This window comes from Manis javanica, chromosome 1 (assembly GCF_040802235.1).
Source record: "Manis javanica isolate MJ-LG chromosome 1, MJ_LKY, whole genome shotgun sequence".
Classification (NCBI taxonomy): domain Eukaryota; kingdom Metazoa; phylum Chordata; class Mammalia; order Pholidota; family Manidae; genus Manis; species Manis javanica.
The window spans coordinates 185,643,092-185,787,270 of NC_133156.1; the positions used below are offsets into that span (position 1 = coordinate 185,643,092).

General features: G+C 41.3%; 2 long non-coding RNA genes across 4 annotated transcripts; one reads left to right on the top strand and one right to left on the bottom strand.

Annotated features, from left to right (window-relative positions):
* Positions 1-18,505: 18,505 nt before the first annotated feature.
* Positions 18,506-99,238, top strand: LOC140843278 (uncharacterized). Its single transcript, XR_012120896.1, has 5 exons — positions 18,506-18,655; positions 18,781-18,818; positions 19,821-19,992; positions 40,164-40,248; positions 98,975-99,238. It is a non-coding gene; the product is annotated as an uncharacterized lncRNA (long non-coding RNA).
* Positions 91,004-113,432, bottom strand: LOC118973098 (uncharacterized). Of its 3 annotated transcripts, XR_012120895.1 has the most exons (5): positions 113,285-113,432; positions 104,990-105,209; positions 103,547-103,605; positions 96,238-96,754; positions 91,004-92,187 (listed from the first exon to the last, which is right to left on the bottom strand). It is a non-coding gene; the product is annotated as an uncharacterized lncRNA (long non-coding RNA). The 3 variants fall into 3 exon arrangements; XR_012120894.1 differs by lacking the exon at positions 96,238-96,754 and having other exon boundaries at positions 113,285-113,426; XR_005062323.2 differs by lacking the exons at positions 91,004-92,187; positions 96,238-96,754 and adding an exon at positions 101,121-102,230 and having other exon boundaries at positions 113,285-113,428.
* Between the last annotated feature and the right edge of the window lie 30,747 nt (positions 113,433-144,179).

A 144,179-nucleotide genomic window follows, 5' to 3' on the forward strand; every position in this document is an offset into this window, starting at 1 on the left:
GCTTCTTTCACTCAGTTATGTTTGTGAAATTCATTGGCACATGTTTTTGATATTTACTCAGTTTTATTGTGGTGTATTATTCCATTCTATGAATATACCACAACTTATTTTTTCCATTCTACTGTTGATATGCATTTGGGTTGTATCTAGTTTTAGGCAATGCTACTGTGAACAATTGGTACAAATCCTTTGAGGTGAGAGTTTATCTGGTGTATGGATCTATAATTACTTGGCCATAATGAAGTCACATATTTAAATTTTGTAGGTACTGCCAATTTTTTCCTACAATAGTGTGAAAATATATACCTCTACCAGCAGTGTATGAAATGTGACCTTTGTATCCACATCCTCACCAACACTTGCTATCATGAAATTCATATTTTTTTTCAAATCTGGTACAAATATAATGCTAGCTCACTGTGCTTTTAATCTAAATTTCTTTTGATTAGTAGTAAGGTTGAGCACATTTTCATGTTATTGATGATTCAAATTTTCTTTTTTGAAGTTCTTTAGCCTATTTTGTCTTGTTTCCCCCCCCCCCCTTGCTCCCTTCCTCCCACCTTCCTTCTTCTCTCTCTCCCTCCCTTCTTTCCTCCTTTCTATTTTCTTTTCTTTCTCCTGAAATTTGTAGAAATTATTCTATAGTCTGGATTGCAGTTCTCTTTTAGGTACAAGAATTGCAATGTTTTTCTCTCTCTTGGGGCCTATCTTCTTGCTACCTTCATGGTGCCTTTTCATGGATAGAAGTTCTTAATTTGAGTATAGTTAAATTTATCCATATTTTTCATTGTGGGGTTTTCTTTTTGTGCCTCATTTGAAAAATTCTTCTGTACACCAAGAAAATATTACCTTCTAAAATCTTGTTTCTGTGCTTTCACATATGTGTGTTTAGGATTAAACACCTGGAATTGATTTTTATTGTAAGTATAGGTAAAGGTAAAGTTTATTTTATTTTCTAAATGAATACCCAACTGTTGCCACACAAGTTTTTTGAAATTTCATCCTTTTACCATTGATCTGCAATACCAACTCAGCCATGCACCAGTTGTCCAGTAGGGTATTATTCAATTTCTGGGTCCTCTATTTTGTTTGATTAATCTGTTTTTCCATCTCTGAATCTATTTCAGGCTTTTTAACCATTGTAGTTTTATGATAAGTTAATAATTAGTAGGACAAGTTCCCTCAATTTTCTACCTCATGTATGTCTCGGTCAAGACTAGCCAGTACTTAATATTGCCACATGAATTTTAGCTTTCAAGTTTCAACACACACACACACACACACACACACAAACACACACATTCCCTTTCTCACTCTCTCTTTCTCTCTTTCTCACATATACCAACAGTTAGGATTTTGATTCCCTATAAGTCAATTTGGGAAGAATGGCCATTCTCTATAACATTGATCCCTTCAGCCTTTAAATATACTTTATCTTACTATTTATTTACATCAAAAATCTCTTTAAAACCAATTTTATTATTTTCTCCATATGAATCTTTTGTTCATAAAATTTATTCATAGATAATATATAAATTTTATAAATGATATTTTTAAATTTTCATTTTTAAGTAATTATTGTTGATATAGAACATGCAATGATTTTATGCATTAATTTTGTTTTAAACAACCTTAGTAAACTGACTTCTAGTTATGTATTAGAAAAATAGTTTTGTTTCTTTTCCCCAAATCTTTAAAATAATTTTTGTTCTCTATACTGTTTAAAACCTCCAGTATGTTATTAAATAAAATTGGTGACAGTAGATATTTTTGTCTTATTTTTAGTCACAAAGGAAATAAATTCAATATTTTACTCTTAAGTGTGTTGTTTTATATATATGTGCTTATGTGTTTAAAACTGTTATTTTAAAAACTTAGTTAAGAAAGTTTCCTTCTCTCCCTATTTTACTAAGTTTTTATTTTACATCATTCAAGGATTTTGAATATTATTAAATGCTTTTCTTTTTGCAACTATTGAGATAATTACATAATTTTCTCCTTCAATTTCTCAATGTGGTGCATTACATCAATCCATCCATTTTTATAATGTTAAACCATGCGTATTAGGGGATTAAACCCAATTTAAGTCATGATTTTTTATCCTTTGTATACATTTTTAATTTTGTTTTCCAGTATTTTATTAGGCAATGCCTGTGATGTTCTTTTCTTGAGTGATCCTTTCAGATTTTCATATCAAAGTTATGATAGATTTCTGGTTTCTGCTCAGGAATGCAAAAATATTTATAAAGCATGTGAAAAGGCAAGAAAAGACAATATACTTCCAACATACAAAACATTCATCAGATCCAGACTCATATATGACAATAAGTATAAGTAATATTGTAAAGGGTGTAATAGAAAATGCAGACAGTATGCAAGATTAGATGGAAACTTCAGCAGGGAAATGGAGACTATAAAAATATTAAATGGACATACTAGAGATGTCAAACACAGTAAGAGATGAAGAATGTATTTGCCAGGCTCACCAGTAGATTTGACACAGCCTAGGAAAGAATTAGTGAACTTAAAGCTAGGTCTATAGGAAGTACCCACATTGAGACACAATGAGAAAAAGCAAAAATAAAACAAAAACAGAACAGACTATCCAAGAATCCTGAGATCATTTCAAACATCCTAATGTATGTATTATTTGTAATCTAGTATTGCAGGGGAGAGACAGAGAAAGACCTAGAGATGGACAGAGAAAGAAGAAGGAGGAGGAAGAGGAGAAGGAGGGAAGATAAATATTTGAAAAGATAAAGATTATACTAGCTTTAAAGACTGAGTTAGGGGTTGTTATAGACTAAATTATGTCCCCCAAAGTTAATATATTGAAGCCCTAACACCCAGTACCTGAGAATGTGACTGTATTTGAAGATAAGGCCTCCAAAGAGGCAGTTAAGTTAAAATGAGGCTGTTAGGATGGGCCCTAAATCAGTATGACTGGACTCCCTGTAAGAAGAGATTAGGACATACAAAGAGAGACACAGGGACGCACGCATGCACAGAGGAGCAACCATGTGGAGAGGCAGCAGGGGGTGGCTCTCTGTAAGCCAAAGAAAGAGGCCTCAGGAGAAACCACCCTGTTAGCACCTTGGTTTTGGACTTCTAGCCTCCAGAATTGTGAGAAAATAAATTTCTGTTGTTTGAACCACCAAATCAATGGTGTTTTATTATGGCAGTCCTCAGACATGAATGCAGGAAGGTTCTGGAGGGTCCTGATTTTTCAGAAAATATTTATTGACCCTGAATCTCTTTTCACTTTCCCTATGTAGTGTGTCATTTTCTTGATTACTCTTATTATATGAATGAAGCTCTGTTAACCATGGTTTTTGCTGGCCTGTACCTCTTGACTTAGAGGGCTTAAAACTATCCCATCACTGTTCTATAGGACATTGGTTGAAAATTCAAGTGTTTACATGTATTGGTCAGTGAATGTGCATGATTGAAGCAGGCACATAACATAAAACATTTGATATCCTCTTGGTACATCTGACTACTTTTGTTAGAAATATAAACACAGAGAAACAATTCTTTGCTATGAGAAAAACAACAGCAGAAGTATGATGATGAACAGCAAGTGCAATGGGCCTCTGTCAGGGAAACAATACGGAACGGTGGCAACTGTGGCAAACAGGATAGTTCACACTTTGTCTAAAGGGAGCAGTTACCGTAAAGGCAAGAAAATATTGACAAATATGGCATGTAAATTGTGTGCTTTTAGTTTTTCCTATAACGAGTTATTGTTCTTACACAGAGCTTTCGTTGCTTCATTTAATTAGAGTAAAATGGCAAAGACCAAGGCTTAAGCTAGTTTAACAGGAAATAGACTGACAAATTACTAATCATATGGTATTGGTTGTTTGAATAAAAAAATGTGTGTATGTTCTCCCTGGCATTTTCTGTAGGTATTGTTTAAATTTATTTCAGTTAGTAGAAGATTTGGTTCAAAAAGTTCAATATCAGTTTCTTTTTCAGAAAAAAAAATGTGCAAATTAGTAAGAATGATAGTTTGGGGGAAAGAATATGCCCAATTTTGGCATCAACAGGTGAGAATGGCTTTATTTTCATTTACATAGGCCAAACTTCAGTTTTCTTTAAGCAACACAGCAAGAGACATTGTCATCTGCTAAGTATGAAATGTGAAAATGACAGGGCCTTGAGGGGACAAATATCAAAGCTAACGTGGGTTATATTTGCACATTTTCTTTCATCATTGTCTTAATAAACTGTAACTAATTTTCAACTGCATGTTAAATCCTGGCTATGTACGTAAGAGCAAGACTTCAACAAGTTTGTTAAGCACTTCCTTCATTTTTGCTCCAGATTTGGAGAACTGCTTATAGAAGATATGAGATCATTTAAGGTCTCAATCCCTTTGCAAAAATGTTTTGGTTAATAATTGCACAGGATCTTTTATATTGAGAATAGGAAGTAGTTCATTTTTTGTTCTATTTTAGCAAGTGTGTGTGAGTGTGTGTGCATGCATGGGAGAGTAAAGCCAGAAGAAAAGACGGGGATGTAGTATTTATTTTTATATTCAAAGTGGTTTATTGTAGACAACATGTAGTTGGGTCTTGGTTTTCTTATCCTCTCTGATGATCTATGTCTTTTAATTGATATATTTATGCCATTCACATTTAAAGTGATTATTGGTATAGTTGGATTAATATCTACCATATTGACAATTATTTCTCTTCTTTGCACTTTTTGTTTCTTTTTCTGCCTTCTCTGGTTTTAATTGGGCATTTTATATGATTTCCTTTTATCTCCTCTCTTTGTATAGCAAGTATACTTCTTAAAAAAATTTTTTTATGGTTGCTCTGGAGTTTGCCATCTACATTGTTAACTAAGCTGAGTCCAGTTTAAAATAATACTATTTCACTTCATGTTTAGGGCAGGTATCTGCAAACAGAACATTTCCAATTCTGAGATGTAGTATATATTAATTCAATACATGAATGTGGAACATATTGAATGTGACATACTATGCTAGTTTCTGAGCATACTTTGTTGAGTAACACTGACTGCCCTCATAGGACTTACTCTTCAGTGGGGGGACTGGTGAATGAAATGTTCACACCAATATAGATTTCGAATGCTTAGTTTTATGAAGACCTAATGCAGGGGTCTGTAGGCTATGCTCAGGGTGTGAGGGTAACTGTAGAATTTCCTTCTCTGGGCAACTCCTCATGTCATTTTGGGCTTATGTCTCTGTAGCCATTGGCCTTCCTGAAGATGGCAGAAAAAATTAGACATATTCCTGCTCAAGGATCCTGAGAATCTTCATTTCTGGACTGAATCAGTTCTTGAGGGTCATGGAGAGGGTCAATCTGTCTTTTCTTTTGACAGTTTTATTCCCAATGCTCCTCCCCTCACCCCATTTAGGTGAAAACAAATTACTTTGGAACTCCTCTTTGTTTTTCTCCCATGTCTTCTACTTTCCCCTCAAATCTATAATAACAAGGAGTGGGAGGAGGCTGGTAGGCAAAGTCTTCTAAAGGAAACTGGGTATACTGTTTTAGGTGGTCCCTTCTTCCTTTGCCTAAAATCTACTTCAAGCTTGTTTTAAATAATTTCCAGGATTTCTATAGTGCATTTCCTAATTGGTAGCATGATAGAACAAACTGTTTAACCCAACTACAGGAACAATACTATACATTTGTTTTGTGTTAGAGCCAGAAAAATATCTGAGAAGTAGCAGATATGCATGCCAATAGTCATTTAGGAAGGCAAAAAATGCCATCTTTGTTTTTCTATGTTCATTTTACTCTGACTTTGAACTTCTATTTAGTGTAATGTGGAAAACCTAATCTTACTAATTTAGGTAGACGCCATTCCTTCTTTATCAAATTCAGGACTATCTCTCCTTTATACTCTTCTTTACCCAAGCATTGACACTACCTTGGATGGGATCAGCAGACACCCTGGTGTTGAGAAAATATGTGTATTTTTTATCTGCATATGTCTGGTACAATCTAGCATCTTTGAGATGCCACTATTTCGTCTTACTCTTGGACATGTCTTTCACCCACTCTGGCATATATCCAGTTCAAGATGGTTCTTTCTTGGATTTGGGTGTTTGTTTGTTCTCTGTCCCAGTCCACCGATGGAAGAGGTTTCCATCATCATATGGGCTGTTCATTCTCTGAACCGAGTTAGAGAGAAAAAGAGACAGAACACCAGAAGTAAGGAGGTATGAGGGAACCAAAACACACTGACTTGTACCTCACAGGATTATAACCAGGGTAACTTCTTGCTCAACTCTAATGGCCAATAGAGATTTTTGAAAAAGGCCTTAGATTTATTGTTCAGTCTGATCTGTGTTCAAATAACATTTTGTTTGTTTGACTTTGGTGAATTATTTCTCTGAGCATTAGTTTTCCATCTATACAGTGGGTATAATAATATTTGCTTCAGTGAATGGTTATAAGTTTAAATGGGATGATGTTTATAAAATATCAGTACACTTTCTGGCCCACAAGAAACTTGAATTCAACTTCTACTCTGTAACAACTATCTATATAATCTCAAGCAAGTCATTTCTTCTCTCTGGTATTGAACTTCTTGCTTTGTAGGAAGGGTGGAAATGATAAAAAAGGGAATGGAGTTAAACCAAGTAACTTTTGAGATTCTTTTCATTTCTAAAGTTTTGTGATTCTGAGTGAGGGGTCACTAGGGGCCAAAGGGAGTCTGTTTATTTCAGAGAATTAGCCAGTCACCTGGAACATAGAGCCAAACTTGCTGTGGACTGGCATGTAGTTCCCTGGCACTGGGGATTTCAGTCAAGGCCTTGAAAATAGTCCAAAGCTATACAGTCGCCCGGCCTTAGCTGTTCACTCACAGCCTTGAATAGACATGGAAACAATGACTCTGCAAATAGAAAAAAACAAAGATGCTATTTTTCAGAAGCTCCCAGCTAATATCTCCTCTCACTTCCTCTTTCAAACAGACCTTTGGGAAGCACTGGGCTTCAAAGCTTTATTGTGCTACCTTACCACAAGTCTGCTCTGTGTCACTTGTGTTCAACTTATGTCAATGAAACTAACACTACCCAGTACCTAAGTTGAACAAAGAAACTTGCTTGGTAATGGTTAGCCTTAGTTGACTGGAATAGAGCCAGGGAGAGCTTGTGTGTCATTTGATCCCAAGATTAGCTGGCTCTGTGACCTTGGAGAAGCTTAACTTCCCTGATACTCAGTTTCTCATTTGTAAAATGGAGATATATTGAGTACCATGAAAGTACAATAGTACCACAGAGAGTTGTGGCAAGGATAAAGTGAGATAATGCGTGGAACATGATGAATTTTCAGAGCATGGTAGTTGTAATTCTGGTTAAGGACAAGGATGCCATTGTGATGATTGCAACTTTGTGAATTGTAACTAAGCTTTGGGCAGGGGGCAGTTTCTGGGACCTTGCCCTCCTCACTGCAGTCCTAAAGCTTGTTTATTCCTAGACTGTTCTATTAGACTATGTCTGTGCCTTTCCTTCCTCCCAAGTCACAAAGCCTGGGAGGGCCTCCTTAGTTACCCAGATTATTTCTAGTCATCAAGATCATCTTATTCTTGAAAAAGAAGCATACCTTAAAATTGTTTGGGGCTTTACTGAGTAGGTCAATATTTTCCTAACCAGGAATTTTTAACCTTGCATCTGAAGGCCACTAAAAACTTTTGGCTGTCTGTGACCCCACAAATTGGTAGCAAAAGTTTGATATGGAAGTATTTTTCTGAGGAGAAGTCAACCTTTCCAGAGATTCTCAAAGGCAGCTATGTCCCAGAAAGGGCTGTTTTTGAGGATATATTCGATTTCCTTTCTGATAAGAGTGAATACTGTCCATTAAAAATCACATTTTGTTGGAAGAGCAGAACTCTAAGCAGATCATGTTGCTCCATTCCAGGAGCCAGGGGATGAGGCAGGAGCAAAGCTGTTTAACAGCCACAGGGTTTGTGGTTGGCCTCCCTTGTCCTTTAGAGTTACTGGACACCTGTTCTTTTACTCAAGAGCAACTGGTCTGTCACATTCCAAGTGTACCTTACTTAGGGATGGCCTCTGACAGCAGCATGGACAGGCTGAGAAAGCACGTTATTTCATGGGCTTTTGAGCTGGGCAGGAGCTTGGACGTCATCTAGTTTCATGCTCTCAAATGACATAAAAGAGGCCCAAAGGGATTAAGTTACTTGTCCACCAAGTCCGTGGCAAACTGTGGCCGGGTTCTGACTCTCCTGACCTCCCCTTGTCACCTTTCCCAAGGAAATCCTTGTAATTATTTGACCCACAACCTTGTAATATGTAATTGGACACACAACCAATTAAAAAGGAAAATTATAGGTTATTTATTAAAGTAAGAAAAATGCAATTTTTGTCTCCTGTTGTCACACAGATCATAAGTAGTTAAGATACGTGGGTGAGTGCATAGAAGTGTTGAAGAAAAACATCGGGGAACTTTAGGGATCCTTGGCAGCAGATGTGCTGGGACCCCATTTTTGAATAATACGTTTGAAACTGCTGAAATTTAGAATATGTTGTTTTCCCCATGATTTGGCTTCCTAACCTGGTTTAAACATTAGCAATTCTAATACTTAAAAAAATCAATTTTTTTTCTAACTATAAAAACAATTGTGAAGATATAATAACTGAAATACAAAAAAAAAAGAAAAAGAAAATCACCCATAACCTTATAACTAAGAGGTAACCCCTATTCATGTCACAGAATATTAACTTCTCTTTATGTGCTTCTCTGTTTCCCTATAGTTACCTCACTCTCTCTCCTGTAGATCTGGGATCATATTGTATCAATTGCATTGTATCCTGCTTTTTAAATTTATCATTATATTATGAGTATCTCCCGGGTCATTAAAAAATACTTTAAAAAACATCATGTTTAATGGGCTCTCATAGGCCATTGCACGGCTGTACCCTGACCCCAGATTAATTTAAACTTGACTCTGTGTCTGGACATGTATGTCCCGGGCTGCTCTAAATAGTACTGTGATGAACATCTCCACACATAAATCTTTATTCACACTTTTTATGATGACTTCCTCAGGGTAGATAGCTAGAAGTTGAGCTGCTTGGACAAGAGGCATGAACTTTACCAAATCTCTTGATACCTACTATCAAATTCAGATATATTTTAAATGTGAAGAAAAGGTCAATGGAAAAGGCTGTCTTCAAACTTCTTTTATGAGGCCGATTTACTGAACTTGCTGATCCAAACCAGATTTTTTAATAACTTTAACACATCTGCAACCTAATAATTACTCAAGAGGATACTATGTCTATTGCAGATGCTCTATGAGGTGATTTCCTGTTCATTCCAAAAGTAATTAGTGAACACTTACTGTGTGCTTGATACTGAGGATGGTGGAGGATAAAAAGACAGGAAAAAATACTCTCCTAGGTGATGATGTGTTTGAATGCTAATGCTGACTGAGTGGAAACTTTGGCTTCCTAGCATCAGACACGCTTCAAGTGAGGTTTCAGAGGCAGTTATGATGAATTATATTTATTTTCATGGTTTATTTCTTTGAGTATTTTCCTGTTTTCCCTGACCCAGCCTCAATTTTTAAGAACTCCTATAACTCTTCTGCCTTCTGTATAATTTCCCTACCTAAGGACTGCATGCTAGGAACAGTATGAACATATTTAGTTTAGTAAGAGGTATTTATTTATTTTTTATTTTGGTATCATTAATCTACAATTACATGAGGAACGTTATGTTTACTAGTAAGAGGTATTTTTTTAAAAAAATTATAATTGGTCTTGTTTTCCAGGAAGAAAAGCTGCTCTCTCATGTCTCTATCTGCTTTTACCCAGGGCACAGCAGTTCTAGAAGGGAGAACGTTACACTACTGGGTACAGTAATTCTCCTGCATTTACTTTGTTCCCTACAGTAAGTTGGAAGCATCTAGTAAATAGTCCTTTCTTCCTCTCAAGCACCTTACTGTCCCTTCCATTTCCCTTTTCTTCCCGTCTAATAGCACATCTAAGACTTGGATGGAAAGGAGACAATTATCTATATAAATGTGGTAACTGTAGCAATAGAAACATCTATAACTGTTGAACAACAAACTATACTTCTTCCCCATAACACCAGCAACCATCTACATTTAACAAGATTTATGTCTTCATACTACTATTGTTTGAAGTTATGAATGCAGGGAAAAAACAGAGACCAGCCTGAACCACCCATTTTGGAAGTGATTGAACTTAGCATGGAAACTTAGGACAATGAGTGGCCAAGTGGGGTTCAGAAGGGATCAACCTCATTCCTTGCAGTTAGGCATACAGTCCAGTGTAAAATCCAGTGTCTGTTGAAGAGAGATACAGGTTTTTATTTTTTATTGAAGTTTTTAAAAATTTGCTTATCTAAGGAGAAAGAAAGCATGTGTCTTTAATTTATCTGTGTATCCTTTTGCCGGAGTCCCAGTTTCACTGCATATTTAGAATGCTTTTGCTCTCAAAGCAAAAACTTGTTTGAATAAGGACTAATTTTTCAACATGTAGATGAAAACTTGAATGATTAGTGGAAAAAATAAATTAATAGCGGAAGTGATTTCATTGTTCTTAAAAGCAAAAAAAAATACTCCCTTGGGAATTTCATGTCCATGACTACATTTTAATATACTCTTGAGGTAGCCATTTAATCTTACTTTGGGGTGGACTTGGGTGCAAGTTTATTTTTAATAAGTGAGCACCTACATATTTTCTCTAGAAAAACAAATGGGGAAGTTGGTATTGGGAGAAAACAACCAAGATCTAAAAGCAGCGATCACGTCCTTGATACCCTGCCTAACTTTCCAATTCTTGTCTTCAAATAAAACTTGCTTATAGGAACTGCCTTGAAAGACTATGTTGTTCTTTCTGAGGAGTTTAATGAGTGTTCATTATTTCTACCATTTTCACTTTGCTGTTTCTCAAATTCCAACTGCATAATCCAATTATGGTTTGTGGGTCTGGTTGGAAAACAATCTGACTGGGGAATTCAGATTTTGAGCCCCATGGGTCTTTGGGAGAAAGAACCATTGCTGAATCCAGGAAGGAGTTAAGAACTGGACCTCTGGGAGTCAGGATGTCTGGTCTAATCTTGGTCTAGCCTATACCACCTTTGGTTTCTAAGATAGTGATTTAACCACTCTTCACTTAAATTCTTTGGGCCTCTTTGGCTTCATACAGTAACAGAGGGGATTAAATAAGATAATTCATATAAAGTTATTAGCACATAGCAACGTCTGAATACATGTTAACTGATACTATCATACTGAAAACACAAAACCGATAATCTTCGGTTGGTAGAACTTTCAAGGATGGAACCAATACATTTGTGACCCAGGTGTGGTTTCTTGTTTAACCTGACACACATGCAAACCACTCCTTATACACATGACTGAGTTTTCTTTCTCTGGTGCACAGAAATTTTCACCATGATGCCTCTAGAGTAGGTTAAAAAGTTTATATTCTCTTTTAAGATGTTTTCCTTTTATCTGCCCAGTGATAATCATCTCCTGTACTCTATTTAATGACATCAGATTCAAAATATGTTAGTGCCTGGTCTTTCTGGCCTCAAGCCCAGGAACATCATTGGCCCAGAGTTTCTGAAATCAAAACATAGATTTTACAAAATCATACTGAAATTTGGACATGAGTTATTATTAAGTAAAGTAAACAAAAGCTGGGCATCCTAAAACATACACCACCCCTCCGAAGATCTCACTTTACTCAGGAGGAAGCCCACATTCTCTTGCATTTTCTGGCATTGATCTTTTTTGTCTGGCCCTCAAACCTATCCTGTTTCTTCACCTGGGGTCTCTGGATCTCCCCCACCATTGGGCATCCTGGGCCTTTCCCAGTACCTGATACTAAATGCACCATTTGCTTGTTTGGACATTTTTCTATTTTTCTAGGAAGATTTCTTTGGATTTCATTGGGTCCTCAAACTGACTTTTAACCTAAGATGGTCCACAGTTTTTGCTTTACCTGGACCTTCCTTATACTCTTGCCAAACTGGTATGCCCACTAGGGTCTGCAGTGACATACTTGTCTCCAGCCCTGGAATTTTTTTTTTAGAGAGTGAATGACTTTATTTGGGAAAATGCCATCTGCATGAACTAACTTTTTTTTTTTTTTGAGAGGGCCTCTCTCATATTTATTGATTAAATGGTTGTTAACAAATAAAATTCTGTATAGGGGAGTCAGTGCTCAATGCACAATCATTAATCCACCCCAAGCCTAATTCTCATCAGTCTCCAATCTTCTGAAGCATAACGAACAAGTTCTTACATGGTGAACAAATTCTTACATAGTGAATAAGTTCTTACATGGTGAACAGTACAAGGGCAGTCATCACAGAAACTTTCGGTTTTGATCACGCATTATGAACTATAAACAATCGGTCAAATATGAATATTCGTTTGATTTTTATACTTGATTTATATGTGGATCCCACATTTCTCCCTTTATTATTATTATTATTATTTTTAATAAAATGCTGAAGTGGTAGGTAGATGCAAGATAAAGGTAGAAAACATAGTTTAGTGTTGTAAGAGAGCAAATGTAGATGATCAGGTGTGTGCCTGTAGACTATGTGTTAATCCAAGCTAGACAAGGGCAATAAAACATCCACAGATGCAGAAGATTCCTCTCAAAACAGGGGGGTGAGGTTCTAAGCCTCATCTGTGTTGATCCCCAATTTCTCACCTGATGGCCCCCCTGCGACTGTGCCTGTCTTAGGTTGTTCCTCCCTTGAGGAATCTTACCCGTCTCTGGCTAACCAGTCATCTTCTGGGCCATACAAGGAGATGTAAAGTTGGTAAGTGAGAGAGAAGCCATATTGTTTGAAAAGGTTAGCTTTTTTACTTCTTTGCAGATTTATGCCCTGTGGCTTCTATGTCCAGCATTTGTCTTGAGGTATCTTTACCACTTGGAGGAATTATGATACTCAGTAAATTCGATATGAGGCACGAATTCTATTTAAGGGTTGTAATTAGAAAGGAAGAAGAAAAGCTACAGAGGTAGCAGATGGAAAAAAACATGGGAGGATTGGTTATTTCTTTGACCTATCTTCTTGTAGAGTAACTTAAGCATATACAGGTTTTAAACTACTAATTAAATTGTGCACACACATTAACATAATAGGAATACAGTTACATAACCAAAGCAGATCTATAATTACCAGCCATCTCCAGTGAAGCCAAGAAAACCAGTTAGGCACCCTAGGCATTTGTGAAAATTTGTCTATGATATGATGGATATTGTCCAACTGTACACGAACAGTCTGAGAGAAATCAGACAAATTAAAACAAACCATTCCTGGGAACTGTTCACATCCCATATGTTCTTTTAACAGTAGATAGTCTGTAGTTGTAAGATTTTGGAGTGCTACAACTTGCACTTCTCCTAATTCTTGGTTGAGTTCTAAGAGTATAGATTCAGTCAAATTTGTTGTTTTACTGAAAGCACAGGCCAGCTTAGATATCTCCTCCTTCATTCCAATGGCAAGTCCAGGAACCGGTGGGATGGATGCAGCTACAACTGCAGCATCACCTGGATCTTTGTGGAAGTTTTTTGATGATCATCTTCTGGTATGACTCTTCCAGAGAATGCTGATGTTGGAAGTTCTTCTTCATATCGTATCTTAGTTCATTTTCTGGGTAGCCAAATTAGGCTTCGATCCTCTGTATAAACACAAACAGACCCTTTGCTCACACTTTGATATGCCCTTTATACCATTGTGTAGAACTCATTGGAGGTCACCACACAGGAACTGCTTTTTTTTTTAAGTGAAAGGAATATTATCAGAAAAGTATACCTCCATAGCCGATCATCTGACACCCTTTAAGTGATCAAAATTAAGGATATTTAAATCATGCATTAATCGTTGATTTACAGTTAGTTTTATCCTATCAGGGAGTAATCCCCCTTTTCTTTCTTTCTTTTTTTTTTTGTTATCTTTAATCTACCCTTCCATGAAGAATATTATGTTTACTAGGCTCTCCCCTATATCAAGTCCCCGCTATAAACCCGTTTACAGTCACTGTCCATCAGCATAGAAAAATGTAGAATCACTACTTGTCTTCTCTGTGTTGTACAGCCCTCCCCTTTCTCCCACCCCCACATGCATGCTAATCTTAATACCCCCCTTTTCCTTCCCCGCCCTTATCCCTCCCTACCCACCCATCCTCCCCAGTCCCTTTCCCTTTGGTACCTGTTAGTCCATTCTTGGGTTCTGTGATTCCGCTGCTGTTTTGTTCCTTCAGTTTTTCCTTTGTTCTTATACTCCACAGATGAGTGAAATCATTTGGTATTTCTCTTTCTCCGCTTGGCTTATTTCACTGAGCATAACACCCTCCAGCTCCATCCATGTTGCCGCAAATGGTAGGATTTGCCCTCTTCTTATGGCTGAGTAGTATTCTATTGTGTATATGTACCACATCTTCTTTATCCATTCATCTACTGATGGACATTTAGGTTGCTTCCAATTCTTGGCTATTGTAAATAGTGCTGTGGTAAACATAGGGGTGCATCTGTCTTTCTCAAACTTGATTGCTGCGTTCTTAAGGTAAAGTCCTATTCCTGGGTCAAATGGTAAGTCTGTTTTGAGCATTTTGATGAACCTCCATACTGCTTTCCACAATGGTTGAACTAATTTACATTCCCACCAGCAGTGTAGGAGGGTTCCCTCCAACATTTGTTGTTGTTTGTCTTTTGGATAGCAGCCATCCTTACTGATGTGAGGTGATACCTCATTGTAGTTTTAATTTGCATTTCTCTGATAATTAGTGATGTGGAGCATCTTTTCATGTGTCTGTTGGCCATCTGTATTTCTTTTTTGGAGAACTGTCTGTTCAGTTCCTCTGCCCATTTTTTAATTGGATTATTTGATTTTTGTTTGTTGAGGCGTGTGAGCTCTTTATATATTTTGGGCTTCAAGCCTTTCTCGGATCTGTCATTTACAAATACATTCTCCCATACAGTAGGGTTCCTTTTTGTTCTATTGATGGTGTCTTTTGCTGTACAGAAGCTTTTAAGCTTAATATAGTCCCACTTGTTCATTTTTGCTGTTGTTTTCCTTGCCCGGGGAGATATGTTCAAGAAGAGGTCACTTATGTTTATGTCTAAGAGGTTTTTGCCTATGTTTTTTTCCACGAGTTTAATGGTTTCATGACTTACATTCAGGTCTTTGATCCATTTTGAATTTACTTTTGTATATGGGGTTAGACAATGGTCCAGTTTCATTCTCCTACATGTAGCTGTCCAGTTTTGCTGGCACCATCTGTTGAAGAGACTGTCATTTCACCATTGTATGTCCATGGCTCCTTTATCAAATATTGATTGACCATATATGTTTGGGTTAATGTCTGGAGTTTCTAGTCTGTTCCACTGGTCTTTGGCTCTGTTCTTGTGCCAGTACCAAATTGTCTTGATTACTGTGGCTTTATAGTAGAGCTTGAAGTTGGGGAGTGAGATCCTCCCTACTTTATTCTTCTTTCTCAGGATTGCTTTGGCTATGCGAGGTCTTTGGTGTTTCCATATGAATTTTTGAATTATTTGTTCCAGTTCATTGAAGAATGTTGCTGGTAATTTGATAGGGATTGCATCAAATCTGTATATTGCTTTGGGCAGGATGGCCATTTTGACAATATTAATTCTTCCTAGCCACGAGCATGGGATGAGTTTCCATTTGTTAGTGTCCCCTTTAATTTCTCTTTAGAGTGACTTGTAGTTTTCAGAGTATAGGTCATTCACTTCTTTGGTTAGATTTATTACTAGGTATTTTATTCTTTTTGATGCAATTGTGAATGGAATTGTTTTCCTGATTTCTCTTTCTATTGGTTCATTGTTAGTATATAGGAAAGATACAGATTTCTGTGTGTTAATTTTGTATCCTGCAACTTTGCTGTATTCCAATATCAGTTCTAGTAGTTTTGGGTCCACCCCTGAATCTTTTCTCAGAATATTTTACATTTCCTGCTTCCCCAAATGCCCTACCCTCCTGCTACACCAGCATTTTATACTATCATTTGTTTTGTTACCACTTCCACAATTTGTGGTTTATCCTCATATCTCCTGAACAATTATTTACCTAATATTTTCCCTCAACTCAATTACCTTATTTTGTTAAATATATTTTAAAAGGAAATCAGTAGATAAGTAACAAAAAGAAATGACTGTGAAAGCTGGAGCAGACTGTAGTCTCAGAGGAAAAAACTTTCTATCATAGCAGAAATACAGGCCAAATGGCTGGTGCTATCAGAGCAGGGGAGAGAGGCATGAGTCTGGGGCTGGTCATCCCTGTCCCAGGGGCTGAGAACATGAGCCATCAGCAAACAGTGGAAATGGGGTGGGCAGTCAGGTGGGGAGATTCGGGTCTCCCTGTGGAGCAGGGAGATAGTACTGACTCAGAGGAGGAAAGGGGCACAGGTGGGAGTGGGAGGGAGGGGGAGCTAGGATACAGAGGTCCTGAGGTTGATATGGGGTGTTGGGTGAGCAATGGTGCATGGGGTGAGGCTGTACAGGAGAAAGGCCCCTTGGAAACTGAGACAAAGATGGAGACCAAAGAGATATGATGGGGGTGTGGGGGGAAGTGGGGGCTGGAGGTCAGGGTGGAGGAGGGCTGTGTTTTATAGAGAAGGAAATGGAGAGGGATTATAGGATATGCCAAAGCAGAGCTTGAGGGGCTGGAGGAGACACCCTGAAATGGACAGAGACCACACATGTGTGTGAGATGCAGAGGGGAAAGACTCATAAACAGGGACCATTTTCTTCATATGGCAAACTACTGCCTTTGGGGTCTGTTCTTAAGTGTGGCACAGAAATCTAAAGCTCCGGTGTCAGCACTGGCAGAGCTTGAAAGGGCAGCTGCATGGGTTGGAAAGTGAAGAGAACCTGGGCCACCCTGGTCTCTTATAGGTGAGGGTGCTGGCTCTGAAACCTTATCATACCCCCCCCAGGAATCCCTGGGGGACGTGTCACAACAGAAGTTCTGATCCAGGCGGGTTTGGGCCAAGAATCTGCATTTCTGACAAGATTGGGTGATGCTGAGACACTTCAGGTTGGGGGCCACACTTTCAGAACCACTTGGCCGGGAAAGCTGTTCCATGCCTTTTAGAGATTGATCAAAGTGCTTTTACATTTCTCTTGAGCAACAAATCACTGTGATATAAAATGAAGTAAATGACCATACTGTTTTAACTCTAAGCTCATAGACAAATATAAAACATTTTAAATGTGAAATGGAAACATTTAAAATTGCTATTGATTCTCATCAGTGCAATAGTTCAATAAAGGAAAGAATCATGTGTTCAGTGCCCCCCATCTTGGTCTCCCACTGTAATAGGGATTCATAGCTTTGCTTTCCTCCTCTGAGAAGCTATCATTTCAAATTTAGTCGGGCGGCCCCTCTTTGGCACCAGGGAAGGGGAAGTGAAGGGGAGAACAAGGAAGACTTTCCCAGCCTTGGGAAGGTTGGGAGGGGATGCCTATAGTGAAGGGGGGCGGTTTGCTGTTGCGGAGCCGGGATGCTCTTCAGGCCTGGGGGTCTTGTGGTGGGTGTGCTTCTCTCAGCATCTTCTGGGCTCCAGGCCCTCTGCCCACCACCGCAGCTGCAGTCTCTCCCCTGGCTCCGGGTCTGAGTGGGGAGAACACTTTGGAGAAAGGGGAGGGTGCATGTCCAGTGCTCAGGAAGAGCACATTCGACTGCATCAGAAATCACTGCACCCCTTGAGCATTTCTCACAATAAATTCGCATGCTTGCTCACAACCTGAGAGATGCTGGCAGGGTAAACATAAAGCTTTTAAATATTAGCATAAGTTTCACATTTTTCCTTGTTCAAACTGGGTAGAATTGTCCTTGCCCTTGATAAAGGATTCCGGGAATTGAGGCAATGATTAAGAGAGTTATTTAATCATGAGAAGGGAAACAGTCCAATCAGTAACTTATAAAAATAAACAGGAAGGATGATGGATTTTGACTTCTTAGTACCCCTAGTTTTTAGCAGTCGGCGACCTGTGTATGTTGCTTGCTGTAGCTGTCCATATCTGGTGCTTTCCTAGGTAGAAAAGGGAAAAAAGGAGACAGAGCAAATCAGAATCAGAGACTGAGTGTTCAGGTGTCAAGCTGCCAGACAGAACACAGGATGCCCAGTTAAATTTGAATTTCAGATAGACAATTAATACTTCTCTGTACGGGACATACTTATACTTCTGAAATTCAAATTTAGCTGGATATCTTGTATTTTTATTGGCCAAATCTGGCAACTCTACTCAAGGGAAACTTTCTGTTTTGGGAGCGGGCTCAGCATCCAAGGCTGAGTTACTGCTTGGCTTGCTTCGTGCCATCCAGAATGCTAAGATTTTCTAAGGAGCAAGATACAAATTCACAAGTTGATCTTGATGAATTTATGTTGGTCTTAAGAATTTAGATACACAATCTTAGAGAAAAAAAAATCAAGGCTGGTATTGACAGAAATCCAAAAGTGACTCTTTCTGTCCTTTTGGCAGTCACCTGACGTGGTCGGCTGGATACAAACTGTAACAGGGAGGAACAGACGGGCCACCTTTGGACTATCTGTGCAGCATTCAACACCTCTTTGAACAATAATTACAGTCTATTGGGGGGAAATCTCAATTTAAAGGTCAAGTGCTTTCATAAAAAAGGTGATTATTCAGTATTTCCTACTTTGAACTAAAGCATATCTCAGGATTCATTATACCACTGTCTTTTGTACAGCACATATATGCTGAAAAACGGATCACTTAATTATATGATTATCTGTCTTCAGGGAGGATATGTGAACATGAATGGGAGCTGTCGAGAGAGGTAGGTTGCTTTACTTGTGATTCTTAATCTATATCTCTAGCCATTACAGGTTACAAGTTGATTTTTAAAACAAATATCTAAAATATAAATTACTTTTACAATGCAAAGTAGGCATTTTGGTATAAAAGAGCTTCTGAGCTGAAAAATGGACACATTACATGAGTGGGGCTCTGAGCTAATATCATTCCTTTTTCCTTCCTCTGGTTTTTAGTGATCAGTCAGTCTAGAAAGAGGTCAGGGGAAGACCCAGCCTTCTAATTAACTGGGGGGGGAAAAGGGAATGAAGGCCACACAGTTAACCTTTGTAATTGAATCACCAATTACAATAATGGAAAGGAATACCATTTTGCTGTGAATCAGAATTCTGGGAAAATTTCAGGGAGATTCCAGGCACCATAAGAGCCAGAAGATTGGAGAAGTTAAGCATATCTAGCCCAACTCCATTAATCTCTTTGTGTGTTTTCCTTAGTCCTCTCTCCAATTCGGAGAGAGGGTTCAGTGTGCAGGAGAAAATTGAGATGGTATTGCTGGCGTAAGCTAGAACTGGTGGGGAGACTGAGTTCAGCTGCTGCTGCACAGGAGGTAGACGATAAGGGTCTTTCTTCTAAAGGGGTAGCTAGGTGCAAGCAATTCCAACAGATACCCTTGGCTAACTATTCCAACGGCCTCATAATCTTTGAGCTAGTTCAGCCTTAATTCTAGATTTTATGACGAGCAATTACGGAATTTCAGAGGACAGAAAAAAAGGACATATTATGCTGAACAACTTTTTAAGGTTGCATTATGTCCCTTGACTATGGGATTCCAATTGGATGTTCAATCCTGAAGAAAAGCTCATTGCTTCTGCTTCCCAGGCCAGCAGATGGCTTTAAACACTGTTCAGGATCAGTTCCTCATATGTAACATCAGTCCTCCAACCCATTCTTTTTGAGGGAATGAAAATAATATAGCCCATGTTTCAGTCAAATTAATCATATCAATTCTCTATCCCTATGAACTTAGCAACATTTTTGGAAGGGGAGAATTTGCCAAGAAGCAGGAAAGTCTTCTTACAAAGCTGAAAATAATTTCACAACCCAAAGATGAGCATTAGAGACACAACAATAATTCACTCTGAAGATTGCCAAGGAAACCTTGTCTCGAAATCTCTAGTGCTGTGGTTACATCATGCCAGGTGAGGCATCCACCTTTGAAAACAATAGACAGACATTTGCTCTTCTCAAACTGCTGCTTGGTTTCAAAGGGCTTTTTATTTTTTTGCCTCTCTTGGCTCTGAGTGGCTGCAACACATGGTAAATCTTTAACTTCAAGTGTCCTTCTGTGGTGACCAACTAAAATATTAGCAAAATAAATGTTTTATGGGAAAATGTTGGCAGAAGCCCCAACAGAAACAGGTGGTATTGGGTTATTTCAATATAATGTAATGATACAGCCAGGTTTCCATCTGGACAGCATGTGGTTGGGTCTGCTCAGAGAGTATCAAAGAGTGTGAATATGCATTGGGGAAACCAGCAGTGCACAAGTGTGCAGCTAGATGGCTACTTTACAAAATAATAGTCTGGGTTTCGGGTCCTCTGGGTTAAATATTTTTACTGTCAAATCTGAATTTCTTCATAAAATATTAAAGGCGAAGCAAACCTCTGACATGCAATACTGAGCCGTGTAATTATAAGGCAGTTCCTGGAAACCAAAAAGAGTGTGCATTAAAGTGAAGCGTTTATTATAAAAGAGTTCATTACCCTTGTAAGTGAAGAGATATTTTAGAGGGAGCCTTGGAACAGGGAAGGTTTTTAACAAGGCTTTCTACACTATGAAAATAAGGCCCAGCCTTATTGGTAAGAATACAATTAGAAAATAAAGAGAGAATGGGATTAGTTGACTGCTAAGGGCCTGATCGGGATCCAAAACTAAAGAGATGGATCCTAAATTTACCACCAGGGAAAAGTCTTTCTCCCTCTTCCATAAAATTCCTGCTTCAGGCACTTCAAAACACATGGAATTAGGAACACTTGGAACATTTGGTTTTGCACTCAGCTCTCCTCACTGTGTATTCATGTTAAGCTTGATAATAAACTCTTGGCTCAATAACTCCCTATATGTATCCCAGAGAGAGGCATCAAATTATGGCTATGTGCAGAGGTAGAGCCTCTTCAGAGGCAGAGAGACGTCACTCCCTGGCTCTCTCCGCTCTAGCCCGAGGAGGAAGATGGGAATATGCACGTGGGGAGTAAGCAATTTGGAAGCAGCTTGCAATCTCCTTGATGCTGACTAGAAGACTAAGGAAGGTATGGTGCCATCTGCCAAAATGAGGAAGCCACTTGGACCCCAGGGTGCTTGGCCAGAAAGCCTGGATTCTAGAGAATTCTTGGCAGTCATTAAGTGACAATGCAACAGACATGGAGATACTGAAAGCCCTAGACATGAGATCTAAGGGCTGATGGATGCATGTGATGGCTGGACAGTGAAGGCTCGGAAAGAAGAGATGACGAAGTCAAGCACTTAATTATAACGTCCCTATGCCAGTGGTACCCAGAGGGAATGGATTTGAGATGCTCTTGCCTGTCAGAGAGTGGGATGCCTTACATGATCTGCTACATTTTTCTTGATTCATAGGAAGAAACAGAAAAGATGGTGTGATGCGAGGCCTGGAGGCCTTGGTGTCCAGTTCTTCGGCTATCATTCTCGTGAGGCTGCTCTGAGGCTAAGGAGAGAATGGCTCCCTAGAGGATGACACAATGTACTGTGGGCCCTGGGTTACTTGGAAAAATGATTTTCTCCATCTGGAACTGCTCTGACATGAAACGATAGAAACGTATCTCAAGTTCTCTTAAAAATGTGTTGGGTTCCCATTGTGTGTACCGTAGGACTTGGGCTCCAGTGGGGTTGTAGAAGGTAGGGGCAGGCACAGTCTCCCCAGATGAGGAGTTTATGATCTACTGGGAGAGAGTGTATGCCCAGATGAGGGGTGGAATTGGAGCTGCCCAAGGATAGAGGCTCTGTCTTTTCTTCATTTTACCTCCCATCTTATGGCATAAAATAGATGCTAAAATAACTGCTGAACGGAGCTGGACTAGGAGGCAGGGGGTTTGGCAGGTATCTGACTGTGTGCCTTCGATATGTCTTGAGAAGATGATGTACATGCAGAAGTGCTAATGATTATAGGTAACAAGTCTTAACATTCATGAGCTTCTTCTCTGTTATGGAATTTAATCCTTACCATAAATGTATGATGTTAGCAGCTTTATCTCCATCTTACTGATGAGCAAACCCATTCTCTTGCCTAAGTTCACACAGCTGGTGGGTGTTGGAACTGGGAGTCTTCAAACCCAGCTATGTCTGTCCAAGCACTCAGTGCTTCCCACTGTAAATCAAGCTGCCTCCCACCTCCCTGCTAGGAAATATTAGAGTGAATGTAATGATTTAAGAGAGAGGTGGGGAACTTTGTAACTATGACCTGATTTATGCCTCAGATTTAACTGCTTGGCTTTTTAGCCAGGTAGTTTTTTTTCAGTCTTTAAAAATCATCTGAGATTGGGTCAGTTTACTGAATTAATTGCACTACCATTGAAAACTCTTTGACTCTCTTACCTAGAGTTCTCTCCCCGACATCTCTTTTCTTTTGAATTCTAAACTATCCAGGTCTCCAAGTGTAATGACACTAGTTCTTTCTTAAAGAAAAATGAATACTTTAAGCCATGGAGTAAAGTGAGTGGTCTTCTCTGAACTAGGCAGGGGGCTGGAGCAGCCTGTGCTTTGCGGGTGCCAAGAGCAGTGGTGTTGACCTGTGATTCTGGATTCCGCCAGCTTGGCTGCTGGCTCATGGTGGCTTATACTGATCAGTAGGAGGAGAAAGGGAGGCCAGGAGCTTTGTGGAGAAGTGTGGTGACTCTGGTTCACCTTGAATCATCATTGCTCTCCCTGGCGTGGTTAAAGTGAGGCAGGTTGCCGCAATAGCTGTTGAGGAAATTGCCCAAACTATTCTTCACTGTTGTAGCTACACGTAGGATGCAGATACAGAATGTGGGTGGTCATTCTGGGATCTTACTGAAAACATTGTCAGTGCCTAGTATTTACTGAGCACTTAATACATGCAAGGTTCCTGTACTACGTGCTTTATAGATGAGAAAATTGAAGTTTAAGAAGGTTGGGAAACTGGCCTGAGGTCATAGGGTTAAGAAGGGTGAATTCAAATGAGGTCTGTCTGACTCTAAAACTCAAGCTCTTAATAATTATGACGAAGTGACAGCCCAAATATAGTGCTGTTTAAACAGTGAATGCCTGTTGTACGAGTGTGGTAAGTGGGGGCTTGTGGATAACCTTTTAGGATGGATCTAAGGACCTTTCTTCTCACCATGGCAAAATAAACTTCAGATGGATTAAATGGGTAGGCTAAAAACAAAAGCCAAATGCAAACCAGTATGTGCAATAGGAGGAAAAGTTGGTGATAAGTGGTGATGTAAGGTAGAGAAGGACTATATAAAAATAATTTAAAATATGAAGGAAGAATAGTCTTGGGTACAAAACCCCTCCGTTTCTATATTTCAAAACAAGGAGCAAACTTAAAAGACAAACAACTGGGGAAAACTTATGTATGGTCGTTATGTCAGCTGAAAGGTGCATAGCCCTACTGCTTACAACATTCTTACCAGCTAAATAAATTATATGAAAATGGAAAAGGACTACGAATAAATAATTAATAAAAAAGAAATACAAATGGACAATCAACAGATGAATACAGGTTCAACCTCATTAACAACAACAACAAATTGAAATTTAATTGATATGTCTTTTTCTAAAAAAATTGCCAAGGAAAGAAAAGATAATAGAGCTGGTAAGGACATAGGGAAACTGGCCATACTTTGGGGCATTCTCATATAGTGATAGTGGATTGTGATTGGCGCAGCTTATCTGTAGAGCACTGGCTGACATGTATCGATGTTTTGAATTTGTTCACAACCTTTGTCCCACAAATTCCACAGCTAGTAATTTGTCTCAGAAAAATCATACTTGGCTTCTCTCTAAGAATAAACCCTGAAGCAAAGTTTCTAATGGTAAAAAATAGAAATAACCAGAATACTCAAAAATAGAAGATTGGTAAACCTTTTACTTTCATTTGAATAGTAAGAATTTTATAGAATGTCCAGTCACTCAAAATAACTTTGTAGAAGAATATTTAATGCCATGGAAAAATGTTCAGTATGTATTCCTTAGTGGAAAAGGGAGCTACAAAGTGATACATTTTTTTCTAAAAACTATGGATATTTTTACCTTTTCAAAAATGACTAGGAAAAAAGACACTAAAATATTAATAGGATTACCTCTCTCATCAAAGATATATTTTTTCTTTTTGGTGTGTTTTCTTATAATTTCCAAATATTTTGCATGTATTTTTTGTAATCCAGGAAAAACTGGTATAAAAAGTGGAGTGCCTATTTTCTATATCTTTTCCTAAGACATGGTGTGTTGTGTGTGTGGGATGGCTCAGGATCAAGTGCTACAAAATACATAACCTGGAATATTGCGGCCATTTCTGAGCATATTATTACAGTTTTGGGAAAACTAGTGTGTTCTAAGGAGTACGAAGATGCATACAGAGGAAAATCCTACTTTGAGATTTCCAAGTAAAGGCAGGGAGCTATTAATTTACTGAGCATATGAATATAAAAAACTAAACAACAGGATGTCAACCTGACCTGGACATGATTCACCCTTGGAAGCAGAGGTCGGCCAGGCTCTCTTGCATGCCTTCCAGTGCCAACTGGACTGGGAGCTGGCTTCTCATACATTCACATTTTCCACTTCCAAGGCCCTCTCCACCCTACTTAATCATACTCACAAAATTTAGGACTAGAGTTTGGTAATTAATATTTGTGTGTGTGTGTGTGCATGTGTGTGAGGAGATGGACATTACAAACCTTTTTGTTTTGTACTTTGGAGCTGAAGCAAATTGCTTTGATCAGTTAATACTCTAATTTGGGTTAATTTATCAGCTCTGTTCATGATCACCTTTTCAAAAGAGTTTAGTTAAATACTTAATGAAGAAATCTACTTTCCTGTGCAGATTCATACCTCGTTAAATCCTGACTGGAGATTGTTTAAGGCAGGCCTGGGATCTCCTTGCTAGTGGTCTCTAGGCCCCACTAACTGCCTTTTGGTGTTCTGGAGTGAGGAAGTGTAGTTCTGGATGGGTGAACCCCAGATTCAGAACCCTCTAGTTGTCAAACAGGATGTTTACCTGTTACCTTGGTCAGGTAAAGGATCACCAGCCAGCTGGCAGAGTTCACTTAACGCAGTCTTGTTTCATGTCTGGAGAATTCAGTGCATCTACTGATCCTCCTGCCTCTCCCTCGGTCCAGGTATTTTTCCGGCAGTGTCTTTATTTTGTGTATGTATTCCTTTGCACTCTTCTATGTTGTATACCGGTCTGTGTTCAAATGATCTATTTTCTTTAATAAAATAAAAACATTTAAAATTTTCTAGATACAGAGAATTCTACCCAGCTCTTATTACATCTGCCCATGTAAAAAAGTTATTCTTTTATCACTTTATGAAGATTTTAAATAGCACCAGAATAGACGTGGGAGACCAGCCTGTTTGCTCTCCTGAAGGCTGTTGAACAATTAAGTCCACTTGTTAAGTGTCAGTCAATCCATGTTATATCAGCAATATAAGATAAGCACTCATCTGTTTGTTTTTTTCTCCCTCTACTTTAGTTACCTAAAGTGTCATATGGTAAGGGCAACTAAGGAGGATTTGGACTTCTTTGGATTTATATATTCAGTACTGATTAGTCATTTTCTCAAGGTAGGCCATCTCAGTTGCCTCTTCAAGGGAGTGAGAAATGGGGCAGCATATTCAGTGTGGCAGCCAAGAACCAGTGTACCACACCAAAGGGGTGTTAGAATGGTATGGGAGCTCTCTGCTCTGGCTTCAAAAAAGCATGCACCTTCTGCTGGACAAATCAATGTGTGGTGGCCCCAAATCAAATGCCTTCATTTCAAAGTTACTGCACTTCGTTTTAGATCTATGCAGAGGAGAGAAAGTCTAGGAGATTGGAGAAAATCCAAGCCAGTTCATCAGCCCTAATGTTTTCAAGAATGTTTTATTTTGCTGCAGTGTCTAGTAAAGAGTTTAAGGCTGCCTTGGTGAGGGATGAAAAGCAGAGCTATTTAGGACTGGTGACTTCATAAGCTTCAGAACGTGGACCCAATTAAGCTAGAGACCTTGAAGAAGGTGTGCCTTTGGGGTATTTATTACAAGTCTAGAGTATTAGGAAATTAAATAAATCTTCCTCTTTAGAAGGAACATCCACATTTGCAGCCATCTATGAGAAACGTACTGGTTTATTAATAACGTTGTGTTGGAAAGCTCAGCCATTTGCATTTTTAGCACAGATCTGGAACACTGTTCTTCCAGGGTCCTTTGTAGGCAGTGAATGTCTGTTTGGCATGTGTATTAAAATGAAAAAATGAATTGCATTTGGTTATTAGTGACATAGGTCAGAAATTACAGTCGTTTTTATAAGTCACAAGTTTTTCTCTGTTGTGTAATAGGTCAGAGACAAGTGGTCTAGGCTAATATAGTCACCCATGGTGTCAGCATGGTGCCAGGTTCTTTCTGTCTTCCTATACCTTCATCAAGAATATGATTTCCAGACCCAAGGCTGCCTCTTGGTCCAGGATGACTTTTGGAGTTGTAGGCATCATCACTTCCATGCCTAGGAAGGGAGTGAAGGGTGAAAGGAAGAGATGCCAGCGCTGTCCCTCCCTCAAGGAGGTTTTCTGGAAGTCCCTATTCAACAATAGCCATTGGCATCTCATTGGTCACTCTGATGTGCAAGGGCATATTTTAGTTGGGCATCTACAGCTGCATTCTTTTACCAAGGATGAAGGGAGAGCACATACTGACTGGGCACCAAGACATCTGACACAGCAGGAGCTCCAGGGAGGCATTGCCTGAGTAAGCCTGCCCACTCCTAGTGCTCTGATCTTGGAAGGCTTTAATACCCTTTCTCTACAAATTCAGAGGCTCCCCAGCACCCTGTGTGATACAGGCAAGGGAATGGACTAGTTAACCTATAATACAGATGGACCTCAGAGAAGATCACCAATTTGCTATGGGACACACAGCAATCTAAAGATGAGGGGAAACTGGTCCTGGATGCTGGAAACAGACAAGAGTATAAAAGCAAAATCTGAAATATTATCACTGGTGTCTCCAGTACAAAGGACAACAGGATGTGGACATGCTTAAGTCTCCGATCTCCAATTTATTCCCAGCACAGGAATTTCCATAACAGTAACCACGTTTTCTATGCACTTAATATGGGCCAGGAGTTATCCATTCATTATATCTAATTCTCATATGAACCTGAACAGGAGGCATCACTATGCCAAATTTTCAGCTAAGGAAATTAGAGGGGTTAGACCACTTACCCAAGTCACACAGTTAGTAAGAACTAGAGTCAGGATTTGGACCCACATTTCTGACCCCAAATCTGTGTTATTCTCCTCTGTTGCATGCTGGTGACTGGCTGCTGATTTAGGAAAGACATTGATGTGTGGGCTTGTTTTCATAATGGAAATGGTACCTGGAATGATGTGAAGTTTCCCTGCTGCTGCTGGCAACTGGTCACTGACTATTGTGCATGGCATCCCTGGCACCCCACCACTCAGTGCTCTGAGCAGCAAATGCCCCACTGCTTCTTTTCCTCGTTAGGGCACATTGTGAGCCACCGTCCTCCCTGTGCTCCACTCTGGAGTGAGAAAGCCATCAGTATAGTCTTATATTTTTTCTTGATGTAAAAAGATGAAGTCATGGCATATGGTCAGATTGCCAGCACTGTTAATAATAAACCTCACATAATTAAGCACTGATTTATTCCTTTATGTAAGTGAAACAAATTGCTTTAACTGCCTTTGCTTGAGACCATCCAGTCAGATGGATTATGTATAGGAAGTTGAAACTAAAGTTATGGGTGCTCGTATTTCACTGTGGTGGAGGTTTATTGGAGGTACAATTAGAACCCTAACTAAATGTGTCCTGTGTTCCTTTTGATGGCGAGATCAGATATTAATCTAGGGATATGACCAATTCTCAACACAGCTGCTCTCTTTGCTCTAATATTCCTGCTTTAGGTTCAAAACCTGGAAACATGTTTAAAAAATTGATCAGAGCTTATAATAGCAATAATCACCTTGAAATTGGTTGTTACTCCAGTTAATGAACTGAGTAGTAGAGCATAAGCCTCCCTCTGTGTCCCTCAGGCCTTTAACTAACAAGCTAGTTGTTAACCACTGGGTTTATTAAAAAAGGAAAAATCTCTTTAGGGGACTGAATTGGGAAAAAGTAGGGGGCTGAGTATTTTCACTCTGAAGATCCTTTAACAGAACCAGCCATCTCCAGAAGCCACACCCCTTTCCTACCATAGCCAAGCCTAGGTGACCCACTGGAATGGCATGTCCTTTTCCAGGAGCCAGACATAGTTGTCCAGCGGGTAGTACAGAAGCTTGTTGGAGATGTAGAATCTCAAGCCCCACCCCAAACTTGTGCAACCAGGGTCTGCATTATAGTAAGACCTTGCATTTGCTTCAATCCTCATCTTGTAAAACTGGGACCTCATCTCAAAGCCTTCTCTGCAGGCTCTATAAGGTCTCAGCTGACCCACTGCTTCTGACCTCAGCTGGATCTCTGCAGAATGGGCTAGTGTATGCCCAGCGTGGAGCTTGTCACCTAGCGGGAAAAAGACCCTTAAAAAGTATCTATTTAAAAAGGTATTACCCCAAAGTATTACCTCTTCTCAAGAAGAATTTCTTAGAGAAATGGGAAGGTCAGCTGGGTGAGTCCGGGGATTGTGGAGCAGCCTCCGGGGGGCAAGGCAGTCCCTGGGGTTCAGATGGACCACGGAAGGGGCCCCCACGCCTAGGACAATTTTGTTCTGGTCTAATTTCATACCCCAGTGCTTGGATGAGTCTACTTGCCCTTCATTTAAAGCCGTGACAAACTCCTACCTGCTCGATGTCTGAACAGAAGCACTCCTTTTCCGGGAGCCTGCGGACTTGCGCAGACCCAGCGCCGCCCTTTCCAGGTGCGCGGGCCTGGCTCTGATGCTCCGCCTGGGCTTTAATGAGCTGCTCTTTTCTTTCTTTGCTTTGTTTTCTTTTCTAACTGTCCACAGTGAATGCTTTCCTCAAAAGCTTAATGAAACCAAATCACAGCCTATGTTTCATTGATGCGCCACTGTTGTGGAACTGCAGGGCCAGGGTAGGCGGGTGGGTAGCTTCCAGGAGCTCGGGAGAGCTGGGGGGTGGCCTCGTGGGTTGGAGAGGCCAAGAGCAGTTGGGGAAAGATTCCCCTGCAGTCTGGGGCCTGCAGATAAGCCTGGGAGCAGAAAGTGACACAGTGTGGGTTAAACAGAGCCCTGGAGATTAGGGAAGTGCGCGGGCCAGCTGGGGCCCATCCACTTCCGCGCTCAGGCCCCCGCGCCACTTAGGCTGTGAGTCAGGCTCCGCGGGAGCCGCTGGGGCAGCTGAGCACAGCGACCCTACAAGGGCCTCATTTCCCCACTGCTCTTGATGGAAAACCGCCCTCGCTCTCACTTCCTCTGTGGTTTTGTAGGTGTTGGGTTCACTCAGTGGACATGCCGCCCTCCTTCCAGATTTACTGGAATTTAATTTTCACTCTAGGGAAGGTAGCCCCTGAATGACCCTTTCTTTCTCTCCCTAGAAGGAGGGATACCTTTTACAATTTGTTGCTTGTGACCCGGCTAGTGTGATTCTGTTACTTTTCTCCCTTTAAAAACATTTTAAATGACAAACATTTAAATGACCAAAATGAAGTCTCATGTTGGACTTCTGCAGTGTGCCTATTCAGGAATTGAAGCAGAACAAGGCGTCTTTTAATCTGTTGTATCCTCTGTGTAATTGCATTTTCTTTACATGCATGTTTGTTCTTTTCTCTATTTTCAAACATGGAGATTTGCAGACAATCACACAATGTTGGAGTTGGAAGGACCCTGCAGGCCTAGTCCCCCTCCCTCAGGTAACAGCAGAGCTCTAGCCTGAGGGGGCTGTCACTTACCCAAGGTCCAGAACTAGTTGGTGGCAGAGCTGGAATCCAGTTTCTTCTTTTTTTAAACTGGATTTTGAAAATTGTAAAACTAATTTGTACCTAGAAGGACATTTACCATTTGTCTTAAATGTTAGAATTCCTCCCTCCCCACCCCACCCCTGGTTGTCATTTGTCTGTAGGTTTTTCTCCCCATCAGAAATTTAAGAATATAAATGAAGTTACATTGATTAGTGCTTCTCTATGTTGTCTATGCATTTTTATCACATTTAGGAATGTCTATGACACTCCAAGATTATTTTGAAAACTGTTTTCTTTTAGTGCATTTATGTACCAGAGAGGCAGTGCACATATAAAAAAGCAAACTCCTGTCATTCTGTCTCCTTTGCCTTCCTTTGCTTTCATAGTACTTGTCATTCTAGGCCCCTTGGAATGTGTCATGGGAGGAGGGACTTTGTTTCATCCCCTGCAGTTCTTTGTCCATAGTAAGTAGGTAGGCAGGAAATTTTTGTTGTTGAGATAACTTTTGGTCTTATTTTCACATTTAATTACACATCTGGAATTGAATTTGCTATAAGGAGTAAGGCAGCTCTTCAACTTCCTCTCCCCACTTTAAGTAGCTGCCTTTTGTTTTGGGCCGATTTATTGATCAGTAAGTTATTTTCTCCCCATGGATTTGAAATGCTGTTTTGGTCCCATAATGCATACCTGGATTTCTTTCAGGACTGTTCTTCATACATATCCTGGCTTCTTTCCTGTGTTTTTCCTTGGATGAGATAAAAAAAAAAAAATCATTTTATCGAGTCGCCCCCACTCGTCTGCTCCTGTGGTTATTTTGATTGGGATTGGACTCTAGTCCTTCCGCCTCATCTAGTGCTCTTAGACCAGGTTAGCTTGACATGCAAAAGGAGGTATCTGAGGAAAAAAATGAAACTGTTGTCATCAGCAGGATTGGATATCTAAATCCAGAAATAACACACTGGGTTGCATTTATTGAAAACTTTCCTTGTTTATTTATAGTTTATTGACTGAAAGATACCATTATTTATAAGACATTATTTTATGTACCTTAGAAATTTTAAAAATGCCCAATTATGTCACCCCATCAACTGTAAGATGCACCCAGTTTCAGAGGTGTTAAAATGTGAAAACAAAATGTCTTAGATTCAGTGAACTACCACATTATTAGAATGTGTTATAAAAAAATCATAGGAAATTTGCTTGTGTAGTCATTCTCCTACTCTTTTAAAATGTTTTTCAAAAGTCTCATCTTGTTTGTCCCTTTTTACTTCTCTGTAGTATAGGAAGGACCAATGGTTAAATTCTCATTTTATCCACAACAATAAATAGCAACATGTATCCAGCAGAAACTAGGAGACAGGTGATGTTCTATATGCAGGGTCACAAATCAAGTGGTAAAATTGATTTGGCCCTGAGAAATTTGTCTTTGGAGTTCATGTTCTTATTCAAACATAACCTGAATGTGATGAGGAACTTGAGACTCAGAGTCCCTTCAAAGATTTGCCACGATCCCTTGGTGGATTCTGACGCTTATGCTGGCATGTTCTATACCCCACCATTTGGAAACCGTTCGTGTTGTGGGACTCTGTTCCTTAACATTTGGTTTTAGCTTAGAGGAGCAAGCTAGTCTTGGCCGGTGGTGTTACTAGGAAAGATGGTGTGTAGGAAAGGGGCCATTCAAGCTCTTTAGACCATAGACTGAGAAGATGCACCTTCTAAGTTCTTTCTAGTCTTAGCAGTATGAAGTGGAAAGTTAAAAAACTCTGTATACCAAAGAAAGGCTGGACACTGGCTTGAAGTATGTCTCCTTTATATTTTGCTGGTTTTGCTCTTTCTGCCTTGACGGGGATGAATATCCCTGGGCGGCATGTGTTCGTCAGTGGCTTTGGGTTTCTTCCCTGAGGTAGTCCCTTTTGCAGGCCTGCGCAGAACTTGGTTCTGTTGGCCCGAAGAGGGCAGTCCTTACGGGTGAGCAAGGCAGCCTCTTTGCCTCGAGTTCATCATGGTGATTATCTGTACAAATGTGTCTGAACTTTCTGTGGGGAAGAGAGAATTTGTGTTTGTCTGGAATGAAGGACTTGCTGAAGTATCAGCTGACCTAATCTTTTAAAGTCATTTCCCTCCATGAGGACTCAACGGCACATACATGAGTGATTTGTGAGCTTTCACTGTGCTTTTTGGGGTAAAGAATATGCCAGATGGAGTGAGGCAGCAGCAATTGCTTTGGGATTTTTTATGTGGACTTCTGGTGCCAGTGCCTGGCTGGATGGGATCAGGCAGGCTTTCTTCTTGTTTGTGCCACAAGAACACATTTTCTCTGTTTCAAAACAAGTATGGATGAACAATTTCCCTACTGTCTTTTACAGCGATGGGTGTGAGGGAGCAGGAAGCTGTCATATTCTCATCAGAGCCCAAAAGAATAGTGAGAAAGGAGTTCAGGCCTCAGCCAGCTCAGGCCCAACAGTGGCCCCCCAGTTCCGTGCAGTAAGTCCCCTGCCAGTGGCTTTTGCTTCCCACTGTGTCTTGCAGCCTGACCAGTGGAGAATTTGGAAACTTACTTCCTGAAACGAGCATTTTGGACAGTGTGCCATAAGCTCATTGTAACGGCTTCTGGTTGGCCATGAGAGAGAAGGGAAATATGCTGACTCTTACAAATGAGAATTTATTGCAGTTTCATGTATTAAACCTTAACTAATGATCCCTAAGAAGAACTGCTCCCCAAACTCATTAACTAATTAAACAATTCCAGATAGTTACCCATGCCACAAAATATTAATTGGTGCTCTTCCCCAGTTCTGTAATGATTTCTTAAAAAAACCCCAGGATGCCTGGATGCTTCCTCCATTGCTGTGCTGGGAGCCACATCACTGATGCGGGGGCTGATTCCATGCCAGTGGTTTGAAATGAACCCAGAGGTTGCCTTCTGGAAGCTGATGGCCAGGCCTCCATGGGCTCTCTGAGGGTTTTCCCGGCTTTCTCTTTCTCAGCAGGGTTGTGAAATAGGAAACTATGTTGGCCTCTCTTAGCAAGTGGGAGTCTTTGCTCTCAGCTGTGATTAAGGAAGCTGAGCTTCTTGAGATGGTGAATTTCTCCATTGTTTCTCTCTTGCTGAGGGCCCCCTGCCCTGAAGTATTTTGGATTAAATAGCTGGGTCCTAAAAATGTTAATTACAGTAATTTATTGGAGAACTCCATATCAGGATTCAGTTTCCTTTGAAACATTGCAAATGCTAAATATACATGTATAGTAAGCAAATGTGATTCTAATATGGTTAGTTGTGGCTACCAGGCTTTGTTAGGGTTCTGAAGAACTCTCTGGAACAGGTAGTGCTTTACTCTAATTGCCCGTTCTGTGGGTTGGCCTCTGCGGTAGACTTGTAGCAGAGGCTAGCTGTATAAATTTGCCGTACATTTCAACAGCAGCTGAGGGAGGCAGTATAATTAGTGGTTAGGGGTTGTATTTTGGGTATAGATTGCATGGGTTACATCTCTGCTTCCCACTTACTGTCTCCATGATTTGGGGCAAGTACCTTAACCTCTCCATTTTGTTTTCGCATTTGCGAAATAGGAAAATAAAAATACAGGCCCACAATTGCTTATGTGAACCACTTGGGACTAGATGTATTTTAGAATTAAAATTCCTTCATATCTTAGAAAAGTACTAGGACATATGCCCTATTTTACACTATACCTCCAGCAAGGGCAAAGTCTGGGTAGTATCCTGTAACCTGTTAATACTTCTGGAGTGATATAGATGACAATTCACAGTAAATAAAGAATAAGAATAGGTTTATAGCAATTAAAATTCAGGTCCTATTATCAGGTGAATTTTTTGCAAACTTAATGAAAAAATAACTAGGTAGCTTTCAGAGGTTTTGAATTCTGGAATTTGTATATAAGGGAGAGTGAATTTGTACTTACTGTAAGGTTATTCTTCTTAAACAAGGTATGTGTAAAGTACATATTACAGTACTTTCTATACACTAACTGTCCAATAAATGTTAGCTAGCACTGAGATTTTAATCCTCTTGCTAGAATCCACTTCTGAGTGTTCGTCTGTCTGAGCGTTCCTGCTGGTCATTTGTTCCTGAGTCAGCCTGTAAGTATGTGTACCCAAGGGTATCCAGATGAGAGGACTTTTGCTAGCTTTGCCTCTTAACATGGTTCTTCTCTTCCTCTGGTTCTAGGAAACAGTTCTATCCCACTGCACTTTCTGTAATTATGGGAATGTCCTATCTCTGTGTTATCCAACCTGGCAGCCGTTAGCCACATATGGCTGCTGAGCACTTGAAATGTGGCCAGTATGACCAAGAAACTGAATTTTTAATTTTATTTAATTTAAGTGAAGGTGATCACAGAATTTATCATCTAAGCCAGGTCACTTTTGAAAATGGAAGGGGCTTTAAAAAAATGTATTAGCAGCTGTTAGTTGATACACGGAAGTATAATCTGGGACTCTCCCAGGCAAATGGAAATGTATGGTTATCCTAGATTAGGGCATCATTATAAGTGTGTATTTTTTTTAAGTAAGTGGGAAATAGAAGACACAACAAGGGGAAAATGTGGATAATTGTTGACTATGGATGAGCAGTACATGGGGTTTCATTGTATTATTCTTTCTACTTTTGGGTATGTTTTAAAATTTCACAGGAAAAACTAAAAAAGGAAATTACCTGAAATCGAGATTTTAACTGATTCATATGTACATATTATATAGATATTTAGTTAATTGTTATTATAACCTATTCAGATGATGGTGATTTAAAAAAGCAATTTGAACCATGTGATCATCAAGGGCCCTTCAAATTAAAGTTTTGAAATCAGAAAGTGGAGGGCCATTGGGTTTGAGTCTTGGGGCTGTTGGATGCTATGCCTGAATTTTGTTTAAAGTTGTTCAGTAGGTCATTGGGGGTAGCGTTCATAATTAGTGAAGAAATTAGAATTACAATAGAATTAGTCCCTAAGATGATTTAGCACAGTCCCTGGCATCTAGGAAGTGCTCAGTAAAAACGTGCTCAGTCAACGAAGTAAGAATACTGCTGTGTTCTCCCTTTGCAGGAAGTGAGTTTAAACTCAGATGACAGCTGGCAGGGCGGGGAAATGTCTGGAAAGATAGCTATCTAGATGTCAGGAACCGTGGCTGTTTTTTGGAACATGAAGGGGTTGATTACATCATGCTCACTTGATTTTGTAGTTTATCCAGTTAAGCTCTTAACTCTGCTTTTGAAAACATAAATGTATTATGAGCTCAGTGGAGCCCTGGTTATCATTCCTCCAGCCTGGAAGCAGATGTGCATTTGGAGCATGCTGGTTTGGAGGGTCAACCAGCTCTCTGGAAGAACTGAATGTGAAGTGAGCAGGGAATGTTGGTTGGCTTCCCCTCTCAGTGATGCTCTGTGATCTAAGAGGTGAGGCCATTTTCAGCAACGTGCTGCAGAACGGTCTGTAACAGTCTGTTGCAATTTTCTCCCCAAATTGCCTGCGTTTCTGCCAATAGTAAATTAGACTGTCATTAGCTTCACAGATGTGCTTTGATCCCTACCTGGCTCATCTCCTGGTGAGGAGACATCTAAACCACTGATGCAGATTTTCTAAATCTGGAGAATAAAGGACGACATGGTGCAGAGAACGTAGGCGAGGAGCCTGGAGCTCTGGGTTCAGGTTGTATCTCTGCTGCTAATTAACTGTGTCATCTAGAGTGAGGCATTGAACTTCGCACTGTTGCAGCAATCTGATCTATACGAAATGAGAGGATTGGAGTGATTCCTGAGACTCTTTCAGAGCAAGGGACAGACATCTCCCCCAGGAGGGATACCTTCAGAAACTTTTACCCTTTGCATACATCCTAGAATGCCAGGAGAAAGTGTGCAAAGAGAATGGAGTTGTTTGGACAAATATTCCCAACCTTTAAACTTGTTTTACTGAATATTTGATCACATATAAATGAGAAAGAAAACATCTACATTTGTATTTGAGACCATATGATACTGTGTATACATTCATGTATGCATGTGCACATACATTTATGCATACACACGTATACATATATGTACACAAATGTATCAGGCATGTATGGTCATGTTATATCTTTCTTTAAAATATTAAAAATATTTACATATATTGATGTTTTCTAATAATAGAAATAATACCTACTTGGCAAATATAAAATAACAATAGGAAAAAATCATACCTTCACTTCAAAGTAGTCATAGTAAGGCTTTTAAGATATGATTCAGTCTCTCTTGTTTTTTTAATCAAAGCAAAGCATGTACATAATTTAAACAATCAAATAGTTGTTTACTTATGATAAAAAGCAATATTTCTTGGTTCCTGGCCTATCAAGACAAGTTTCCCAGAGGAAACTGCTTTCAACTGTTTTAGCTCTCACTGCACCTTTTTATTACCATATATATAAATGATATTTTATGTCTGTTTTTTGACTCACCAAATACATACATTACCTACTGATTCCCTAATAATGTAAAGGTATGGACTTGTCACAGGCGCTCTGCCGTTTCACTCACATACACACGCACACTTCCTCTCCCACCATTGCCTTTTACTGTAAATCAAAATTTATATATAAATACTAAAATTCTGACTCCAGTTCCAGTGTATGTGTGTGTGTGTGTGTGTGTGTGTTGAGAGAGGGAAGGAAGGAGTGGTTTCCCACACCACTGAGCAATTCTCCAACACCAGACCAAAGTGGATGAGGAGAGGATCTGGCAGTCTTACTGCACCTATTTAAAAAGTTTGTTACCTTTCGTGTTAAGTGCCAAGACTCCTTCTCTCCTTTCTTAGCACTGCAGAGTAAAATGACTGACTTCTTGGATATTCTAAGGAAGAAAATGGGGGCAGATCTGGCCTAATTAAGGAGGTGGAGCTACATATGAGGATCTGTCAGTCACATACCCTCCACAGCTAAAGCTCACGATTTTCTGGAGAGCTCTTACCAACTGTAATTGTTTTTTTCAATACACTAATTACCCTAGGATGTAAAATCTAAATAACTAAATTTGGTAATTCAGCAGGGCTGGAACAGCTTGACCTCTTTGCTAGCTGCCAGCTATCATTTGCCTCCCCAAAATGTGCTAACAAGATTCACTGTGCCTGTGTTCTCTGTAGTGCCTTTCCCCTTCTCTCTCCCCAATCTTAAAAATTCTATCTTTTGTCTTTATTCTTTAAGACAGTCTGTCTCTTGCATGCAAAATATACCACTTAACTAAATGTCTCTTGAGTTATTATATGACATTTCTCTTGTATGCCCTTCCATGGGTACTTGGAACTCTGATTTCTCAGCCAATTTCTCCATGCTCTTAACATTTTCCCACATTTGTGGGCATCTCTTCTCTGCCATTGTTTTTGCCCTTTCTCTGTTTTCTTGTGAGTTTAGTCATTTACTATATTTTTTTTCCTTAATTTGGGGAAGGTACAGAAACAAATGCATGTGTTCACTGGTTATGTTTTAGCAGAGATACCCTATCTTGTTTAAAACGTATTTACAAATGTACATAGTAAATACAGTTCTACTGAAATGAATAACTTTGTGAAGATAAAGCTAATCAAAACACACCCTGTGAACTGAGTAATTATTTTCTCTTCAGCTGAATTTTAGTTGATTTTATGGCCTCAGAGCTGGAGTCACAGAGGTATGTGTTAGAGATGAATGCTATAACGCTTTTAATTGGTTCATGAAGATAATGAATTGATACCAGAGATGAGAGTTGATTTTGAGAGCAAGGACTTTCTTAATGGATTGACAATATAGTTGTTTCACATTAGAATTACGTGGGTAGGAAGATTTTGAAAAATACAAATGCCCAATACTGGACAAATAAAATCAACATTTATGAGGATAGAACCCAGTAGTGAATATTAAAAACCAAACCCCAAACGGACCAAACCTAAGTTATTCCAATGAGCAGGTAGGCTTAATCACATCAGGCCTATTGGAAGACTAGCTTGTGGTTCATGTGGCATGATTTTAAGCATTGGTTCCCAAATTTTATTTAATGTAAATATAAATATTACATAGAGAGTTCTATCTCCCTAAGATTTGGATTTAGTAGCTGTGGGCCTGGGCTGAGCATTCTAACAAGTTGCCCAGGTGCTACTAAAAAAGTGGCTCACAGGGTCTTCTTTAAGAAACATGGATTTAGGATTTTCCTGGAAGGTCATCTCTGTCTCTTCAGACACCATTTTATCTTGATTTTCAGATTCCTGAAATTACATAATTAGAAATTTATTCTAAGAATCTGCTTCTGTTGGAATATAAATTTCTCTAGGAGTAGATCCTCAACTCCGTTCAGACTCATCCATCGTGGCTAAAGGAAGGCTTGATCCCTGTGATTAGGTTGCACAGCCTTCCATGTGCTCCCTCCTATATTTTCCTCTAAAAAAGCAGCACATGTGCTTTTTGACTCTCAGAATCCTGTGAAATTCTTCAGTGCAGGGACTATATCTTACTCATCATTACAAGCCAGCATCCAAAATATTACTTGGTACACAGTAGATGCTTAGCAAATATTCATGTCTGTCATTCACTGCTGAGTAAGAACACAGATTTATCCATTCCATTCTGGAAGTCGGATATGCTGTAAGGAAACTTAGAGAGTGAACAGCAAAGCTGTGTGCCTTAAGGAAGGAGGCAGGAGGGCTCACTAGGATTAAGGGCGCAGAAAAGGGATGCTGGAGAAGGTGGGATGACCTTGTCTGCTTTTCAGTTTTCCTCCAATCTGACATGTTAAACAGGGTGGTTTTATTCTGAGGAAGGGAGGAAGCATGCCAGCAGCCAGTGAAGATAATTAGCCTCAGCATAGAACTTGTCTCCCAGTGACATCTCCCTGTGGTAGTAGAGCCCACTGCCTCCCCTCAGGCAGGGCAGACGAACCCGCGTTATCTCCATTTCACAGGCAATGGCTATTGACGCCCGGTGAGACTGAGACCCTCACCTGGTTTGGTGTGCGTTATGGTGGCTATGGGGGATTAGACCTCCAAGGCTCCTTACCTGAGACATCCTTTGTTAAGAACATCTTGTTTCTTCTGCATTTCCATCAGATTTTAACTCATCAGGCCATTTTACATAACTTTTAATTAATCAGCCATGAGGGTAGACCTTACTTCATGTAAATCAAATCCATTTGAGTTGATCTTTTCCTTAGCTCTTCTTTGCCTCAGAGAACTCCTTCCCTGGAAACAAGAGTTTGGGATAATGTGAGCGAGCTAGGCGGTTGACGATTCAAGATAAAATCACTTTGCCTTCACACATCCTTCTGTCTTTGTTACTAGATACTGTGGATAGTCCCTCAGCTTACTTCTGTTTGATTAATCTCTGTGTCCTCAGTGACAGGAGTGTAATGGGCACTCAACGAATGTTTGGTGAATTAATGTGTACTTTTTGGACATTAGATAGGTTCTGGAAAGGTGAATACAACAAACTTGATACATGAAAAACTGTTTAATCCCTGTTACAATTCCAACCTTGTTTTCTCTTCATCTCTGATTTATTGTGGCAGAGATAGTTCATGCTTTCCAAATGTTCTCTGTGCTCCTCTGACCTTCTGAGCTTCCCTGGCTTCAGTGTGAGACCATGTGAGTAGTTACACTCAGTGGGATGTGCACACAAGTGACGGGTGTCACTTCCCGTCTGGCACAGCCATGGGCTGCGGTTGACTCTTCGTGCTCTCTCTTTCCCGATCTGGGGGTGGGGAGGGGTAGAGCAGAGGGCCTGTGGCGGCAGCATGGTTCCCTGAGTCACTGTTGGAGGAGAAATTACGAGGAGAGTCTCAAATAGAAAAGTGAGTGACAAATGAAGCATTGTCGCATTAACCATGGCAACTTCAGAATTTGTCATTATAGCAGCGCCTAGTCTATGTTGACTAATAAAGCTTCCCTTGGTTGGTTCCTCCTTATGAACATGCCTGAAGGAGAGAATGACTAACACCTGTGTTTCTCAAACTTGAAAATGTGCAGACCCCTTCTCAAAGGAGAAAAATCATCTCTGGGACAGTTGTATATAATTATTGTTTTAGGTAAGTACATACATGAAATTACAGAACAACTCTGTATTCTTATAGCTTTTATGTAACTCTAACAACAAAAATTTTAAATAAAAATCTTATAGATAGGCTAAGTCAGTACAATTTATAATAGGTTAATATTTTGTTGAAACAAAATTGGGTGCATTTTGTTTAATAATTGAAAAATACAGTATCAAGTTCAATTCTCTATTTTATTCATTTCTCTATTTTGAATTCAGTGACTTATTGCAGAGAAAGCCTGATTGCCTGAGACTGCTGTAGAAAATCGACTTATAAACCTTAGGCTCCTGTTTGCTAGTTCAGGTAAGTGGATCTTTCTCCCAGCCCGCAATCTGCACGGAGCAATCCTCAAATGTACATTTCAATGAAGTGCATTTCATTGCACTTCTGCTCACTCAGTTAGCTGTCTCACTCATTGGAGGGAAAGATTATTACTGCATCGTTAGTTAAATCTGCATTAAGTATCTAATCCACTTATTATTTGAACCAAGACAGAGAAAGTATTTGTTGCGCATTTGCTACTATGTTTATTGCTAATCAGCATTTCTAAGTGGCTCACAGGAAATCAAGATCCACCCAGTGAGTCAGTTTGTGTTGGGTCTGTCCCAAGTGCCAGAGTAAGGTGTTGGGTGTGCCTGACAGTCTGTCATTTTCCAAGTAAGAAAGAACAAAATCTCAAAATTCTCATGGACAATTATTTTGGACTGTTGAGAGTATGTCCAGAGAACTAAGAGTTTATGAACTTCTAATTAGCACAAGTGTTTAATTTGGGCTTTTGAAATCAGACAAACGTGGATTCTAATCTTGAGTTAGTTATATAACCTTGGGCAAATTACTTATCTTGCCTGAGTCCCTGTTTATTAGTTATCATGTAGACATCATATCTATTATGCAATATTTTGATGGTTAAATGAGATATACATATTCAGCACCTGGTATATGCTGTCATTCAATAAATGGAAGCTGTAATTACTATTCCCCTAGTGTAGCTCTGGGAGGAGGGGGCTCCCTGCCTGGGGCAAGTTCTCTGTGAATCTAGTAAGACCAAAGGAAAACAAGGTGAGAAGTTAAGATTAAAGGTTTTATTTTCATGGCTCAGTCTCTCTCTGAACCCTGGCTGCTCAACTCTTGCCACCAGTACTGCCTGGGCCCCCCATCTGTGCCTCACTCATCTCCCAAGCTCTGTCTCTCCTGACAATGGTGCACTCTACCTGCTCCCTGCCCCTTGCCCTGGGAGGAGCTCTGTGTGTGTGTGAGGGCCCTGGTGACTGGCGGGCACCTGACCAATTTGTACAGGAACTCAGGAGAGGACGGCCTCTCTACTGTACCCCAGGGCCAGAACTCCTGTGACTGACTAATGACTCTTCCTCCAGTAAACATCCCATCACTGTGCAAACAGTCTCCTATATGTATATACAATGGGCGCTATCAAGGCCAAGAGGGAATCCTGGTTAGAAAGTTCCATTTTCCACACCTAGTTAACTGGTTTGGTAAATTTTCTCCTCAGTATATCTAGGGGGTCAGTTTGCTCTCCACTTTGTTTTTATACTCTAACATCCTTAAGAAGGTTTCTGAGGCTTAGAGGAAAAAAAACATCCATCTTAAAAGTGATCCTGCTTATGTTTCAATGGTATAATCTCCTAGTCTACTGTTTTAGTCTTTGGTAGACTGACTGAACTGGAAATTACATAGTAGGTGTAAGATTGAGAAATGGAGACAGACTATTTAGAAAAATGAATTATTTAACACTTGAAAGTATTATTTGGAAAGTGTTTTTGGTGCTTGTTTTCTTATTGAAGTACAGAAATGTGCATTTTTTTTCCTCTCAATTTTTTGGGAGGGCATTTAGCTATCAATCAATGTTGCACTCTATATTTGATATTTTCCTCTCTTGTCATTAGCATATCTGCCCTGGGGAGTTCTGAAGAAGAGTCCGAGGTTTATAAACTGTGAATTTACAGTCCATAGCTCTTCCTTGTGGATCCTAGCCCCTATCAATGCTCTGGTGCTACTCTCAATGGAGTTGTAGTTTAGAGTTTTTAACATATCTGAATCTGGAAATAGGGAGGAGAAAGTAAGAAATCATTGGAAGCTCAGTGTATCTTATGATCAATTCCTAGTTTAGACTCTCAGAAAGTATACTCTTTCCAAAAGTATCAGCTTATTACCTGAATTTCTTCATTTTACTTCAGGAAATTTCTGAAGTAATTAGCTTCACAAATTTCTGAAGAATTAGCTGAACAAATAGAGATTCGAAAGAGTTAACCAATTTCATCTTCTAAAAAATGCCACAATTTATGAAAATGTTGAATGCTAATAAACATCCACACCTCACAGTGAACTAATTCTTTTAGATTTCCTTCCTCTGAACACCCAGCTTGGCTCCCTTGTCTCTGAAGAACTTATTATTTTGATTGATGGGAAGGAAGTGAAAGAAATTTGAATCATGAGGCTCTCTGTGAGTTGAATAGTCTGCAGCAGGCTCCCACATGGGGGGCTGAGCATGACTTGAGGCCAGAGACCCCAGAGGAGAAGGATTCTAATATGGGTAAAAAGGAAAGAGAACTGGAAAATGTCAAAGAAGAACCTTTTAGCAACAATAAGCTCCCTTTTAAGATCTGCCTAAAGTTATCCCTGACACCAGGAACAGAGGAATGGGAAAAGGTAGGAGAGAAAATTCTTTTAGTTTACCTTCTGAGACTTATAGCCAGTCATAATCCCCTCTGAGAGGTGACCTTGAGCAAATCAACATCTTGACTTTGCATTTTCTCATCTGTAAAATGGGTTGAAAGATCCTATTATACATTTAACAGGAAGACTATAAAGATGAAATGTGAGACACTTTGAAAAGATATAATACTATACAAAGGCAAGAATTTACACCTCTGACTCTGGTCATAAACAGTAGAGCACATGAAAACTAGCTTGTTCTCTCTTGCCACTTGCAAGGAATTCTGGGAAGTACATATTTAATTGGCACGATTGGAGGAGAAGCTGATTCCTTTCTGTTCAATTGATCAAGTTCTTAACTGTGAGGTGAAAGTCTTTTTACGGACAGCCATTTTATAGTTTTCTTTTAAGGAGTGAAGAAATAGAGGTGAGTCTGCTGACATTTCTCTTTCATTTTACTTTCTTTGGAAAAGGGATAAATCCTAAGTCCCTCTCAATTTTCTCCTATGTTCTGCTGAACATCTGAGTGTAGCTCCTCAGCAAATCAAGCTTGAGAAAGCCTCTTTAGGCTCAGCCAGGGATTACCTGGAGCACAGCAGGTGTTTCACCTGCGGGTGTTGATGGATACAGGCTTGTGCATTGCCTCAGACTAGAGTGCAGGTCCTGAGGGGTCTGAGCTCTAGTCCTACCTCTATTATTGCTTGCTGTGTGACCGTAGGCAGACATCATATCCCTTTCCTGCCCCAAATTTCTCATCTGCAAAATGGGAAGAATACCTGTGCCTTCATCAGGCAGTTATGGTGATTAAACAGATGATTGATGTAACAGATGCAACCAGGTGACTTAGACGCAGTGAGCACTCCGTAATGTTAGCTGCTGTGAGTGCTTTAAAGATCCTGAATGTTTTGGTCGGTAGATGCTGTGGCTGAAGCTAAAGTTTAGAACCATAGCTGAAATAAAAATCAACCTGAACCTAAGATAAAGCATTATTGATATTAAACACACTAGGACAAATACTTTAGGACAACAGTACTTGACAAAGCTGATATGGATGCTGACTTCTGAAACTTTTTCACTACAAAAATGGTGATAGACATAAAATGCTAAGTCCTTGTGTTGGCAGCTATGTAAGTGCTTGACTTTCTGGGAAAATTGGGGATGGATCTTCTGCTGTTGTGTTGAAATATGAGGGAGAGAGAAAAGTCTTATTAAATCTAGATATTCCCCATTTTATGGGTTGAGATAAAAGAGTGCATGGGATGTCAGCATCAGAGTATACCAAGGGACTAGACTGATGTTCAAGTGATGTTTATGTCCAGTGATACTTGAAGTGTTTTTGACACAGTCCCATGCTTTATCTTCAGAAAGATTAAATTATGTATTAAGTGATGACTAAAAAATTATTGGCCAAAATTCAAGTAACTAAACAAATACTTTTCTGTGATTGACATTCATCATTCAAGTAACTAATGCAAATATTTTCCTGTACATGATGTTCATTTGGCTAATTTTCATGATCTGTATGGCATAATAAAGTTGGTTGTAATCTAATGCACCACATATGCTCAGAACACATTTTATCCATTTATTGCAGAGCCTGCTATTTGATTTTAGTGTGAAAGGAAGGAGTTTATTCTATTTTCCTGGATGCTGTTTCTGTCATCAGACCCTTCCATGAATGTGGCTGGATTTAGATTTTCACTCTACCTCCCAAGTGGGGTCACCTTTCTGTTAATGAAAAAAAAGGAGTCCAGAGATCCTCTCCTTTGCCAGATGCTTCCTTACTAGTGCTGGGCTGGCAGAAGGAAGCATCACGTCCATTCTATGGTGTGGCTTCTCTCAGGGCCCATTTTCTCCTCCTTTTTCAGCAAAGGTAGATTATGGCTCCAGAACTTTCTTAGACTGTACAGAGATCGGTTCCTTCTCTCTTGGGATTGCTCTCCAGTCTAGTGTAACGGGAAGTCATGGATAGACTTTCTCCTTCTAACCAAGCCTTATAAAACTCCAGGAATTCTGGGGCCTGGCTTTCCTTAAATCATATTAGACTAGGGCTCTTCTCCTCCTCCTTTCCCACAGAGACTTCTCCATTCCCTACAAGTAGGGGATATGGTAGTGAACACTTTGGGTTTCTCCAGCTTCCCATGTTCCTTTCTAAGGGATGGCATTGTTAATTGGGTTGCTAGGAGGCTGACATACACAGAGCTATATTTGAGATCATTCTCAGTGTGGCAGGGTGTCTCTGCCTGTGTGCAAAGCAGCTGGGCATGTGTACTTCCAGTCTCCATGTAGTCCTCAGTCTAAACAAGTCCCCTACTCTCTCCCTGCCCTGGAGCTGTCACCCCACATCTAGCTTCATCAGAGAGCCTGGTCTTCGGTGGTGACTGAGCATTTGTTGGGATGCTAATAAAACCGATGCCTCGACACCCCTTTCACTAGTGATCCTTGGGTAGTTTGGCTAAGTTGCTCCCATCCCAGGAGGGAAGAGGAGTGAGACCTGGGCCCTGCTCCAACTCCACCAACAAGAAGCGAACCCGAGGTAGTGTTGTTTCCATCTCCTCAGCTGCTTCAACTTCCAACCTGTTTTGGCCTTGTCCTTCCTTCTCTCTGCCTAGGCAGACTTTGTATAAAAGAAGCTTGGTTTTTGTTTAAGAGGATGGCCTTGGAAATTGCCATCCTACCCGCTAAACTTGAGTTGCATCTGTAGCTTAGATTCTGGGAGATACGGTTGACAGTAAAGGGAGGGAATAAATGGTCCCTGGAGAAGTGACTTCCTGAGGACTACTGGGAATAAGGAAAGATACTTGCACTCACTTTGGAAAGTAGGGTTTTTTATCTGAAAATCTCAGTGCTTCCATGGTAGTATGGGGCTGACCCTGTGCTCACCCAGTAATATAAATTCCAGGTAACAAAGAAGGAAGGAAAAGGAGATGGCACTGTTGAAGGATAGGGGTCTGAGTCACCACAGTGGATTTTTTAGGGCCCTCACTTGACATACCAAAGATACTGATGAGAAAAGGCAATGGAGATGCCCAACAACAGCAAGAACACATTAGAGACAGGTGCCAGGTACATTGGGACCATTTGGGGGCCTCCTTCCTTTGGCTTGGGTTGAGAAGAAAATGGTAGCTTGGGAGACACCCTGGTGAACCCAGCCTTTTCCAGAGGGAACCAATGGAGTGGTAGGGACCACAGGGACAAAAGCCGCTGGTGGGGCTGAGCTCTGGGATGCAGAATTTACTGTCCCCTCACATGATGTCTTTCCATTTAGGTGACTGAGGTTCATGGCCAGTTCTGTGACAGCTGCTTTCACTGAGCAGAAATTAGTAAAAAATTGCAGTAGGATTGGAAGGTGTATGGTCCAGTAAGAGCAAAAGCAAAGCTTCCTCTGAGCATCTCTCTGAATGCTAAGGAGGAGGGTGGCTCAGGTGAGAGACATATGTATTTAAATTCTGTAAAGTTATAAGATCTGAAGTCAATGTCCTGGGAGAACAGTGTGAAATGGCTGTTGAGTCCAAATCAGGGCTATTTTTTATTAAATATTAATGCCACACATTTCTGCAAGGCTCCTAGAACAGATGTTAGGCCTGACATTGTGGCGATTTAATTGACTAAGAATATTTCCTGTCATTTGTATCAAAGTCTGGCTTTTGAATATCTGTTAAATCTGAAAATATAAAACACAGGAAGGGATAATTAATACTAAGTTTCCATCCGTGGTTACCTGCTGATATTGCCCCCTAGAGAAGTTGTAGCTTTCTCCTGAGTATTTTTCTTGGAGGCCGAGACAGGCTGAGCTGACCTAGTCTCTGCAAATTGTTCCACTGGGCCTCTACCTGGAGAACAGCCCACGCTGTGAGCGCAATTCTTTGTTTCCTGTTGGTTTTCAGAAGTAAGCAAATTCAAAATAAGCTTTGCTTTCGAGGCAAAAACTCCTAGGGATTCTGACTTTTCCCTTTTTTTTTTTTTTTCTAAATCTAACCCTACCTCCCCAAGTCATCTCCCTCAACATCCTCCTAGATCTCCAACAACAAAAACAGCCATGTAAAGCTCTTCAACAGCCAAATCTTTGCTGAGGGACCTTTTAAGTAGAATCCAAGGAAGTGGATAGAACTTAATTTGAGCAAATTCACAGTGACATAAAATGTGGCTTATGGTGATTTAGCATCAGGAAATATTTGCTAAGTAGAGAGCTCAGGAAAGAACAATCCTAAAATGATTCTTGGTCAGGTGCAGCTCATAATGGGCCTATTCATAGAAAAAAAAGTTTGAGGTCCCTTCCTGACAAAAATTACATTATTTACATGGAAAAATGTGGTCACGTGTTTGCCCTGTAAGGCCATGTTGCCTTACGTTTATTAAATGATTCTGGCCGGCCGTACCAAAGCCTCCGTTACATTCCCAAGGGAGGGCAGCTCACGTAAGAGGGGGAGAAAGGAGGAGATGTGTTATTTTCAGCCCTGAACCTTAAGTCATTGCAGTAATGATTTTAGAGGAAATGAGGCAAAATTGGGCTAAATGAAGACCTGCTGGTGTGGCTAGGGAAGGGCTAAACACTACACCTTCCGTCCCGTGGGCCCGAGCTCTTCCCTCTGCCTGGGGAATTTGCTCTCTGTCTCCAAGGGGCAGGCTGGGCCCACCTGATTGCTTCCCAAACTTCCTTGCTCTCGCATTGCCAAAGCAAGTCGGTGCATGTTCCAGGCTGAGGGGGATTAAATCCCAAGAAGCGTGAGGCACTTTTTGAAGGTAATCCCTAGGAAGTGGAGGAAATGTTGTTGGAGTGACAGAGGACCCAGAGTCTGCCCTGCTAGCTCATGTGACATGAAAAGAGATGACATGGGGGTCCTCAGTTGAGACTCACTGCAACATATTATGGGATGTGCTTCAAGAAAAAAGGACTAGGCCCCTCTGTGTAGAATAATTTAAGGGGCATGTGCACTGTGCCTGAAGGTCAGTCTTGAGAGTGGGAGCCAGTCTTTGAAACTGAGGCCTGATCTCTGAAGGACCTTTGATCAATGCAGATGTGCTTTCTGGGATGTGCCATCAATGAGTCACTGGACACACAGAGTGGATTAGTGGGCAATCTAATCCTAAACTGCCAGTTTGGGATGCCAAGAGCAGGGTCCTGCAGCGGTAGGACAAAGTCGGTAAGTTCTACGGGAGTAGAAAGGAAGGGAAAGTCCTAGGCAAAGATCTTCCTGTTGGGCATCACAGAATCAAGTCCTGGTTGCACGTGGAGCAGGAGGGCTCTGGCCACCTGGAGCCCCAGGAAGAAAGCTACAAAAGAGGATGAGAATGGCCTCAGACACATGTTGCTCTTTCCCAGGAACTGCCCTAGGCAGGGTATGTTGTTTCCCACCCAGATCAGTACCATTGCCATACAGTCCTTTCTCAAGAGAACCCAAACATTCAGCTTTCTTATATCTGTTCTATAGTTAAACAGAAGTGGGGGCCCCAAGCCCAAGCCCCAAAGTTGTCCTAAGAGACATCTCTGACTCAGGAAGACTCAGCCCCTGCCCTGCTGCCCACTAGACACTCTGACATCAGGCCATGCCTTTGCAGCACCAGACCGAGGAAGCAGAAACAGAAGCCCTGGGTGGGAAGTTAGGGGATGTTTACAGACATGGAACCAAAATATAGGAGGAGGCAGGTGGGTGAAATTTGCCTAGGTTGCCTCCATGTGCATAAATCACAAGTTTTAGTTCATTTAGGGGGAAAATCAAGCGTTCCTCAAACAGACCCATTTCCCCCCAGCTTTTTTAATGTGCGTTTTCATGGATTTTGCTTTCAAATCTGCATGAATTATTTTTCTTCTATTAAATATTAATGTGCCTTTCTAAGTAGAAAAAGGGGGCAAATTAGGTCTGGTACACATCTTCCCTGCTACTATTTACTGCTGCTGCGGGATTGCAGCAAATGCCAGCTCCCAGCACATTATTAAATCAGGCCTGCACTGGGCCCAGCTGCTGCACCAGAGCAGCGCTGTGGATGCAGGTTAGACCCAAACAGTGTGGGCACTGGGTCTCTTGGGTGGGGGCTGCCCTGCCTGTCCTCGCCTCTCCCTCTCCATCCTGCATGTCCACCAAACCCGTTGGCCAATTTGCCGTCAGCTGGGTACAGCTCACTCTTCCCGGAGCAGTAATCGAGTGAGGGGGATTTATTTTTTTAAGCCCGTTATTTTTTTCCCCAATGACTCTTTCTACTTGATTAGTTCAGGATCAATATGTCTGGTAGGCAGAATGTGAGAGGGAGGGTGATTTATCACTGTCAGGGGCAGCTCTGGGCTTTGTTCATGTGGCTCTCCTCTGTACAGGGGCTTCCCCCTCCTTGCTCCAACACACACACACACACACACACACACACACACACACACACACACACACACACACACTTCTTTCTCTGCTTTTGTCCTTATCTAAATTCTACTCACTTTTGCCAAGTGAATTCAGTCTCCTCACTGAAGCCCATCTTGAGATCCTTAACTTGTGACCTTCAATGAAACTGTGATGTTTCAAAGGCTAAGTCTTACACGGTGTGGGTTCTGGTTCCCCAGTAGTCTGTGAGTTCCCCAAGGGAAGGGATTATGTCTCAAAAACATGGAGTGCTGTAAAGAATCCCAGAATCCTGACTGTGTGTCCTTTGCAAATGATTATTTAACCTCTACAGACCTGTGTTTTTATCATCATCATCACCACTGTCATCATCATCCTCATCTCTGCTGCTCAGACCAGCGCTTCTCAAACTTTAGTGTGCGTAGGGATTGCCTGGGGTCTGCAGTGGAACTAAGAGTTTGTATTTCTAACAGGCTCTTGGATCATGTCGGTGATGTTCGTCTACTTGTCACGCTTGGAGAAGCAAGTCCCTGTGAATCTTAAGTGAGATAATATGTGTGAACGTGTCTTGTAAAGACCCTAGAGCATTGCTGAACCTTGGATCATCCTTGCCTGTTATTATTATCACCATTTCAAACCCATCAGCAAATCCCATTGGTGCTACGGCAGGAAGGGATCCTGAATCCTGCCCCTTATGATCCTGTATCACTGCCAATGTTGGATGAGCCACCATCACATCTCTTATTAGATATTATTGCAGTGTCTTCCTAAATGGTCTCTCACTTCTTTTGTGTCCCCCCTTTCATGCCCCTTGGGAATTCCTGTGGTCCTTTCTCCACCCAGAAGCCAGTGTAAATCAGATATAAGACTCTTCTCTGCTAAGCCCTCCAGTGGCCTACAGTAGCTTAGTTCATGCGACTCCCATCCTCATTTCTGACTATTGTCCCCCACCTGGTTGCCTCTCACACTTGCACTTTTTCCCTCTACAAGAACATGGTTTACCCCATAATTTTATCAGCCCACTTCTCAACTTCTCTGTCTATAGAGGCAATCGCATCATTCTCTACCCTCTTATGAGGCTTTATTATGTTTTTCATGGCATCTACTACTTGCTACCTAACATTCTATTAAGTATTTATGTGTTGATCTGAGGTCTGTCTCACTGACTCAGAATTAACTCCTGAGGGTGGCCTGGTGCTTTCTGCTCTGTATCTCCAGCATCCGAAGCAGTGCTTGGCAACAAGTAGGTCTTTAGATACTTGCCGAATGAATGAATGAATGAATGAATGATTCTTACTTAATTGAAATGCTATGTACCCCATGCCTGACAGAGTCCATCCTTCATAGGCATTTTCTGGGGCAACCATTGATTGGGTTTCTAAATGGGCAGCCCCTGGATGTCTGTTAATGAGGCAGTTATCATTTTTGCCATGAGCCAAGCACACTAGCACAGGATTGAACTTCATGATTAAAAAATGAAAACCTCTGAGCAAGAAGCAGAGGCAAATGTCTGAGTTCTGGGAAGCAGTGCCAGTAGGAGATGAGAGGAGCCGCAGGTATCCTGCATCTCAGGACCACTTACCTTAACTTAATTGCCTCTTAGTCAAAATGATGCTACTCACACGCCCCAAGGCTCACCACCCAAATGAAACTAAAGCCAAACAACAACAAAGCCAGGCCCTAAAAGCAGAAGGTTACATTTAGAATTGGGGTATCTGGGAGAGTAAGAGCATTGTGTAAATGGGTGCACACAGGAGAGGCCTTCACAAACTGGCTAATGGAATCTCTTTTTACTTCAGTTCATCTAAAATAGCATTAATAAACTCAATCAAATGTGGTGCTACAGTCTGGTTTTATTGGTCATTAACATTTACAGAGCCACGTGAAGTCATGTTTTCCAATTCTGAGATTAGAAGATTTAGCGAACCTAATGACCAGCCTTTAAGAGGGGCCTGTGTCGGAGCGCAGCCGGCAGAACGAAGAGGCCTTTGCCTTCCATCTCCCTCGTGCAGGTTAACTGAAAACACAGCTGTTGCTGACCTTGGGCTGGACTTGACCCTCAGGCAGGGGAGGTGCTGGCAGCTGCCCTGGAGTTCGCTCCCTGCCTGCAATGCCACTGCCTGCATTTTAAGGTTGTAGTTTGGGCTCAGGAGGCTGTCTCGCACATCTAATAGCATTTACCCTTGAAACCTGACTTTGCATAAAGGTTCTGATGCTTTCCTTCTCTCTTCAGAGTAGTCAAGCCATTCACTGTACCATGTTGTGTGATTATAATCTCTACCTGAATGAGATTTTTGGGGGAATGAATTAACTCATCAGAAATAATGTTTGCCAGACCATGTGTCCTGATTCTGGGTTCAAGAAAAAAAGCCACAGGAAGAAAGTAAGTGTGAGAGAGGAGGTGAGAGGGCCAAGGAAAGAAAACCAACCTCTCCCTCCCTGTGTGTGGGATTCTGAGGTAGCTGCTCTGGGGAAACCACAGCGGAAACAGACAAGATCAGCCATGGGCTTGGTTCTTGGTGTGGGATGTGTGCTATTTGGGCCCATCCCAAGGATGGTGAGTGATTCTCTTGGATTTGCACTTAGGGTCCAACAGGGATGTGCTGGTGATATAGCTGACGCCATCAGTGACATTCCCCCTCCTGCCCACCCTTGCCCCACCTACCCTTGTCCCCAGCCTGGGGAGCCCTGTAGAGGTGGTTGCCCAGAAGGGAATGTGATCACCAAGGTATAGTTCTTCCTGAGGCCGATTCTGGTTGCTGCAGCTTTATTTGTTCCTAGCTGTCTAGGCCCGTCCTGGAGAATACACCTGGACTAAAGGGGAGACTTAGTCTGCCCTGTGATTACTGAATTTTCCTAGTTGAGTCTGGGCAATCTGGGTTACAGTTTTCTTTAAATAAGGACTCAAGGAGTAGGGCAGACCACGGCAAGGGGTTGAGATCTGAGTGACACCTGGCTTGGCAAATGAGAGACTGGCCAAGTCCTGTGTTCTCTCTGGGCCTAAGCTTCCTAATGTGCAAAATGAGGACAGATGGCTCATCAAACAGCCTTACGATCTATACTTCACAGCGACACTGGGTGGTCACAAGTGGTCTGAGTGTAGGAATGGTGATGATCATCTCTATGTACAGTAAGAACCTGGTAGCATTGTGGAAGGTGGGTAGAAGAAGGAAGGGATAGAAGACAGGAAGAACATTGAGGAACTCTTGCATAGTTCCAGACCATGGTTTTAATTGCTATTACTTCTTATTTTTTTCCTATCAGAGCTCCAGGACTCCAGACCAATGTTCTCCTGACCACTGCAATTTAGTTTTTAATTTCTGTTGGTTATGGGTTAAAGTGTGTCCCCACCATGCCCTCCCCGACACCAAAAAAAAAAAAAAAAGGCACAACCCCAATACCTCAGAATGTGAAGAAATGCATTTCTGTTGTTTAAGGCACTCAGTTTGTGATGCTTTGTTACAGTAGCCCTAGCAAATCAATGTAATATCTTTCTGCTCTTCTGGTTTCAGAATCTTGGTTTGCTGTGGCCGCCAGCAATCATTAATTTTTTGATCCCAACTTAATTTCTTCTCAATCTCCCCAAAGGTATCAGCTTTTCCACTGTACCATTTAGACTCAGCTTCCTACCTGACTCTTTCTTGGGTCTGTCCCGATATTTTGCATGTAGGTCTCCACTTAGTCTCTGCTGTGTGTGATATGGGGCAGTAAAGGCGGAGGTCCCACAGTGGGAAGCTCTCTTCGCCTCTGTGCCTTCCTTTTCTAACTTCCCCAGTGTTTAACTTCTCATTAACCTTTGAAGCTGAATCAGAAGGCTAGGGGACATGAAGCTCCTTTGATTATTTTTCAGATTTTTTTGTGTATAATTCTAGCATTCTTGGTCCTATTTCAAAACTATCCCAAATGGATTAGCTCTAGGTATGGCTGTAAAGTTGGGGATCAAGATATAATCTGGTGAAACATAACTGAAATACTATGACAGCTCTGAACAATATTAAATTCTCAAATGTCTGAAATACACACAAAAATAAGAGTCCAAAGAGAATTATGATCTCTGCAAACACCTAGTTTCCTTATTGTCAGATTCCCTTGTGGTATTCCAGTATGCATTTTCTCATTAAACTTCTTATTTAATATGGGTACTGGAATTTTATCGTGAGTATGAGATACATTGCTTTGATCATTTCTGGCCAAGCTTATTTTACTAAATGAAGTCAAAAGAGGCACACTTTGCTATCATTCAACAGATGTGCAATGACCTTGTGCTGGGTCCCCCAAACACTCTGCTGGAAATGTAAACATAGTCTCTGTACTGAGTGAGTCTTCATGTAGCTGGGGAGATAAGGCACTCATATGCCAAGCACTTAGAGAACAATTAAATGCTAAATGGTGTGGAACTGGCTTTGGTGCAGCGGGAATCTAATCTATGCATGAAGTGGTTGAGAAAGTTTTTCTGGATAACATGGAACTTCAGTTAGATGCTGAAAAGACACTTTCTTCCCATCTCACTTCTAATTCTCCCTCCTATCTACCTATATTATTGGTTGGTTGATTATGAATCAAACACCAAATAGGAAACATAAAATGGCCCAAGGCCGCAGTGGGTGGGAGAGGTTTTCATCATGGGTGTTGTGATGCAAACTTTATTCCTTTGAAATTTAGATAGATAACACTTAGAAATCATACAAGTAACAGTCTCCTATTAGTCCAGGCTGACTCTTCAGATTCCATTTTCTATACTTTACTTATTAAAAGATCCACAATTTTCTAAGATATGCATGAAATTTAAATGAGGCCACTGGGAGCTCTTTTTCCATTTTCCTGGTGGAGGAGATGGGAGACATGTTCCCAGTTTAGAATTTGCACAGATGTGTTTCCAATAAGGCACAATCAGACCTCACGTCTCCATTGTCCCCTTCCCATTAGCCACGAGGTGCTGTAGATGAAGTGTGAGCTCACATGCAGGGTAATAATGTCATCGTTTGCTTTTCCTCTCCTCATGTGGGAAGGGCCTTCATTTTGTTTTCCTCACAAAGGTGCAGATTTAATTTGAAGTTGGGAAAAAAGAGGAAGGAAAAACAATTCTCCAAAATGTGAGACAGCAATTCTCTGTAATAGGAACCACATTTTTCCTCTAAATTATGGTACCTCAGGGTCCCTGTGCAAGGGTTGGGAGGTGATGAAGGTAAGCTTTGGGAGGGTTTGGGGAGTTGTGGTTGATATGCTGGCCCATCTGGGCTCACATCTCTTGGGTTTCTTGGGATTCATGGAATATATCTGGCCACAGTGAAATGTGAGAAACCCTTTAGAAAAGTGGCCATGGAAATAAGTGGCAATGAATATTTATGTGTCTAGACTAAAGGTCAGAAGACTTTTTAGTTCTCAGGGCCATTAGTGAGGTTAAATAAGGTCTGTGAGGACTGTAGGTTCCAATGGCAGGGCTAAAGTGTAGGTCATGGGGATGGAATGAAGTAGATGGGTTGAAGGGAAGTGAAGAGATAGAGATTCAAGAAGAAAAAGGGGTACAGGGAAAAGGTGTTCATGAAGGATTAAACTAAAAGTTGTAACCAGCAGTAACTTCTGGCTCTACATTAGGTTAAATCGTTATCCTTGATTTAAAGCAGGATTCCCATAGTTTAACATATGATTTTAAAAGATGCTTGGGTTTTCCTACAGTTTTATTCTTAAGGGGTAAAGAGGGATGATATAGGTTATTGGGGGGTCAGGATTGATAGAGCCTGGGGAACTCTAAGTGAGTCCTTCCAAGTGGGACCTTTCTTGAGTCATGGGGCCGGGGTGAGACCGTGGTAACTGGCATGCTGAGACCAACCAATGAAACCTCCAAGACTGTCCCTCTCTCACCCCATTCCCTTTGCTGCCTCCCTCTTCCTGTCATGGGGTCACTTTTACTGGGTATTGTTGGACATCCTGACACTGAAGGGGAAAATAGTTTCTGACTTTCCAGCAACAGCTGTTCAATAAAATCTTGTTTGGAAATATTTGGAACATGTTGGACAATTAACCAAAGTGATTTTCCTCCAAAGAGAAAACAGAAAGATTTGGAGTGAGATTATTTGAATAGTATTAAAAAAACTACCCAAGATAATGTCCTTCAATACAGATTTTAGTCTATACAGTGCAAGGATTTCTCTTTACAAGCAAAGTTTAAGAGATAGAGGTTTTGTTTGTTTCTTTGTTGTTTTTATTCTTTATGCTTATTTCAAGTTTTTTTTTTGAACTCTAGGACTACTTAGTTCATCCATCCATCCATCCATCCATCATCTATCAGCAAATGTTTGTAGGGAGTTTCCTTTGTGGCAGGAATGGATCTAAGCACTGTTAGTAGAGAGATGAATGAGAAATGATTCCTGCCCTCGTGGAGCTCATTGTCCAGTGGGAGAGAGAGATGTAAGCATTAATTACAACAGTGTGATGAATGCTGCAGTAAAGTTCAGAGCGGGGTGCTCAGCTGCCCTGCAGAGCTATAGGGCAGTGATCATCTATTTTACCTGAGCTTTCTAAAGGTCTTTGATCCCTCCAGGAGTAAACTCTGAGCCCCAAATCTCAGGGGTTCTGGCTTAGGTGTAGCTTTAAAATAAGTCTTGCAAATTGCAGCTACTACTGATTCAAGGACAGTGGGGAGGGAGATGACTGGGAGATTTATTTCCAGGGTTCATGAATTCCTGAATTTGTGTCATCTTGGCTCTCTTTCCTCCTTAGGGTGTAAATATGCTCTAATATGGCAGTACTCCATTCCTGCTCTAGCCTATCTCCAACCCATTGTTTTTTTTTTTTTGAGAGGGCATCTCTCCTATTTATTGATCAAATGGTTGTTAACAACAATAAAATTCTGTATAGGGGGGTCAATGCTCAATGCACAATCATTAATCCATCTCAAGCCTAATTCTCGTCAGTCTCCAATCTTCTGAAGCATAACGAACAAGTTCTTACATGGTGAACAAATTCTTACATAGTGAATAAGTTCTTACATGGTGAACAGTACAAGGGCATTCATCACAGAAACTTTCGGTTTTGATCCCGCATTATGAATTATAAACAGTCAGGTCAAATATGAATATTCGTTTGATTTTTATACTTGATTTATATGTGGATCCCACATTTCTCCCTTTATTATTATTATTATTTTTATTTTTAATAAAATCCTGAAGTGGTAGGTAGATGCAAGATAAAGGTAGAAAACATAGTTTAGTGTTGTAAGAGAGCAATTGTAGATGATCAGGTGTGTGCCTGTAGACTATGTGCTAATCCGAGCTAGACAAGGGCAATAAAACATCCACAGATGCAGAAGCTTTCTCTCAAAACGGGGGAGATGAGGATCTAAGCTTCACCACTGTTCCCCGATTTCTCACCTGATGGCCCCCCTGCGACTGTGCCTGTCTTAGGTTGTTCCTCCCTTGAGGAATCTTACCTGTCTCTGGCTAACCAGTCATCTTCCGGGGCCATACAGGGAAATGTAAAGTTGGTAAGTGAGAGAGAAGCAATATTGTTTGAAAAGGTTAGCTTTTGACTTCTTTGCAGATTTATGCCCTGTGGCTTCTATGCCCAGCACTTGTCTCGAGGTATCTTTACCACTTGGAGGAATTATGATGCTCGGTAAATTCGATATGAGGCATGAATTCTATTTAAGGGTTGTAATTAGGAAGGAAGAAGAAAGCTACAGAGGTAGCATATGGAAGAAAACATGGGAGGATTGATTATTTCTTTGACATATCTTCTTGTAGAGTACCTTAAGCATGTATAGGTTTTAAACTACTAACTAACTTGTGCACACATATTAACATAATAGGAATACGGTGACATAAACTAAGCAAATCTATAATTACCAGCCATCTCCAGTGAAGCCAAGAAACTCAGTTAGGCACCCTAGGCATTTGTGAAAATTTGTCTGTGATATGATGGATATTGTCCAACTGTACTTGAACAGTCTGAGAGAAATCAGACAAATTAAAGCAACCCATTTCTGGGATCTGTTCACATCCTATATGTTCTTTTAACCGTAGATAGTCTATAGTCATAAGATTTTGGAGCGCTACAACTTGCACCCCTCCCAACTCCTGGTTGAGTTCCAACAGTCCAAATCCACTCAAATTCGTTGTCTCACTGTATGCACATGCCAGCCTAGACATCTCCCTCCTCATTCCAGTGGCAAGTCCAGGAAATGGTGGGATGGATGCAGCCACAACCGCAGCATCGCCTGGATCCCTGTGGAGGCTTTTTGATAATCATCCCCCGGCACGAGTCCTCCAGAGAGTGCTGATGCTGGAAGCTCCTCCTCATATCGTATCTTAGTTCATTTTTTGTGTAGCCAAGCTAGGCCTTGATCTTCTGCATAAAAACAAACAGACCCTTTGCCCACACTTTGACATGCCCTCTATACCACTGTGTAGAACTCATTGGAGGTCAGCACACAGGAACTGCTTTATTTTTTATTTTTATTAAGAGAAAGGAATATTATCAGAAAAGAGTACCTCCATAGCCGATCATCTGACACCCTTTAAGTGATCAAAATTAAGGATATTTAAAGCATGCGTTAATCTTTGATTTACCAATAGTTTTATCCTATCAAGGAGTAATCCCCCTTTTCTTTCTTTCTTTCTTTTTTTTCCTTTTTTTTTAATCTTTAATCTACACTTACATGAAGAATACTATGTTTACTATGCTCTCCCCTATACCAAGTCCCCCCTAAAAACCACATTACAGTCACTGTCCATCAGCATAGCAAAGTGTTGTACAGCCCTCCCTCCCCTTTCCCCCCCCATGCATGCTAATCTTAATACCCCCTTTCTTCTCCCCCCCCCTTATCCCTCCCTGCCCACCCATCCTCCCCAGTTCCTTTCCCTTTGGTACCTGTTAGTCCATTTTTGTCCAACCCACTGTTTAACTTGATTCTTTGGGAGACTTGTCCTTATCCAAAGAGTTTCACTAAACCCTGGAATGGGGTGGGATTGATTGGGTCCCATATCCCTCACTCCACCCAAAGCTGGTCAAACAGCAGCTGCCAAGAGCTTAGACCACGTTGAGCAGATACACTGCAATTTCTCCAGCTTCTTTTTTGTTATTATTAATCCAGAGACTGCAGGCTATCCAAAGCCAAGCTGTAGTCAGGAGGAGAAGAGGATGGGCAGTGACCACAGGCCCTCCTGGCAGGGTGCTCAGGAGGAAGGCAAATGCCTTCAAACACTCCAGGGGTTTTGTTTTGTTTTGGTTACTAGTAACAAGAATAGGAAAAAGGAAATAAGACATTGGGAAAACTTTTTTGTTACTGAGTTTTGAGAATTTCCAGTAAGAGATTTCTGTCATAGTGGGAAAGGTGCTCTTAAAGATCCTACTGAGAAGGATTTTTAATGGTGTTTGTTACTGAAGAGAAGCTTTTGAACCAAAGGAAAGGGAACCTTCTAGATTCACACTTCACCTTGAATGCATGGCTTAAGCATCGGGGGTTCCAATGGCGGGGCTAAAGTATAGGTCATGGGGATCGAATGAAGTAGATGGATTGAAGGGAAAACTTTGGTGTAGAGAGAATATTTTCTTTAGTAGTTTAATGCTCTCCTGAAATGTAAATTTGAGTTTGTTAGGGTCATTGAAAAGTTGAGCTTCTTGGCAGACATTTGTGTGAATTATGGTTGAAGCATATTACTGAGCCTTTCAGTGACCCTGAAAATGTGATATTTTAGCAGTCAAGGCAGGAAAGAATTATCAGGACCAGCTAAAATAGGGGAAGATGGAACTGATATTTTTGATGTCCTAGACCCTAAATTTGTTTTTTGAAGTATTGTTGATATGCAATCTTGTATTGGTTTCATGTATACAACACAGTGGTTCAACAGTTCGCCATATTATTAAATTCTCACCCCACCCAGTGCACTTACTATCTGTCAACATAGGAAGATGTTACAGAATCATTGGCTGTATTCTTCATTCTGTACTACCATCCCTGTGACCAACTTATATTGGTTGAGAATTTTTGTGTCTCTTTATCTCCCTCACTCTCCCCATCCACCTACCCCATCCCCTCTCCCCTGGTAACCACCAGTCACCTAGAAGCTAAATTTAAAGGCAAAACAGAATCTTAAAAAGCATAGTGATTGCTTTATAAGCTGTCACATTTAGGGCAGTAAGGGCCTGACTTTTGGGAAAACAGGGTTGGAATTTTCAAGTTTTGGAACTTGAAGGAGTATGTAGGAATGTAAATGACACCTAGCCACCCCAATGACTGGGGTGCATAGGACTCAGGGATGCTTACCAGCCCCGTCCCTCACTGTGTCATAGAAGTCCTGCAGCAGAGACCACAGCAGGTCCGATGGGCCCTTTAGGAGCCTGGTTCTGGGCAGGGGCATAGGAATTGGCAAGTTGCAGTCAATACTGCTTGCATAAAGCTTTGAGACCTCCTGAAGGAAGGTACCACAGCAGTTTAAACCTCTTTTTCCACATTGGGCTGGCCCCTTCCCCAAAGTGAGGATATACCTCACCTGGTGTACTCGTCACTGACTCTGTGCCAACCTCCCTCCCCTGCCATACCTACCCTTAGGCCCAGCCCGTGATGGGTCCTGCCTTGCTTGAGCCTTACCCAGCATCTGAATAACTCTTGAGATTTATTTATTTTTGATTATTTAAATCTTAGAGCCACATTAATTATCAAAGGAAATCTGAGTGCCCTACCCAACTGAAACCAGAAAAAGATTGTTCAAGATGAAACATCCCAGAGTCTAATTCTGGTAGTTCACATTTTTATTAAAGATTATTTCCTTCTGCTGATATGTACCAACATGCCTGTTGCAGCAACTTGAGGAATGCGTACTGACTCTGTGTGAAAATATTTATCTCTTGTCTGACCCACTCCATCCTGAATCTTCATCAGATGGTATTTTCTATATAAGCCCCACCGGGGCTCTATGCCTTTGTTCATGCTGTCCCTTCTGCCTGGAGTGTCTTACTTCTATGTCTTTTTCTGACAGGAGTCACATCGATTCCATCTCTATATCACAAGTGTCCATCAGAATGTTTGGTATACTGCAAGTGTCCAAGTGAGAGACCAATTTAGTGACTATTTGATAGAATGGGAAGGCTTGTGATGGGAAGTCATGGACGATGAAAACACTTAATAATGCCCAATCAAAATCAAATAATTCATTTTTAGATTTTGGAAGAGAAGTAGCCTTTGGGAAGGCAGAAGGGAAGAAATTACAGGTGGGGTAAACTGAAGGATCAAAGGTATGGGGTTTGGGTTAAGGGGAGATGAGACTAGGGTGGAAGGTGTACTGAAAGAAACAGTAGGAGATAATGTTTGGAGACCCATATTATTGAGTCCCTTAAGAACACTCAAGGAGATGAAATAGGGAATGGTAGTGCTGAAAGTACTTACTTAAGAAACCACATGATACATTTGGATTCAGGAGACACAGTCTAAGGTGGAGAGGAGTGTCAGTGGCAGCTGTATGGGGTGGGGGCTAGTGTGGTGTAAAATGGGCTATTGTGAGTCAGTAAGAGTGGGGAGGGTTCATCTGGGAGCAATTTGAAAGGAAGAAATGCCAGACTTAGTTATGGATGCCTATAGGAGAGCTGAGGTTCTTCTTATTGACTGACGTGGTGTGAATAACATCTAAAAGTTTGGAGGAAGCATGTTATAAATAAATATAAGTCAACCTCCAAGATTTTCTTTTATGGTCAACCACCAAGCCCTAACTTGTGAGGGCAGACAGACTTTGAATGACACATCATTCTGGATCCCTGGCTGGGCTCATCTTGGCAGTTCTGGCACCAATCTTTTCTTTATCTAGTGCAGAAAATGTTAGAAGTTTTTCTGCTGATTCTAGATTTAAAATGCTGCAAAATTTCCCTTCTGAATTATGTATCTATCAACAGTCATACCTTCTCTAACACTACATATTATCAAGTATTTTAATCTTTGTGTCAGTGATAGGTAGAAAATGGTATCTTGTTTCAATCTCATTTGCATTTCATTAATAAATGATATTAAACATTATTTATGTATAAATTAGCCATTCCTACTCTTTTTTTTAATATATATGCCTATGATTGCCCTCTGCCTGTTTTGGAATGGGTTTCTTTGCTCGCTTTATTCAGTTATAAAAGCTCTTTGTTTAAGAACAAAATAAAGTTTTGTTCACCAAAACTGATTTCCAAAGCCTAAATTCTCATAGATTTTATATTTATGTGGTTTATCAAACAGGCAAGTCTGCTAGTATTATGGTGTTTAGAAACATCCAAAATCCACCTTTTTAAATCTTCAACCAGTTTTTAAAAAAATATTTAAGTCTAGGGTGCTAAATTAATGAAGTAAAAGTACCAAAAATATACCCTGATGTTTTCAAATCTGTGTGGTGATTCCACCTCTAATCTGCCCAGAAATAATATAGTGAGGAAGAGTTTGAACACAATTTCAGCCTTTCCTTTTCATTGTCTAAGATCATGTCCAAAGGGGAGTGGTGGAGGAGTTGACAGATCAAATCTCTGACAAACGTTTCCATCTTGGTTATCCTGCTCTGATCTCCTTAAGGGAACTTGACAACCCCAACTGACCATTACACCTCTTATGGGCTCAACTGTGTGCCCCCCAGACTCACATGATGAAGCCCTAACTCCCAATACTCAGAATGTGATTGCGTTTAGAGAAAGAATTAAGGCAAAACAATGTCATAGGGGAGGGTCCTAATTCAGTAGAACTGGGGTCCATCAAAGAGGGGATTAGGACACAGACATACAAAGGGGAAAAGACCATGTGAGGGCCCAGGGTGAAGGCGGCCATCCACAAGCCCAGGAGAGAGGCCCCAGGAGAGACCAGCACTGCCCACACCTTGATCTTGGATTTATAGCCTCTGGAACTGTTTGAAAATTAATTTCTATTGTTTAAACCCTCCAGTCTGTGGTACTTTGTTATGGCAGCCCTAGCAAACTGGAACAATGTCCTACGAAAAGTATCCTAACCTTCACCAATGGGCTTGGAGATCAAGTACTAACATAGGAAACTGTGGGTTAGAGAAACATCTGTCCTGGGCTATGAAGAGGTCCCCCCTGCTCATTTCACCTCCAGCAGTTTGTCAATGAAAAGCATGCCTAATTCCAGGACATATATTTGGGATTATAATTTCCCCAATTTTATAGAATGGGAAAGCTCTAGTGTTCATAGCCACAGTCAGGCATTCCTAGGCACATACTCATCTAAATTGGTTTCCCCCACTGGGCCACCAGGATTTAGGCCCCATGTCTGGAACATGCCCTTGGATGAGATGCATGAGGGGCATGTCTTTATAATAAGCATGCCAGTCTGATGGGAAGAGCACAAGTATGGTTGTCAGAGACCCAGACGTTAGTCTCGATTCTGCCACAAACTTCCTGTGTGGCCTCAGGCAACTAAATTTATCTGTTCAGAGGATCCTTGTGTAGACCTTGTGAGTGGTTTTCAGACTCAGTTCCATGGAACCCTAGAGTGCTCCATGAAAAGGTTTTAGTAGTTTTGCAAACTTTTCATTTGAATAATCCTTGTAGAATATATTTTAACTATTTAAATATACTACAATAAAAATAACACACAGTGTGTTTTATTTCATATTTTAATATATAAAAACATTAGCATATTAAAATGTGCTGCTAGGTTAACTTACTTGGAATGAACGTCAGGATAAAACCCTGCCATCTGGGTATATATATTTGATGAGGGATATTGATATCCTTCAGTGGTCTTTCTGTCTGTCTCTCTTAAATTCTGACATGACTGCTGCATGTCTCTACTGATATAAAATTGCACAACAGTGACTGTGTCCACAGTACACTTGTACCTGCTCAAGCTTATTTTCATTTGTTCTCCTCGTGGCATAAGACTGGTTTGTGCACCCACACCTGAATCTCTCACATCTTGAGCACATCACATTAGAGCTAGAATGGGTGCTTCTCTTCTTGCTTTGTGATTAGAAATTCAAGAATTTATTAGATGTTACCAGCAATTCAACTTTGAAACAGATATTTCCTGTGACTTTTCTCACAAGTTTCTGGATGAATTTAGTTGAGCAGAAACCCAATCTTTAAGGCAAGTTGTTTTAGAACAAACCAATACAAAACTATTGTCACATTCAACTACTTAGCCAGATGAATCAGTATTTTCTAAATATTGTGCAACTAAACCAAAATGAAATAATAAATTAGAGGCTAAGGATAATATGATTATGATAATTCCAAATTTTTACATCTATCAAATCAGTCTCAGAGTTGTTAGCAGTATATGTTATACTATATATATATGGCATATATGAAGTCACAGAATGAATATATTCAAATGAATTGCTGCTTTTGTTTGTCTTAAACATTAGTATTCCACATAAGATGTCATTTTTTATTCAGAGTATCTTAGCTTCAAGAAAAGCCACCAAGTCAGATGACCTCCAAGATCCTTGCAGCTCTAACACCCTGTAATCTTCCAAGGTGGGTGTGAGCAGGATGCAGGAGGGGTGAGTCAGGGCCGTGATGGGTGGCTGGTTGTCAGTTTCAGGGTTCAGCTTGGGAGCTTCCCTCTACCTTATAGAGACGACTGAGTGGTACACCTCCTGGGGCATTGCATCCCGTTGAGATTTTAAATTTATGAATAAATGGTCCCAGAAAAACCACATGGTGCATAGGAAGTTATCAAAGATTTGTAAAAATATTTTTACAGGTATTAGTATCATTATTTTGAACCTTGCTAAAATTCCATTAAAGGTTATTTCATTTCCCTGTCACCTCTGCTCTGAAACATACCTTTTCTGGAGGTGGTACTGTCAGGGTATGGGAGACGTAGGGCCTGGGGCTGGGGCTGGGGTAGCTGGGTATGTCAGGCAGTAGACTGGCACAGCTCTCTTGCAACTGATGTAGGGGCTGTGCATAGTCAGAAACAGGGGCCTGGGTTTGTTTCAGCAGTCACCTTAGAAGTCCCCCTCACCAGAGCTCAGTGTCTTCTAAGACCTTTCCCAAATATGAGGCACTGAGGCCTGTCTGTGACTACTGGCTCTGAAAGTGGCCCTCAAAGGGGTCCTGCAAAACAAGAAGAGATAGAACAACGAGGAGCTGGGGCCACACATTTGTCCGCACCTGCCTTTTCTGATGGCTCCTCCCCATAAGGTGAGAAATAAGGGGCAGAGTTTGAATGCTAGCCTGTGGTAGAGGATTTCAGGATGGAGTTTTCTGTCTGGAAAACTAGTTGGGCTGAAGTAATGCTCTCCTGGTATGTGTTAGGATAAATGTTCACTTACATAAAAGCAAAAGTGGCTTAAATAAGACAGACTTTGTTTTTCTTTCACATAGTAACCTGGAAGCAGGAGGTTGAGGGCTAGTGTTGGGCTCTGTTATACAAGACTGTCCAGAGACCGAACTACTTCTATTTTGCTTTCCTCCACCTTTAAGGTGTTGCCCTTATGTGACTGATCCACAATGGCTCCCCTACATCCATAACACAGGAAGTTCAATACAACACTTCCACTCACATCCTCTTATCCAGAATTTGGTCATATGGCCAGACATTGCTGCAAGGGAGGCTGGAAATATAGTCTTTATTCTATGTTGTGTGCCTAGATAAAAATAGTGGGTTTTATTACTTTGAAAAATAATGGAAGAATTAATATCGGGGTGTAAGTAGCTGATTCTTCTAGGGTTTTTAGTGAAGCATGAATCACTGTGCTACTAGTTGGAGCTCTGCAAACACATTGCCATCGCCACAATCAGTAGACAAGGCTGGGGGACATAGTGTGCAGAGGGGGAAGCCTGGCAGTCCCAGGTCTAATGGTTTGCACTTTGATGCTGCCTTTATCAGTATTTGTTTTTCCCAGAGATCAGAAATTCTGGTTTCTACTGACTTCTGCAACTCCTTGAGGATATCAAGTTGAGAAGGGCTGATCTAGATTCTCAAAGCATCCCAATAGATGATATATAGATCAGAGAATTTCACACCATGTCTGGAGTCCCTAAGATTCTCTGGATTTCTCAGGCAGGTGGAAGAAATGGAAAACAAGGTCTCTTTAACATAAACTCATGCTCTACTAGGCAGACCAGCCATTGTGTCTCACTCTTACATATTTTTTATCTATTTGTTTATAAGATTTGGGGATTAAAAATACAGTTTTTATACTTCTGCTAGGCCATCAGAATTGAAATGCTCATAATTCAGAAAGTAGATATTAAATAATATATTAAATACTAAGCCTGTAACGGGTGATTTGCCTGTGTGATGGGTGATGGCCTTGACCATGTTTTTGCAAGGAGACTATTCAAAAATAAGAGAAAAATGCCAGAGTTGAGAAATTTAAACTATCCATGGGAACCTATAGTTCTGAAGAAGCAATTATGTAATGCTTTAAAATGTGCAGAACATTCCTGCATTTATTCCCTCCCTTGACTTCATTTACAGGTAAAGAAACAGAAAGAAGCACAGAGAGGTTAACTGACTTGCCCAAAGTGGCACAGTTAATAAGTGCTAGAAATAGGAGCAAACTCTGGCTTTTGGGATCTTCAGTATGCCCATCCATTACCCTACATTTGCTTGTACCCATTCCTGGGATGTAAATACCCACCCCTAGGGCACTGAGACCTGAGCCACTTCTTCTTGTGAGCCTGGTTTCTGCTGGAGCAGTAAGCAAATAGTCTTACCATCTAGGCCTCTGCGCTTCAGTCCTCTCTTCTTTCCTCCCTTCCAGCATCCATCAAAAGTCTACGATATATCAGATACCATCTTAAGGGGCTAGAGATATAGTGGTAAACAAGACCTACAGGATCTTCATAGACCTTATTAACAGATTCTAGTGGGACCTGTGAAAAATGAAAGTACAGCTAAACAGATACAGCATTTTCACATAGTGACAACTGCTATGACAAAAATGTAATTGGGGTTACAGAGTGAGAATGGCAGGGTGGGAGCCGAGAGTCTATTTCAGTTGGTGGCCAGGAGAGGATGAGTTATGTATGAGTAGAGACCTGAATGAAGGGAGGGATAAGCTATGAAAATATCTTGAGAAAGAGCACCCCAAGATGTTGGAAGAGCAAATAAATAATATGCTCAGCACAGTCATGCAAGATGATCAGTGGGGTAGGGGGTATAAGCAAGACCTTTTTAGATTATTTTGTTTTATGATGCAGGAGAGACAGAAGGTAGCTAATTTTCAGAAGCAAAATTTCTGAGTAGTTGAGGGGATGAATTCTGTGCATAATTAGAGAGGTTGGCCTTGTAGGAGGGGGGACAGGTCATCACTGGGATGGGAGGGAAGGGACAGAAGATGGAAACAGATCTGGAAGGGTTGGTAGATTTGATGGGAAAATGAATTAATTCTTTTCTGGTTGGTTCTATTTTGTTAGTAATAATTTCAGGTGAATTCAGTGAAGTGGGAATAAGGAGAGGAAGGGACTAATGGTTCTTGAGGGTGGTGAGAAAGTGACTTTACTAGCAAATACAGAAGGGCTGTTGATTGGCGGTATGGGCCCACCTGAAGTCTGCTGTCTTCATCTTAGGGGAGCCCAGTCAGCATGGCTGTATAGTTTTTCCAGTTATGCCTGGATGCCAGGGAGATGTAAGCAGAAAGGTGAATCTAACCATGTGCTGGGCATTCCCCGTTTGCCTGTTTGGACCGATTCTCCATCCTTCTTCACCTGGCTTGTTCTGGGAGGCTGCCATTTGTGAATGAATCAATGGACTCGCTGGCCTCTGAGTTGGGTTTGGCCAATGGCAGGCACAGGCAGAGACTGGCAGGCAGGAGGCAGTGAGGTGCTTGTATCACTGCTGCACTCCCTCCCCAGTGGCCTCTGGTAGGTGCAGCTACACCCCTTGGTGAAGGCCCTAGCTCCTATCTGGCAGCCCTCTCATAGGTTCCAGAAACCATTCCCTCTTCTAAAACTTTCAAACCTGTGGCTGGTAACTACTGCCCACTGCTGTTAGCCTTAGGGTGTTGCCCTATTCTTTACTGTTTTCCCTTTATCTGCCTTCATTTTCAGAAACAGTCCCTTTATTAAACTCTCATTTGCCCTCTCTTTGTTTCATCATTGACTTGGTAAGTCCCTGAGTGAGGCATCCTAACAGAGGAGAAAGGAACGTGGCATTTGTGAGTACATGCAAAGGAGAGCTGGTGATGGAAGAAGGACTCTAAGCTGAGTAAAGAGAAAAATGAGCGAAGAGCAGGGTGGAGAGACTGAAACGAGTCTCTAGTGGGGCAGTCCCAAGGGGGTCAAGGGATTTGGAGGGTTGGGGTGGTAGAATGAATGAGCTGTAAATTGAGGGTCATCCTAAGAGAGTACAGTGCTTACAACAGGAAATTTGTCCTTGATGCAGTCAGTTACTGATAATAACAATATCAAGGTCACTGGTTCTTAGCCTTGGCTGTGTATCAGAATTGCCAGGGGAGCTTGTAAAAAGTACTGACTGGTTTTACCTTCAGACCTTGTGACTACAATCAGTCTGGTGTGGGACCAGGGAAGTTTAAGGAACTGTCTCAAATAATTCAGATGTGTGGCCAGTGTTGGTAGGGTTTGACCGTGGGAGTGGTTGGCCGAGGTGGATAGAGGAAAATGATCCTTAGCAGGTAGACCCAGGAAAATGATTGAGCAACTGAGAGGCCAGAGGCTTAGGAGAACCACCCACGTGAAGTCACTGGGAGTGGTAGCAGGGTCCATGGTGGAGGGACTTCAGTGAGTCAGAGACTACAACTGGGAGGTTGGTAGGGGTTGAAGAGCTTGGGTGTTTTAGATTCTTTGGGTAAAATCTCTGGCCCGGTCCTCTCTCTGAGCACAGGGTCAATGTCCAAAGCAAGGTTACCTCTGGATAAAGTTCTGTTTGGTTTACGCGACACTGTCCCAGCCCATCTCCATCTTTGGGTTTCATTATTTGCTTTCTTCGCTGCTGGTGTTTGGGGTACCACATATGACTCGGCGCCTCTGCAATGCTTGTCCAGATTTAATTTTCTTGAGTGCTGACTCCATTCCTTGATCTTTTCCAACCTTTATCTTCTCATAAAAAATATCCCTTTCCTCTGCCCCAGTCCTTGAGGGCTCTCTTGGGGGACTGATAAATCCCCAAAGCTCACTCCCACTCCCAAAAGCTCATTGCTACCTCATACCACCCGGTAACAAGCTTGTGTATTGATAGGGGATTTCCATACTGTAACATACAAGGTAAGACAGTCAGGTATACATAATCATTCAAATCCTCTCCATAGCCAGGTCAGTGCATGTAATACTGCCCAGTTTGTAAGAATAACAGGCTTTTCAGCTAGAGGTTTCATCCTCTCTTTTATTTTCTATATGCATGCCATTGTGGGGCCATTTAAATCAAATTCTTCTCTATAGCTGAGCACAAAACCTGCATATTTCTGGTTTTGCTCTTTCTGGAGATAATTTCTGCTGTTTAATGAGATCTGAGAATGAAGTCAGGCATGAGGAGGAGAAAGGTCACAGTGTGTGCTCAAAGGTATATTAACTACTGTTGGAGCTGGCATCGGTCTCCTTCCAAGAGGACAATATTAAGCAGCAAATAGTAAATATGTTCAATGGCACTTTATTGCAAGTAGGACCATTTACAATGAAATAAGAATATGAGAATGACTTCAAAGAGAAAATGGGAGTGCTTACAAATAGAACACATCTTACCGGTTAGAGTGGGAATGTGATTCCAGTCAAGGTTAATGGGGAAACAGTTAATGAAGGGTACAGATTCCAAAGCTGCATGATGCCATATTGTACCTCACAGAGGTAATTAATACTAGAGACTCTGGCTAAATGGACACATTATACACAGCAGACAACTTGAAATTCTGCACACCATATAGAGAGGCTCCTCTGGATGCTTTGTGACTCACCCTACCACTGGCAGTGACATTCGAGGCTGTGTTTTCCATCCCTTTTCTTTGCAGAGCTGGTGTGATACTGGGGGAAGAACACCAGACAGGGGGAAGGGAGAAGGACTGCCAGTCCAGCCTCAGTGACTAGGAGGTTGTTTGGGACGTTGGGCGAGTTCCTTCCTACTTCTCTTAGGCTCTGTTTCCTCCTCTGTTAAATGAAAGGGTTGGATAGGATTATCTGTAAACTCTTTTCCAGTTTGAATTCTGAGATGCTCTGCACTTCATTTTTATGCCACCTTTGTCACTTATCTATCTGCTCTGTAACTGTAGATAGGGATATAGCTGAGTAAAAGATTGCATATACAAATTGAGATGTGGATGGACATTTACCTATGTTAACCTGTTGGTGGCACACACCATATTAGGAATTAATTTCTATCATGCCTTTGAAATGGCATAACCTTAGAGATTGATTTCAAAAAAGTTTCTATTTCTACCCTCAATGTTCATGTTTTTCAATCCTTCTCACAGTTTTTCCCCAGAAGGTAAGCTAACAGGCCTGAGGTTACCTGTAGAATGAAAATGCCTGGGATTAAGGTGAACCTGGGGTAAAGAGACCCCTTTACCTGTTGGCTGTGGGGTTATCTGTCCCTAAGAGGCGCTCTCTTTGCTCATTCCCTTGCTCTAATGCCTCAGGCGGGAGAATAAGCTAAGGCTCTTGTCGTGGCAGGTGAGGGGCTGAATGGGGATCATATTACATCCTTTCCGTCTAGCTGTCTCCTTTGGCTGTCTGGAATCTCCCCCATTTACCTCCTTGAGTAGCGGGGCTTAAAAGTGGGGCATTTGCGCATACAGAGTTTTCATCTACTGATCATCTTATTGACAGGCATTGCGTCAGCTGAGCAGCTTTCTCTCTGTGTCCAGGCCTGTTTGTATGTGGCATCCGGAGGGCAGATTCCATTCTTATCCCAGCTTCAGAACTCACGCACTGCTGCTTTTTTAAATTCCCAGGTGCACCTTGTGTATTTCTCCCTTTTTACCTTCCCACTACCTGTCTTTACTCTTTGTCTGCCCCTCTCAAAAAGAAGAGAAAACAAAAAAGCATCCCCTTCTAGGGTGTTGAGAGATAACTTTGTTGTGCTTAATGAAATAGCTAAGACAGGCCTGCCAAATCCCAAATTTGGGTGGCGAGGGGAGTCCAAGGAATGACTGTGTTACACACTGAATCTCCAGATCCTACCTTTGTCCACGAACAATGGGAAGGAAAATCTTGGAGGGTTGGTAGCCCTAGAGCCAAGTTACCACATGACATTGACAGCTGCAGAATTGTACCTATTGATTGTGGTGTAGGAGAGAATGCTTCATCAACCTTTAATTGAACCAATTCCTAAATAGTACAGGGTCAGCTCTCACTGTGGTATTGGGTCTGAACACCTCTTTAGCAGTTTGTCCCATTCTCTGGGTTCTTGAGCTTGGTCCTCAGCTGCGAGTGTCCATGAGAATCCCCAGGGGAGTGGTTGAAACTACAGGAGAGGTTGCCTTACCCAGTTGACAGATTCAATGTCTGGACAGGAGCCTGGGTAATTGTATCTTTAATAAACTCCCTTTTTAAGGTCATTCTAATGAGCACAAATGGGTACTCAGAAGCTTCAGGAGGATTCCATTGCAAATTAAGAAACAATGTTACCAAGTTAAGTGGACAAGGAAATGCTGGAATTGTGAAATAATCATATACATCATCTTCTGTGGGAGGGGATCTGGTTGCATGGACATGAGGAATGCATCAGCACTCTCTTTGCTTAAGGACATTGCTCTTTCTCTTTTTTATTGCTCTGTTGCTTGCTTCATTTCAAGGAACAATTGGACTTTCTTGAAGGAGTCCATCATTTAGGTACAGTTTCCCCTCAGACTCCATTAGAGGGGACACTTGCCAGTCATCACCATGGATGTGTTGGTGAATCTGGCATTCACTGAAAGAATAAATTGGATTTCATTACATGATACTGTATAATGTGGGTGACCTCCTCCCATTGTTTTGTTGGGTAGATGCTCAGACAGCTCTGATTTTGATTTCCTGGTAATTGCTTCCTCATGGATTCAACCTTTTTTTTCAGTTCCAAACAGATGCCTCCACCAATCCCTTGTTGCCATCGTCAGCCTCCCTCAAAGCCTGACTTGTTCTTAATGAATCCACCACACACTGAGCTGTGGCCAGGGAAAATCAAGAGGCCCCACCATCAAATATCCATGGTGGAAGAACCTGTTTTCATTCTCAACTTGCATCTCTCCGCTGTCCCATCTGACCTGGAGGGTTTGTGGGGCTGTGGGGACCACATTTGAACCCTGGCTACTGTTAAAAGGGCCTGATTCCAGTGACTCTACTTTGTTTACATTCCTGCACTGCTCTGCCTTTGAAGCTGCTCCTTATTGGTGGGCTGGCGGGGCCCTACAGCTCCTATACAGCATAGAGCTGCATTCCCCAGAGTTTGCCCCAGCGATGGAGACCTGCACTTTGTCTTTTAAGCAGATAAAAAGAGAGGTCAGTCAGAAGTAATTCCCCTACTCCTCGTATAAACAATTTAACTGCTGCAGCAACATACTTTCTTGGAATTACTCCCTCAGATTCAATTCCCTTTTCCTGCTCGACTTGTAAAAATGGTTAGTGTCCTCTATAAACTGCAGCTCACCAAGGTGCAGGGCTTGCTGTGTGGTTGTAGAATAAATGTTAATCTAATACAGGTTACTAGGTCAAATGCAATCACAGGCTTGTGGGAAAAGCTTAATACTGTTCTGCTTCTTCTAACGCAGTAAACCTGGATATTATATGATAGGTTAAACACCAGTGAACCATGGCAAGAATTTTCTTGAAAGTAGGATTTAGTATAAAGGCGACTACATTGAAACAGTGACCTAGGATTGACTTTGCTCTCCAAGAGAGCGTTCTGAGATGCTGAAGCGCAGTGTGAAAGTGGACTCCTTAAAAATGTGATGTTCTAGAATTCCTTGCTCAGGGGATGAAAGCCAGTTGGAGCAGCTGTGACATATATAAAGTTTTCATATGTTGTCGACTATGACTTCAATTCCCTCTCATTCCCCAAAAATTCATGAGTGCAGAAACACACACACACACATACACACACACATTTACACACACACACACTTACATGCACACACAGGCTTTTGTTATGAAAAGTTAATGTGGCATCGGATGGCTTGCTGGAATTTGGATCCCAACTTGAACATCAAGTAAACACAGTGTCAGGCATGTTTGAGCAGATGTGGGCCAACTGCCTAGAGAAGACTCTGCACAGATCTTGGTGCACTATTTTATGCGCCTGTTAGTGCTGGTAAGTGTTCCCAGCCAGTATTTGTGAATACTTGTGATCAAATGCCAGAGCTGAGATGTACATATGCTAGCAGATGAATAATAAATGCGTAAGTAAATGGACATCAGATTTCAAGGGAGTTGTAAAGGCTGGTTTACAGGACCACTTAGGTTCTACCCCTCATGGAGACAGGGGACCAGGCTAGGACCAACTCTTCAACTGTTCAAAGTCTTCTGGGGTCTCCTGGGAGGGTGCTTTCAACTCTCCAAATTAGCATTGTTATGGCAGTGCACCCTTCTCTTCCTAGCTTTCCATGGAAATCCCAGCCGACTAGCAATCATAGCAAGGAAAGGAACCCTGACACATGGCTAGAACCCATCTTGCCTCCTGAAAGCAGTTGAGAACATGGCTATCTGTCTCCTTTTGGCTCATAAAAATAGTTCTTACCAGGCTCCAGTGATTTGTTTGCTTTGTTAAAAATACTCTGTGCATTTACAGATGTAATACAGCTTTCAAATGACTGAGCTAGATCACTTAGCATGTTAGCTGAGTAGCGTATGTAGACATTTGATAAAAGGCCTCTCCCTGGTTGGGCTTGCAATTAAATGACTATTAATTGGGTGATACATTTCTGGATGGTTATGAAATGTAAATGAAAGTTGCTTCAAGTATGTGAGTGACCCTTAGGAAAACTGCATAAAAGAATAGATATAGGCTGGATGTAGATTTTGGTGAAATGTGTTTTTAAAATTCTATAAAAGAAAGTCAGATTTTTAGGAAACAAACCCAGTGAACTGGATTTCATTCTTAAGATCAGTTGTTGGCAGGAATGGAAGAGACCTTATGTGGTTTATTTTTGTACTGGGCTCTGCATGGCCATAGTCTCTGGCCAGCCAACCCTGATCACCACTCCTGCAGCACTCTCCCTTCTGTGCCGGGGGCAGGCCGCTGGCCGCTAGCGTTCAGGGAAGGTGGCTGGAGGGAAGCAGCTGAAACGGACTCTCATTTAGATAGTTTCCTTCCAGCTAGTATTAGAGCTATTTCCTTCCACAGAAATGGGGACCCCGAGGACTTCAATTGATTGGAAAATGTCAAACACAAAATACATAGATGACTTAAAATGCCCGAGGCCCCTTTTCTCTCTTTAATGCAGACTAAAGGGTCAGATTTCTCTGCCTCTTTAGGACTGCATTTTCTCCCAAGTTTTTCTTTGAAAAAATGCAAAGGGGGAAAAACATACATTCCTCCATAGCTTCTGTGTACTCATTGAACATAGAAAGTTGGCCAGGGCTGTGCTATTCATGCTTTCCTTGTGAGTTTGACCCACAAATATTATAACAGGGATATGCACGATTGTTCAGGTTAGTGGAGACCAGTCTGGCAAGTTTTCCAGCAATGACTTGCCTAGGGTGGAAATGCCCAAGAATAGCACATATGTTTAGGAGGTCCCAGACAAAGCTCAGAATGGAGACCTGACCTCCATATAGATGTCTGTTCTGTGAGTGAACATGGCACTGGGGGGCAAGTACAGTTTTGCCACTTCTTATCTGTGTGACTTGAGACTATCTGAGCACTTTGTGCCTCAGTTTCTTCAGTTGTAAAATGAGAATGATATTATCCGGCTTCCCCTTAATACCTTTGTGACAGGTGGGCCCTTGTGCATGCTGGCCTGTTTTTAGTAACTGCTTATCACCATTTAATTTCCCCCAGGCTGCTGTTTCACTCCTTTTTCTATTTGTCTCCAAGAGACCAAGTCTCCTGCCTTGGGACTTAGTTATATCATAAGGTTTCCCTACTTTCCTAGTGAAACCCATGCCCTCTCTCATGGCCAAGTTCTCCATTGGCTGGCCTGGCTTGGATGGGTGAATCAGAGATCACCCCACAGTGCTAGTGGGGATCAAATGGTGGACTGTGTGTGGAACAGTTAATAAGGGGCAATAGGTAATTCCTGGCTCTCATTCCCTTCCCTTTCCCAAGAAACCCTGTCAGCTACCAGATGAGGCAATTTGGGACCATCACTTAAAAGTCTGTAGAAAATAGGAATAATAATGCTTATTCCACTGGAATGGGGGAGAGTCAACAAGATAATAAAGATTAAGAAGTTGGAGTCCTCCCATTTTACACCCCCCCCCCCAAATTGAGGCTCCTCTCAGCCAATTCCTGGAGTGAGAATGGAGAATCAGAACCATCCAAGTGGTGGAAAGTATTTTCTATTACTTACCCAGTAAACACAGGAGATACAGAGCCTAAAGTTCACAATACTTTTAAAGCACCACAAACATATCTTAATTTCCTTTTTAAGTCAGAAGAAAAAAAGCAAACCTATAGACTGAAGAACATGTTTTAACACATAATATTAATATATGCATTTTTATAACAATGCAGTTGTAAAATATAATTTTTAATAGCTTTTATTTGTGGAAGAAGGGGTGACAGAGGCAAAAGTGCCCCTATGGCTCATGAAGGGCATATGAGGCCATGACTTCATGACTGCCTGGAGAGGCTCAATAGCTAAGGCACATGTCATCATTTTAACCGAAGTTCCTCTCTTTCTCCATGCCCCAGGAAGGAAATTCTCCACAGATGGGCAAAACTGCTTGAAGCTGGTGACTTCCAAGCCAGGGGAACCAGTAAAAATTATAAAAATGAAAATGTGCTGCTTCTTCAGAGCAGCAAGGCCATTGTTGTTAAAGAGGCCCAGCCTCCAAGTGAAGAAAGTCTTAGTTACTTCCATTTGTGCTTAATTTCCTATGACCAGAGAACTGATGTGGGATTTATTGGCCATCAGGTCAAAAAAGCTCTGGGATTGGGAGAAGTATAAGAGGTTTTGTCAAATACAGAGGTCCTGGTGATTGAGGACTCATGATGCATCAACAGCATGGCCACACAGCTTCCAGGATATGGGGAATACAAATATATTTAGCTCCACTAAGTAAGAGGAGAGAAAACCAGCCGTTCCCTCACTGAAATTGCTTCCCTAAGTGTCAGGATCAAAACAGGACTCACTATCAGGGAGTCAGAATATTTTCTTCAAACCTTCAAATCACTGCAAAGGAGGTTCAAGCCTTACCACATGTTCTTTCTACCTCATTTTTAATCCTCTAGAGAGGCAATTTCCCCCAGACAATTACGGCCTGCCTTTAAAGGAAGGATAGCTACTGTGTGTAAAGTCTTTCCAGCTAAGCAGTATGGACTCTAATTTCATCACGACATTATGAAACTGATTGGTTTCTTTGTATAAAATCTTAAAAGGGCTCCATAGACTCCTTAAGCCAAAAAAGGGCTTTTGAAAGCAGTACAGGAAATTGCCATCATGGAAGCGATTTCCACATGTGTCTCTCAGTATTGCAATCTCTCCCTTTAGGTGCTGATCTTTCCTAGAGTATAATAAGGAATGAAAGAACAACTTATTTTCCTTTTAAAAGGAGGCACAATTAAAAAAATAAAGGTCCCCAAGAATCCTGTATGTAGAAGTGACCTGCAGGCCATTAGCTTTCTTTCCTAGGTGTTCAGGCCAATCTGTATTCTCTGTGTGCTGGGAGTATTCTGTTCCATCTAGGTCAGGAAGAATTACTTGTGTGTAACTGAAGTGGAGTGTGGATTTTAAGCAAAACGTGTAATCCTAAGAATGCAGAAGGATGGTATAAATTTGCATCTTCTTAAGAGGAACCCTATTTAAAAACACTGAAACCATTTTAATCCAATAAAATAAAGGGGGAAGGAGTGGAAATTCCATCCTGAAACTTCACACAACCTTTTCTTTTCATCTGAGTAAAGAATTACAAAATCATCTCTCCAACTGTCAAATGTCTCTGGAGCAGATTTTCTGAATTGTAGTGCTCACTGAAATGGACGGTTAATATCATGCTTTGGAGATGAAGTGATTTTGTCTGGTGCCTTTCCTCCTGAGAACCATTCAGAAGTGAGAGTTGAAGCAACCTGTGGGGCAGAGAGGCCAGTGTTTCCGAAGGGCCTGTGTTCTTAATGAAGACGCAGTACACACACTCTTCAGGGCATCCAAGGCCCTTTGATGCCCTGCCATGGAGCAGAATCTTGGACTCCTCCCAACAGAGTTGCCAGTTATTTACTGGAAACCAACATGTGGTTCATTTTGTGATATTCCTTAAGATTCTGCTTTTGAGTTTATATGCATATTAGGCTTGATCTTCTTCCTTCTTCTCACATTTTGCCACTGGGCTGTGTAACCCACAGTGGGTTTCTTGGAATGGATTTCTTGTTGATTCACGCTCATGCTTTGTTCTCGGCTCAGTGTTCATGTGCTGAAGCACATACATATCATAGGGTGACATATATGAATGGGCAAACTGTCCTTAGCACTGTTCTGGCAAGTTATCTGAGAAATTCAGGGTCATTGTTTAAGGAGAGCATTTATTCTTGAAGTTGGTCTGAAGGATTCCAGTTCAATTTCACAAATATTTTTGAGTGTCCACTCAGTGAGGCTCTGTGACAGGTGCTATAAGTAATAGAAGGATGAAGAAGATATGGTCTGTGCCTCAAGGACTATGCAATGAGGCAGGGATGATAGACAGGTGTGGAAAAACCCTGATAGCATGACAAACTCACTGTACTGTCACGCAGAGTTTGGAACCCTGCAGAGGAACTTGGAACTCATTCACACAGTGAGTGTGAGGGTGAGTGGGGAACAGGAGTTTGGCTTGAAGGATAAGAAGGGCTTCACCATGTAGAGAGGGTAGTTGGTAAGGGCATTTGAGGGTGAAAGGAAGAGGGATAAGAAAACATGGAAGGACGAACCAGCACAAGTGTGTATGTAGGGGTAAGTGTGGGGTAGTATAGGCCTTGTGAACTAGATGCTGCCGGATATATAAACACGAATCAGGCTCCAGAGCCTCCCAGCCCCAAAGACTGAGCATGGAAGACAGACATGTACATAAATGACTTTAATATGAAACGGACTATGCACATTGCTAGGAGAGAGTCATATGATGTATTCTAAGTGCATCTCAAAGGTAGATTTAAGAAGAATTTAATAGAACTTAGCATTTGATCCAAGGACTAAGATGGTTAGAAAAGTCAAAGATGACTTCTGCATTTCAAAGACAGTACTGTTGAGTGATAGAATAAAAGACACAACACCTTTTGCTCCTTGTTCAGATTAAATTTATGTATTTTTTCCCTCTAATTCAAGACAACCATATTCTTCTGTTCTTTTCATACTTTGATGTACTGACTTATCTGATGTCTTCATAAGTGCATATAAAAACTGAAGTCCTCAGGAAAGATAACAATTCACTCTTGTGTTGGCCTCAACCCCTATCTGCAAATAGGTACCTTCTAAAATAAGTGCTGTGCAGTACATATGAAGGGTAAGTGAATTTGCAAGTAAGTGAAGGGGGTTGAGTAGAAGTGGTGAATTAAAAATACAGATGACTTTTCTATCTGAAGCCCTAATATCTGGGAAAGTCTCATAGAAGATTTTTTCTTCCAGTTACTATTGGAATGGTTGAAGAGAAAAAGCTTGGTGGGCTGTGGCTGTTGAAGGGAGAAATCTATAGGTCACTTTGGGAAAAGTCCCAGCTCTAGAGAGTGGGAGACTGGAAAATTATGCAATAAGCATAAACATCTTGAGAAGAATAAGAGTGTTTGAGTTTGAGAGAGATAGCTAAGGGCTATCATTCCCTGAGAGGTTGTTAGCATGGCTCAAAGCAGGTTATCGCTACTAACTCATTTGAAGTTATAACAACCTTATGAAATAGACATTATATTCATTTTACAGATGAATAAACTGAGGCATTAAGAGGTTAAATAACTTGCCAAGACACAGAAATAAGAGAGTGATACCCAGTGCCTTTGTACTTAATCCCTTAGCCAAAATAAGCCTTGATAAGAGAAGGCAAAAGAGGAGAGGTGTTTGACCTAAGGGTGCTCCTGTATAAAATAATATTTGTTTAGGTTTGAGGAAAAGAAATTTGTAAAATCTTGTTAAATTCCTTGGAGGAAAAAGACTGTATCATAGAATCATATACTTTTAGAATTTTCAAGTACCATGATCTAGTTCTCATTTATAATAATTTCTCATTTTTTTAGATGAGGAAAATCTGAGAATCATTTAAAGGCATCACATATTTGCTGGAGGGTAATAGCCTATATAGCACTGCACTGCCTAAAGAGGCAGAATGACGCTCGCCAGCTTGTGACATGACCACACTGCAGGCGAGGATCATAAAGCAAATATCAGCTATCTTAATACAGGCCTCTAACTCTGGGAGGGAGCCTCATAGCACAAGGGAGGTCTGCTTGACTTTCTAGGGGGCAAAGTGGAAATCCCATGTGCTTCTGACCCAACTTTCAAATGAAGTGTTCATACTTCTAAAGTGTCCAAGTTGACTGCTCAGTCTTGGTCACCAGGAGACCAGGAATAACATCCCTTTCTTCTTCAATAAACTCACTTTATAATAATTCTCAGTTTACAATATGGAATATATGTTGGCTGTCAACTTGCTTTTCTGATCAACTCCAATGCACTTTTGTTTCATTTGATGGTTAGTTGAAATCCTTATGAAAGTCTGTCTGAAAGTGTGCAGGGCAGGCTTGCACAATGGTGAGGGTGTCTGGCAGATAACCTTGAGCTGGCTTCAAGTTCAAACTCCACAATAACTTGCAAGCTGTATTAATTTGGTCAAGATTCTTTACCTTCATAAGTCTCAATTTTCTCATGTGTAAAATGAGTGAAATAATAATCCTAGTATCATAGGATTTTTGGGGAGGATTAAATGAGCCAGTGCAGATAAAGGGCTTAGCACTTGCCTGGCTCATAATGAAAACTCTGTATATCTTAGTTAATTATAACAAAAATTCAGTATAAAACTTGCATATAAGATCATCACTATTGAAAATATAAAATTGCAGTAAGACATATAATAAGTTATGAGTTACCAAGTTTTTAGTGCAAATACCAAACATCCTTTTCCAAATTGGGTTTCCAAACTCAGACTTGCTCTCAGTAGGACAGATAACCAATAAAGAGTGGTCAGGTTTAGAAAACCTTTCATGGAGACGAGTGTTGTTCAGAATCAGTCATGTAAAGACTCCTGTGAAAAATCTCTTCCAGAATTTAGAATTAGGAAATAACTTTCTCTGTTCAAGGCTCTCTTATGTTAAAAAAAGAAACCATTTCACTCACAACCTTGCCCATTTTGCTTTGTTGGTAACCTTGGTACTAAGTTTGTGTTCAGCTGCATAGATTTGCTGTTTGTCTTTTGTCCTTTTACTCATTTTAATGATTTTTCAGTTTCATGATATTTATGCCATATATTTTAAGCTTTCTCAAAATCCTTCTCAAAGTTGGAGGAATGTGAGTAAATGCCATAAAATAATATCACATGTGTGGTTTTTCTTATAAACACACACTATGCCCAGTTCTGCATACCTGGTTTGAAACATTTTTTATTTGACCCAAATCCAATCAAAATGGCAAAGTTGATTTTTATATACACAGTTACTGTACATTTTGATAGACTGGGATTTGAAAGTCTTACCCTCATAGGCTGTTTAACTGCAGTGGGAAAGGTGTCTTTTGAGGGACTGTCGGTCAAGGCTGCTGTGTGGGCCCGCCAGCCAGCTCAGGGAGCTCATTTTGCTAATGAGCCAAAGCAGTGAATGATCATAAAACAAAAGCAAACCACCAAATAAAAACAGCAGCTAACATTAATAGAATATTTTATAAGGTACCCTCTTATACCTAGGCTCATTTATTTCTCACATCAGCCTTCCAAAGCATTTTCAGCTCCATTTTATATGAGAAAACTGAGGGTCAGGTATGGTGGGAGTCATGCTCCAGGCTTCATTGGAAGTAATGCCCCCACAGGATTTAATGTCAGGACTTAATTTAAAATCCCAGGTCCTGTTCATTAATCCTGCTTCCTCAAGGCCTTACTTCATGAGTGCAACAAGCAAGGTTCTCTTTTCATCTCTAGCCCTGTGTCCAAACGTTTGTGTGATAGAGGAGGACAAGAAATAGCAAGGGGTTTCTAAGTAAGAAAAGTTGTCTTTCAAGGATATTCCACCTGGAGGTTTTTCGTTTTCTTTCCTAAAATGTGGATGATCCTTAAAATGAATCTTCTCAGAGTTGGAGAAAGTGTTTGGCTGATGAAACTGTGCAACAGTAGTTTGCCAAACCTGCCCACATTGGAAGTTGCAGTTGCTGAAATTGCTGCACTTGTGGACACATGCAATGAGGAGATCAATACCTAGAGCCATGGAGCCGCAGTCGTGAGTTCAGTATCAGGCAAACAATGAATCTCGATGAATTTTAAGTGCCTGTTATTTAGGTAAAAAAGAAAGTGATCAGTTTGAGTGAGATTGGGTATGTGACAGAGAATCACCTACCAAAAGAAGAGGGGCCTTCTTGGAGACTTTGGGCAGGCTCCAGGCAGGGTTTCATCAAACATCTGAAGGGCACAGGGGGCTCCATCCATATGCGAATTGTATTTTGTGCGTAGATGAACTGGTTAGTTGTGGTATGTGGTATATTCCATCACGTGAGTTCGGGTCTTCCCAGCTCTTCCTTGTGTTGTCAGTATAAGACGCTGGGACGGAAGAAGCCCTCGGGATTGCTTTGGAGACGTTACTGGTCTGGGTGGACCTGACCATTTGCCTTCAGCACCCTGGTTCCCGGAGTGGGCAGACTTAGATCAAGGGGACTCCTGACAGATCTGTGCCTGCTTCTACAGATGTGCCACTCCTTACCAACAGGGAGGCAACATTTTCTGGAAACTTCATTTGAAGATCATTCAGCACCTTTTCCTTTAGGAGAATGTGTTTCCTTTGAGTAGCCTTGCCTGACACAAGGAAACTAACCTGTCTATGCCTTCCTCCTTAACAACAACTAAATTTTTAGTTTGAACTTCAGAGTTCTCATTGGAAACTCAGTCTCATACCCCAAACAGGCAAGCAGGGGTTTCCGTGGGCAGTACAAGCATGAGTGGTATTGACTTTCTAGAAAACGTACCATTCAGTTCTATTTGTTCCGGGCACACACCTCACAAAACTGCATTCTTTTCTTTTTAGCTTATGAGAGAACAAAAGTCCTGTCAGGACTAACAAAACCACCTGAATCATTCTTTTCATATATCCAGAAATAGTTTATGGGGGCCACTGAAAGATCTTGATGTTATCTTTTTAATATTCTGAGAAATAATCCTATTAAACAAAAAACAAGGGAAACTGTTATGTCCACAAAGCGGAATTACCCAAAGCCAAGTGGCAGGAGTCGAGTTACTCTGCAAAAACCTAGCTGTGTACTGCTTCTATCGCTCCATCTAGGGCTTGCTGAATGAGCAATAATTTGTGGAGTCTGCTCATCTCTCTTTGCGAACTTTGTTCTGTGGAATTAGATACAACTTTGAGGAGCACAGTCCACTGATTGTGCGCTGGTCCTCTGAAGTCCGGCCGTGTCAGGCCATCAGTGGCAGCCCGGCCACCAGAGTTTGCTTTTAATAAGCTGGTCTGTCAGCACCAGGCTCTCGGATCTTCCGACCTCTCCTTAATCCTCAGAACACACCGACTTTCTTCTCTGTTTTGCTTATGGCAGAAGGCCGTGTGCTGGGAAAGAAATACCTTCTTTGTTTATAGCATATAAGCAACAAAATTAACCTCTGAGATTAACTGTAAATGAGAGAGGATCATGTTTTCTCTTTCCCTAAAACAAGGAGTGGGGATTAACACATGCACAGGGGAGTAAGCATGTGCATGCGTGTGTGTGCACACTCCCTCCCTGGACTCCCATCATGACCCCAAGTAACTTTTTTGCCCTTGTTCTCTCCTCTCTGTTCATGTATAGGTTTATTCTGGGACAGAGAGAGCTAATGAATGATACTCCATTCTTTTCTAATCTTCAATACAGTGTCAGCTCTTTGAGAAAGGAGAGGGCTATAAAGCATCTACATATTATAAATCATACCTGGTAAGCCCAAGGATGACACTTGTCTTTGGCTAAACACACAGGACCATCTCTTCCTACTAGAATTCTTTGGCCTACTAGAAGTAAGCAGTATCTTGGTGTAGAGCAAGAACCATGAATGATGTCACAAAGGTAGGGGGAAGTGTCTTTTTATTGGTTGACCTAGAAATGTTTTCATGTTTGATAGAGATGGGAAAGTTGTGGTTCTCCAAGATACAGGGAATGCTATGCTGGCAAATAACCCCCCTCCTGTGGTTTTTATGCAAATATAGACTGTTTAATAAGGCAAATGAGATATTGTTTATATTCATTTCTAACTGATTATATTCCAACTATGGTTCAATTGCCATGGCTTAAATTTTTATTTTTTTGGTATAATTAATATACACTTACATGAACAACAGTTGTGGTTACTAGATTCCCACCATTATCAAGTCCCCATCACATACCCCATTACATTCACTGTCTGTCATCAGTGTAGTAAGATGCTACAGAATCACTACTTGTCTTCTCTGTGTTATACTGCCTTCCCCATGCTTCCCCCTAAATTATGTGTGCTAATCATAATGCCCCCTTTTCTTCTTTATTCCTCCCTTCCCACCCATCCTCCCCAGTCCCTTTCTGTTTGGTAACTGTTAGTCCATTCTTGGGTTCTGTGTTTCTGCTGCTGTTTGGTTCCTTCAGTTTTTTCTTTGTTCTTATACTCTACAGATGAGTGAAATCATTTGGCACTTGTCTTTCTCCACTTGGCTTATTTCACTGAGCATAATACTCTCTAGCTCCATCCATGTTGTTGCAAATGGTAGTATTTGTTTTCTTCTTATGGTTGAATAATATTCCATTGTGTATATATACCACATCTTTATCCATTCATCTACTGATGGACACTTAGGTTGTTTCCATTTCTTGGCTATTGCTGCGATAAACATAGGGGTGCATATGTTTTTTTCAAACTGGGCTGCTGCATTCTTAGGGTAAATTCCTAGGAGTGGAATTCCTGGGTCAAATGGTATTTCTATTTTTAGTATTTTGAGGAACCGCCATACTGCTTTCCACAAAGGTTGAACTAATTTACATTCCCACCAGCAGTGTAGGAGGATTCCCCTTTCTCCACATCCTTGCCAACATTTGTTGTTGTTTGTCTTTTGGATGTTGGCCATCCTAACTGGTGTGAGGTGATATCTCATTGTGGTTTTAATTTGCATTTCTCTGATGATTAGCAATGTGGAGCATCTTTTCATGTGATCCTGGTTTAAATTTTTTAAAAGCAAAATTGGCATAAACATAATCAAAAACAGAAGTTTTGAGACAAAATTTGTACTGGGGAAAGAACAGAAGCTAACTGCCTCCATATAGGTGTTTTTCTTGGTGTCTGGAAACTCCTGAAAGCTGGGACAAGATGAGGCTGAGACTGGTTTATTGCTGACCTATGGAGAGCCCAGAAATGGACTTCAGCCATCTGCTGTGTGCTACTAAGAGCATAGGGACCACCCATTCTTCTGTGTGTCCCTCATTTTTTATGACGTCCTCACCTTCCAAAACCAGCTCAATAATGACAAGGGGTGACCGCCACCACTGTGACCACATTCAGCCACTCTACATAAGGCCCCTGTCCCTATTTCTTGAAGTTGCTGAAATGTCTGAGACTTGGTGGGGCAATGATTTACTCTGTCCACAGCCACTTCTTGAAGCCAATGGTTCTCCTAGAAGCATATTCTGATCTCAGTTTCTTCATATTTGGTTGGATTCCATATTTGGTTGGAATTTGACCACTTTTATAATGTTGTTGCCTTTCATCAAACAGTATTATTTTCTGCTAGCTTCTGTTCTACCCTCTCCCTCTCCCTTTCTTTTTTTCATAAGCAGAACAAAATTAAGTGACATGTCAGCATGGAGCTATTTTATTTTTCACTCAACAGTGCCCATGACCATTACAATTAAAGAGAAGAGAAAAGGGACTTGTTGTAGGTGCCAGGTTAGGGCTATGTGTAATGAAGAAATAACCAGGTCAGTGCCCAGGAGCCCTTGTGAGAATGATCAGCATTTTGGGGGCAGAAAAGAGTATGTGTGTTGGGATCCCCCATTTCCCCATTATCATCACCTTGGGCCAGGTACTTAACAAATGCTGCGTTGGTTTCGCTGAGGAAAAGTGCTCAGATGAAGCAGGTTTTTAAGTTCACTTGCTGTCTCTGGGAGGTAATAAGGATCTGTATTTACAAATAATGCACTTTCTGTGAAGTGCCTCTGTGTGAGCATTGCACACCTTAGCAAAATGACAGGTTCTTTGTTTTGTCTTGGTGGGAAGAGCAAAGGTTAGTTGGCAGGAAATCCGGTTGGCAGCCAGACATTTCACCTCTCCATTGCTCTGTATTCTCATTTCGAGAATGCAGCTAATAATGCCATGAGGATTGCTGAGGAACCAGGAGGTGAGAGGACTGTGTTTTCCCACCTGGCTGCCTTGTGTCTATCTTGGAAATGTTGTCAGGGGTCAGTTCCTCCAGGAAACCTTCCTGGGTCACTGGAGGCTGGGTGGGCCCTATGCCCACTTATCACACACTGTGTAATGCTGTCACTCAGCAAAGGCAGTCAAAAGGTGGACAAATTAAACTCTACCATTAAAAAGGGTGCTCCAAAGGAAACTAGATTTGCTAATGTCAATGTATTAGCTCCTTATGGCAATATGTATTGAAGCGAATGTTTAAATTTTGAAATTGATTTGCACGCATTTCTTAACTAGAGTTCCCTTCCAGGAAGTCTAAGGAAATTAAAAATGAAAGATCTTTCTTCAAAAAAAATTGGGCCATTTCTCTCTCCAGCTTTCTCATATGAAATAAGGGAGAGGGTGTAAGTAATGCTTGAATACTGAGACAAAAGTGAGGCTTTGTTAAAGCCTTGGATTATACAATCACATCAGTTAGGCCCTGTGTTCCTGTGTGACCCCAAAACAATGCATCTGTCCATCAGTATAAGGTGAGGTAAACAAAGAGATGAGGTGTCTCTTGGCATGTAGGCCCTGGCAGGCAACAAACACAATAGTAAAAGATAGATTTTGGATTTTCCAGAAGTGAAGAAAAATCTATAAAACTACACTGATGGCTCTCAGCACACATGGCCACTTTGATAACACTTGTCTGAGGAAAGAGGGCATGGTTTTCCTCTCATCTTCCTTCCCTCCATATCCGGGATCTTATAATAAAATTTCCAACAGATAGGGGTTAACAGTCACTAGCAATACATTGATTAATTACATGCACCAGACTTTCAGTATATAATTAAGCAAAACAAAACTGCATTAAAGTAATATGAATAATTTGACTTCAAGCCACAAAAACAAGGAAACTGAGTGAAAGCAGAATCTCTGACCTCACTCACTTTAGCATATTGTAGGAGACAAAAATGTAATCAGAGATATAAATCACCCAGCTGCCACAATATGATGATGCAGAGAGGAAGTTGTACTGACTTTTGATTTGGAGGAGTTTCAAAAGTAGAAATTAAAGTGAACACTTTGTTCTTCTATTTTTTTTCACATTTTGTGGATGAAACAAAATCCTGCAATGAGAAAACATAACAAACAAAAGTATCCTTTCCTTATTTAAGTGGGCAATGCCTATTTTTTTGGTTATTTAAAAAAATATTATTTCATTGCATTTTCTTTAGTATCATTTAGATATGGCACCTTTACATCACCTCAAAACTATTTCTTGTCAATATACTTTTACTGTCTCTGAAATCAAAATTTAGAGAGTAAAATATTTTCCACATCTCCAAAAGTTGAATGAGTTCTAAGTAAGCACCCCCACCTCTGATTATAAAACTGATATTTACTGCGGACAAATGTGGAAAATGCAAAAATGTGCATAAAAAAATAAATAAAATTCCATTCATAATTGTACTATCTTAAGAATCTCAAGGTATTCACAGTTAACACTTGTTTCTTTCCCTTTATTAGTGTGTGGGGTTTATGGTCATCATGAGGTATATATACACTTGGTACCTATCTCTTTCATGAGCATTTTTCCCGTGAGGCAGGAAACCCCATTTAGAATGAGAATCCAATTCATCTCCCTTTGGCATACCAGGTAAGAGTCAAGGTTGCAGGCATGGTAACCAATCCACTGAAAAATGAGTAGAACCAAAACACAGAGGACCAAGGATCCTGGCTAACTAGCCAGTGGGCATCTTCACTGATAACAGATTTTATTCAAAATGCCACCCCCTCCCTTTACAGAGGACTGGTCTCCCACCCAGTCCCCAGAGTTTGGCACCTAGCAACTATGTCGGTACCCTTACCATGGCTGGTGAGACTGGCTGGCTCAAGCCAGGCTGGCTAGACATATTCCTAAAGACAGTAAGTTGGTGTCTTTTATAAGTTGCTATGCCTTTGGTCGCAAGGAGTAGAATACTTGACTCATACTGTCTTAAATATAAAGGGATTTTGTTGACTCACATCCTCAACCTGTTCTAGGAGAGATTTAGGCTGTAGCAGTGATTTGATTGAGGTTTCAAATGATGTCACCAGGATCCAAGTCTTGGCTTCCTTCTTCTGAGTTGGCTCAACCCTCAAGTTTGCTTCCCTCATGGTAGTAAAAAATGGCTACAGCAGTCCCAAGCTCTCATTCTCACTTAGATAGGCCCAGGGGAGAAAAGGAAGTTGGTACTCCTGATTTCTAGACAAATCTTCCCCGGATTCACTCTAATTGGACATTTTTAGGCCCTGTGCCTGTCCCTGAACCAACTCTGGACAGGGTAGTGGAATCCACTGGCTGACTGAAGCCAACTTGAATTTCCCTCTGGAACTGCAGGGAAGGTCCATCTCTCACACACTGCATTACAGGGGAACTGGAATATTGTTAGCAAGGGGGAAATATGTCCCACAGAGGAAATCAACAAATATACACTAACATCTCCCAACTTATGGAGTTGGATATAATGGGGGCTCATTCTACCCACGGATGGTAGGTACAGCATGAAGGAGGGCAGACAAAAACAGGTAGGACAGAGACACAGAGACAGAGGTGAGGAGAGAAAGATGATGGATTTTGAATTCTTGCTTCTAGTCCTTTCCTAAGGTCTACTTCTATTCCTACCTTTCATTCCTTAACAAATCCCAGGGCCTTATAAAAAAATCCCCCTTTTTGCATAAGTTATTATGAGTTGTTATTGGAGTCACATTTGCACCAGGAATGGTTTCTAGAACATTTCCAGGCTACTGCTGAGGCCTGCCTGCCTTTACTGCCCCTTTTGCCTCAGAGGGGGGCCTTCCATTTGGTAGTTCTGCTACCTATTTTAACGGTGTCTTGGATTAAATGTGGCAAGCAGTAACAGAGAGCAACGTGAGGTGACCATGAACCCGAGACAGGCTGGCAATAGTTTATCAGGCCCATTTGATATGGGTATAGGGAAAACATTTGACTTCATTTACTTAGCAGATGTTTATCAGTTCCCTCAACAGGAATGTTGCAAAAATCTTCAAAGGAGCCTTTCTTTCCCTCACCCCGCACCTTGGATGCGATATTCAGTGAAATATGTTGACTTTTTTTTTTCTTTACAAAACCCATAAAAACGTCCTGTTTGACATGCAATGTTGTGACAAGCCATAGTAGATTGTGTCAATCATTTTGCTTTATGTTACATTAAGTGACATATTGTAATGTGATTGCTACAACATGGGATGACACATCATAATGCAAAATATCATCTGGGAAGTGTGGAAAAACAACAGAAGACTTGAAGCCATTTTTCACTTTCTAATTCTTTGAATAGGATGGCGGAAAAGATCTCTTTCAAAAGAATAGGTACCTGGGAAAGGGCTGATGTCTTGAATGTCAGGGGTAGGGTGCCCACATGCTGCTTTCCCTTTGTAATTAACAGGTGATATAGAAAATATTTGCATTCTTTGGGAACTGACAGATTCTGAGTTTGAATGGAATGTCACTAAGATTTTGCAGTTCTTCAGTCACAATATCTTTTCTGCACACATTGCCTTCATGATTTTTGTATCGAAAGAATTCCACCGTCTTCCACCCTAGTTCATTTTCTCCTTTTTAAAATCTCTGGTATTTCTTTCTCTTGTTCTACAAAGACTGAGGAAAAAGTGCCTTTTCCAATTTCACGGTTAGGTTAGTGAGGGTCCTATAGTGTAACAGCTTTTTAAATGTTGACTGTGTCCCCAGAGTCTTACACAGGGCCTGGCATATTGTAACAGTTAGTGTTTGTTGAATGACTTACAGAAGAGTCTTCATCTTTAATATTTTCTTCACATTTAAGGAGTGGCATTTAAGGAAATCTAATATGTCTCCAGGTGTTTGTGTCCAAGAGCTGCCATAGCGAATCGCCACAAACTTGGTGGCTTAAAACCACAGAAATGTGTCCTCTCACAATTCTGGAGGCCATAAGTCTGAAGTCAAGGTGTCAGCAGGACTGTACTCCCTTTGAAGGCATTAGGGAAGGGTCCCTCCTCACTCCTCCCAGCTGTTGGTGGCCCCAGGTTTCCTTCGCTGTGGCCATGTACCTGAGACTCTGCTTCCACCTTCCTATGACCCTCTCCCTCGTTTCTATGGCTTCTCCTCTTCTTGTAAGGACATTTGTCACTAGATTTGGGGCCCACATAGATAATCTTGAGGTGGCTGATCTCATCCCAAGATCCTTAATTAGATCTGCAAAGAGGTCTTTTTCCAAAGAAGGTCACACTTATAGTTTCCCGGGAGGCTTATCTTTTGGAGGGCTGCCATTCAACTCAGTATACCCCAACTAACTGAAATAATGAAGTGGGGGTGTGTAGGGATGTTAACATTTTTGGTTGGTGGTTGCATAAAAATCTTTGTTTTCATCTATGTTTAAAACCTATGCTGATTACTTTCATGCCTTAGTAATTATGGTATTATGACGATCATTATATGTTTCTTTAATAATATCTCAGAGTCTGCAACCTGCGTACGAATTTGCGCTATTAACTGAAGAAATCGAGACTTTAAAAAGCTGAGATGAATATATTGATCTCAGTACAGACTCTTAAAGTCCTTTAAAGACAAGCTCACTGACTGCCCCTCCCCCCTGAATGTACTGTGAGGTGTATGTGATTTGCCTTCTGTTTAAATAGAACGTAGGGAGAGATTCTGGTTGGTGGAGGAATTCTAATAAGTATACCCCATTAGTGTTTCCTTAAATGTGAATTCCATCCCTGTTCCCTGCCCTCCTGCCCATAAGCACCTACAGACATAGTTCAGAGAGGAGAAACACTAATGTATGGGGTGAACAGGGGAGGCCTCCGAGGACAGGTGGTGTGATAAGCAGACAGACCATTCATGGGAGAAGGTATATAGCCTCTTGGTTCTGCTCGGGGCCACCAAATGCTTACTTCAGAAGAGCACTTGTCCTCAAGAGCCTCAAGAGTGCGGGGCCAGGCCCTCAGAACCAGGTGCTTCCTGGTCGTGCTGGCAAAAAGGATGCCTCTGGTCCTTTCTAACAGCGGCAGTATAACCATAGACTTATGTCAACTTTTTCTCTTTGTTCAATAGCTTATGGCTGCATAGAGTAATTTAATAAATCAAAATCGTCTCTTTCAATTTTTACTGTGGCTACGTTGGTGTTCTTTTGAATGGAGTTCAATTATTGGGATGGCATACATTACTTTGAATCATTTTACAGCTCAATCAATACACACATCTTCATAATAAGTATTAATGCTCTTTGTATGCCTACCCCAGTGACCCACACACTCAGCACCGTGTTAGGATTCAGGCAGCTCAGGGTAATTAATATTTTTATTTTATTCTTCCACTGAACTCTGCCACTCCCATCTTCATGTGGCCCTTCCAAAAGGAAAGAGAAATTCTGAAACAAAATATCATCCAGAAGGCTATAGCACTGAAAACACTTCATGAAAAAAGTTTGAGAACTGAAACTGTGGAACCCCACAGCTGTAGAACAGCCTCAACTCATTAGAATAAGTAGCCTAACTGCCTTTAGTCTTTGAAAATGGCCAGCCAGGAAGAAAGAGAATGTTTTCCTAGTATGTTTAGAAAAGGGAAAATCTTAACCCTCAAACAAATACCCTCAAACGAATATCAAAGGCCTCTAGCTAGGCAAACAAAGAAGGTAACCAGGGAAATACCTCTTGAAGATACAATGAAATCTGAATCTGATATGCTGAGGGTCCTGATCACTACCTTTACTAAATAAGATTTTTATACAATCTCACTTTTGATTATATTCTTACAGTCAGATATACAATGAACAATTTATTTTAAAGTTTGGTACATAGTGAATTTTTGTCAGGCAAATGGTTACATGTCTGAATTTCTAAAAGGTTTTGGTTTCCAGTAGGAACTCAATGCCAATCTACCGTGAAGGCGCAAGTCTCGCCTGTATCTTCGCAGATGAAGAGTAACTCAAGCACCACTTCTCGTGTTCCCTCCCAAAGGGGTCATGTAATCTCTTGTATTTGTATTTTAATCAGAATGTGTATACTATATCTACCGGTTTAAAGTAAACATCTAGATGCTCTTTTTGTTGCTTCTGTTAACTCTTTGGACCCCAGATAATTGACAAAGTCATCTTAGTTGGGGAGAAAGGTCAGAGGAGAATACAACAGTTTGAACTAGGGTCCTGGGCTAAATTGTGGGACCAGAAGGAATTTTGTTTGTTTGCTTCACAATAATGGGAGCTTAACCCCAGGGGCTGGGAAACAGGCTGCTGTGTCGTTCTTTTGAGTGCCCTCCACGTGGTGTGTACTCAGAGAGGTGTTTTAAAAATGTGTGCAAAATGTCTTCACAGTTTGTTTCAAATATTGTCCCAATGATTTTATTTTACTTTTGTATTTGAGCTACATTTCAGTGCTGGCTTATTACCTGTATGAGAACCTCTTTGCCAGGGGTTATAAAAGGAAGAGGAAAAGACCTTCACGCATTAAGCAGTGTGGTTTCTACACTTTCATGTCCTTACAAATATTTAAACTCAGAGTCTGATTTCACCCATTTCTGGGGAGTTTATTTCAAAGTTTCAGGTTTTTGAACATTTCATTTCAATTTCATTGTATTTTCCATGAATACATTTCATTGTTATTTTTCTACTTATTTTTATTGTTCTTTGTCCCAAGACTAGAAAGCAGTGCTGCTCAGTCAGAAAATTTTATGTAACTAAATAAAGAGAGCCCTGAGTATAAATTTAAGGCATCCCATATTGCTTTAGTTCTGTGTATATATTTATTCTGGTAATTTGATAACATAGAGCAGGGAATGAAGAAAGTGAAGAATGATAAAAATATCAGGGAGTGGGCATGGTACAGTCAAATCCTATCAGCTCCAGGATCAGTTATCTGTTTGAAGAAAATTACATTGCATCTGTCAATAGACTTAATAACTCAGTGCCTGCTATTTGATAATGGATAATCACACAAATTCAGGAAGCTAGACCATATGCCATTCCAGTTTTCTATTCTCTTATTCACCTTAATTTTCTAGATGAGTGAAATTATCTAGTCCTGGACTCAAGATGGCATACATGGAAATAGAGCCTGCAGGAATCCAGCCACCTCTGAGGTTAGCCCTGCACAGGTCAGGGCTGCCGGCTTATGTCTGCGACCCTGGCATCTAATTGAAATGGGCAGAGTTTGGAATATTGTGAACTTGAACAATGCAAATGATTAATGGATGGAAAATAATAAAGGGCGATGTGGAATAGAGGGAATTGGCTGGTGAGAAACAGTGAGGCTGTAGAGGCCAAGGATTCAGGATCTAAGGAATAATTCTGCATCATTATGTTTGGCCATGAATGATAGGGACTAAATGGAAGAGATGATTTAAGGATACTTTTTCCTGGAAGCAGGGAATCTCTTACATGGGCCCTTCATTCCTATTGATCCAGGATACTATTTCTCTATTCTCAAATAAGACAGTCATTGTATCACTTAGTAATAATTTTGGCTATGAGTATTGCATGAATTAATTTAGTTGCCTTAAAGAAATAAGTGTTTCTTGTTCTCAGGTATCAGGAAGACCAGATGGAGGCCATTTCTGGTATAGATGTAAGGTGCTTAATGATGTCATCAGAGAGTCGAACTCTTTCCAACCTTTTGCTGTGCCCAGCAAACCAGGGCTTCTGTCTTCTTGCTTGTTTTTGGTGGTTACCAGGTGGCCACTGCCTGTCTCTTCCTGTGTAAGACAGTAAGAGAGACATTGAGCCATCAGCATGTGCCCCTTCATATCAGGAGCAGCAAACCTGCCCCAGAGGCTTGATAGACTTTTATTTTCATCTCATTAGCCAGAACCGCATCACATTGCCATCTTGAACTTCTAATGAAGCTGGGCATATGAATATCTCACTTGGGGCTGGGCATTCTTCTCTTGAAAACAGTCAGAGTTTTGTGAACAAGGAAGGAGAGAAGAACACATATCAGTCAGGCAGTGAGCCGGGAGTGCCATAGCCATCTACCTAAGATTTACTGTGGAAGGGGAATAAATGTTATGCAACTGTGGTATTTTACATAATCACAGGAGAGGGTGTTCCAAGTGATGCTGATCGTGGGGGGCAACAGGACAGTGCTGCAGTCTGTGTTTACATGGTCTTCTTAATATGAATGAATTGGATGTCTTTGGAACTTTTATCAAATCAAGCAAAGATGTGCTAAGAGAGTTGACTTACTAGGAACAGGAAATTGAATCCATATTTTCAACCGGGCTCTTGGTTGGAATTGTTCCCTAGATTTCTGTAAGGCCTTAGTCTAAACTGAGCTTTTCTCTCCCAGATTTATTGACTTTTTGGATCTCTAGTTTCTGTGGGGTGGGAATAATAATCGAGTCATGTTCTTAGAGGAGGAGGACACCTCACTGAAAGGAGTCTATCACTTTTTGTCTTAATCATACAGATAAGAACTTGAAAACCAGAGGGATCACTTATTACATGTACTTTGTCTCTGTATTAAATTTTTTTCTCCTTAAGAAGCTCATAGGGTTTGATCAGAATCTAACATCTCCCAGAAATGCTAAAGAGGGAAGTCGAGGCAAATCTTATTACCCTATTTTGCAGATATGGATCCTGAGATTCAAAGGCTTATTACTGAGTTACACAGTGATAGTCACCACTTCAAACACTATTACAAATCTCTCCCCACTCAGCCATAGTGCTTTGCGGCAAATGGATGCCTCCTAGAAGGGTAAATCACAACCTCAACTGAAGAAAAGGCCATGTGTCAAATGTTTCCTTTTGAAGCAGTGGTTCCCTGAGTGGTCAGTTTGTGTGTGCAAAAGGCCTCAGCCGGAAGATAAGCAGGAAAGTGGGTTTCTCTTGGTACATCATGAGGCCTTGATGATGTCACCATTTTTGTTCCAGTATCTTTTAAGCAAGAAGGAACTTGTTTCCAATTTAGAATTTGTACTCATTCTTGCACCTAATCATAGAATAGCTGTAAACCAGTATTTATAATGTGGGAGCACCTTTTTTTTCTTTCATTTGCTTACTCTTCCAGCTATGGAATGTCCACTAAGTCCCTATAGCGGCTCTAGGTGGGGAGAGTAGGAGACAGAGAGAGAAGGTCGCTACTCCCCTGAGGCTCCCTTCTAGTGAAAGGGAGGCACAGACGGCAAACGGACTTGCTAGTGCTTTCAGTGAGCTGCACTCCAAAGGGGGCCAGGGGAAAACGACTTGATAACTTTTCTTACCATAGTTCCCAGGCACTTGATTCTTGCACCATTCATCCTTGTCTTGTGGATGAAAACTTGGGCTGGGTGTATAATTTTCCTAGTCATTTAGTTACAGGAAGGACCTCCAAAATATCTGAAGGACACGACTGAAAGGTAGAACAAGGCAGGTTTGCCGAAGGAATGGTAAACCCCAAAGGGCCTCCCCTTGCTTTGTGGGAAAAGGGAGAGAGCAGGGAGGTGTTGAGGTGGGGAGGCAGGTGGTGGCCAGCCAGGTCATGGGCTTGATTCCCCTTTATTTCTACTGTCAACAGCAGCCACAGAGCACAGAGGCTGTGAGCAAGGGAGGGACGTCCTCTTATGTGGAGTTTCCAAGATCATTCTGACCTTTGGTGGGAATGTACTGTGGGGAAGCAAGGGAGGAAACAGGGAAACTGGTCTGTGGGGTGGGAGGTGGGGGGGCCCTTGCCGTTGTCCAGGGAGAGATGAAGGTGATGCGGAGGAGGGTGGAGATGGCTTCAGGATATGTACAGTCTTCCAGGGACACCCTTCTCTCTGCCAGCCCGTACACCCTCCGCAGGGACAGCCATCCCGTAGTGCCCAGCAAGTCCTCACTGTCAGATACCTTTGGGAGTTAAAGAGGTGCCGTTTATGGGATTTAGAGAAAAATGTCTTTTTGGTTTCCCTAACTTCTAATATTTCAAATCTCCATTTAAATGGAGGTCTTAGAATATAAGCAAGTATTGAAGGCATAAAATCAGGCTAAGGTAAACTTTCCCTGACTCAGAATACTTCTGATTGTCACCCTTTGGCATAATTTAGCCTTTATTCCCTTTCAGAGGAAAAAGCTTCATTAAATAGTATGAGAATTCAGTTTTCGGACTTTTTAAAAAGATGGTCTCACTGCCCTTCCCCTCTCTCTTTCTTTATTCCTTTTTTCCTAAAGGAAAGACGAGAATGAGAAAGTAGAGGGCTTGATTTCATTTAGAGAAAATCCAAGGGGTGGGGCAATCCCTCACCCAGGTTTATGTTTATGTACGTATTTGTCAGTAATTATTCTGAGGAGGGAAAAAAGGGAAATTCAGTGATAATTTTAGAAAATAGAGAAACAATCTCTGATAAAACCATAAACTACCCAGGGGCTGCCATCCAACTGAGCACAGCATGGGGTCTCAAAGCAGGATTTGTGAAGCAAAAGCCATGATTAAAGTAAGAACAATGCTGGCTTTGTGTGACCCTACTGGCCCCTGGGGTGTAATTTAAGTCTCCCATCTCTTGCCTAACAAGCCCTCTAGTCCTCTGCCGGGCTTGGCTCCAGGAGGTGTAAATGCCCAGGGAGGGGGGCTCTGCACATCTAGGTCTGGGAAAGTGGGCTTGTTAACCCTGGACCTCTTTACCCTGGGATGAAACTGAGGCTGCGGTTCAAGGTGACACATTTGCACACATACACCCGCACACCCACCAGGGTGGGGCTCAGCAGAAGGCTGCTGATCTGACTTCTCTAATCCTTCAGGCTGACTCTTCTAGTGAATTTATGTCCGGCTAAGTTTTCTACTTGCCTTTCCTGTTTCTCATGGGATCCCCTGCCTGCCCACCCTGTTTTCCTGCTCTGCTGTCCAGTCCTTGAGTCTGGGGCTCCCCAGGCCTCCTCCGCAGCTCTCCCTTCTCACCCTCACCCTTCCCCTGTATGCCAGGCTCTCCTCCCTCCCTCCTTTGCTCTTCTAGACTGCACAGCGCCCAGGTCTCTTGTCCCTCGCTGTTTCTTCTCCATTCCTCGTGGCCCCGAGCCCTATCTTATAGTTGACAATAATTACCGATGTTTGTTTCCTTCATATTCCATTTGTTACCATAAGTGGGCAGGGGAATCCAAGTCAGTGAAGCCTTTTGTGGCTCTGACAGCCTCTCAGGGACAAATTGGATGTGTCCTGCTGGAACGGAATGAGCCACGGGTCAGGCTCTGACTGCATGTGGCAGGTCTGTCATAGCCTCTGTGGCCTCATGGTGCCTGTTTGCAAGCAGAAGAGGTCAGACTACATAAAGTCTAAGACCCTTAACCTCCATTTAAGCTTTAAGCATCCATAGTTACAACAGTAAGGGTGCTCCTTATTACCAAGGCTGGTCTAAAAAGCAACACACTGTGAATGAGATAATTCTCCCACAGGCCTGTAACTGCCTGGGCAAATTATTGGGAACAGAGGGTCCTGATGAGAGTGGAAGAGCCCGTAAGTGTCCTTGTACCTCTCAAGAAGGGGTGTGTCCTATCTCAGCTGCATCAGATGAGTTCTAGGCCTCTGGTCAGATGAGTTCACTGTTGACTGGGAAAGACCCCCCCACATCCAGCCCCGACTGGCCCAGGCACACCCATCTCTGGCCTAACTGCAGTGGCCCTCTGTGACAGCAGCTGCCTGTCCTGATAGCCTGTTCACAGGGATGCACCTGCCTTGGGACATGATGAGTTGGCCAGCTCTCCCTGCTGTTTGTGAGCAGACCTCCTCTGGGCCAGACCAAAAAACACTCCACGAAACTCATTCAAAATGGGGGAAAACATGGAGCTCTGTGACTTACAAAATCTTTTTCTTTTCCTGTAAGGCTTTTGCTTCTCCACACTTGGTCAAATTGTCCCAGTCCTCTGAGGCTGTGGTTCTGTTGTCCCCACTGGCCTTCTCTGCTTCTTATAGGCAGTAGGCCAGCCTGGCCACAGGCCCCTTCTTTGCTGCAGTCTGCCCATAGCATGGTCTGTAATTTCTCTGATGATGTTTCTGTTTTTTTCAAGGCACATAAAACTTCATGGACCATTTCTTCCCTCTTTCCTAGAAGCAAAGGCTTGCACACAGGAGAGAGTGGCAAACAGAGAAAGTCACTTCCCAGTGCCTGTGGTGGAGAGTGCTGACCCAGCACGGGGCCCTGGGACTCAGAGCCCAGCTCCCGAGCAGATGGCCGCTGTGTGTGCACACTCATCACACAGCTTCCTGCGTGGCACGTAGAACATGATTTCTAGTGATCAGTGCTCAGCGTTCAGTATGAGAGATGTAGCAGTCTTGCTTCTTCTCTCTGCTCTCTCTCTTCCCGTTTTCCCTCTCTCCTGTTTTTTAAAAAAGGAGCAGATATTTTTCATAGCTAGCCCAGATGCTACTATTTCTGTGTTATTTGCATTTACTGAGTTGAGATGCAACAGATGTTTCAAAAGGGTTTAAAACTAAATTCCTTCTTAGGGACCATGGCAAATCACGCACCTAACTTTAAAGACTTGTTCTACTCAGGCTCTTGGCAGATGTTCTTTTTTTTTCCAGGGTGGAGAGGGGAAAGAAGAAGAATAAAATGACAATGAAAGGATATAATCATAATTACGATTATTTATTGGTTGAGTTAGGACTTCGAACTACTCCAAATAGTTTTCCATCTGTAGCTCACTGCTACCCCATGGGGGCTTATTGCCCCCATATTGCTTATGAACAAATTGAAGCTCAAATAGCATAAAGGAACTGAATGAAAGTGAAGCTGACCCACATTTGAAGATACGAGCTCAACTAGATCACGGAATCCTAGAGTTGCTGAGTACACACACACAACTTGAAGTCCTTCAGTAAACCAGATTTCCTAGCTTTTATCAATGAGAGAGGTCTCAGTATGAGTGGCACCCACATTTTACTGGACTTCAGTCTCCTGTATTAACTGTGAGTGCCCAGTAGAGAAAAATATGCTAACAGCTTTTCTCAGATGCATCCCCCAATAGCTTTCTTATTTATTCTCTGCTCTTCTGTAGATGTCTGAAGCCACATACCTCACACTTGCTACACAGCTTTTGTGTGAACACCTTTCCTTGCTGAGACCTTCTAGAAGCTCCAGTCCCAGGCCCCTGTCATCTTGTACCCTTTATACTGCACTGTGCTGAAGCCAGGCTGTGATCCATGCAGGATGGGATGCGCCCCCACCCCCCAGCAGCCCTTCTGTCTTCCAGGTGCCCATAAATATGCTAACAGCTTTTCCTTAGAACCTTCTCTCTCCCCAGGGCCTGGGGCTGGGTACAGATCTCCTGCTGTCTGGTTGTTCTATCTTTGTCTACGGTCTGTCCATCAGTCAGTGTGATGCAGGCCCACTGAGGGCGCACCACTCTGCTTGCTCTTCCACTTCAGCTCTTACATACTAAAATAATTTGAAAAGGGGTGACTAGCTACCAGAGCAACAGAAAAACTGGGATCTCCTGGGTGAGTGCTCACTAGCTCCTGGTAGGTCTGTGCTGGCAGTTCTCCCAGCACAGCCACTCAGCGTGGGGAGGCAAGCGGCTGGTGGCTCTGACTCAGCCGCCCCAGGGGGGCAGGACGGAATCGCAAGAGCCGCGGCCTCCTGGCCATTCCTACAGCCTCCACCACCACCTCCTCTGCCAGAAGGCTCTTGTCTCAGGGGGCCCAATATCTAACTTCTTTCAGATCTTTGCACCAAAGTCACCTTCTCAGTAAGACCTTTCTTAGCCACCCTATTTAAAATTGGAACCTCCTCACCCTGGACCTAACTAACCCACTTTTCTGCTTACTTTTTTTCCATAGCATTAAAAAAATACACATAATACAAAATGTATCATTTTAACCATTTCTAAGTGTACATGCAGTTCAGTAGTATTAATGTTCACATTGTTGTGCAACAGTCACCACAACTTTTTCATCTTGGAAAACTGAAATTATATCTGTTAGACAACTCCTTTTTCCTCCTCCCCCTGGGCCCTGGAAACCACTCTTCTACTTTCTGTCTCTATGAATTTGACTGCTCTAGGTATTTCTTACACATTGAAGAATACGATATTTGTCTTTTTGTGGTTGACTTATTTCACTTAGCACAATGACCTCAAGGTTCCTCCGTGTTGTACCATGTGTCAGAATCTCCTTCCTTTGTAAGGTTGAATAATACTGCATTCATTGTACATACACACACCCCTTTTTGTTTATCCATTCAGCCACTGATGGACACTTGGGTTTCCCCCCCCTTTTGGCTATTGTGAATAATGCTGCTCGGAACATGTCTCCATAGCATTTTTCACTTTTTCATATTCTCAATTAGGTACTTGTTTCTTTGCCTGGTGTCTTCTATTAGAATATACGGTAAAAAATTTTAGTTTTAATCCCTGTTATGTTCCCAGCTCCTTGAACAGGACCTGGGAGGAAGTAGGTACTCAGAAATATTTGCTGGGTGGAGTAGAGGCAGGAGAAGGTAACCAAGTAAAAGAAAGAAAAGCTTCTGAAGAATCAGAGTAATTGATGTGGCATTAAATGGTCTCTAGATCTAAGTTATATTATCTCCTTTACTTCAGATCACCCACAGACCAAGCTCCTTACTTTCTCAGTCTGCTTCTCCATGACAACATCAAAAGCTGAGGACACCAGATGGGACTGGGCTGCTGGCCTCGCCAGTGGGACTGCCTCAGTTCTTTACTCACGGAGACTGATGAAGGGGCTGTTTGATACATTTTTCAGGACAGCAGTCCAATTTTTCACTGCTACTCCCAGTCTGGTGCTGCCAAGCCAAAATTTATATGTGAACTTAAAACTGAAAGAAGGAGGAAGGATAGGAGAAAATAAAAACTCTTCTCCACAGCTGTGCCTTGTCTTTTTCTCATCCCCATCCAGTTTAGAACTCTCATGACCCAGAATCTAGACAACAAGAAAGCTTAAATAATGAGAGTGTTTCCTTGAAATAATTACTGATGATACTGAACCCAAGCAGGGACCAGAAATACCTTCCAGATCATCAGATATTATATTGACCTTAGAATAATCTGAGCATGAAGATGGTTGCAGACGTATTCTTTGAAAATTGGTCCTTTAGGAACCTCTTAACTCAAAGTGTGGTCTAGGTACCAGCAGTGACAGGAGCATCATCTGGGAGCTTGTTAGGAATGCAGGATCTCAGGCCTCTCCCTGGCCTACGGAATGAGACTCTGCCTCTTAACAACATCTCCAAGGCCCCCAAATGCACCCTATTATAGACAGTTAGGGCTGCTCTAACAGGGTGGCTGATGAACAGCAGGAATTTATTTCTCAGGCCTGAAGCCTGGAAGTCTGAGGTCAGGGTGCCAGCATGGTTGGGTTCTGGTGAGGCTCAAATTCTTGTAACTTCAGATGCAGAGAGGCAGCCACCAAGCAGTCCAGCCTCTTTTTATAAGGGCACTAATCCCATCGTGGGGCTCCACCCTCACGGCCTAATTACCTCTGAGCACCATCATGCTGGGATTAGGGCTTCAACATATGAATTTTCAGGGGACATAAACATTCAGTCCACTGCATACCCTGAGTTTGAAAAGTGTTGGCTTAGAATATTCACTCCTTTAAAGAATACATCCTTTCCTAACTTCTAGATACATTTTGCCTTTACTGTAACTTCAGAGACTAAACATTGGACATAATCCATCTAACTAATTTCTGAATCCCACTATATTAGATCACTTGCCTTTTCTCTGGAAAGTCAGTTTATTCTAAAGATCTGCCAATTTTCAGACTGTGGAAATAACTTTGAAATCACAGCATCAGAACCAAGAATCTATATAACTTAAGATTCAATGGTAAATTGCCAAAAATAACTTAAAACAGCAAAAGTGCTTCAGATATTAGAGTATCCTTGCTCTTTTTTCTCAGAATACTTGAGTCCTTGTTAGGCATTGTGTATCTAGAGAAAGAGAAGAGCTCTAAGTGAATTAATGTCATCCAGCAGGCCTGTGTCCTATCCCCCAACTAAATTCTGCAGTCCTTAGGTCTGAATTCTGTCGCCTGTATTACTCCCATCCTGTTATTGCCGCTCCTCATGTGTACAACTTGGTGTTCAACTGTCTCTTAGTGATATGATTCCAGATTATTACCACTGTTCCCTGTCTATCTGAATCACTAAATGAGTTTGGGGGTTACTCGCACACACACACACACAAGTATCAAGTTTCTCTCTAGGGAGCTCAGATGCTAAGTCTCCTTGGCTGAGTCACCTTTGTTCACTTAGTGACTTTACTCTTTATTGTTGAAGTAATTTCTGTATGATGATATGTCCACAGGACCTCACTGAGGTATAAATAGCTTGGGGTTGATAGTTTAGGAAATGGTTCATGGTATGCCACTTTCCCTGATGGAAAAAATAACTGCCTCTATCTTCAGGAAAATAAATCCACCTGAGACATACTCTTTGTTCTCTAGGCAACATTGTGGGGCAGGAGCCCCAGTAGATTGGAACTTGAAGTTTAGTGATGGCAGTAGTTTACCCTCCTGGTTTGATAGATGGGCAGATTGAGGGCCAGAAGATTGAACTGATCCACCCAGAGGTACGGAGGTATGTGGCTTGTGGGTGTCAGCCGAGAGAACTCATTGTGTTCAATGAAGCAATGGGAATGTGCTGACTGCCAGCCCTCAGCTGGATGCACTTTATTTAAAAATACAAGTAGGTATGCAGCAAGGGCCTCCCACTTCATGTACAAGACACCAGCCCCTGCTGTGGGACACATCCACACACTAAAACATGAGGACATTTTAATGTGGTGCTGGAGGTCTCTATCTCATTAGAGTAACAGTCGGCTGAAACGGGCCCTGAAACGCCCTGCGAGGTACGGGTGACCTCTCCCCGGAAGTGCCTCTGGAGCACTTGCTTCCTTGTGAGCTTTCTTTTCCTTTTTCTGTTGCCTTGAAGTCAAGGCATAGAAAAACCGTCAGGATCCTCAGTTTGGGCCAAATGACCTGTGTAATAGCAGTAGTTACAATTGATTCCAGAGGACACACACTCTTTGCTTCTTTCATTTCTATGTTATGAGGCAAAGAGAAAGAAGAATGAATATTTGGGTTAGGGAGTGAAAAAATCAGCAATCTCCTCTCTGGATAGGCACCAGCATAGATGTATGAGCCCTTAACCCAGGGCGGGCTAAAGTGCCTCTGACATGTAATAGAACTAAAATCAGATATCAGGATACTAAGAGCATCATTAAAGGGTGCACTGCTGGGGGCTCCCAGAGTCAGTCACAGGCATGTATGAGGGCCTGGCCACATTGTGAGTGTCTCATGTGCATATAGACTCGGAAACCTTCCCTAGAAAAGTGATGGAAGGGGCTGAGTCATAAAATAGTGAGAGTGAATGGCTGCTTCAGGACAGCTGTTCACTGTTGGTGAAGAAGCTGGGCTTAAAGGCCTAGGAGAGGGAGTGGGTGGTGGTTTTTGTTTTGTTTTGATTTAAATGACATGGTTCTTGCCTTAGCATTGATTTTAATTCAGGATATATTTGAAAGGAGAGGAGATCTTTTGATTTAGGCAGATGATTGAGTAAGTTCCAAGTGGAGAATTTTAGATAGCAAGCCTGTGGCCAGAGATGGTTTATGATATAAACAGATGAGCAATGAGCACTTCTCTGCACCTGTGCATCATGTTCTGCTGCCTCAGCTGGGCCTGGGCCTGGTACAGCCCGGATGGAGGACCTCTGGGGACACGAGTGTGGTGTGCGGCCAGGGTGGCAACTGGCAGCTGTCCCGCCATGCTGGAGGCTGGGCCTGCTGGGGGAGAAGCTGGGAGCTCAGGGAAGATTCTGGATGCTCAGGTCCGTCCCTTGAAAATAAATAAAGTGTGGATCTTACATTGTTCTACAAGAGAAATGGGCGAGCATCCCTTGTTAAAGTTAGGTGTGTGTCATTTAATTATGAGGAGGGTGGGATTATGTTCCCTTTAACACTCATCAGCGGTTTCCTCTTCCAGTTTGGATGGCACACTCATCTTCCAGTCCAGAGGTCTAGTGACTACCCAATGTAATTCATGTTTTTAAGCTCAGACGTTTTATAAAAACAGGCCCCATATGGTTTTTATTCTATTATACTGAAACATTGAAAAGAATTTGTTTTTAAAAGTATGAAAAGCCAGATGAGCCATTTACAGGCTTTTACAAATATAACATTCCTTTTAGACATGAGAAATAGTTATTTGTTAAATGTATAAGAGGTAAACTTCAAAAAACTGCATCTTGCTTCATAACTTTATAACCCAGAATTTTAAAGACATTCCCAGGTACCGCTTCCCCCGTTCTGTTTCCCCACATCCTGCCACTGTAAGTGGGGAGGAAGTTCAGTTCCCCCTGAAACTTGCCATTTGCTGCATACAACACGGACTCTGCCACCTAAATATGACACTAATGGTTTCTCTGTTAATATATTTTTTTCACCCATATGAGAGCCAAGGCTTATGCTCCTTTTATTTCTAGATATATATGTTTTTTTAGTCTCTTCTAGCCAGCCCTGGAAGGTGGCATTGGTCACCAGCTACCAGTCAGCAAATTGTTGCTTTTCATTAAGCTCCTTTTTTCTCTTAGGTGAAATCCTGAGCTTCAGGTGAGCCAAATAGTACTTAGTTAAAACTGGTAAGTGCAAAGTAGAAATTCTCCATGTCACACCAATGACCACCAGCTTTGGTCTCCATATTTGTTGAACAACCTCTTTTTAATGGTCTGGATGATTCAGGGTCTCTAATTTCAGGTAGGTCTGTGGCCATCTGCATTATAGCACATGTCAAATGATGCCAGGTCACAGAACTGTAGTTTTGTGGAGGAAGTCAGGACGTTGTTAAATTAGGATAGAGTTGCCAGATTTAATGAATCAAAACACAGGAAACCCAATTAAATTCAAATTTCAGATAAAGAACAAATAACTTTTTTATATATCTTATGCAATATTTGGGACTTACTTATACTAACACGTTACATGTTATTTGTCTGAAAGTCAGATTAAACTGGGTGTCCTGTATTTTATGTGGCAATCCTGCATTAGGACAAAGGAGCAATGTCACTTTATGTGGCCACTGGAGTTAGAGCATGGCCCAGCCCTGAGATTCCAGTGCCACGAGGTCATGTCAGGACAATAATCAGGTCAGGTTACCTTATGGCCAAGGGAAAAGCGAATCCATCGCTCCAGATCCGGGTCTAAGAGATCAGGCTCTGTAACAAATAGAAAGTGAGGTTAGGAAACCAGATCTAAATCAGGCGACCACACTTGACAGTTTTCTGTGTGAGGATGTTCTTTATTACCCATGCGTGTCTTTCTTCTTTTATTCTCCCTAAACTGCCCATAAAGATGGATGTGGTTTGCTATCTAGCGATACGATAGGAAGTTGAGCATTAATGAAGAAAAGATGACTATCTGTCCTGGCCCTGGACTCTCTGGGCACTTAATGCTAACCAGCTTCTCTCCTGGTTAGTATTAAGATGGTGTCACAGGCTCTCTTATGCAGCCAGTGCTTACTGAACATAACAGGCTTGTTAAATACATTAAGGAAATAGGCATGGACCCCAAACCTGCCATCATGCAGTCCTAGTTCCTTGCTTCATGTAGCTATGGTGCTAGGGGAGGATGACGTGACAGCAAGGGAGGGACCCTGGGATGGAAATCAGGTCACCAAGGGCACAGTAGCACTCGGCTTCCCACGCTATTTCTATTTGCTTGCCCTGCAGTTAGAGTATTAATAATCCTTGTCTTTCCTGTGTGAAGGGCTGGATGGAATGACCAGAAGGGCTAGGGAATGTGTGTTTCCTGAGATGGACAGTTAACCAGATAGATACAGGGGAATGGCCACATGTCCCATTTGGCTCAGGATAGTCCAGATTACACCTGTCATTCCAGCATAATTATTAATAGCACCCTTTTTCACTCTCAAACATGAATGGTGCATTACAATGTCACTTGAATGATAAATGTGTTTGTGAATACCCACCTAGAATATATCTGCCACCAGAAACAAAATATTTGAAATTAGTACCTGGTAATTTTGATTTATCAGAGATCACACAATTGCAAAGTGGCCAGGATAATTGCACAGGCTTCCAGTCTTGTGTTCAGGATTCTATTGTTACACGCAGTCCCACTTTAACCAAGGAAGCAGATAATGACGTTCCAGGTGGAAAATGAGGGGAGAGGATCCTTTCCTTCCCACAATCCCATAGGGTAGGATTTCTCAGCCTCAGTACTACTGACATTCTGTGAGGATAACTCTCCATTGTGGGGCTAACCATCTGGAAGATGTTTAGCAGCATTTGTGGCCTCTATCCACTAGGTGCCAATAGTGGTCCTGCCACCCCCAAGTTAGTGACAAGCAAAAATATCTCCAGCCATCGTTACACATCCATGGGGGCAAAGTCATGCCCAGCTGAGAATCACTGTTCTTGAGGTGGAGACCTCTAGGAGAAAGGTTTTGTTTTGTTCATTTGGCAGTAGTCATAATTGGACCTGGGGAAGTTGCCAGTTGTACAGTGACAGCTCCAAAACGTAGACTTAACAAAAACCGTGACAGTCGTCACTGATATTTTTAAAGCCCTTTATACTTACCAAGAGCATTTTGTGCTTTAGACCAAGGCTGCTTTGGCAGGAGGAGAAGGTCTGCTGTTGCCAAGGGCGAGCCATGCCGCCCGTGTGCCGGGTCACACTCCCAGGACTGGGAGAGTAGGAGGGAAGTTCACAAGTGGGGTGGCTCACCGCTGTCTGATGGTCAGACATGTCCCTGGCAGTGACATCTTATATCATGAGGCGGGAGGGATCTCAGCTGGGTCTTGATGAAAGCAGGAAAGTGTTCATTGGTAATGAGTAGACACACATCTTGCAATGATATCACTACACAGTATAAAGCCCTTCCTTATATGTAAAGTTAGGAAATTGATGCTACTTCTTAATGGAATTGTTCTGACACTGTCTAGAAACTTCTCTGTGCCCCACAGCTTCTGGATACACATGTTTGCTTCTTGCTTCCAAGCTATATTAATATTAAGTACTGAGTCTGAATTTTGCTCATTATCTTGCAGAAAGTACAGGCTTTAAGTCTCAGACCTTTATCAACCCATGTCTAGTATACTCTGCAAATGCCTCCTGGGCACTCTCACTGGGCTCCTTTGAGTGTGCTGGATTCTCATTTTCCCTGTAGGGTCAGTGACCTCCATTCAAAAATATGTTTGTTGAGGAAAAAAAAAACTTCCCTCTTGGAGGGCAATCTGACTGCTTGTTGTAGAGAAGCATGGGCGTTGTGAGTCTGCCCATGTCACTATTAAAGCACGCGCAGCACCTCAGGAAACGAGGGCGAAGATACCACTTGTATCCCTTTATGCCTAATAATTTGGGCAGGTCGAATATGGAGCATCCATTAGTAGAGTCCTTCTATCCCTGCCATTCCCCTTTAATTCTAGATTAGAGTGAAGGGATAGAAGGAAGGGGAAGCAAGTTCTCTGGGGGCATGGTTATTGATAGGGACTTATCAATAACTGACATAGACATGAACTCAGAACAACCAGAGTCATAATGAATCATAGTGTTTCGGAGGGAAATCAGTTTGGGATAAAAAAAGGACCACGGGTCATCAGGGTTGGTAGATGCGACAGCACTTCCTGGGGTTTTCAAGCTTCAAGAAGTACACGGGGCATGGCAGAACTTGAGAGGAGAAAACCCAGCATTTTTCTCAGGTCAGCTGGATGCTTGGGCATCAGTTCTGAAGAATCTCAAAGGTGGAAAATTCCAACAGCTTCATTTTCTTAAAGCCGTCAGCATCCTCAAATATTAACGAAACGGGCAGAGTCAGTAATAAAGGCTCTGAGTGCTTGTCGGGGAGAGACAAGATTTCACTGGAGTGACAAATGGAGTCACGGTTCCAGGGAGCAGGTAAGGAGATTGGGGCATTTACTCCATGATCCTACACGGCCCAGACCGCAGCGATGCTGTGGAAGGGACTTTGTAATGTGAAACAAGTACTGTGAGGCCCTCCAGCCAAACTCTTCCAATTGAATAAATGTGCTCATTCCACTATATCAGCCAGTAGATGTCTCTGTTATATTCCTTCTGATCATTACCTTGGCCATCAGACAGTTCTGCTACATTACTCGACTGTACTGCTGAGAGAGAGAATTGACAATATTAAAACAACTCCATTGCTTTTATGAACTGGCTCTAGGAGACTAGAGTCCATTTCCATTACTGAGATGTGTTGTGTGCCTAACCAAATACTTTTGGAAGCAGATAATTAGGCATTGCAGGCTGTGATTGTTTAAAGAAGATATACAATGAGGTTTCAGACTTCAGATGTGGTGCTGTGAAATGTCTTGTTGTATGAAGATTATGCTTACTTTCAAAAGTGCCCCAGGGTTATTTTAGTTGGGAGTTTGGAAAGGGGCTGGACTTCCTTTCTGGAACACTCAGTACGGTAGAGGCAAGGGCAACATTTTAAATTCAAGGAATTCTTGAGTGGCAACTGGTGAGCAGTTCTAAGTAATTCCAGCTACATACACTCCCTGCCCCAGAAAAAAAAAAATCACACCTTCCTCATGTCTAAGAAATCAGGGTGTTGCTTTTGAAATGTTAACCTTCTTGTTCTTAAAATGCCAGTGCCAACATATATAGTTTGTATGTGCTGATACAAAGCATATTTGAAATCTGAAAGCATTTAAGAGTTAAATAATACAAGACCAGTATCTGGAATAAATTACTGAAAATGCTGGTGTAAAGGGAACACATTTACTACACCTTTTAAGGTCCCAAAGAGAGCCCTAAAGAGAAAAGATTCTTTTCAGATGAAATATATAAGTGGCCCGGTGATGATAAAGGGGAAATTTATAGGGAGACCTTTTCCAGACCTTCCCAGGTGGTCAGAAGCAAAGGTAGGATGATTACTGACTCGGGCGACACCACACCTGGGTGAGATCATGGGCACTGTTCATTGAGACCTCATCAATACTTCCAGAAGGTTCTAACTCTGGAATGGCCTTATGAGGAAGTGACTATTGATAGGGTATTGCGATAGGAAGGCTGTTTCTGGCAGAAGATCTGCAGGAGCAGGTTTCTAGATCTACGTCAGCCAACAATGAGTTAAAACCTTGATATTCCAAGTGGACCATGGGCCCCTGGCATTGGTAACATCTAAGGCTTGTTAGAAATACAGACTCTCAGGCCTCACCCAGACCTATGGATTCAGAGTCTACATTTTAACAAGACCGTCAGGTGACTGGTTTGCACATTAAAGTTTGTAACCTATTGGGCTCTACCACAAATACTTCAAGGATCGAAGTCATGCTGTTTAGTCATTCTTTTATTCATTTATGTACTTAATGAGTATTGTACCTCTACTTTGTGTTAGGCAGGAGGCTAAACCCTGGGGAGATAGTGCTGAATAAAGAAAGACAAGATTTCTGCCATTACCACATTTTGTTTTTATATTTAGTTGATAAGCAGACATATTATGCTTCTTTATAGACCATCACTATTTGAAGTTCATGAATATTGACCCATTTAATCCTCTAACAACCTTGTGAGGCACATATTATCAGTTTTTGCATTTTAAAGAAGGGAATGGAGGCACAGAAAATTTACAAAACTTTTACAAGGCCACACAGCTTTTAAATGGCAGAGCCAGTATTTGAATCCAGAGAGTCTGACTTCAGAATCCAGGCTCTTAACTATTATGTTGCACTATCAGTAAATACATCAACTGTTTACAACCTATGATTTTGCTTTTAAGGAAATCAACAGAATTCTGTAGTAGTTAAAAATGGGGAGTAACTTCAGTTAGGCTGATTAAGGAAGGCGTTTGTGAGGAAATGATTAAACTGAGACCAGTAGGTGGGGAAGGACCCAGTCATGGGGCAGGGGGAGCAAATGTAAGCAGAAAAAATATCAAGTGCAAAGGTACAGAGGTAGAAAGAATGTGGTCCATTCTGAGACCTGCCTGAGACTCATGCCTGGAACGTGTAGGTGGTGGAGAAAGAGGTCAGGGGTGAGGCGGGGAAGGTTGAAGGGTAGATCCCATGGGAAGAGAAGCAGATAGTGACTCGGAGCCTTGGAGGACAGGGGCGGAGTTGGGGTAATATTCCAGGCCTAGAAGCTGTAAGGGTTCAAGCAGGAGAGTGAGGCCATCTGCCTGCAGACCTGAGCGCTCAGAGGAGAGCTTCCTGGAGGGAGCGAGAGCGAAGAAGCCGAGGCCGTCCGGAGGCCACGTGAGTGGTACCGTGAGAGACAGCAGCTGTGATGGGCACGGAGATCGGAAGGGTAGCGGAATATCTAACCCAAATGTACTTCTTTGGCATAAAGATTCTTTTGCGCTGATTATTTTTTGAGAAACAGCAGACACAGGAGAAGCTCTGAAAACATTGAAGTTGTCCTTATCTAAGAAAAATGTACATTTACATAGGAAATGTACAAAGGGTGTTTCCCTCTCTGTACCAGGGCGAGAAGGGTGGCTAAATCACGAGAAACTCATATCAAGGGAAAAGGCACCCACTTAAATCTGTATAACAACAGTACCCTTATTTACTCTGCTTTTCCTGGTAGCTCCCAAATCCCCCCAATATCTTTCTTTCATCTTTAGCTGAAGATGGTATTTAAGGTGGTGGCTTGGGCCATCTTGGGAGTTTATTTTTCCTGGGTATCTCCTGTGTATATATGCCAATAAACTTCTGGGAGTTTGTCTCTTATTAATCTTTTGTTATAGGAGGTCTCAGCCAAGAGCACAGAAGAGTAGAAGGGACATTAATTCTTCCTCTTCTAGAGGTTTGAGATCTGACTTAGAGGCAGGACTAATAGTAATGATTTCTTGGACGTCTGTGTGTGGGCTGTTGAAGGAAACTGAGGCAAAATTTTAAGAGTTTATTTAGGCAAAAATTGATTTGAATTGGGAAGTGCCAAACTGGAAGTGGTTAGGAGCTCTCTGGCCACAGAAGCTGGCAAGCAACTTTTATAGAGAAAAGGTGGAAGCAAAGCAAAGAAATCACTGATTGGCTATTACCTAAAGCCTAGTTGGCTGTTTGTGATCGGTTATCCTTAGGTTTTGATTTTATAACGTTGAGGCCTTTACAGACTTAGGTTTGGGTTTGCTTACATAGGCCACTCTAGGCATTAGAGCTGCATCAGTCCAATGGCCTCCTTGTGAAATTAATTTAACAGTATATGTGGCTTTGAGTGTCAGAGTATGTTTCTGATCGGTAGTGTTAGTAAAAGGGAAGAATTATATTACATCAGGGTTTCTAATTTGAGCACAACGGATACCTGGTTCTGCTCTTTATTGTGATAGCACAAATTGGGATGAACAGATCTGAGTGGAGGGAATCTTGTACTCTTCTTAGGGTACATTCATTTGAGATACTTATGGGACTTCCAAGGGGAGATGTCAGAGAGGCATCTATGTTTTCCAGCATTTAATTCTGGGTCTGGAACAGAGCCAGCACTTAATCAATATCTGTTGAATGAATTTCAGGGAAGAAGACCTCCTTGTATGAAAAGATATATAGCTCCCTGGGTGCTTACTATCACCTGAAAGTTGCTCTAGCAGATGCCATAGCTTTGCTTTTATAGTTGGTAGTTGGGATGACATACAAAAAAAAAAAACACCCACCTAAACAACCAAACCAACCCCAGATTACAGAGAGGTGCACATTAGTTTCATTTACACTAAATTAATTTGCATGACAGACCCCAGAACCTTCTTGAAAGCAGATTTCCACAGGTAGACGTCTGGCATGGGAAGGGAAGATGGTGCTAAGGTGTCAGTGCCTTGCGATTGTGTTTTATGGGATAGAGTATTGGCAGTAGCTAGGAGAATGCCCAGTGAATGCTGTTTTGAACAAGATGTCTAAGATGAGTTTACTGTTCCATTAAAGTAAATTCTATGACTACAGATTCTTTGGCGATTTTGAACATTGCCTGAAAGTCATTCACCTCCTACACCCACATCATACACACTCCATACTTTGTCATCTTCTTAGCTTTATCTGTTCAATTACTTCATACATCTTAGGGTCATAGAGCTATTCACGCTATACTAAAGATGTGCTGAAAAAGTACAGTTTTCCATATTTGCAGGCCGGTTCAAAAACACAGTCCAGTAATAAGGTAAATTATCTCTTTGAGTTATTATTTAGATTCTTCTGTACACCCTGTCTTCTCTTAAGATAGTGTCAGAGGAAAGGAGAAAGATCTTCCCAGTTTCAGGCAGAAGGGGTCTCACCATGGTTCTTGGGTGAATGCTGGCTGGTGTTTACTGAAATCTGGTTTAGCTCACTGCTTCCCCTGGGTGTTCTGTAGCTGATGAATTTGTGGAATGTTTCATAGCTTGATAATGGTTTCATAGCTTGATATGGAGCCTCCCTGTTGACTGACCTCCTCTCTACTCTCCATGTTCCTGTAGATCACTCTGAGTCCCTGTCAAGTCCTCTAAAGGGTTCCTGGACCAGACCTTCCAGCACACAGCCTGCCAGGGCTCTATGGCTCTCTATGCAGGGTGTGTGACACACACGTGTGACTACCAACCTCCCTCTCTCCACGCCCTTTCTCCTTCAGACCTCAAGAGGAAGGAAGTTTTTCCTTGCCATTTTTTCCTTTTTTCTCAAAGAGGCCCTGTCCTTCTCTCTATTTCAGTGAAGCTAAAATGCAGAATGGCTATAAGGCATAAAGAAATATGCATTGGAAAATATTTCAAAAATACAGTGGTTATATATACTCAGAGTCTGTGACTCTGATGAGAGGCCCAAGGTGGTGTAAAATGAGGCCATGGAAAGTCTCAAGATATTTTTGATGACAAAAGTGCATCCATCTACAAGTAAGAAAATTGGCCCCCGGAGGAAGAATATCACATATCTCTGTTCTTTTGTTGTCATATTGTTTTCATTGGCAAAGAAAAGTCTTTCTTCTCCAGGAAAGTGAAATTTATTCTGTTGTGTGAGGACTTAATAGAGCCTACTGTGTGTTCTGCACTCTACTCAGTGCTGTGGGGGAGAAAAAAGATAAAAGGTACATTTACTATCTACAAATAAACTACAAACTTCTTGGGGAGACATGACTCACACTTATGAAACTGTTGATAATGAAACCAGGTTGGATAGAATTGCTGGGGTAAGTATGTGGTGTAGACCTTGAATGCTAGAAGAAACAAGGGGTGGGAAACCATTTTGGACTTGGGGATCTCTAGATCTGATGGTTCGTATGCTAGATATTGAGAATGGCTGTGCTGCAGACAGGCAGAGAGGCATGGAAAGGAGGGTGGGGAAGGTAGGAAGGTAGGGGGAACAACAAGAACCAAGACTTTGAAGTATGACTAAATAGTACTGCGTGTCCAATATGATAGCCAGTAGCAATAGGCTTAAAATAGCACTTAGCACTTAAAATGTGACACTTTCAAATTGAGATGTACTGTAACTCTAAAACATATATCAAATTTTGAAGTCTTAGTATGAAAAAAAGAAGGTAAAATATCCCATTAATAATTTTAAAATATCGATCACATATTGAAATGATCGTATTTTGGATATATTATTAAAATTAACTTTCCTATCTCTTTTTACCTTTTTTAAAAAATGTGGCTACTAAAAATTTGACATTACATTTGTGGCTTGCGTTAATTTTCCATTGGACAGCACTGGGAAAGAGAAATATGTCAGGGAAGAGATTGCTTAAAGAAATAGGTCTGTGTAGCCCAGCAACTACTATGTAGTTCTCTCTCAAGGAGAAGACCCCAGCTTTTTTTTTGTCAGAAAACAGAAAAACAAAAAACAAAAGAACTTCCACAGGAAAGTAATTTTTCATTGAGTACAAAAAGTAACCAAAGATTCAGTGATGCAATTGACCCTTGAGTGATGTGGGGGTTAGGGGCGCTGACTCCCGTGCAGTCAGACGTCCTCATACAACTTTTGACTCCTCCAAAGCTTAATTATTAGTAGCCTATACTGTTCATGGAAGCCTTACAGATAACAGAAACAGTTGATTAACATGTATTTTCTATGATATATGTATTATATGTTGTATTCGTACAATAAAGTAAGCAAAAGTAAAGGAGATGTTATTAAAAATTATAAGAAAGAGAAAATATGTTTACAGCACTGTACTGTATTTATTGAAAAAAATCCACATCTAAGTGGCTCTGTATAGTTCACACCCCTGTTTTCCAAGGGCCAACTGTATTTCTAAATGAACTCACATTGTATGGATTTCATACAAACTCTAATGGTTTCATATATATTAAAAATAAGACAGCTGTGGGTACTATGACTTTAGTCATGCATGAGACTCTATGGCCCCTTGCACTAACTCTGAGGTCCCCTTGGGGTGTGCAATTAAACTTTAAGGCTGAATCTGGGTGGCAATGATGCCACAGTTGGAAAGAGAAAGCTGCCTGTATTGATAGAGGCTTGAATGCTGGGCAAAGGAGTTGGAACTTTATTTCCTAAGCAGTTAGGAATCTTAGATACCGCACACTCTCCCACCCTTTCCTTTGCTTGTCTAACTCACATGGCTTTTTGCAGACCTCTGGTCTTGCTGGTGATTTTTGCCTACCTTGCATGGGGTATTGCTGTAAGTGCCCTTGAGCTGCAAAGGAGGAAACTGAAGGGAATTCTAAAAGAGAGCTGAGACTTTCTGGGTGTCCTTAAACCTCTTTTAGAACCACTGTGTAGTGTCTAGTCAAGTATGTCAGTTGAGGACCTATTGCAGGCTTGGTGACAGCTCTGGGACTGTTGTTACCTTACAGCCAGAGACCTGCTGCCCTCTCATCTTCTAAAGTCTCTCAGTGTCTTGAAATCCCTTTCCCAACTTGTGGTAAATGCCTGACTTCCATTTTCAATGCCCAGTCCCTTGCTGGAAGATTCAAAGTATCAAACATACCTGTCAGGTAAAAGTTAACCACGATCTCTTGTCCCAAACCTGCTGCTCTCAGGGCCGTTATCTGGGAAGAGGTCTGCGTGGGGCCATCCTCAGGGTAACCAAAGACATACCATTTCAGGGTGTCATCTGAGGTTGGTGATAATTATAGTCAGTGAGGCCCATCCCAGATGGGGTTGAAAGGAGATGTTATAAACTTGGGTAACCTTGCTACTGTTTAGGACACAGAGATTTATTTTCTGGATGCTTCCAGCCTTTCTCAGGAGATTTTGTCCTGTAAGTCTTGCTGACAGATTTATCCTGGGCTTCTTTCATTGATGGCTGTTTTCTCACTAAGCAGCTGGAAGGCAAAAGCAGGGAAGGTAACTGCCAGATGAGAGGTCATTTGTGAATCGGTGCCATGAAGTGGACATAAATTTTATGTATTCTGTGAGGCATTAGCTATTGCTTGTGCCTTGTCCTGGATTTTTTCTTTGTGAGGATACTTGCCATTGGTGTTCACATTATTGACTGCAGCAGTAATTAGAGATCTAGTCCTTGCCTGTACAGCATGCATAAGCTGTCATGATGCCTCTGACAGGAGGCACTTGAGGAGGGAGGGTTTGGTTACACCCACTAAAGCAGGCCAGGCAGAAATCCATGACCAGGCTTCCTGACAGCATTTCCAGGAACACTTTGAAGCTGGTAGACATCCCTGCTACTCTCTCCAAACCCCTTCCCCTGTCATCACCACCCACGACCTGGGGAAAGATTCCTGTTTGACTTTGGTTTAATCCAAGTGGCAGGGGTTTTATAAGGAGGCAGTGAAGGGACAAAGGAAATAAGGGAAGAAATGGTACCAGAAAATCACAGAACTAGGCCTAGAGAGACTTTTAAAGATATCAGGTGCAGGGTTGTTTCCAGCCTTTCTTTTGTCACGGAATCCTTTGTTCAAACAAAATTGCTGGAGTTAACATTTTTTTAGCTCATACTATAAACTGGGACACTCATACTATAAAAGTATAAAAATGCTTTATACATACTACCTCAATTAGTCTTCACAAAAACCCTAGAGGTAGGTAGTGGTATGGTCTTTATTTTCCAGGCAAGGGAACCAGCACACTGATGCCAAAGAACCTGCATGAGGTCATATGGCTAAGAAGAGAGGGAGTTGGGGTGGGGAGATGCTGCAACTGGTGTCAGAGCTGGTGAGACACAAACTGGACATGGTGGGAAGTCCCCCTGAGACATGCTCCTCTGTACCCCACTGGGGGGAGAATGAGCAAAACATCAGGGAGCTGCTCTGGTTGAAACTGGGATGAGGTGCAGCCCAGAATGACCCATTCAGCTTATACCCCTCACCCCAGGGCCCTTGAAGGGAGCTGACCATTTCCAACCTAGCTGAGTTCCCTCATGTTCTTGGCTGATGAAGCTGAGAGGCTATGTTTGAAAGGTGCTGGCCTTGCCTGGAGTCACATAGCCCTTCAATGGCAGAGTGCAGCTACCTTGATTCCCAGACCATGGCTGACCAAGGCCCAAACAGTAATGCCAAGGCACCAGGCTGCACCTGAAATTCCATTGTACCAGTTCCTCAGAGCTGAGAAGACTGAGTAGGCCATGTCCAAAGAACACCTTGGATGTTTACAGAAACACAACATTTTGGTACAACTAGGAAATGGCACCCACCCTTCCAGGGCCCTGCCAGCAGCTGATGCAGCAGGTGTTCAGGCCAAAGTCTGACCTCCCAGAATGACACCGCTAAATGCCTGAGGCTCTGCTCTTAGACTTTCTCACACAGCTTCAGTTGCTACTAAAGGTGGTGCTCTTCAGGGTCTCACATGTTTTCCCTGCCCTATTGACAGTTTAAAGTCTGTTTTTTTTCCACTTTGGTGTAGAAGAGCCCTTCTAGAAGAGCTACTTCATGCTGTTTAAAAAAGGAAATCGACTTAACCTGTCCTTCTCCTTCTTGTTAGCTTTTCCTTATCAAAGAAAGGGACTTCAGAGTTTTAATTCAAGTTCCCAATCTACCCTGAGGTTAAAAATGTGCAGGCAGTCACACTGATATTCAGCTCTAGTTACTTAATCAGCCTCCACCGCCACCCCCTCTATGCACGCCCAAGGGTTCATCCCTGCTGAATCTTCCCTACTCTGGAGAGGGGAGTGAAAGGGCTCATTATGAGACCAGGGTGCAGGCAACAAGTGGGGAGTTACTGGGGATGCGGTTGGTTCACGTTTGTAGCCTCACGTTCAGGTGCCAAATATGGATGCTGTCTCCCCTAAGTTTGGATCTGACGATGCAGACATAAAGGGTAAATGGTTTTATATCTTTGAAAGGAAGAATTATTGTTTCAAAACATTTAAAGCTGCTTTCTTGCAACCAGGGCCAGTTTTTTGGTCAGGTGACCTGTGCAGCTGAATAGGGCACCAAGCTCAGAAGAACTCCTCATTTGAAAGAATGCTCTGCTGTCACCATTTTGAAATTCTTAATACTTTCGGAACACGGGGCCTGGCATTTTCGTGGAGCACTAGACCCTGCAAATGATGTAGCCCTTCCAGCCTGCAACCCAGTTTGTGACATGTGTGTTTGTAGTGAGGGTGGGGTGGGAGACCTCTGTGTGTAAGGGAGTGAGGACCCACTCTGGTTTGCAGCCTTTTTATAACAACCTGTTCTGGCATAAGGGTAGATGTTTAATTCAGAGCAAAACAAACAAACAAACAAACAAACAAGCAAAAAAACTTGCACTTTATGAGCAGCATATGGTTGCACTGAATTTAGTATCTTACCTTTATGAATTAAAAAAACAGTTATTCCTCAGTGCCCTGTTCTATTTTTGGCTTACAGATCCTGAGACTCCAATGTCTGACCTTTTCTAACCAGGGCTTGCCTTGCTGGCTGTCAGGTTACCACGAGTCAGGGCCCGAATGCCTCATGCATTGTTTTCCCCTTGGGTACAGAATGAGACCTAATAATGAAGTAAGGAGTTTCAGTATTGTTTATCATCCTTTTAGTTGATAATATTTAAAATAAATCTTCAAATTACTTGTAGAAATTTCAGGTCATTACATTCAAAAGACCCAGTGTTATTTTTCAAGATAAATGTTGAAAAATGCCAACATCATAACAAATTAGTTTATTCACATAATCTTTAGTAAAGTCATAATAAAATATATATTGACTGTTTGAAAGAAGACATTAGAAGGCAAATGTTTCATAATATGATTATAATTATTAGCAAGATTATCAACATCAGTTTAACATGTTATAATGAAGAAAAATAATAATAAAATAAGAGGAGAGCATAAGTAGCTTAGTTCTAAAAAAAGGATAATGTAATTTGTAATCTCATTTGTCAAGGAATGTCAAAAACCAGAAGTCGACTTTATTCTGTAATTTAAAATGAGGCAGGGGCCAGTTAGGCCCTGTCATCTGGTTCTGTAGCTATTGTTTGTAAACATATATGGAGCACTGCCCGTGGCTGGATAGTTTCGACCTGTCATTTGCTCTCAGCCTTCCCAGAATAGCAGACCAGAATGCTGCCCCTCATTTTGAAAGACTGTGCAGTGTGTTTGAGGGTCTTTAGGGTTTCTCACCACAAATACTGAAAAGTCAAGTGTCCACAGGAAACAAACAGGCTACCAAAATGGGTAAATGCCTGGCTGGGGACTGGGATGGACTGGAGAACCATGTCCAATTTCAAGTGGGCAGCCTAGTCTGCAACTGACGATTGTTAACTAGAGGGAATATTGTTGTCAGAAGCTCTGATTTTCTGAAAGGTTAGGTCATCTTCATGGGAAGATTTGGGATGTTGGCTAGTGAATCAAACTTTTAAAAATTCTGCTGTCCAATAAGCAGACAAGCATCTGTGGCTGACTATTGCCACAGACCACCCATCTTTAGCCAGTACCTGTCTCTTGTGTGGGCTAGGGCGTAAGAGTGGAGGGGAAGTAAGACATCTTAGGGCTGTTATTTTCAGAAATCAATTGATTTTAGTTTATACTAAATGGATTCCTTTTTCATTAGGTTATGGGCCAACCCCTTTTTCTTGTTCTAATTTAGCTGACGCTAGTTTCACTGGCTCCTTCTGCATGGACTCCGTTTGCCTAACTACCGAACAGGAGCAAGAACCTCCTGATCTTTACTTCACACTGAATATTAGAAAATAAATAAGTAGAAACAGACGTTTCTGACCAAGAAATATGCAATGAATAGGACCACATGGTGAAGAGGGAAAAATAGAACTTTTTGGCTATGATTTGACATAAATGACATGGAAGATCCTTACCATTCTGACATATTTTATGGACTGGGCATATGTTAAGGGGAAATGGCCCAAGTGACCACACTGTGTCTCACATTCAACCCTGAAATTTTGTGAAATTGAGTGATTGACCTGTTAGGATTTGTGCATTATTTTCCTTATTGGTGAGCTGGTTACACTAAGCTAAGATTTTTTTGGATCGATGGAACCTACATTAGTTTATTTCTGAAAGGGAACAAACACTGGTTTATTTTGATAGATATGTGTGGGGCGTGTGGGCGTGGGGTGATGTGCTGTGTATGTGTGTGTGGTGGGGAGCCGGTGGTGTGTGTATGTGTCCTTCCCAAAGAGCTGCTTTTGATGTTCGCAGACTCAGGGCTACGGCTGCAGTTCACTACAAGACACCCACATCCGGGGATGCTAAGCTCGTGTGATTACCCCTAAATTTATCTCTCCCTTCTTGCTGACTGTTTTGGTTTCATGACAAGCTCCTCTTCTCTCTCACCAGCTTAGTTACTTGTCTCCTAGGACTCTCTTCAAAGACAAGTGTCAATCTGCTGATGATTTGTTTCTTTCTCGCTCATTTTACCCTTTCACATTCACATCCTGAACCACCCTCATCCTTTCTTCTGTCACATTCCTCTTTTTTCCTTCCCTCGATGCATCCTACTTACTCCCTACTTCAGGTCTTCATTTCTTATGGTTTAGTTTGCTCTTCTTTACTTCCTTCTTCTCTTTCAACCCTACCTTATTACACAATTTCTCAAATTCTCAGATCTTTTTCTTGTTTCTGACCCACTTCATTTGCCTGTTCAGACCAATGTACGTGCTTCTTCCCTTCGCACCATGGTTCCCGGAGAAACGAACCACGACTTCTCCCCCATTCCTCTCCCCCTCTCCTGCCTCTCCCCTCTTTTCTCCTCGCCTTCTTACTTTCTCAGCTGTTTTCAAAGAGCATTTCAGGCAGCTTGTGAAGATGTTTACAATATAATGAAATTAAAGAAATAAATTAAGAAGTGAGACAGGAGGAGAATTGGAACAGAAAATGTGATGTAAACAAGAAGGGAGGTTAGTACACAGCCTCAGCCGCGAGTCCGACTCCCCTGGGCTCCCTGCTGCTTCCTCTCACTGGTCTCTGTGATCTTTCTTCCCTGGAAGCATATCAGACAAGACTTCCCAGAGATCAAGGGTCAAAAGGCACTGTGGATGCTTAGTCGGCATTTGGTTGGTGCCCTAGCTAAAGGCCAGAGTGAGAACAACTGGCCTTGGAGAGTGTCCAAATACCAGCCATTTCATACTGATGCAGAGCCCTTACTGACAGCTGCTTTTCAAGGGAAAATGCCAATCATGAAGGAGGGCTGGGTGTCACCCCTCATCTGCATTTAGGCCTCATCTCGTGGCAACCCCAGAGTGGACTGTGCATCATCCCCAGTCGGTATCATGTCACCTCCAGAGGACTGCAGCTGCCTTCTCCTTTCTAATTTTGCAAAAGCCTGGTGAGAAGGTTCACCACTGCCCCTCAGCGTCTGGGCTGGATGCCATTTCTGCCTCTGGAGTTCAGAGGCTTGGGAACATTGCAATTGCTTGATGGTGATTTTACTATTGATCTTGATTTCCTTAAGCATTTCTCCTTCTTCCTTCTGGAAATTTATGTCTGTTTCTGGCATCTGCCCCATCCTCTGTGAACACTCAGGCAGAGAACTCATTTAATTCTTTTTTTTTTTTTTTGCCTCTTCAGGCGGTAAATTTCCCTGGCCATTTCTCTGACCTCTTGTTCCTTATGTAGTTAAAAATGTCTTATTTGTTTCACCCTCTTATGTAATTTATCTTGTGTTCATTCTGAACCTTTGCTTGTCGGATGATTTTTTACACTCTCTTGATTTTTCTCTGTAATCGGAGGGCACCTCCTCTACCTGGTACCTCACACCTTGCCGAGTGCCCCTTCTTTGCCTTTGAACAATCTTCCCAGCATTGCTGTCCTTTTCTGTCTCCTCTCTCTCCCTTGCCTTGGTATTTAGTGCCAGGCATTTCCTACTGGCTGGTAATCACTTACCTTACTTTTCAGTTTGTTCTTCTCCCTTCCACCCTATTGATGTACCCCACTGTCACTCTTGCCATAATTTCCAGCCACCTGACACTATTCTGACTTGAGATGATCTGCCGCTCTGTCTACCGCAGGCTCAGCATGACCCAGAAACCCAGCCCACCCACCTCTTCCTTCTTCTTGCAATAAACAACCACGTTAATTCAAGTTCCTACTCTTCATATGAGAAATCACTCTCCAACCATATGGGATAACTTATGGCTGCAAATAAAAATTCCCCAATGTTTTGTTCCTCACAAGTTTTCACTTCCCCAGCACAGCTTGGGAAGTCCAAGATGTTAAAGTCCCTAGAGGGTTCATATTTCCATGAAAATCCATTTTCTACTTCCAGAATATTTCTTGTACTCATAGAGACTTGAATTTTCAATAATGTTATACCATGTCACAACTTTTCTCTTTCACCCCTGCTCCCACCTCTGCCTGTGGTTCTTTTTTAAGGAAGGCAATTTTGAGTTGTCAACTTAGTTTGTTTTCCTCAATTCATGGGCTAGAAGAATTACTCTGTAGTAACATGGGCTTTAAATCTTTCCCGCTCTGCCTTATGAATAAAAGCTCACATTAAAATGAAAAGGTCCATTAAGTTGATTCTGTTTCTGGGGTTTTGTGGGGCAACTTTCTACACTGTTTACAATGTCTTTGCTTGACTTTGCCTCAAACCCAGACTCTCATGTGCAAAGTCAGGACATTGAAGCAGTTGTGGTGCCATGTGGGGTTACATAGGACCTGATCTTTTCCCAGAGATGTTTTAAGATTGCTTTGGAGTATGAAATAGGCACTAAATATACTTTGGTAAGGGCATATGTTATGGAGATAACCTCTGTGATTGGTTGAGTGGTTGACTGATTCTTATGCCAAAGCCATTCTGAGATAGGAACAAAGCTGGCCATATAGTCACTCTGACCCAGTCCATATTTGCACAGTTTGACAGAACTAATTTTTCCAAGGCCGTGATCCGTAGCTATTATTAAGTCTTGATTTTATTACCGTTGACTGTTAAGAGATTCTCTGAACTGTGATTTCCTGTGTTGTTGTAAGAGCATCCACTGCTTGTGGAGGGGAATCAGCAGGCATAGACTCTATTCCTTGGTCACCATGGGGTAAAAGTCTTAATTTCTGGTGTCTCCATTTCAGTTTAGATATATCTAGGATAATGTTTTTCATCCTCTCTGTGCCTCTCAGTTATGTTATTAGAGTAAGATGATATGGTCCTAGGAAGCAACAGAAAGGAAGAGCAGGGAACTGGTTAGTACTACTAGTTAAGTAAATTTGCATTTATGCCATTAGGTTTTAAAGCCTGCCTGGTAGATTTCCAATCACTAGTCCTATGAAAGCTGTACTCCAAATTTGAAGTTTTCTGGAATTCCCAGCATATCATGCCTAAGTCGATAGCTTTTACCTGTCCTAATGTCTTCTGAAGTGTTCTAGAAGCCAGGGACTTTTTAATTTTTTTGATGGCCATCATTTCCACTTCTTTCAGTGTCTCAGTGACACACCTTCAAAATGACACCTTTGAAATATGATGCCAAATCACTTCTTATCCTCCAAACTATATATTGACTATATACAATGCTGTGTTATTATTCTCAGTACCTGGATCATCTTTACAAGAGCACCTGTGAGTAGCACTCTGTCAGGGATTTGGGGAAATTTTCCCTTCCCTCTACTAAGAAAATCACTAAACAACTTTCCTATGCTTATTGTCATTCCTCATATTTTTTACAGGAAAAACATTTCATTCCACAATTAAATATAGGCTTGATATGAAAATAGCCCAGGAGGAGTAATAAAGATTTAAATTTAGACCAAGGTTTAAGTGCCTGATACTTGATTCTTGACTGGGAAGATTTTGCGTGGCCGTATGGTGAAGAGACATCCTGTTTCCTGAAAGGTGGGAGAGAGCTCTGGAGAATGGAAAATGGATAACATAGGGAACATTCAGTTGCTGACAGAGCCAAAAACAGATTTTGTCACCCTTGTAATATTGCCTTTGCATTTTCTTAAGTCTTTTTCATTCTGGATCTCAGGTAATTTTAAAAAGCCTCAATTTACTTTTTTAGGCCTCTGATTCTTTACATCCCATGACATTATATTTTTTGACTAAGGTGGAGACAAGATCTGCAGAGCAGCCTGGTGGAAATGAGTCCAGAGCTATGGGAGAATCATCAGAAAATAACCCAGGCATCCTCGCTTGCCTCAGCTGGGAGTGGGCCAGAGAAGCCCCTCCCTCCAGGGGTGTCTGTTTCTGCCACTAGTACAGAAGATCCTGACGGGGCAGATGCATCTGGAAGGACCAGAGATTTCCCTTCTTACCTCTAAAAATGAGCTGTTTTGCTCTGTTTGATCAGTCAGCTATTGCCACAATAAAGGTCCATAAAAAACACCATCCCCAAACCTAGTGGCACACAAAAACGAACATGCATTTCTTGCTTACCTGTGTGTTGGTTGGTTGGCCCAGGTTTGGCTTAATCTTTGGTTGAGTTCAGGTCTGTTTCACTTGTCATTCATCATTCTGGGACCTGTAGCTCCAGAAAGCTGTTCCTGTGGCCATCAATAAGGGGGCAAACCCACTCTGTAAGCCTATTTCCAGTTGTCTTAGCAAACGCCAGTAAGCTGAAGCAAGTTACATTACCCAAACACAAAGTCAAGGTGCAGGAAAGAGAACTTGGTCTGGCAGGAGGCCGTGTTGAGGGTGTGGAGTGTGTTTCAGATGACTGCAGGAGACTGGGACCAATGCCTAAACACACCAGTCAAATAACATCAAAACTATTGAACATCACAGACACTGAGACACTTAAAAGGTGATTGAACTTTCAAAGGACCAATATTAATAAGAATAACATGCATTTATTTTTACAGTGAATGGTAAAATAATAGAATATTTCATATTATTCCAAGCTCTTTCATAGTCAATCTTATTTGGGGCCTCGGACTAAATATAAAAATATACATGTGGGTTAGTGAGTGGGTGTTCAATCATGTATGGAGCACTTACTATAAATTAGGCATTACAATAAGAACTTTTATGTCAGTTATTTAATCTGCTCCCTGTTCCCGTGAAGATGGTATTAGTATCCCCTTTCGAGAAGTCTGGATCTGAGAGAGCTTTTGTAACTTAATCAAAGTCATATAGCTGGTAAAAAGTAGAGGCCAAAAACCTCATCTGGTGGTTTCAAAGCATTTTCTCATATCTACTCTGCTAGGTACGGCCCTCCCAGCACATGAAGTCACCGGCCCTGTGAAGCAGATGTTATCATTTTCATTTCACAGATCTGCAAAAAGAAACAGATGAGTAAAATCAATCGTGCAGCTAGCACGGTGCACAAAGGGGTGGTGCGGCCCCAGCGAGTATGTGCACTGCATCCCTCAGGTGGCTTCATGCTGGGCTCAAATGGGCTGCCTGTTTATTTTCAAACCACTTGTGCCTGGTGGTTTTCCGTCCCTCCTTATTGCTGCCACTTTCTCCTTGGGCTCTTCGTTCATACCTAGTGCTGGTATAGACCTCTGGGGAGGATGGTGCTCTGATGAAATCACATCACTGCACTCCCTGCCTCTCTGCCAGTTGGGGTTTATTTCTGTTTAGATACAGATTTGGCCGGTAAGGCTGTTGACAGTTATATGCTGAATTCATTTCAGGTTATTTCCAAGCCTGGCACACAAAAAGAAATCAAGCAAAGTATACTCTTGCTGTTTTTAGGAGGCACATTCTAGTTTGCCTGGGAATAGAGAATACTGTGCTTCAACTGCCAGGAGCTCCAGAGGCGGGGATGGGTGGGCTGGCAGCCCAGGGCAGATGTGTATATACACAGATTTCTATTATATGAAGTGATTTTCTAGAGCAGTTTTGGAGGGGAGAAGAAGTCACAAAAAAGCAGCCCGGGAAAGTGTATAAATTGGGATAACAATAGCTTTGACTTACTTTACTTTGCTTATTATTATTATTATATTCTGACTGGTTACTGATATGGTGAACACAGTTCAGTTATACCTCCTTTTTCATCCCTGCTCACAAGTTGTGGGCTTTGAGGTCCTGTCTTAATTTGGTGAACATTAAAGCAGCTTGGATGGTAAAGCTGTCCTTGAACTCTTTATTAGTATATCCGAGGAACCAGCGGGGGAGACAGGACCTCTTTTGCCTTTGCCAAGATGTTGTTCTGAACAACAGGCTCTTCCTGGTGTGAAATACCCTCCTTCTCTCATGCCCAAAACCAGAATCAGAGAGCCGGCCTGAGGCCAAAGTTGGGAAGGGGGAGTACAAGGGGCTCCCTCTGCCTCCAGGGACTGACGGCATCAGGACACATGGCCACCGAGCTCCTGAATCCCAGTGTTACCAGGTTAAAAGAAACAGCAACATGAGACTAACATAGTCTTGGGTGGAATACCAAAAAATGAAACAACTGAATGCAAAGTATAGTGTGAGAGGGAATAGAAGATTAAGTGGGGAAAGGGTTGCAAATGCAGCTTCTCATGTTGACGTTCTGGTTATGTCTTATAATTTACTAGTATCAGGGTGGGGAATGGAGAGAAACCCAAGTCAGATGAAAAATAGAATGAACACACATAGTGGGCAAAGCAGTGGGTCCATGGCGGGGGACTCGTTACAGCCTGTTTCCGATCATGGGCAGCTGGGTAGCTTTGGGAAAGTCACTTAACTGCTCTATGCCTTCTTTGAAAAGAATCACAGTGGAGCTGCAACTGCTTACTGTAGAAAGTTGATTTGAGGATCAAATGAAATAAAACACATGAAAGAATTTTATAAACTGGAACTTACTATCCAAATATTAGGGTTTATTATTCTTTCTTAATCCTGCCATTCGACTGCCCTTTCCTCTCGAAGGACAGAAAAACGTTGGCACAGGATGATTTCACAGCTTGGAAGGAGGTGTGAGTTGTTGCCTTAGCACCCCTCACTGCCGACGTCTGTTGTCCCAGCTCTGACAGCTGCATGAAGTTTTCACTGAAACTAACCAAACAGGGTTGGGTCAGCCTCCAAGCTCTACTCTAGCATGCCCCAAACCTTATTAAAAAATTAACATCTCTTCTTTTCCCATATGCTTGGAAAAAGGCCATGAAGGGAAGCTCTCAACAATCTTTTTATCCTATTTTTCATCTGGTTTGGCTTTCTTTCCCTCCCCGACCCTGATATTAGAAAATTATAAAACATAACCAGAACATCGGTATGAGAGGCTGTGTTCACAAACCTTTCCTTGCAAAATTAAGTATTTTGTTCTCTTTCACACTAAACTTTGCAATGCATTGTTTCATTTCCTAGTACTCCATCCAAGAATTTCCCATTCAGTAATATTAATAATAATATATTTTTAAACTTTGACTTAAAATTACAATAAGTTCCAAGAGGCTCAAGTTGCTATTTTGTTGAAATAATATCAGGTTTCCTGTGATGCTTTACATAGCTGTCATCTCTGTGATATGATATGTATATGATTTATTGACCTACTAAAAGTGCCATCATTGACTTGTCATAATAAACTTTTCTTAAAATATTAAAGCATAGAACATTGAGTAATTGCTCAGACCAGTACAGAGCCTCAGTGTGGTTGTGGATTTGGATTTGGTGGCCTCAAGTTCATCTCTTATGCCTTGAAAATTAAAGCTCTGCCTTGGCCCCCTCTCACTTCATACTCCACCTCCCCTTGGAGTGAGTTGTCACTCAACAGATTGGCAGAGGGGGGAGGAAAGCATGTGAGAAACTCCCATCATGAAGGGCTGACCTTAAACTTCAGCCACATGGTCAGCACTGTGTCTGGACAGGTTTTTCGGCCTCAGCAGAGATGAATCCAAACACCAGGATCCTTGCCCAGCTTACCTGCCTCTTGATCAGACATTGTATCCACTGGGGTGGGGTGGGGGTGGGGTTAATTTTGTTCAGAAAGAGGAATATGTCTAGCACTGGAATCTGGGTTGTCCATGAGTATGAGAGCAGGGAAGAATTTTGAATCAGGGCCTATTCAGACATAACTGAGACTGAAAGGCTTGCAGTCAAGTCTCTGTCCCTTTCAGGAACCTGTATCTGTGACACTGGAATTAATGTTGGCTGGTCCTCTTAATTCTGGTAATGCAAGAGGTTGATCCTGGTGACTTGACCACTATTAGAAATTGAAATGTTCATACACTGGCTTTCCCTGCCCCAAGTTCAGCTGGCTGTTGCGATAAGCTTGTCGGGAGGGGAGAGGGCCAGGAGGGCCTTCCCATTTAATACACATGTATTCAAGTTGGAGATTCAGGGAGCCCATGTTATCTCATCCATTTGTCACCAAATAAGAGAAGTCAGTAAAGGTACAAGTTCTAGATTCATGGAATCCAGGAGTCGGGTAAGGTCGAGGGATAAGGGAATAAGGGAAATAAAGAGGACAGCAGGGACAGCAGAAGAGAGATGAGAAAGTCAAGTGAAAAGCCAACATCTCAAATAGTGAAGCATTTGTGGGTGTTTGTTTTTATAGGTAGATATGCACAAACATACATAACCAAATCCTTAACAGATAAATTAACTGTCAACAAATTACCTTTGGGACTATAGTTTAAATGTAGTCTTTGACAAGATCAAATTTTATATGAACTATTTAAAATGTTTTTGTTTTCTTTGTCCATTGGAATTCCATTAGAATAGAAGGATTAGGTGAGACGTTGTTAAAAAACTGGGAAATATTTTAGATCCTCTGTAGTAATAATTTTTTAACTCAGGAAAAACAAATTTTGAGAAGAAACAGGATGCATATTTGTAACAATATGTAGTATGTATCTTTCTAGTTCCATTACACTTAAAGGTCATTTTGTCAGGTTAGAAGCATAAATATATCTAAATACTTGAAGAAATTTGAATGCTCACAAAATGACCATGTGAAGGCTCGAGCAAGGCTTGAAGAAAAAATGAGAATACCTAAAACACAAAATGCCTAACTAAAAAGTGTGCTTACTGACCAGCAAACAGTCAAGGTTTGAAGTAGGAGACATAAAATTGATGTAGAGAAAATGCTTGTGTTTTAATTTTGGAAAACCAAAAATGTACTTGAGAAAGACTTCTGATTTTTTTTCTTTTATGATTTTATATTTCTGGAATAAGCAGAAAGGGTCGAGAAATGAACTTTCCTCATTCAGCTAGCCCTTTCATGACCAATGCTTGGTGTTTTCAGTACCAATGGATTAAAGATACTGAAGGTTGTTCAATTATCTTCTCCCACAGTAGAATGCTGAGAAACTGATCACTCAACCTATATCATAGAATTGCTCCAAGAATGAGATAAGAAAGCATTTTGGGGAAAAGAGGTCCCTAAATGGCTCTATAAACACAAAATATAACATTTTCCATTACCTGTTACTAGACATGGTGATCTTATGGCTACTGTAGATCTGAAACCCCTTGAGAATAGGCAAGAGTTAATCAGGCAGTCAGTATGACTACTGGATCCAGGCGCTACACAAGCCACTGTAAGGAGACTTTCATTTTTCTTTCCCATGCAACAGATATTTATTGAGCCCATATTATCTTCTAGGTCTGCTGATAAGCACACACAACACAGCAGTAAACAAACCTTAAGAGTGCTCCTGGTGTTTACATTCTAGCAGAAGGACTGATAAAATATGGAAGCAATTTTTAAACCTCAAACTGCTTACAAGCTAGATTGTGATGAAAAGGAACACATTTGAAAAAACAAATACAAGATAGTATATAATAAGAAGTGTGTACGTTTGGACATTAAGAGCTTCTGAAGAATGAAATCCATGAGCTATGGAAAGATTTGAAAGGTGATTGACTGCTTTTGTCCTTGAAAGATGAATGAGATTGGGAAGGAAAGAGGCAAGGAGTTCCCGACAGGAGAAACATTAGTGGGTAGGGATGAGGATACAGGGGTCTATGTCCTCTTTATACTTGGCAGGTCTGGTTGAGTGCCAAGGATTCAGTGGGCATCCTCCGGGGGTTGCAGCCTTCCCTGCTCCTCCTTGAGCTCCTGTGCACCTCTTATTGTTGACAGAGTGAGGGACAGCCTGGCTTACAGTGCATGTTAGCATTGGCAGTGTTCATGCAGGGTGACACACCAGGGATTCCTTTACCCATACTTGCAATTGATGCCTTGTTGACAGAACTTTCTTAGAACTGGAGTGCAGGAGGTCCCCCAGGTCTCATGTTGCTCTCCACTGGAAAAGCTGATGAGAAACCAGTGCTGGACTTGTGACTCATAAGGAGCCTGGCATAGGATACAAGGAATTTGGCCTGGCACATTCAGGAAGCCAATTGATTGGACCTCAGATAAAGCAAATATTAAATGCAAATCTCTAAGTTCTCCTGAGGTTGTCTATCTCAGGACTAAATTGAAAGGTTTAAAAGAGTGTTTTGTTTTGTTTTGTTTTTTTCCTTGGGGAAGGGTTAGAGCAGGAGGAGACTATGTAGGGGAGAAGATGTCAATTCTTCATTTTTTCCCCCAAAGATTTTCACATGGTGGAAGGATTTATAGGTCCAAATAGAAACAGAGAGAAATCTGATTATGGATTTTTTGCTGTTATGGAAACCAAACAAGTGCTGGATCAAATGATATTAATATTATATTGTTATTTTTCAGCCATTCTTAGAAACTTGTGGAGACATGGCCTAAGTTTACACTTAGATTAATTCCACAGCTGCATAATCTATAGGAAAGAATTAGCTACATGAGAGAAAGTCCTAACACTCTAAAAGGAAATGCATGGAGTCTACACAACCATAGAAAAATGAGCTTTACATACAAAAGAATCAAGGAAAAAAAATTGAAGGATAAAAGTACAAATTCAATAAACTGCACAGTGGTTTCATAAAGGATAATCACGTATCTTGTGAGGAGGTCTGGTGAGTCTTTGCGATATAGCTTGAGCTATTGTACTTGCTATACTTTGATATAAAATCCAATATAGATATAAAAGGAGCTAGAAGAAAATGTTTATTAAAAATAGGTGAGGGAAATGATTGAATAAATAAATAAATGGAGGAGAATGGGCAAACCTTCCTTAAATAAGAAATCCAAATAGCATAAGCAGATACCCACCTCCAGGAGATAGAATTTAATTCCTTCCCTCCCTCTCCAGTGACAGTGGATATAGTGACTCACTTCTGAAGAACAGAGTAAGGGAAGGTAAGAATTATAACTTCCCAGGGGAGGAAGCTGGCAGACCCTACTTGGTTGTGATAAAGGAGAACATCATTAGAAAAAAAATGGTATTCTTATTCCCTGTTACATGATTCAAGGAGGCATGTAATTCACTTCTGTGGTATTCTTTCCCAAAATCCATAACCCCAGTCTAGTCATGAGGAAACATCAGACAAACTGAGGAATGTCCTGCAAAATACCTGGCCAGTATTCCTCACAACTGTCAAGGTCATGGCAAACTATGAAAGACTGAGCAGCTGTCACAGACCAGAAGAGACTGAGAAGGCATGACTCAATGCCCAGTGGTATACTGGGTTGGATCCTGGAAACAGAAAAAAGGTCGTTAGTGGGAAAAACTGGTGAAACCCAAATGATGTGTGGAGTTTAGTTAATAGTAATGTATCAATATTGGTTTCTTAGTTTGACAAATGTATTATGTAAAATGTTAACATTAAGGGAAACTGGGTGAAGGGTATATAGAAACTCTATTATCTTTGTAACTTTTCTATAAATCTAAAATTATTCTAAATGATGACTGTTTTTTCTTTATATCTGATCTCTTCACTCTGAGTTCCATAACTGTAGGACTTGTAACTTTATCTAGTTTCCCTATTTCATAACCAGAGGAGCTGTTCTTTGCTAAGTAAAAGCAGACAATGGAAACTTCTCCCTCATCTAAAAGCTCCTTGCCTTTCAATTTTCTGGCTTTTTCTTTGGTGCCAGGAAGTCTCAGTATATTTATAAAACTCTAGAGTTATCTTTATTCATAAAGTTATGAGAAAGTAAATTAAAAAAAATTTTTTTAAAGTGATAGAATCCCCTGAAGAGATTCAAAGACCTATAAATAGCTATATTATCAAGTAAATATAGTGAAACACCAGCTGTATTTTGGAATGCCACCAATCTCTGAAGTTCTGTTACATAACCCTACATCTTGAGCACAAAACTCCAGAATATCCGAGCAAAGGACAAAGGATGAAAGATATATTTTATTCTTAATTAAGGGTCTTCTTTCATTTTATTTCAGGGCTCTGGGGTAGCCTCTTAGCATAAACCCAGTATTCACCAATCACTTGCTAATAACTGGAGCTGAAAGAGGGCTCTGCCCTAATGCCATTATGTTCAAGAGCCATGATTGATTGTGTTATAGTATGTTTTTGAAACCTAATTACTGTCTGAGTAAGTATCTGAATTCATTAATCTTTAGTCCTGTAAATAAGTAAAATTGACTAAATAACTGGATTTCTCTAATGATGGCTTAGGTTATCTTTGGGCCTATTGCCTTGCCCTACCCTCTTTGGGGCAGCAAATTATTTTGCTTAATGGTAATTGCTCCCCAGTTTTGAAATCAATTTGTAAAAGTCGGCTTATAAAACAATTTTCCACGTCACCCTGTGATTGCTTGGTCCCTACTCTATCTTTGTGATATAATGAGCACATTCTGTGATGTGTTCACAAACCATTGTGTTTGCTGATGACCCTCCTTTGTGAGGAGGGTCACATCACTTAATGAGGTAAGAGGCAATGTGTGTGTATGTGTGGGAGGGGTGGGTTGGAAAAGTGACTTTATTTTCACCTTAACTCTTCTTTGTTTTTTTCTCCCTATCAAAATAGAATAGAATTTCATATAGCATGGTCTATTCCATATACTCCAAATAATGTAGCAATCAATAAAGGTGATTTCCTTCTTCTTTCTCTAATATCCAACTCAGTATAATTAGAGTGTGGGGTTTCACTGTGTATTCTTACTGCTCGGATTTTTTTTCATGTTTTCCTCCTTGTTACCATGTTATTTTCCATTAGAAGTGGTGCCCAAATAGTAGCTTTTACGGAAAAGGGTTAGGCAATGTTCATATGCACAATGGGACTTTTGCTTCAGGCCAGGATGGACCAACAGGCCAGATACACTCTCCCCTAAAACAATTAAAAATCCAAAAACCGTATATGAAATAACAGTTTCAAGGCATTGGGCACTGGGCATCAGAGGAGAGAGATCCCTGAGAGGTGAGAACAAATAAATTGAACCCTAGATTGCTATAGCTTGTAGCCTTGAGAAAGTTTATAGGCTATGGCACAGTGAGAAAAGACTCCCTGAATGAAGAAATGAAGCTTAGAATCTGGTGAGACCAAAAAAGGCAGCTAAAAATCATAGGACAGAGAGCCAGAGAGGAAACGCTACATAGAAAGAAAACTTTGGAAATCCATATAAGGTCCTCTTTGAATGGCCAGTTGCATAGTGATCAGCTGATGTGTATGAAGAAACTACCCTGGAGGAATAAAGAATCACTCAAAAGAATTAGAGGGAACAGGATCTGATATTCACATGAAGCGAGGAATCGTGCCTGTTCCTACCAGTTAGGTAGGAAAACTACACAATTCACTGGGTGCTGGATAGAATTTTTAGAAGCATTTTGCCCCAGTAATGGGCAATAAATAGCCTTAGAACTAAGGCTATTTAACAGAATCAAAAAGCAAGCCAGGCATGGACTAAGTGTTCCAACTTAGTATCTTAGAACAAAGTTCAAAAATATTTATAGGAATTCAAAATCCAGCATACAACAAAATACAATTGATAGTGCTTGGTATCCAATTAAAGATTGCCAGGCATGCAAAGAAACAAGAATATATAACCCATCTGAGTTGAAAATCAATTATTCAATATGGAATGGACACTGATGTTAGCACTAGCAGGCAAGAACATCAAAAACAGTTACCATAACTGCATTCCATATGTTCAAGAAGCTAAAAGAAAGATTGAACAAGTTGAGTACAGACATGGAAGATGTGGAAGAAGACCCAAATCAAACTTTAAAAGATGAAAAGTACAATGTTTGAGATGAAATCACTTTTTATGGGACTAACAACAGACTATTCATTGCAGAAGAAAAGATTGGTGAGCTTGAAGACATACAATAGAAATTTTCCAAAAGAAAACAATGTAGAGAAATAAAGCTCAGGAAAAAAAATGAAGAGAGCATCTGTGAACTGTGCAACAATTTCAATCCATCTAATATGTACATTATTAGACTTCTCAAAAGGGGAATGGCATGGGTTATAGATATATTTGAAGAAGTAAGAGCTAAAATGTGTACAAATTTGATGAAAACTATAAATCCATAGATCCAAGAAGCCCAACAAACACCATTCAGAGGAAACATAACAAAAACCACACCAAACACACTGTAATCAAATTACTGAAAACTAGTAATAGGGAAAACCTTAAAAACAGCCATAGCAAAAAGAAACATTACACACAGAAGGACAAAAATAAAGATGATGGTAATTTCTCATTAGAAATAATGCAAGCAAGAAGACAGTGAAGCAATGTCTTTAAAAGCCTACACTGACAAAGCCTAGAAGTCTATACCTAGTGAAAATATCTTTCAGAATGAAGACAATATAAAGACTTTTTCAGAAATACAACAACTGGAAAAATGTGTCATCAGGAGAACTGTAGTATAAGAAATGTTAAAGAAAATCCATAGGCAGAAAAAATATGAAACCAGGTAGGGATATTGATCCACACAACATAGTGAAGAGCATCAGAAACATTAACTACATGAGTAAATATATAAGTTTTTTTCTTATTAGTTAAATCTCTTTAATATATGATGGACTGTTTTTTTCTTAAATAAGAAAGTGTGGGGATTATAATATATGTAGTAGTGAAACATATGATAACAGTAGCACAGAGACCAGGAGGGGAGAAGTCTTAAGTGTATACATCATGAAGCAATTCATAAATTCACACTTACTGTCTAGTAATGGTTGCAAATACTGTTTGTTGAGCATCTATTATGCATTATACACTGTGCTAGTGGTAACTGACACAATGGAGAACAGAACAGATAAGATCCCTGATTTCATGCATTGTACGTTTCCTGGGGTTGGCAGTTAACAGACAAGTACACAAGTAAGTAGGGTAATTATAGACTGTTGTATAAGTGCCATAGAGGCCACTATAATAGAGAATAACAAGATGGACAGGAATAAGTTAGAGTGATCAAGAAAATTGTCTGTGGCAAGGGGACATTTGAGCTGAAACCTGAGAGCTGAAGACCAGCTTGGTTGAGAATCAAAAGGAAAGATTCCAGGCTGTGATAAGTTCTCTTAGCAAAGGTCCTGAAGGTGGGAAAGAATCTGGCCATTTCTAGGAACTCTCCAAGGGCCAGTGTAGCTGAGATCATGCAGGGTCTTGAAGCCATGGTCAGGGATTTGGGCTCTTTCTAAGTACAGTGGGAAAATATTGAAGAGTTTCAGCAAGGGAGTGAGATAGTCTTATTTGCCTTAAACAAAGGATAATTTTGTTGTAGTATGGAGAATGGAAGGTAAGGAATCAGATTGGAAACAAAGAGACTAGTCAAGAGGCTATTTCAGTGGTTGAGGCAAGAGATGATGGTAGTATGAATAGATAGAATGGCAGTAAGAAGAAGAGCAGTAACTATATTAAATAGGTAGTTTGGAAGTAGAACTAACAGGGCTTGCTGACAGATTGGATGTGGGGGCCAGGGAAGGGAAGAATTTGTCCTAGGTCTGCCTGAATCCAAAACTCTTTATTTTCAGGGCTGCTATTACTAGGTTGAACTCTCACTATGGATGGTACATCTCAGTAGTTATGAAAATATCAAAAAGCGTAAAACCAAATCAGGACAAAGATAGTTGACATCAAGGACAAACATAGCTGACAATATAAGAAACATGAAGAGAAACATTTATCTAGAAACTGAATGATACTAACAAGTATTATAGAAGTTCTGAGGCAGAGGAAGAAGATGGGCCAAGGAATTAGACTCAGGTGTATGCTTTGACAGGGAAGGAAAGAGCATTGTGCGGATGGTGAGCAGTGCCGGCGAAGACCTGGGGATGAGGAAACAATAGCTAAACTATGATGACTTATTAATAAATAAACCCTGAAGAGGGCTGGCTTTGAATAGGTAGCTGGAGGTGGAGTTGGACAGCTGAGAATGATTGAATTGCAGTGCAAAACCTTTAAGTGGCAACCTTCAAATAGACCAATTTATCATCATTGTGGTATTGATTAACTTTGGAGAACTGATGTCATACCTTACATGCACCATAGCAATCATTTAAGTAAATGTTAAGGATAGCAGTGTTTCATTGCCCAGCATGTAGACACAGCCTGCAACAAATGATGAAAGCAGAATTTGAAATTTTCTCATTGTTTGAGGTTTTATACCACTTGGTATAGATGAAAGGTATCTTTTCCCCCTCTGCCTCTTCCTCCTTTGCCTTCTCCTTTATGTAGAAATGTACTACTGGTTTTTCTGACTGTGGTGGTCTTCTATGATCCATGATAGTTGTGACTTTCATAAGCATCATCAGAATATACAGATGTTGGAAACAATAGTAGCCCTACCCATTGAGAGTTTTCTAAAATCTGTACCAGATTCCAAAGACACAGAAGACTGGTTTAAGGAAAGCAGCCTCAACTTTGCCAATCTTATGGACTCAGGGAGAGAATACACAGTGAAAGGACTCCCTGGAATGCTCTGGATTGATTCTGTAACCGAAAGGTGGTCCTGCCAATCTTAGGCCATGACTTTAGAACTGGAGGTCGGAAATTCACAATTTATGAGCTCTATGGCAAATTACTTCCAACTGAGCCTTCATCAGTGAAAACCTCACCTCCTTCCATGTGTTTCCAGCTGTACAATGAAATGAAATGAATTATTTCTGAAAAAAATAACAATTGAATTAAGTCTTGCTTCTTTCTTTTTCCGAGATCAAACTCTAAATTGTGTTCAAATGAGAGGTAGTTGACATTTAGTGAATTTCCTCTTTATCTCTGCTTGCATCCCGCTTCTGATAGTTTGAGCCTGACTAGGATCTTAATACTTTATTACCTATAAATTGTTTGGCAAGTGTGTTATGCATTGCACTCTGGCTGTGTACACACACACACAATTCCTTGACAATATGCTCAATCTAATCAAATTATTCCTACTTTGTCAAATTTATTTGGAAACAGCTATAGTTTGAAAATTAATTGTATGTTTTTTTAATTTAAACTTTATGACTGGCTTGATAATAGCAGATGGAGGTAACAAGGTACCATTTTAACTTTCAGAGTGAAGCAGTAATATTAGCTATGTATAGCCAAAATATTAGAGCAAATGAGTAAAAGAATTTATCTCCACAGGTTGCTTTTTTGTACAAACCTCTCACTTCCCCACAGAGGATACATGTATAAATTTTTGTCTTTCCAGAGATGATAACACAAATTTCTGACATTTGATTGCTGTCCTCTCGTCTTTCAGGCCAGTGTCAAGGGAGGTCAGTGGTCATTGAATCCATTATATAATATAAGGTGCTTCTCTTTGGGAGAAGGTTGGTTCACTGGTAATTGTTGAGCCCTCTTCTGAGATCTGGGTGTGTTCAAAATGAGGAAAAAGTCATTGTTTGGACACTTGTGGGCCCCCAGTCTTCCACACCAATCCTTTGCTTGAAAGATACTCATCTACTCCTGGCTCTTGATAGATACATTGTACTTTTTCACCTTTGCATATTTGCTGACCCAAGGCCATTATTTAGAACCTTCAGTTCCTCTCCATAAACTCCCGTTGCTTCTACCCTGCCTTCTAGGCACAGTGAGAAACCCACCATCTTGGCAAGGTTCCTTGACTGTGCCAACCTGACCCGATTGATGGCTTCCTCTTTTGAGGTCTCTATTTTGGCCCATTGCTGCCTTGGGTTGTTTATATTTTCTCATCCCCATTTGTCCAATCTCTCCAGAAGATATAGATAGATGAATATCAAGTATGTTAAAGCATATGATCATCTACTTCAAACTTCTCAGTCATTGGACTCCTGGCCCAATACTCTTTAGACTATGTCTTGCTATATCCCCCAAATTAATTTTACCATGCCCATTAACTCTTAAGGGCAGTGATTTGTTCATTTATTGAATCATTAGTTATTCATCATTAAGCAAATATTCACTGAGAGTCTACTAGATTCCAGGCTCCATCCTAGGCACTGGAGCTATAGTTGTGACCTTAAGAGAGTGACCTTGTCTTCAATCTCAAGGAGCACACATTTAATAGAGGACACAGAAAATAAACAAGTAAGTAAACAAATAAAGTAGTTTTAGAGAATGATAAGTACTATATATTTAAAACTGAAGAGGGTAGGTAAGGTGAAAGGCTAGAGAGAGGTGGTGGTGAGAGGAAAATGCTACCATTTAGCTGGGGTGGTCAGCAGAGGCCCCCCTGAGGAGATGGCATTGAAGCTGAGCTCTGAGTGAAGAGTTGGGAGCAATCTTGGGGGATCTGAGAGAACAGTGTTCCAGGCAGAGTAAAAAGCAAGTGCCAAGTACCTCGGTTGAATGAGCTTTTGGTGTTTCAGAGAACATATCTGTGTGGATGGAGGGGAATGAGCAAGAGGAAAGAGGGCAGAAGTGGTGCAAGATCTCAAGGTAGGCTGTGCCCAGAACATGCCGACCTTTGTAGGCCAAGGTCATTGTCAAAGGAAGCAGGAAGCCCTGAAGGCTTGACTTAGGGAAGGGGAGTGGTATGAGACATGTTTGAAGCTGATGACTCTCGCTTTCAGGAAGAGGTTGTTTTCTTTTCTTTTTGTTTTTACTCTTTTGGGTGTATACTAGTTATGAAGTGCACACGTCCTAACTGTCCGGCTGTATGTATTTTCCTATGTATATACCCATGTAACTATACCCATAGTAAGATAAGAACAATCCCAGCACATCCCAGAAAGCTCTGTCATGTCCTGTTCAGTCATTACTTCCACCACTATTATGAAGATTTATATCACCACAGATTAGTTTTGCCTACTTTTGAACAAAATATAAGTGAAAACATACAGTTTGCACTCTTCTGTGTCTAGGAAGTATTGCTATATACTCTTCTATGGAATGAATATCTAACAATTTACTATTGATGGACCTTTGGGATGTTTTCCATTTGGGGGCTATCCTGAATAAAGCTGCTATGAACATCTTTGTACATGCCTTTGGGTGGACATATGTACTCATTTAGGTTGGATATATACCCAGCAGTGGAATTTCTGGGTTTTATGATTTATGTATTTAGTAGATACTACCAAACAGCTTTCTGAAGTGGTAGGACAAATTTATACTCCCACCAGAAATGAGAATTCTAATTTTTTCCTATTCTTACAAACACTTGGTCTCTATCAGTCCTTTTAATTCTAACTATTCTGGTAGATGCCCAGTGGCTGAGGGCCTCATTTTCATTTCTTGTTTCTCTTAGGTGTTTAGGATTTTGTGGTTAGGCTTTAAAAGGTTGGTTTTCAGGCTTCCTGGTTTTCATTCCCTATTTCCAACACCATGTTATTATTTTCCCCTTGAGTACCCCAAAGAGCAGTGTAAAAGAGCCAAGCATGCTGATATGACATCATCAGTTCATTGTCTTTCAGGAATGTGATATTTCATCTTTTATAAGGTGACCCTATTCCAAGTAGAAGGGAGAATAGAAAACAGGGCTTTGAACTTGAAAGAGAAAATTTGGGTCAGGCTCCAGCTTAATGTAGTTTCCATTCTTGGAGCCAAAAGGCCGCCGACTCAGTGCATAAAGGGAATCGCTGGAGGAGGGGGGGCTGTTGGTTTCATTACATGCTCATTATATCACTGCATTAGGGTGTCTAGGATTTTGCCCTAACAATGAAAGTAAGGGTGTTATGCTTCATTTCCTGTTTTGGAAAACAGTCTTTGGCTTAAAAAAAAGGCTAATTGTGCATTGTTTTTAAAATTGGGTTGATAATTCATCATATAATAATTAAACTAATTACAATACAATTATTTTCCAACAGCTTTAATGAGGTCTTCCACTTGGCAGGGAACCTGTGAGACCCAAAAATATTGCCATTTGTTAAAAGATTGGAGAAACTCTGATGACAAACGACTCTATTCAGCTGCATTCTGGTTAATAAGATTTATGCATTAATCTAGTTATACTTTGTTCCCTCGAGTTTGGCGAAGTTCTGAAGTTTTCCAATTTTCTACTGTGTCTCTGCTGCTCCCAACCCCCATCTCCTCCTTAGAGAATTCCTGGCGTCTGAGTTAAAATAGGTGGAAACATTCTCTGTTTCCAGCCGAGGCTCCCCAGCTTGGCTGGAATGCTCGTCTGGTTGTAATAGAGCCTGCTTTTCGGCCAGCAACTCTCAAAATATCTCTGGCTTATGAAGCAGAAAATAGAAGTTTGGGCAGCCGTGTCTGCTTGCAGGGTTTTTCTGGCTCCTTGCTTTGGGGGGCGCTGTTGCTCCAGCTTGGGAACTCCGGCGGGGCTCTGGCGAGTGACGGCTCTCCAATGCGCCGTCCTCGATCTGCACTCCTGGGCAAGTAATGATTACAAATGTTTCGTGGAGGAAGGAGTTGGCTCCAAGCAAAGGTCTGCCTCTCTGAAGAAGTGAGGGCCTGAGGGGTGGACATTGGTCTGTCCGTGATAAAATTTTCCCCTCTGACCGGGGAATTAAGTGCTAATTAACTAAATGAGTATAAATGTTGAAGGCTGAGATAAATATCTACATTTCCTTAATCTATTTTTCTCCTCCACAATTTGATAAAGGAAATTCGGATTTAATGGGGGATATACGTCAATTTTTTTAAAAGATTGCAAATCTGTTTAGAAGGAGCTCAGATCCACTGGTTTTGATTTCTACAGGACAAGTGTGCAGTGTATAAGTACAGAAGATGTACCATAAAATGTGCATGCGATATTGCAATAATTATGTTAAGAAGGCTTAGTTGAGCTACCTTTTTGAAACATCTGGTTTGTTTCTGTTCTTCCCACATCCTGCAGATGTTGCAGAGCCCATGAAATACACTGACAGGAGAATACATTAGCTCTCAAAGTCATTCCGATGAATGCAGCGAAGAGTAACCTCTTAACTTTGTAAAAAACCTAGTTAGAAAAGAATTCTGCTTTCAGAGCAGGCAGAGATTAGGTCAATAATTGAGAGGGGCCCAGGGCCTTCTAAAAGTGTCAATAGTGATCTGTTCTTGCCAAAGGGGAAAAGAGATGCTTTGTGGAGGGGCAGCCAGAGTAATAAATGGGGATCTTTGTAATTCAAGTACGTTCTCATTACCTTCCATGGTCGGTAATTAAAAATAGGGCTGATGAAGGGGCAAAGGAAGCTCTCCTGCGATCATCACAGAGTTAAACGTTCCCGAGACCATCCTGAGTTCAGCTACGCTGCCTTTCCTTCTGGCCTCTAGAGCCCAGAGTGAGACCCAGAGGCAGGTAGAGGGCCTGTGCTGCCGAGGCAAGCCCTTGGGAAGAGGATGCATGACTGAGGTCCCATCTGTGGCGTGGAGCTGATGACAGCTGCACAAGGCCTTGCCGCTCCTGTGTCAACACCCTCCCCAGGCAGGAAAAGACAGGGGCAGGCGCATGTATGCTGAGCCTTCGGGAGAGCAGACACAGGCATTCCTCGAGGGGAGGGCTTGGGGAGTTTTGAGTTTATTAAATAGGAGTTGGTTGCCTATGAAATTAACACCCTGAAATACATGCAAAGTTAAGAAATATTTTGGCCTCCAGCCCACTTGGCAGGAGGATTAGGAACCTGGAATGGTCAGAAGGACAAAGCCTTAAAGGGCCAATGTCACATTTAGTTTCTGGGCGGCTGTGATCTCTAAATTTCCCCACCATTTACATCACTCCCTTGGGTTACAGCATCATGTAGTCCGAAGACCCCTATTAAAATGTGTAACAGATGTTTTTCTGGTCACCAGCCTGGTAGACAATAGGACACACATAAACGCATCTACGAGAAACTAGTGTTTCTCTCGTTTAGCTCTGAATTGCTGAACTCTAGTTACTGGCATCCAGTCTTATTTACCTTCTTCCCTTTGAGGCAAAGGTATACATTTCTGGGTTATCTCACAGAAGACTGCTTTTCATGAGAACTCACGTTACTGAGGAGGCGTCTCTACTGCTTGCCCCAAAGCCTTCCATTTCAGCAACAATTTCTTGTTTGGCCCCACCAGGAACCGAGCTCCTGGCTCTGCTATTACCTCTGGGTCTGGGGGATCTCTGACTGAAACTATGCAAGAGCCCTGCCTCTGCAGAGAATGATTTTAGATCCCCCAACATTTCTCCCCAGGAGGGTTATACCTCCTATCTCCTTTTCTTTTGAAACTAGCTGGTTTCCGTTTTTGAGTTTTCAGCCATATTTCCCCATGTTCGATTGGCAGATTAAACACAATATGACCATTTTTAAACCCTCTTTAGGAACTTTGGACACTAATGTAAATTTTTTACTTAAGAGGCTTAACATCATTAGGATTATCATGATAATAATTTTTCTTATTTATACCACTTTTTAGAGTGAATGAGCATGCTTTGCCATCTAGTCTTTCTGCTGATCCTCCAAGCAATAGTTTATAGGCAGAGCAGAAGTTACAGTGTTGAGGTTTTAGGTGAAGTAGTCAAGGCTCACATAAAATAAAGCTGCACCTTCAAGGTCATACAGCCAGCTAAACTGGGCTTCAACCCATTTTAGATTCCAAGTTCAGTGTTTTCCCTGGGCATAGTGAGCCCTTTTTAATAGATGTAGGAACTTAAAAAGATAGACCATTGAACAGGAATATTTTCATAGGTCAGGGTAAAAATATACATATACATGCAATATAAATATGTATGTATATATATATATGTATGTATGTATGTATGTATATACATATACATACAGTCTAAGTATGCCAAGAATGTGAGAAAAGCAGGAAATCTAGAGAGAAATAAAGATACAGAGTCCAGAGCTACTTTTCCCTAAAATGTGTACTGCAAGATTTCAATAGGTGTATTATTAGGAAAAAGAGTTCCAAGTAGGTTTGATAAATGTTAAATTAAAACAAAGCAATGGCAAATTCTTGAATACAGAACTCTCAGAGCTTTTGACATGCATTATGAACTCCCAAACCAGCAATGAGATAAACTGTGAGCATTTTGCAAACGTGTTTGACACAGGGCTCTTCCTGACTGAAGCATCTCATGAGAACATGCTTTGAGGAAAGCTGGTCAGAATCACCATCTTTCACTGCCTGAGAAGGTAGGTGAGTTGGTTAAAGAGGGGAAAGGTGAGAACTGTTCAGATATTAGTAAAGGATCTAGAACTCATGCTTATTTTGCTAATTACTGAATCAAGAGATTTGATCACCCAATTTAGTAAGATTTATATTAAGGTAACATAACAAAGGGTACTGGTATGTCCCTATTTCTGATGCAAGATTTTATTGGAACTGAAATTGACAAGCTTGAGGGAGGCGAAGATACAGTGAGAAGAATGTGTAGGAAGTGGGATGGGCAGAGCAGGTCTTAGTCTTGAATGTCACCACCTAGTCTTAGCTGTGTGGCACTGGCCAAGTCACTACAGCATCTGGATTCTGGTTTCTTCAATCATAAAGTGAACAGAATGGACTAAATGGTTCCTTCCAGATCAAGACTTAATGATTTTATAAATGAAAGTTATATGTTGTAGAGGGTAATAATGGATGTTTAAGGTAGAGATATATTGGAGAGTTGATTTCTAATGGAATGCTATGAGATGCTAGTTTAGAATTGCTGCAAGGGAAAGGTGAGAGGCCAGGTGGAGTGAGAAGCAATGTGCCTTGCACACACCAGGAGACAAGGAGCGTGCCATGTTTCTCCCAGTGTCAATGTCAAATTTGAAACTGAAGGTTCCAGGACCCCAATCTGAAAACCAGGGAAGAATCTTTAGCTAGTCATTGCTAGCCTTGAAGGGAAAGCAAAGAACTTTGCTAGTGAGACCACAGGTCTTCAGGAAAAAAGAGGAATGAATAAGATCAATCAGAGAAACTACTGAGAAGAAAGTTTAAACTCATTAACAGATGAGAAGGCTTAGTATCAGGGATTGGTGAAAGAGTCAAGGATATAGTGAAAGATAATGAATTGAGTGCGAGGGCCGCTAAGTGGGACGGGAGAGAAACTGGAGGATGGGAGAGAAACTGGAGGATGGGAGAAACAAAAATATCTGCATAAATGTGGCTTACTGTGAGCAGATCTGGACACTGAACACACGCAGAGGGGTTGATATAAAATTGTGCTCCACTCAAGACTCAGAAGGTATAAAAATCTAATTCCACACTGTTTCTTTCAAAGAGATGCTGGCCAGGGGCATGAAATATACTGCAGATATACGAGATCTTCAAGGTCGGAACATAAAAGTGGTTCTGGCCCAATAACCCTTGAGTCTTGGAGTACAACAATGGATTTGAATTTGACTTCTATCCATGATTGACTCCCCGTGATCTGAAAGTCATTTGTCCTCTCTAAGAGGTTTGTACTCACTGGGAAGATTGGATGTAAAGCCAATACTTTTCAGAGGACAGGGTTAAAACCCATACACCTTAAAGTCTGAAGTACTGAGCCTCCTAGAAATTATGACTGCTTAACTTCTCTATTCTGCACATCACCATTTTTCCCTTGCTGATAAGATACAGAAAGCAAGGCAACACAGGTTGCCTTAATGATAAGTGTTTGTAGTGACTGGATATAGGAAGAGAAGGCAATAAGATATATAATTTATGGTAACCTTACAGTGCATGCCCAGACCCTGCCTGGTCATCTTCTGCCTGTGTAGGGTGTATACAGGCCTCAGCCATCATCCAGCAGGTCAATTCAACGAGGAGTGTTCTTTGTTCTGCTCTTCTTAAAACTAATTAAATTCTGCAATAAGCACTAGGTCTAATGAAATGAAGTAAGTATTAGATTGACATGTTAGGAAGCCTCTGCAACTTACTACTTGGTCTTAGGCGCTCTAGAATTATTCCGCAGATCTGGCACTTAGCAATTTTCTGCAGCAGCAGTGTCTGCACTGGGCAGCACAAAACCTCACCACACTGTTTAGGCAAAGCATCTTAATGGAGGGCACACAAATGAAGAAAAAACCTGTGTGTTCTCTGCTATAATCATTCACTGAAACAGAAAGTTCTTTCCGTGAGCCTGGTACCATAGTAGAAAAAATGGCACAGACATGGCCACATCTATCTTTGAAGGGTTCACAAGAAGTGTACTCTTATTTAAGTATGGAACAGCATTTTCTTAGAAAGTCCATTGACAAATAATGCAGTTGATTTGATTTGTGTAGAAATAATCCCATATCAGGTTGTTTCTAAGGAATGCCAATATAGTCAGCTGAAAAATGAAAAAGTCCCCAGCTAGTCAACTAGACACTTCTAAATATCTGGATCCTTAGCATCATACACTACAAACATCTGTGTAACTGACTAGTGCTTTAGTCTTAGAGGTAGTAATGGTTTCTTGACACCATAGCTGTGTGAGTCCCTGTGAGTAAATGGGTGAGAATAACACGTCCAAACTCATGTGGCATGAGTTGGCTGGAATGTTGGGCTTGCCTTGCCTTAAAATTGCAAATGTATCCTTGGTCAAAGACCACCTTTTCCTTCCTGCCTCTCATGTGTTCAGTGGCTCAAGGAATATAAGTTGATGCAAAAATGGGCAATACTAAGCAATCTAGATCTCCTTTTCCTGAGGAAGGATCAGCACAACATCAACTTTCTTCTCTATAGAGCCTCACTCCTCACCAGCTGAGAATGATTTTTTTCCCTCTTTGCCCCCAGTGGTCTCTTCTTGCTCCCTGTGATCACGACTAGCCTCCTGAGGTCAGAATTCACATCCTGAGCCTTGTCCTCCATGCCTGCCTTAGTACTGTGCACAGAGGAGGTGCTTATAGATATGGATCGGGTGAATGAAGTTCTCTCCATAAGCCACACAGACTTTTCTGTGCTAAGCTAGAGCAGCTGCTCCAGGCCCTCTTCCTTCCTTCTTTAGATCACTTCAGTTTCCTCTTTTCCTCTTTCATCTTTTCTGCCCCTTGAGGTTCTTCATGCAAGGTGGCCCAAGGAGACACAGCGTGTCAGCTCCTCTTTTCCTTTTTACCCCTGCTGTGGGATGAGTGTTTGTGTCCCCCCCACTAAGTTCATATGTTGAAACCTAATCCCTAATGTGATGGTATTTGGTGGTGGGCACTTTTGAGAGGTGATTCAGACCCTTACACCAGGGATTAGGATGAGTGCCCTTTCCAAAGAGGCCTCTGAGAGTTCCCTTGCCCCTTCTGCCACATGAGGACACAGAAAAGACGGCTGTCCGTGAACCAGGAAGCGGCAGCTGATGTCTTGATCTTGAACTTTCCTGCTTCCAGAACTGAAAGACATAAATTTCTGCTGTCTGTAAGCCACCCTGGTCGATGGTGTTCTGTGGACTAACACAGCCCCTGAAGATAAGCCTTCTTTCATCATGAACTGTTCCCTCCTGATCACTATAGGAAATCAGACACAAAAATAACAAAATCTTATAGTGTTCTGATAGTCATGTTGCTATTCTGTAGTTCGACTGCATTTGAAGAGGCCAGTGAAAGAACTTGCTGTGATTATTACTATAACTTGAATG